This window comes from Oncorhynchus nerka, linkage group LG13 (genome assembly GCF_034236695.1).
Source record: "Oncorhynchus nerka isolate Pitt River linkage group LG13, Oner_Uvic_2.0, whole genome shotgun sequence".
NCBI classification, from domain to species: Eukaryota; Metazoa; Chordata; class Actinopteri; order Salmoniformes; family Salmonidae; genus Oncorhynchus; species Oncorhynchus nerka.
The window spans coordinates 48,034,705-48,178,883 of NC_088408.1; the positions used below are offsets into that span (position 1 = coordinate 48,034,705).

The 144,179-nt window shown below is 41.7% G+C and overlaps 2 protein-coding genes across 2 annotated transcripts; one reads left to right on the top strand and one right to left on the bottom strand.

Annotated features, from left to right (window-relative positions):
* Window positions 1–4,402: 4,402 nt before the first annotated feature.
* mei4 (meiosis-specific, MEI4 homolog (S. cerevisiae)) lies at window positions 4,403–54,765 on the bottom strand. Its single transcript, XM_029677182.2, has 5 exons — window positions 54,299–54,765; window positions 53,729–53,980; window positions 51,013–51,587; window positions 35,716–35,847; window positions 4,403–6,655 (listed from the first exon to the last, which is right to left on the bottom strand). The coding sequence occupies exons 1-5, from the start codon at window positions 54,336–54,338 to the stop codon at window positions 6,377–6,379; spliced, it is 1,278 nt and encodes a 425-aa protein (XP_029533042.2). The 5' UTR covers window positions 54,339–54,765; the 3' UTR covers window positions 4,403–6,376.
* Window positions 54,766–61,471: 6,706 nt separating this feature from the next.
* Window positions 61,472–62,769, top strand: LOC115140519 (5-hydroxytryptamine receptor 1B). The gene has a single exon (XM_029678851.2). The coding sequence runs from the start codon at window positions 61,472–61,474 to the stop codon at window positions 62,627–62,629; it is 1,158 nt and encodes a 385-aa protein (XP_029534711.1). The 3' UTR covers window positions 62,630–62,769.
* The last annotated feature ends 81,410 nt before the right edge of the window (window positions 62,770–144,179 follow it).

A 144,179-nucleotide genomic window follows, 5' to 3' on the forward strand; every position in this document is an offset into this window, starting at 1 on the left:
TGGTAACAGGTCTTCCATGCCTGTTTCAGTGAGTAGGCCAAAGTAAGCTGAACGAAGCCTATGATAGTAAGCTTGTGGGTGTTCATTCCGAGCTTGTTTGACCGTGTTAGCCAGTCAGCTATCATGTTTGCGAGTTGCAGAACCACTGAATTCTAATTTCAAAGCTGTGGCAAGTTTAGTGTAGTCATTTAGCACGTGTTGCTGTTGTAGGCGAATGAACCTTGTCATGTGTCTATTCAACGGTCGCTTCAACAGGTAAACCCTGTCAGAACCCGTAGCGTTCGGGTAGCCATCCAACGCGTCCTGTATGTCAGCTAGGAACATCTCAGTATTGTTTGGCTGACCTGGGATGGGGTCAAAGGTGGGGAAATTCTTGACGAGCTTGTCAAGATATTCCGCGTTAAGCGGGCGGAGAGGGTTGGCTTCATCCTGTGGGGAAAGTGGGGCCGAAAGGCCAAGAGGAGAAGCAAAGCTTTGGCTTTGTTGGCCAAGAGGCGCCATATTACTCAGTGCCGAATGGCCAAGAGGAGAAGACTAAGGGACACATGATGGAGGCAATGTCTGAAACCTATCATCTTCACTCCTTTGAGTACCGGGCTCCGGTTGCTTGGATGGATAGTCACGCTGTAGAGCGTGACCATCTTGGATTTCCTCCAGATGGTACCTAAGGGTGGTATTCTGCTGCATTGCAGAGTCCACTTGAGCGCTTAGAGTAATGATTTTGGACACGTGAGTGTCGCACTTGTTCCTTTCGGTCTCAAACTTATCTGTCATGGTTTGTAGATAGAGGTCTTGAGTACGGAGCGAGAGATTCAGTGATGAGATTTCTTCCGCTTGCTTAGAAATCAAGATTTCCATTTTCATCACCCGAGTTCTCTCATCATTCATTTGGTCAGAGACTTCAATGAGTTCTGCTGATTTGTCATCCAACTTAGTCATTGTGTTCATCAACTGATCGTCTTTGGTCTGCAGAATTTGGAGTAGAACATTGTTACTCTGAGTAAAGTTCAACAAAACTGCCTGCATGTTATCAAATTTTGCGCTCCTGTATGTAGATAACTCAACAGATTTATCTAGTTTGGAGTGGAATACCTCGTATTTAGTTTTGGCTAAATCGAGTTGTTGCTGGAGACAACGATTTTGTTGAAGAGTTTGTGCTCGTTCATCGTCATAAGTATTTGCAATTACTTTTAATTGTTCAAATTTCAAACGCAGTTCCTCGACTAGCGGAATGTTTTCATTTGCTGCTTTTGTCAATAGTTGCTCAGTTCTCTCCACCTGTCCCCTCATGTTAACATGTCTGGCACGTGCTTCAGCTGTGCACTGTGGTATTGGACCGATGCCACATTTTTATGGCAATACATCAGTGCAAAAGTGGGGAGAACCGTCACAAAGCCTGTGTTTGATGGTTGATTTTGGAGAGCGTTCGCAATTTCGGCTGTTTTTCCGCTAATGGCATAATTAGGGTTGGTATTGCTGCTGAGGTCAGAGATGAATCCTTTTATGGGTGGAGGTTCACTAATTAGCGGAGGAGTGGTGACCACCTCCTTTGATAGCTTGCACATTATTAGAAACATTTAGAGGAAAAATGTTCCTTTAAAATCTTTTTTTTTCTTCAAAGTTTGGGTTTGGAATCCATTGGAAGCTCCAAAGACAAGTTTAATCTATTTATAGATGTTGACGAACTAACAGTACCGTACCAGTAATGTGGAAATTGGACGTGAATGAATTTGCAAAAGCAAATTTAATGAATTAATCAATGCCAATGATTAATCATAACTGGGTAGGCTATCTGGGTATTAAACTGTAATTAACCTGAGAAGTTGCTTCATCTAGGTTAGTATGAGAAGTTTAAAAGTGTCTCATTTGATTGGAAGAACATTAAGTTATGAGACGATAATCCATACAATCTCCATTGATTGGATATCATAAGTGTAAACAGTAGATCAAATGTTGGGAACATTCACCACCACTATGGTACACTTCTCCCTAAGGCCGAAGCCACATGGGATTTCCGCTGGGGTGGGGCTTCTGTCAGTACTGGATTACTGAATGGTTTTGCAAAAAACAAATTTTACTGATTGATCAATTTAATGATAAATCAGACCTGTATAGGCTATTTGGGAATTAAACTTTAATTAACCTGAGAAGTTGCTTCATCTAGGTTAGTTTGTAAAAAGTTTACAATGTCTTATTTAGAAAACTCATCAATTTGGATATTATTTAAAAGATCTATTTCAGAATGTAAATGGCCAGATTTACACGTATTAGTTCAATTGGATAAGACATTGATATCCGTCTGGACATCATAAGTAATGACTTGAGTGTGACCTGAATAATTCTTCATGAACTAATATATTAGGGCACACTTCAGCGGTCAATGATTTCACACGCAAGGCGGAGGAATTTCAACGTGGCTCAAGCAAACCAAAATGGCTATTTTCCCTTGTTAGCTTTAGCATCTCGTGCAAGCTCACCCTACTTTGTGCCTGAAATATAGCACATAGGATTCCCTTGACAAGGGAAAGGTTTTACTTATAACGTATTATGTTCAAACCCTTTTCGCCGTTATTTGACGATGTTCTTCACAGGGGCGGGCCACTGATTGAGCAGAGCCCTAACCTTATGAAAACCCAAATCTCTCATTTGGAAGCTAAAATTACATTTAATCTCTTCACCAATAATTTTATATTCAAACACTTAAATTGAACAACAATTCCATGTGAATCCGATAACTACAATGTGCAGACTTTCCACTGTAGAGTTTATGTCATCTTATCATTGATGAGAATGTCTCAGATGACAACCGAACTGACATCATATTCATTAAGTACCACCGCATATGTTCAATTGGTCGGATTACCAGAATATAGTTCATTTCCCCCCAACTTCTGATGTTCCCAGAATCTCTATGTTAACCAAGGGATTTTCAAATTTCACATCAGCAGGGTAGAGGAAAAAGGGGGGAAAGAGGTATTTATGACTGTCATAAACCTACCCCCAGGCCAACGTCATGACACTGTGCTCCCGTGGAAATCTAATTAGCATTATAAATAGCATTGTAAAAAATCGGTCTGTTATCAGATTTTTTGCATGGGCCGCAATTCAACCCACCGCATCTGCGTTGGAAGGTGGCAGAGCTACAGCGGTGTTTGTCAAACCAGGAAACATTCCAAAAATCGACTTCTCACAAAAATGTCTGTAGCGTCGTAATGGTTTCGTGTACAAATTAATAACGACCCCTCTACTGAATGATGACTCTCACGAACACGTGTTTTGCTCTAGGATGCCCAGAAGCCTCACAAGACTTGTCTGAAGGTAGCCCTGTACCTTCAGTAAAAATTATGGAAGTACAGTGCCTTCAGAATGTATTCACAACCCTTTATTTTTTCCAAATTTGGTTTTGTTACAGCCTGAATTTAAAATTGATTAAATTTAGATGGATTAAATTTGTGTCACTGATACCCCATAATCTCAAAGTGAAATTGTGGTTGCTGAAAATTTGGGAAACTTAAAGCTGAAATGTCTTGAGTCAATAAGTATTCAACCCCTTTGTTAAGGCAAGCCTGAAGTTCAGGAGTAAAAATTGCATTATAAGTTGCATGGACTCATTCTGTGTTAAATAATAGTGGTTAATGAGGTTATGATTATTATGTTTTTTTATTGTTTAACTCCTTTTTCTCCCCAATTTCGTGATATCCAAATTGGTAGTTAGTCTTGTCCCATTGCTGCAGCTCCCCTACAGTCTCGGGAGAGGCGTAGGTTGAGAGCCATGCGTCCTCCGAAACACAACCCTGCCAAACCGCACTGCTTCTTGACACACACCTCGCTTAACCCGGGGAGGACACACCATCCAGTTGGCAACCGAAGTCAGCTTGAAGGCGCCCGGGCTGCCACAAGGAGTCGCTAGAGTGCAATGGGACAAGGAAATCCGGGCTGGCAAAACCCTCCCATAACTCGGTCGATGCCGGGCCAATTGTGCACCGCTTCATGGGTCTCCCGTGCATAGCCTGGGATGCAGTGCCTTAGACCGCTGTGTCACTCGGGAGGCCCCTGGTTAACAAACATTTAATGCTTACCCCATCTCTGTACCCCACACATACAATTATCTGTAAGGTCACTCAATCGAGTAGAACATTTCAAGCACAGATTCAACCAGAAAGACTAGGGAGGTTTTTCAATGCCTCGCAAAGGACACCAGTTGGTAGATGTGTCAAAAATTGTAATAAATAAACAGACGCTGAATATCCCTGAGCATGGTGAAATTATTAATTAGGCTGTGGATGGTGTATCAATACACCCAGCCACTACAAAGATAATGGTGTCCTTTCGAACTTAGTTGCTGGAGAGGAAGAAAACTGCTCAAGGATTTCACCATGAGGCCAATGGTTATTTTAAACAGATACAGAGTTTAATGGTTGTGATATGCGAAAACAGTGGATGGATCAACAACATTGGAGTTACTCCACAATAATAACTTAAATGACAGAGTGAAAAGAAGGAAGCTTGTGCAGAATAAGAATATTCCAAACATGCATTCTGTTTGCAACAAAGCAAGTAATACTGCAAAAAATGTGTCAAAGAAAATAACTTTTGGTCATGAATACAAAGCGTTATGTTTGGGGGAAAAATCCAGGACAATACATCACTGAGTACCACTCTTCATATCTTCAAGCATGTTGGTGGCTGCATCATGTTATGGGTATGCTTGTCGCTGGCAAGGACTAGGGAATTTTTGGGCAGATAAAAATAAAAGGAATATAGCTACAGGCAAAATCCTAGAGGAAAACCTGGTTCGGTCTGCTTTCCAACAGACACTGGGAGATTAATTATTTCAGCAGGACAATAGCCTAAAACACAAGGACAGATCTACACTGGACTGGACTTACCAAGATGACATTGAATGCTCCTGAGTGGCCTAGTTAGATTTGACTTCAATTGGCTTGAAAATCTATGTCAAGACTTGAAAAGTGCTGTCTAGCAATGATCAACAATCAACTTGGCAGAGCTTGAATAATTTTTTAAAGAACAATGGGCAAATATTGTACAATCCTCTTAGAGATTGTAATTTCCGCCAAAGGTGCTTCAACAAAGTATTGACTCAGGGGTGTCAATAATTATGTAAATTAGACATATGCATTTCATTTTCAATATATTTGAAAAAATGTCAAACATGTTTTCAATGTGTCATTAAGGGGTATTGTGTCTAGATGGGTGAGAGCGAATCTATTTAAAAAAAAAAAAATTCAGGCAGTAACACAACAAAATGTGGAATAAGTCAAGGGGTAAATACATTTTGAATGAATATGGAAGAACTTAAGTGCCCAAAAAAGGGTTAAAAATGTGTAAAAAAATAGATATACTAAATTCCTGAGCTTTTATTTTTTATATATCTCAGATTTAGGACAGACACTTCAAAACAAACTTCAATTTTATACATTTTTGTATCATTTTATCTGTTTTGCCATGTATGAATGTTATTCAATGTGTTTCTATAGGCTAATAGCAGTTAGGCCAAATTCAGTGTTTTATGAAATTATTCATAAAACATTAAAGAAATCATGCTAAATGTTTGTTGGTATTACCATCTTAAAACAATTCCATATGTTAGCTTAGTAGAATCCCAGTCCAGGGCCCTTCTGTTTGAGATATTAAAAATCTGACAATAGAGCGACGTAAAATACAAATATTTTGGAAAGATCAGGTAAGGAGCAGGATGTTGCTTTTAAAATGGCAGACTTATTTTTATTACAACATGTTAAATATATCAGCTAATACTTCCATAAACAGGTCTAATAAATCAAAGTCTAAAATCCAAAATATTTACATGGACTTTAATCTGTAAAGTGAAAGGGGAAAATCTGGAATACAAAACATTTAGGCTTTTCTTCTATTCAAGTCCTGTTAGTAAAAATGTTGCTAATAGAATCAACAAATTAAAACGTGGATGTCTAAGCACAAACATTCTGTACATTCCTTCCTTACAGTAATATGTTCCTATAAATAGCTGCTCATACAATACTCAGCATGTTAATTCTACATTTACAGTCTGTAAATAAAAACGAATTAAAAATGTAATGCTTTTTTTCTAATGTCATCCACTGTAGTCTTTCTCACATTGCCACACAATAATAATTGGTTTAGCTTACTATACGAGCCACAACACTATTTTTAGATTCTTCTTCCGGGGAGAGTATCAAATGGAGCCACCACCTCATTCTCCAGTCCTGTCAAGTCCTGTCTTTTGATTCCTGCTAAGTTAGTCAAATCCTCCTTGACTAACTGCACCAACTTCTGCAGCCCTTTGAAGTAGAAAGATCTGGAGGTGGAATTACACGCGTGTGGCGGTGCCGCGTTCGTTCCTGGAACGCCAGTCTCAGGTCTGGGTGTTGTTGATGTCGGAGGGGAAGAGGAGAGCCCCTATTCGCCACATGTAGAGGGAGTACAGAGGGAAATCATCGGACAGGAGCAAGACGCTATGCTCCAGCCGGCCCAGAAGGGCCCTCTGCTCTGGGCTCCAGTGGTGCCCAGTTCCCCCTGTGGCCCCTGGAGGTTCTTGTCCGACCTGAAGGAGCTGCTCCAGGAGCCAGAACAGATAGAAGGAGTTCTCATACAGGGATATGTCAAACTGGCCGGGCCCCTCGCTGCTTTCCCCCTGAAAAACACAAACATCACAGAGGAAATTAAAGTAAACTACCTGGCTGGAATAAATACCAACAGCATCTCACACTTAATATTTGAACTCAACCTGCTCTCAGGTAATTTTACAGGCTTCTAAAAAGAGAAATGAAAAATAATTATATACACTCAACCGAATTTAGAGAAAAACTGATGACAAAAAAATTGACTTGTGTGCAAAAAGTGTGCTTTGAAGCCTAATTCCAGTTGACTGGTATCACTGTGTGCGTGTATTTGTGTATGTGTATGAGTGCCATTTACGCTTGTGCTGTTTGTGTGAGTGTGTGTGTGTGTGTATGTGTGTTTGTGTGTGTGGAGTGAAAATGAGTAGAACAGCAGCCAGATGGCTGTCAGGTGCGGCTCCAGGCTGCTGGCTGTCTCCAGAGAGCTGACAGGATGTGAAATAGTCTCTCCTGCCTGACTCACTCGGACCCCATCTGGGTAGATCACGAACATACACCTCCTCTCCCTGGGGTGCTAATGGTATAGTCTCAATATGGCTGCTGCCATGAAAAGTAAAATAAATAAATATGAAATGTGTTGTTTTACAGGGTCAGCCATAGTTGTACGGCGTCCCTGGAGCAAATTAGGGTTGAGTGCCTTGCTCAAGGGCACAGGCATATTTTTCACGTCGTTGGCTCGGGTATTCGAACCAGCGACTTTCCGGTTACTGGCCTAACGCTCCAGCCGCTCGGCTATCCTACCTACCTGCCTCCCGCTCCTCAGGTTCTGAGGCTTGTGTCACATCTCAGGTGGTTCCCTTAGTGTTAGAGGTGTATTCCCAAACCACAACAACCCGGGAAAGTATGATCAAATATCTACGGTAATCATAAGGCTTATAAATGTTTCGCAATGCAATCTATTCGCCCAATAGGTTGTATCACAGAAAACAAGATCACACATTTTCCCATTAATAATGCAGCAGGTTGGGAAATTAAAATGTAGAGGAAGTCCTGAAATGAACTGCAAGACCTCTATCGGTGGCGGTGGGGGGTCTGGGTTCCTCTCCCCTCAGAAGTAACTTTCCACTTAGGTCCCATGGTAAATATCCCGCAATTATAACAGAGGAAGCTATTCAATGAGCTGACCACTGCCACCATGGAGAATAGCACCGAACAAGCACAATAAACAGCAGCAGATAATGCCTTCTGCTGGCTAACATTACATGAGTATTGTGCCAACATTGCAAAGACAAAATACGCTGAGGGGGCAAACTAAAGTAGCCTAGTAGTAAACATTTTGAGTAGCTCACAAACCCCCAGAATACCGATGGTCTGCAGATAAGAGTCCTCCTGAAGAAGGAAAACAGCCCAGACACACAGAGTCACTAAAACAACTACCTTTTGGGCACCTTACAGCTTGAAGAGATATTCAGAAGGAAAAGAGCCTTAGTCGTTTCTCTTTGGAGACCAATGTCCTCTAATCGTTGTGTCACTAAAACAACTCCCTGCTTTTTGCGCATCATAACCGATATACAGAGAATAACGTAACGGTGTAGAAAACCAGTTGCTCCTGAACACTTCTCTCAGCCTTCTCTTACCCTATGTCAGAGACACAACTCCAAGACAAAAAAATACCGTCGGCTACACATATTACTCAAATGTAAGCGTGCATACTTGCTAAGTCTAGATCGCTATGACACTCGCCCGATAGTTGCCCCCCTTGAAACAAGGCAGTGTAAACAGAATTGTCTCATTGACTCAACACTCCTACAATATAAATGGTAATAGCAGAGCAATGTTTTTGAAACAGCTGATTTTTTTTTCAAATATTTGAAACTTTTATTGAGATTTTTTAACCAGAAATTTCAGTAACAGCCTGTTACATTCTGAAATTGTCGCAGTAGCTGCCGGCTGCACTGAGCCATGTAAAAGTATGGAAGCCCATCCACACCACCAAAAACGTGTAAAATGTTGGTCATACAAATAGGATATGTTTTTTTAATTTGTAACATTATGTGGTGATTTCAAAGGTGGCACTACAGGTTCCAGAGTGGTGGAGGGAAATTGTTTTCCTGGGGCCCAGAGTTTTTCCTGATCTGGTACCTAATCAACTGCAGACCCTTGTTACAGTGTATGATCAGGTCATATGGTAAAAAAAAGAACAACCCTGGAAAAACTCCTAACCCTAGCGAGGATGAAAACATGAAAACCCTTTACACACAGAGACAACTGTGATCGGACAAAAACAAACATGGCTGCGCTCACTGTATGCATGGTTGCATCCTGTAGGCCTTTGCATCTGTAATAAAACAGATACTCATACAGTATGTCATCACAATTGTGTTGATTATTTGTGATTAAAAAGGACTAGGTTGCCTAGCCACCCGAAGTGTGAATATAAACCAAATTTGATCATTCACATTTTCTCAGAACACAAATAAATGGGCCTATTTTAGGCTATAAATACATAGCTTAGGCTATAAAAACAGGACATTATTGTTACCGAAAAACAAAATACAAAACGAACGTAAAGTTCTGCAGGCTACACAGCAACTATACAAAATCAAGATCCCACAAACTAAGGTGGAAAAAAGGCTGCCTAAGTATGATCCCCAATCAGAGACAACGATAGACAGCTGCCTTTGATTGGGAACCATACCAGGTCAACATAGATTGCCCACCCTAGTCACACCCTCACCTAACCAAATAGAGAATAAAAAGGCTCTCTAAGGTCAGGGCGTGACAGTTATGTTTGCCCAGATGTGTATAGGCTTCTCTAGGTTACCTGCAGCGGTGGTTGTTATCAGTAGGCTACAGTTGGTCAGATTGAAGCACAGACTAATTGTGCAAGTTGACTATGGAAGTCTGTTCCCACCACAAAATCTATTTGATTTAATCTGACTTCGAGTTATGAGATAGTAAGTCATAATAATGAGATAGTAAGTAAAAAATAATGAGATAGTAAGTGAAAATAATGAGATAGTAAGTCATAATAATGAGATAGCAAGTCATAATAATGAGATAGTAAGTTATAATAATGAGATAGTAAGTCATAATAATGAGATAGTAAGTCATAATAATGAGATAGTAAGTTATAATAATGAGATAGTAAGTCATAATAATGAGATAGTAAGTTATAATAATGAGATAGTAAGTTATAATAATGAGATAGTAAGTCATAATAATGAGATAGTAAGTTATAATAATGAGATAGTAAGTCATAATAATGAGATATTAAGTCATAATAATGATACACGTTCAGGCGATCTGTATCAATTTAATCCAATGTGCACTTTGCATCAGGCCCTCAACTTTCAAAGGACAGCCTTATGTACTGTATATCCTATAGTCAATCAGTGTGTGTATGTGTGTGTGTGTGATATGAGTTGGTGCCTGCTTGATGACATCTGGTTCTCATCTGATCAGATATGACTAATGCATTAATTCAATCCAATCTGTTAAAGGGGCAATCTGGGTTTGGTATATATAGCCATTGATTCTTGAAGAATGTAACTTAGAAATGCTTCCTGAGCAACGTTCTTACTTATGCCATCAGAAACCAAAATATAAGCTCGTTTAACTCCCTTGTTTGTAAACAATATACTTGTAAACAAACGCTGTATAGCTTCAAATCATTTTGATCTCATGGATGGTCAGTCCTTGCATCCCTATGTGAGAGTCCTTGAGAATATGTACATATTTGAGAGTGGTTACATTTCTCCTGCCCCATTCCTCAGCTTTTTTTGTTTTTCCTCAGCGGGGTCACTTTATTGTTTGAATCACAGATTACTTTTCAAGTCCATGATCCAGACTCACTATATCATAATTATGACTTACAGATTTCATAATTATGATTTAGTATCTCATAATTATGATTTACTATGTCATAACTGGCAGTCAGATTATTTTTTTGCGGGGGGCTTCCATAGGCTTCCACCGCTTATCGTGGTGAATTCACTTATATCCATGTTGTCAGTCGCAATGAGCTTTTAGCATATGTAATGATTTGCATGATATTGAGGAAAATTAAGCTGATTTGGAGTAATGTAAGGTAGGCCTACTGTACTTTTATATTGGCATGAGAGGGTTAATCATTCATTTTTGATAGGCTAACGTTACTTGATGAAGACACGCTCTTTTAGCAACTCTGTGCTTTGGTCTTGAAGCTAAATGTACGAGAAAATTAATTGTCTGCACATACATGCTTGTGAATTGCTGCATTATTCAAGTGTAATATGGTTTGGTTGTATTATTCAATAGTGTCATACGTTTTAGAAGAACATGTTCTGCTATTGTTGAATTGTTTGTGTTTACTGGCTAGTGGCTACTGTGCCATTTACAGTCAATATAAGCTGCAGACCAAGAATGTTGTGTTACCAGCCAGAACGAAAGGTGAGGGAGGCAAAGATGTAATGTGAATTGAAAAGTTGAATTATCTTTCGCCACCCCGCTCTACAGACTCTCCTTCATATCTCATAGTGGGAATAGGACCTTTATTACCCTAGCAGAGAGCAGAGGTACTCGGGGAATTGGCTTTCCATTGTTTAGAGGTCTCTCTGCCCCCAACCTATTCACACCTCTTCTGGATCTCTCTCCTGGTGTGGGTCAGCTGACCTTGGCCAGCCAATCAGCGGTCTAACCTGGTGGTGGTAACAGGCCCCCAATTCCTGCTGGTGATTTAGTTGTTCCAAGGAGGGCAGGTTGAGTGTCTCTGTCCTCCATCACAATTCAGCAACTGGACCTCTCCCCTTTCCACATGGACAATCCTCTAATCTGGACTTCCTAACTGTGTATTAGTGCAGTGGCACCTAACCGTTTTTGGTTACTGTACCAACAACTGAATTTAGCTCTGCCTGGATTACCCCTGAAGTACCCCCTCGTGTATTTTACCAGTACACCTATGGTCTCATGAGGCTTCTCATGTACCCACAGTGGATAGGCCAAGTACCCCCAGGGGTCCTAGTACCCCTGGTTGGGAACCACTGGGTTAGTGCAGGGAATGACCATGTAAGTGACCATGTAAAGCTCTGCCTTATCTCAGTTCACTGGTCACGATGGCAACACCCACCCGTAGCACGCCCTCCAGCAGGTGTATCTCTCTGATCATCCCTAAAGCCAACACCTCATTTGGCCGCCTTTCGTTCCAGTTCTCTGCTGCCTGTGACTGGAACGAATTGCAAAAATCGCTGAAGTTGGAGACTTTTATCTCCCTCACCAACTTCAAACATCTGCTATCTGAGCAGCTAACCGATCGCTGCAGCTGTACATAGTCTATCGGTAAATAGCCCACCCAACTTTACCTACCTCATCCCCATACTGTTTATATTCATTTACTTTTCTGCTCTTTTGCACACCAATATCTCTACCTGTACATGACCATCTGATCATTTAACACTCCAGTGTTAATCTGCAAAATTGTAATTATTCGCCTACCTCCTCATGCCTTTTGCACACAATGTATATAGACTCTCTTTTTTTCCTACTGTGTTATTGACTTGTTAATTGTTTACTCCATGTGTAACTCTGTGTTGTCTGTTCACACTGCTATGCTTTATCTTGGCCAGGTCGCAGTTGCAAATGAGAACTTGTTCTCAACTAGCCTACCTGGTTAAATAAAGGTGAAAAAAAAGAAAAGTGGACACCTAGTGGGTTAGGGTTCAACTGCTGCATGTACCTTATCTATTCAAATGTAACATGCTACTGTATTACTGCCTACTATACTACTGCTACATGTCTCATTCAATGTAGTGTGTTAGCAGGTTAATGCATATCAGTGTTATAGCTAATGTTACATAGACCACATCTTCCCTACTGTTCCCCTTAGATTTTTATTTAGTCACATGCACATGGCAGATTTAGTGGCAGGGAGGAGAGTACACTCTTAATGGTGCTTCTGTAGAAGACTGAGGGCCCTTGGGGACAGGCCACATTTCTTCAGCCTCATGAGGTTAAAGAGTCACTGTTGTAACTTCTTCGCCACGGTGTCTGTGTGGTTTGACCATTTTACGTTTTTTGACGGTCTCCATGGCGGCCCCGTTCCCCCTGAAGTCCACAATCAGTCCCTTTGGTTAGCTGACGTTGAGGGAGAGGTTGTTTACCTGGCACCACACCGTCAGAGTGCCTACCTCCTCCCTGTATGCCATCTCGCTGTTGTGGCTAATCAGGCCTGCTGCTGTCGTGTTGTCAGTGAACTTGATGATGAGAGTTGAAAACTGTGTGAGGCCACACAGTCGTGGCTATGCAGGGAGTACAGGAGGAGACTGAGAACGCACACTTGTGGGGCCCTAGTGTTGAGAATCAGTGTGGAGGAGTTAATGTTGCCTACCTTCACCACCTGGGGGGGGGGGGGGGGTCCATCAGGAAATCCAGGACCCAGCTGCATAGGGAGGAGTTCAGTCCCGGGGCTGTGAGCTTTGTGGTGAGCATAAAGGGACACTATGGTACTGAAGAACCGAGCTGTAGTTGATGAACAGCATCCTCACATGCATTCTGCTTGTCCAGGTGGGTGAAGGCAGTGTGCAGTGCAATGGTAATTGGGTTGTCCGTGGATCTGTCGGGGCGGTAGGCAAATTGGAGACGGTTCAGTGTCGGGAGGGAGGCGATGATGTAGTCTGACTAGCCTCTCAAAGCACTTGGCGATGACGGAAGTGAGTGGTACGGGTCTGTAGTCATTCAGTTCAGTTACCATTCTTGGGCACAGGGATGATAGTGAACATCTTGAAGCAGGTGGGGATAACGGAAAACACAACAGGATGTCCAAAAACACAACAGCTAGCTGGTCTGTACTTGTTCGGAGGGCGTGGCTAGGGATGTCATCTGGGCCAGCAACCTTGCGAGGGGTTAACATGTTTGAATGACTTGCATGCATCCTCCGTGGAGACGTAACCCTCATTGACCTCAGAGGCTCTCATCGGCAGCTCAGAGTCGTTTTGCTTGAACCTTGAGAAAAAGGTGTTTGTTTAGCTTGTCCAGTAGGGCGACATTGGTGTCTGCAACGTGACTGGCTTTTTTTTTGTAATCCGTGATCGTTAGAAGCCCCTGCCACATACGCCCTTGGGGTAGTTCTGGGTACAGTACAGTAGGGCTGGGCGATATGGGCAAAATATCAAATCAAGGTATTTATAAATAAATAAATACGTATGCCATCCAAGGGTCATCACATACATTCTAAGTGATTTCAATGGATCTTTCTCCATTCTGATTGTTTTAAACTGTTCCAATTAAACTTCAAGCTAAAACAAGGACTGCGGCGCAGAAGAAATGCCAGGCTGCGCAGAATTTCACCGAGTTCGCCTCATTAGTTTGCACTATATAGAGCAATGCTTTTTCTGTGATAGAATCAACATTATTTCAGCCCCCTTTCAATGTAACAAAACAAATCTAACTTTGTAAGATTGAGGTGGATTTTGTTGTAGGCAGAGCCAAATTGCAAAGGAGTAGAATTCTATTGGCAGATAGTTAGCCCACAAGCGGTCTTTCAATCTTCAATCTGCAAGTGAATGCGCTTTTCAGATCAGCTCAGATCAGAGCCGTGCATGTGCACATTTGTGGATATTCTTTTGCTAGTTAGTGCGTTATTAGCCGAGTTATAGGTAACTATAGGTCAGCAATAGGGAGTTACTGCTTCCTACTCAAACACAAAACGTGTAGGCTACATTTCAAGCTGTCTTTGAAAAGCAAGTCAGGTAAAAAGATTTTGTCTTAATTAACAGGGCAATGTTGTATTTTGAGACCGGCTTGAATGTACAAATAAGCCAATATCCTGAGGGGTAGCCTACATTGTCTAATTCTCTGTATGACCATAATAATCAATTGTATTTTGTAAAGTGGTTTCTTACATCATACAACACAATACAATGCAATTTACAGTCACATATTTGGTGACTGTTATAGACCAAAAAAATATATATATAGGCCTGCATTGAACACCACATATAGGCTGTAGGCTATATCATAGAAATCAAAAGCTATTTACATGTGAAAATGTAATGGGATTTTCTCCATTGGATTTGTTGGTTGGCCACTCTGATAAGCCTACATTATGCTCAAATTGCAATAATAGCCTATTGGCTACTGTCTAAAACTGTAAGGGTACAGCCTCAGAGTTCACTGTAAACACGCGCCGGAAGTTGCACAAAATTCGAACAACGTTCCATTCAGAAGATCTAAAATTAGCTAAGAAAAGACAAATGAGCCATTTACAGATGTAAGAAACACAAACTCATAGTGTAATTATAGAACGCTAGTGGATTTATATGAAGAAGCAAAGTGAAAACAGCATTGTTGTCACCAATATTGTTGCATGTGCTGTATTGACAATGCAGACTGAACGAACAAATGCGCCCCTTGAGTGACAGGGGGCGGGGCTAGGTCTGTGTGGGAAGCGGCATGGAGAGAGGAGAGAGATGACTCGAGTAGCTGAGCAAATTATAAAAAGGGACGTTACATACGGCGTATCATATTTAGCAAACCAAACATTCAAAAACCGTTATACAAGGTAAAGTAAAAACGCAAACCGATCCGTTCATCAATACTGGTATATTGTAAAACACAGTACAACCCTACAGTATAGTATCCAGGCCATTAGGAGTATTCTCTCCACTATTACTATAGGCCTGAAGATGGCTGCGGTGTTGTTATGCAACCCAAGATGGCTGCCTCCATGGCTTTTCCCTAGCATTGCTAGCCTCCAACTATGCTACGCTACTACATTAGCTGCTGTATTGCATATTGTTATTTAAATAATATAGCAGTACACTGCTATTATACAGTTATCTGCTGCTACTGTTATTAATACAAGTAATGCCACTGTGTAATACATGCTTTCCTTCTGTCCAATTACAACTTCCACTAGTCCCTTCTCTTTGTAATGCTGTTTGTGTGTGTGTCTGTTTGGTGTGTACTAATACATGTGTGAATTTTTTGTTTTTGTTTTGGGGGGTTGGGGGCCCCCTTGTCAAACATTTTCTCTTAGCCTCATGACATAATATGTAGAATAGCATAATAAAACCGTACATTTTTCCGACACAAAATGTGTTGATATGCAGGAAGTACCCCAAAAGCGGTAGTCCGGCTCTGCCTTCAGTGATGTCAGGGCCTCCTGTACTGGATCTATCTGTCTGTCTGCAGGGATTCTAATCACAATGTGCTGTGACCTTGATAGCAGAGGTTTGAGATAATGAAGTGGACCCTGAACGGAATTCAATTGGCCGTGTTGTGTTGATTAGACTTGCGTCTCGTTAAACTAGGAGACAGTACAGCTAGGAGACAGTACAGCTAGGAGACAGTACAGACAGTCCCACTCTCTGATTGGAGAGTCAGCCATCACAATCTCAGAGATTGGGAGAGAAAAAGTATAGACAGCATGATAAAGCTGTGCTAAGAGGCCTAAAGGGGTAGTAATATAATGATAGACAGAGATTGATTCGTTGACAGAGTGGAGGCGAAACAGAAAAGCCCACAGTTTGATTCAGACAAGGAGGAAAGATAAGGGAATATACAATTTTCTCCCTTCTCCAGAGCAGAGCTGCTCCCCTTCTCAGTGCTCACTAACGCAACAATAATGTGTCCAGACTTCCAGTCAGCAGGCATGCTCAGTATTAACGCTCATCTAAATGCATAGCCTGCGATCCACCAGGACTTTGGTACACACTGTGGCAGTATCCAAAATGGCACCCTATTCCCTATATAGTGCACTACTTTTGACCAGGGCCCATAACTATGGTCAAATGGCCTGTGCCTGCTAAGTGAGGGGTGGGGGTTAACTTCCAGTTAGCTCTCTTCTTCTACGAACCTGCCCAGTCATGCTCTGCGCCCCCTGCCCACTCTGCGCCCCTGCCCAGTCATGTGAAATCCATAGATTAGGGCCTAATGAATTTATTTCAATTGACTGATTTCCTAATATGAACTGTAATTCAGTAAAGCCGTTGAAATTGTTGCATGTTTTATATTTTTGTTCAGTATATATAAAAGTGTAATATTGGTATGCAAACTAAACATTTTCTACATTTCAACTCTATATCTGACAGGTGTCTTTTTTTTAAAGCCCATAACCATAGGTATGAGGTGTATATTTTTGTTTCAAAGTATATTTATTTAAGACTACCAAGAAACACTGTGTGATCCTGATTTAGCCCACTGCAGTAAAAGGTTATGGCTCCAGTCTTGATTACTGTCTGGTAATATGATCAAGTGCAGCAAAGAAAGACCTAGCAAAGCTGCAGCTGGCTCAGAACAGAGCAGCACACCTTGCCCTTAACTGCACATACAGAATCAACAACATGCATACCAGTATTTCCTGGTTGAGGGTTGACGAGAATTCCAGACTGTCTGTATAATCAAATAACATTCAGCTCAAACACCCTTACATACCCCAAAAGACATGTCACCAGGGTTCTCTTCACAGTCCACAAGTCCAAAACGAATTCAGGGCAACGCACAGTATTATACAGAGCCAAGACTCCAGCCACCCAAGTCAAAGACTGTTCTCTCTGCTACAGCACGGCAAGCGGTACAAGGGTGCCAAGTCTGGGACCAAAAGGCTCCTTAACAGCTTCTACCCCCAAGCTATCAGACTGCTGAACAGTTAATCAAATGGCTACCCAGACTATTTGCATTGACCCCCCCCCCCCCTTATTTTGCACGGTCTCTCTTACATTGGCTCTATGAACACTCACTACCCTCACACATACGGCTGGTAGCCTAGTGGTTAGAGCATTGGGCCAGTAACCGAAAGGTTGCTGGATCGAATCCCCGAGCTGACAAGGTAAAAATCTGTCGTTCTGCACCTGAACAAGACAGTTAACTGTTCCTAGGCCGTCATTGTAAATAAGAATTTGTTCTTAACTGACTTGCCTAGTTAAATAAAGGTTACTTTGAAAAAAACACACACACTTTCACATCTGCTGCTGCAACTCTGTTCATTATCTATCCTGAATTGCCTAGTCACTTTTACCCCCACCTACTTGTACATATTACTTCAATTACCCCCTGCACATTGACTCGGTACCGGTACTCCTTGTATAAAGCCTCGTTACTGTTATTTTATTGTGTTACTATTTCCTTTTGACATTTTTGCAAATTAGTTTGACTTTTTAACTCTGCATTGTTGGAAAAGGGCTCGTAAGTAAGCATTGCACGGTAAAGTCTACACCGGTTGAATTCGGCGCATGCAACAAATACAATTAGACTTGATTTGATCGCATGGAACTTCTTTCCATCTACAATTACTTAAGCAAACAGCAAAATTACCTTTAAAAAACGGATTAAACAACATCTCTCATGGAACGGCGGGACTGTGAGGGGACACACACACACACACAAATACACGCACACACAGACACCCTGGTAGTGTTCTTTGTATATCGTGTTTTAAATGTGTATCAATGTTTTGTTACTTGTCATGTTTTTTGTTGTTGTATTCTGTGGACCCTAGGAAGAGTAGCTGATGCTTCTGCAAAAGCTAAATGGGGATCCTAGTAAACAAATACATTAAAGGCCTTCAATTGATAGAGAAGGACAGGAAAAGTAATTATTTGGTGGTTAATATGGGCGAGGGAAAAACAGCCTCCAATGTGGCCTGAATGGAATTAATATGCACTGCGGGTAGACCACAGATAATGTTAGTGATGCTAAGATTCTAGTATTACAGGTACCTGATCTCTGCACAAACTCAGTATCAAACTCTGTCCATGATTATTGGTATCCCGAATAAAGATGAGCAAAAAAGACTGTATAAAATAAATACAAATTCTGAGTTATATTTATACTAATAAAATTGCTCAGAGAAAGAGATTTGGTTTAACAAGTAATAATGAAAAATACATTATTGGCACCCGTTATCCTCCCCTTGTGAGGATAACGACACTGATCCTTTCACTAAAATGTTTAATGAGATTGGAGAACACATTGAGAGGGATCTTAGACTATTCCTCCATACTGAATCTTTCCAGATCATTGATATCCTTTGTCTGTTCTTATGTAGTCCTCTTCAATTCAAACCACAGGTTTTCAAAGGGGTTCAAGTCTGGAAACTGAGATGGCCGTTGCAAAATGTTGATTTTTGTGGGGGAAAACTCATTCTGATTGGGCCTATGCCCTCCCATGGCTGCGCCCCTGCTCAGTCATGTGAAATCCATAGATTTATGGCCTAATGAATTCATTTAACTGTAACTCAGTAAAAATATTATAAATTGTTGAATGTTGCGTTTATATATTTGTTCAGTATAATTTCCCAATTTTTTGGAGCATACAATATAGCTCAGTATTTGTATTATAGTCTTATTTGCTCATCTTTATCAATGGTGCCAACAATTATGTACCTGACTGTATGCACAGGTGTCTGTTTGTATTGGAGGTTGGACAATATATCCATGCAGTGTTTGCTCATTTCAGTACAGAGCCAACAACACTAAAGCAAATAAACATTTGCTCATCACTAACACTGTTCACTTAACTTAGTAGCCAGATCCTCAAAACACCAACCTTCGCGTCTGTGACAGATTGGCTGTACAAACCAAAATGCTAGAGTTAAAATCAAATGTCAAACAAAACCTGCCTGCAGGTCACACATTTGGAGGGTTGATCTTCCAAACTTGGAAAATGTTTTAGCACTTGGGAGTCTGAGATATCAGCAGCCAAAAGATGACGAGTACCCATTTCAAATCATTTTTAAAAGATAACTTTTGAACTCAATTTCAATCCATTTATTTGATGAACATTGTACTGTACTTATTTGCAAATTATGTTATGCAAGTCACTCATAAACACTATAAAGCAAATCAATGATCTGTGCAGGACATGTTATGAGGCGTAAAAAAAAAAAAAAAAAAAAAATCCTGGACCATAAATCAGGATAAGTTTCAATAAATCTCTTTCAGTGGAAACAAAACTGCTGCCGAAAAATGGGTTCTTCCCAGGACTGTTGGTCCGGTATTTGCAATCCCATTCTATGTCACGAGGTCGGTGTGTAAACTGTGGAGAGCAGAGCCGAGCAGATGCTCTTAGTGAATCTAATATTTTCTGATAGCCATCTGACCGAAGCCTATTGTAGCCAGCACTACAAAGGCAGACAATACTAGCCCACACAGCCGTCATCACCTTGGCTCAAGATAAGGAAAACAACTCCCCAGAATTGATTTGTCTTCTGCCTCAGAGAAAGCTACAATGTGTTTCATAGCGTCTCATTCAAGGCGGTGGACTGACAATACACTGATTTCTCCGACAGCTAATCGATCCCATCTCATCCGCGAGGGAATTCTCCGAGTTACATCTGACTGCATTTTGACCGCTTTTAGTGTGAGGACATATACCTTTTGTTACAAGATAAAAGAAACATCAAGTTCTTCAAGCTTGCCTCAAAAGCAACACCATTAAAATCTAGGCTATTCTCTGAGGAAGAAAAGCATTTTGTAGTTCTTCAGAAAACTGTCTCCCGAGGTCTTTCCTCAGTCAGAACCATTGTGATGTAGTGAGTATACGGACGCTGACTCACTGGCACATTCACTGCCCACTACACTCATGAAGAGACCAAAAGTGACATCAACCTTCAGAGAGATTTATTACTTCACCTGGGTTGAACTGCAATATTCCATCAATATCCCCAAGAAATTTGGTTTGACAGACAGAAACCCCACAGGCTACAGCCACCTCTGTCCGCCCGCCCGCCTTGGGCCTGACACCACAGTATACCTTCTCCCCAGTTACCCATCTCCCCAGCCTGTCCTTGCCCAGGCTCCTCTCTGCTCTATTTACCAGGTCTGTTTTTTGGGGGGTGTTTTTTAATCCATTTTTTTGTCCAGAGGGTTTACTTGTACATCAAGATGCCTCACACTACAGACACAGGAGATAGACTCCTGCCCTGTGGGGCGTTCTGGCTCAGATAAGGCTTTATTTTCTTCATCCCCAGTACCTCTGTGTGTAGGTCAATGCTGATGGCACAGAGACGCTTGCTGCTGCTACGTGCTAAGCTGAAGGACAAAGAGGGCTGGTCTGCAGAGCATTACCATATCCTCTTCCCTGGTGGCTTCCTAGTTTAGGATCCCCATTAGCTGTTGCACATGCAGCAGCTATTCTTCCTGGAGCCCACATAAAACATAAAATACATGACAGACTACAGAACAGTTATAGACAAGAATAACATAAGAATATTATAACAATTTAAATAAAAAGTTCTATTGTCAAGGCACCAAAAGACATAAAAAAATATATACTATTTGTATACTATGTTCCATCTCACAACACAGATGTATGTAGAACCTCCTGAACAGAATGCAAGATATCACAGAGAAAAACACGTTGTCTACCATGATACACATTTGTTTGCCATCAGCAGAGTGTGAGAGTCTGTCGAAGGAAGTGGAAAAATGAGGCGATTTACCGACGCACTGGTGGCTCCTGGCTTTGTTTCATCATAACATAACTTTGATCAAACAGCTTCATTTCCCCTCTCGGTTAGAGATCTGTGCTGCTTTGAGGGGCCAAGTACGACTTTGATCCTTGGCTATTTAACGGTCCAGCAAAACCTCTGCTGCAGCTCTTAATCTGATCTTCATTGAAACCGGTCACTGGCCCAGAAGGGAAAGCACCAAGCATGGAGAATAAGAGAGAATAGGAGAGAGCACAAAGAGAGAGGCGGCACTTTGTTACACACACACACACACACACACACACACACACACACACACACACAATCTCGTAAACGCACTAGGCAGATGTGTAATGAGAGACATAGCTCAGTCAGAATGGCCAGGGTTTTAATGAGCATCAGTATCATGAAGTGCTGAGAGCCATAAGTCACGTTTCCCTCAGACTCGTAGGCTTGCTGGATACGATATAAGGCGGTTCAGCTCGGGTGCATGTCAGCTGGGGAGACATAAACAACGCTAGAATAAAATGACTTTTATGAGAGAGACTCACTTGGACATGAATGAACACACACGCTCTTTTTCTCCTTCTCTACGTTCCAGGATATTCTGTAAAGGATAAATTGGCAAAGAGTGTTGTTTTTCCTCAGGTGCACTGCACACCACCCATTACTAGGCTATAAGAGTTTGACATCCTCATGAAAAGTCTACTCGTCAGTTTTTCCTTCTACCTTTTCCCTTTAAAAAAGGGCAATTCCGACACTTTCTAACCAGTTATTAAATTTTTAGTATACATGCATACATAAGTATACATAAGATTTGATACACATTGATGTTTTGTTTTTGTTAGTCATACCACACGATTCCTCGTTTACAGCATACTACGATTGCCAGGGTGCATTTCATCTCTCATGATGCAATGCTTCTTCTAGTTAGCCTGCAGTTAGCATAGCAAGCTGGCTATCAAGCCCAGACTAAGCTTAGTCTAAATCAATCACCAAACAGTCAATCGCGATCGACTGGTTGATCTCCAAGGCATTCCTAATCGATCGCAAAACATTTCTATAAAATACCCAACGATAAAGGCTGCTGTTGGCGGTAGGTGCACTTGTTTCAGCTGCCTTGCGCTGGGAAGGCAAAGTGTTCCCATTTTGAACCATTTCATGTGTCTGAAGGTAAACTCTGCCTACTCAGCATGCCCGGACAGCAAATCAAATACACCTATAGCCCAACCACTACCCAATCGGATTGCTCAGATCACAGTGTCTGTACTCGGCAGCTTCCTCGAACAAACAGCAAAGGCAGTTGATACTACTGTGATTTTAAAATGTCTAAAACGATAAAGAGAGAGACTGTCACATGTCAATGAATACAGCTGTTATGAGTGAGTTCATGTTTAAGTCTATAAAGAAAGTACATTATTTCTCACTCAGCTGTGCCACAAATTATGATCCATTACCAGTGTGATCATAGAACTCAAGTTTTGAAATATAATTTTAAAATTATCTGAAAAGAACAACATCGGCAGGGCAAGCATAGCAGTGATAATGTATTTGGCCTATAGTATACTGCAGAAACTTAATCTCTACAGAACTGCTTTTAATTGGTCAATGTTGCAAAGGCTTACAGTGTATTCGGAAAGTATTCAGACGCCTTGACTTTTTCTACATTTTGTTACGTTACAGCCTTATTCTAAAATGGATTACATTGTTTTTTCCCTCATCAATCTACACACAATACCCATAATGACATAGCAAAAACAGCTTTTTAGAAATGTTTGCAAATGTATAAATAAAAAAAATCTAAATATCACATTTACATAAGTATTCAGACCCTTACTCCGTACTTTGTTGAATCCTCTCAAGCTCTGTCAGGTTGGATAGGGAGCATCGCTGCACAGCTATTTTCAAGTCTCTCCAGAGATGTTCGATCGGGTTCATGTCCAGGCTCTGGCTGGGCCACTCAAGGACATTCAAAGACTTCTCCCGAAGCCACTCCTGGGTTGTCTTGGCTGTGTGCTTGTCCTGTTGGAAGGCCCCAGTCTGAGGTCCTGAGCACTCTGGAGCAGGTTTTCATCAAGGATCTCTCTGTACTTTGCTCTGTTAATTTTCTCCCTCGATCCTGACTAGTCTCCTAGTCCCTGAAAAATATCCCCACAGCATGATGCTGCCAGGTTTCCTTCAGACACTTGGCATTCAGACCAAAGAGTTCAATTTTGGTTTCATCACACATGGGAATCTTGTTTCTCGTGGTCTGTCCAATAGATGCCTTTTGGCAAACTCCAAGCGGGCTGTCGTGTGCCTTTTACTGAAGAGTGGCTTCTGTCTGGCCACTCTACCATGAAGGCCTGATTGGTGGAGTGCTGCAGAGATGGTTGTCCTTCTGGAAGGTTCTCCCATCTCCACAGAGGAACTCTGGAGCTCTGTCAAGAGTGATGGAGGCCACTGTGCTTCTACACCTGCATTGCTTACTGTTTGGGGTTTTAGGCTGGGTTTTTGTACAGCACTTTGAGATATCAGCTGATGTAAGAAGGGCTTTATAAATTTATTTGAAATTTGATATGACTGTGTTCTTGGGGACCTTCAATGCTGCAAACATTTTTTGGTACCTTTCCCCAGATCTGTACCTCAACACAATCCTGTCTCGGCACTCTACGGACAACTCCTTCGACCTCAATGGCTTGTTTTTTTCTCTGACATGCACTGTCAACTGTGGGACGTTATATACACACAGGTGTGTGCCTTTCCAAATCATGTCCAATCAATTGAATTTACCACAGGTGAACTCCAATCAATTGTAGAAAAACCTCACGGATGATCAATGGAAATAGGATAGGTCACTACTGTCGTGTCTTTACTATCATTAAATTGATGACTTTGTTTTTATCAAAGATATTAATCATGTAACTGTAATTAACTAGGAAGTCGGGGCACCAAGGAAAATATTCAGATTACAAATTTATAATTTCCCAATATAACTTTTCAGATATTTTCATATCTGATCAATAGTCTTCTGATTAATGAATTATTTACTTTACCTCACGTTAGTCTCATTCCAAACGTCGTAAATAGTTGGTTATCTGCACGAACCCAGTCTTCACTATGAGTCATCCATACATCAATTGTCTTAAATAATTTATTTATTACTAACTAAGTAATTCACAGAAATGCATAAACAAAACAACAAAGTAAATATGGTTACAAGAAATGATAGGAGAATGTGCCCTAGTGGGCTAAACCGGCATGGCGGCTTGTTAGACAAAAGGGAAGTGAGGGTCGACAAAGAAGTCACTACAGAGTTAATAATTATAACAATTGAAATGCTAATCCTTTACACATGAACGCTCACTCATTCGGGAACAATTGCAATCAATATATATATTTACGCTCAGTGTGTCGTCTTGATCGCTGTTGAAAAGTTCATTTCTTTTGTAGAATTGTCCTTTCTCTCTCTCTGTCGCGGTTATAGTGGATAGTTCAGAGTGACATTGTAGAATGGATGTTTCGGCGGTTGTCGTTCTTCGCGTTCAATGATACCGAATTCCTAGCTGCCGACTAGTAATTAATATCAAAGACTTGTTCTTATTCTGTCGGTATCGATAGTCTAAGAGTTTAACCGCGTGGTATGGTTAAAAGATTTAGCAATGGTCTGCAACCTTTGTCCCCTCCTAATGGAGGAAAACATGGTCTACTGAGAATTTCTCAAAGTTGGGTTTTATTCGGAATTGCAGAAAAGGGGCTGTCCCAGGATGCCTGACCCTAACTGGGCTCATGGGCGGTCCTCTGATTTAGTTCAACTCAAAAGGGAATTGGAGTTTCCTTCATTAAACTATCCAAAATCACATTACACCATTTTACAAACAGTATCATACTCACTCATTCATCTTATACAACAATTAGATATAAACCTCATATCCGAGTCTATTATATAAACAGCGTTATGGTAACGTGGCCGCACCGTCTCCCATGAGCTTCCCAAGTTGTAACAAACGGACCAGTTGCTGGATTCAAACGGACCAGTAGCTGGATCTTTTATACCTTCTCCGGAACATGAAATTTGTTCGGACCTCAAGTTCTGTGAGGTGGAAGAAATTCCTTTGTTCTCTATGAAACTTCACTCTATCTCTATACTGTGTGGCCATGAGGAGATCCTCTCCTCAGGAATTTACGACCTCTCTCTGACCACAGCAGCCTAGTTGAAGGAGGCAGGGAGAGGGGGGTGGGGCTTGCTGTACCCAAAGAGGGCAACGTCATGACACTACAGACCCGAGGCGGCGCACAATTGGCCCAGTGTCGTCCGGGTTAGGGAAGGGTTTGGTCGGCAGGGATGTCCTTGTCCCATCGCGCTCTAGCGAACTCCTTGTGGCGGGCCGGGCGCCTGCACGCTGACAGTCGCCAGTTGTATAGTGTTTCCTCCAACACATTGGTGCGGCTGGCTTCTGGGTTAAGCGGGCAGTGTGTCAAGAAGCAGTACGGCTTGGCAGGGTCGTGTTTCAGAGGACGCATGGCTCTTGACCTTCGCCTCTCCCGAGACCGTAGGGGAGTTGCAGCGATGGGACCAGACTAAGTACCAATTGGATATCACAAAATTGCGGAGGGGAAAAAAAAGAGTTAAAAGTACCAATTAAAAAATATATATCTAAAAACCTGTTTTTGCTTTGTCATTATGGAGGATTGCGTGTAAAAAATAAGGCTGTAATGTAACAGAATGTGGGAAAAGTCAAGGGGTCTGGATGCTGTAGATCGCTGAAAATGACTATCCATTTCTTGCATTAGTCATCTCAGAGATCCTCCATGAAAACGTCACAGAAGAGCACTTTCCTGTTTTGCTCATCACTAAACAGTCAATAGACGTTAAATCATACAATTATAGAAAAATTGTGTATGACACCACTAAATAATTTGGAGTTATCCTTTAAGCAGTCCACATAGCAGATAAAATAACTTGTTCTTACTAGAGAAGGATCGGTATGCCTGGTCATGTCTTGTGGGACCTAGACAGGAGTTGTGGGATATGTGGTATGGTCATCTACTGAAAATGTAATAGATCGGCCTGTAGATCTCTATGATCCCGCCGAGAGAAGTTCAACAGGCCTGAGATTGCAGTCTGCAGTCTGAGGAGCTATAAATAGTGTGACTGGTACGGAAGCTGTTCATAGACAAAGGTGTCTTTCTCCCGTAGAAGAAAAGCCATCTTCACTGGTCACTTTACCGCTGACTCAGTGAGATGTGCAAAACAATTCTGACTCACTGTCATTTTTCAGAGTTTTACAGTGGTAGAAAAACAACAATGATGACCTCAATTGTCTTAGTACAAAAGTACTGTTATTAGTTTCTCTCTGATAAGAATAATTCACACAGAATAATACTTTTAGAGACACCCTTTGTGTGTGTGTGTGTGTATGTGTGTGTGTCACTGTGCATGTGTGTGTGAGAGAGGAATATTTGTCCTGAAAAGGCTCTTTGCAGTTAACCCAAGGCAGAAGCAGGGACGGTGTCCCTCAGAGGACGGCTGTACAAATAGCCTGATGCACTGAGGGTACAGGATGTCCTAAGCAGGGTCCTGACCTCACTCTACCACTAACTAATGGAGGACGGGTGGGGGAGCAGAGCAGGCATGAGTGTGTGATTCTGTGTCACTATGTGTGTGTGTGTGGGGCTGGAGTCTGAGCTGCTGACTCTGTCGTGGTAGGCAGGCAGTGTCCCTCAGGTGAAATCTCTCATGTACATGTGCATTACTACGCCACAAATTCTACAGTCTTAAATTAACACAATGCTTAGTGTAATGCCCTATTTGCATATTTCCCAGAGTGCCTTGCCTTTCGAGTGAATTGTAGAGTTACCACCCATGACTGTATTTGTCAGTGACATGGTTGTTGCAATGATCCATTTTCAGTCCTGTGATGAGATCCTAAGCAAATATGTTATCATTCAAATTAAATTATTTCACACAATACATATTTCATAAGGCTTATTTTGAGAGCTTTAGCCTAATAGAGTGGCCCGAAACTCATGGTTTACAAGCCACATCGGGCCTGCAAGTCACTTTATGATGTTGTGCAAAGTGATGTACAAGTCTTATTGGAATCCAGCCAGAGTGGGGATATCCAACATTTTGAATTTTAATTCACCCGCAACATGCATTCCGAATGACTGCCGGGTTGGGAAGACTAAGATATGAGACTACCTAAGCATCTAAACTGGTACAACCATTTCAGTAACGGGTGCAATAAATTGAAGTAACAGATTGGATTAGTAAAAACATTTATGTTATTTATATTTGAGATGCATAAGATTAATTAATCAATGTACATGCAAACACATAGCATGAAACAAACCATTCTAAAAATCAACCTGCAACAGAGCATGCTGGGAAATATGATAGGCGTGGTCTTGGTTTAACAATGGTTATTAACACCAACACTAGGGTTATTTTACACCAACTAGTGTTAATTTAACACTTGAATCAACACTACATGTAACCGAAAGATTGCTGGATCGAATCCCCGAGCTGACAAGGTAAAAATCGGTCGTTCTGCCCCTGAGCAAAGCAGTTAACCCACTGTTCCCCGGGAGCCGAAGACGTGGATGTCGATTATGGCAGCCCCCCGCACCGTTCTGATTCAGAGGGGTTGGGTTAAATGCGGAAGACACATTTCAGTTGAAGCCATTCAGTTGTACAACTGACTAGGTATACCTCTTTCCCTTACATGTTATACTGAAAATCAACACTAGGTAATATCGGCCAATTTGCAGTGTATACATAGGCCTTCAGGCTGCCATGGCGACATACAGGATGTTATGATGACGAGAAGGTGCTTTGCATCAGAAACTAGTCATTGATAAATGGTGAAGTGGGATGCAATGACATTTCTTTAAAAAGTCTCTAAATAACACATCTCAAACTGACAATGATCACATATAATTACGCTCAATTTTCAGTGTGCATCCTTCCCAACTCAGGAAAGATTAGCATACTCTCTCCAGAAATGAAAGGGAAAGCTGATTCTACTGAAAGCTTTGGCTAAAAATGTACAGATACAGATATCTCACTCGTGACATTTAAGGATGAAAAGTAAGTGGTCTGCTTACTGTAGATGGACAGCGTAATCCGGAGTGAAAATGTTCCCCCGAGCATTACACTGCAGTTTTCTGAGGCTAAACAGAACAGTTTTAGCTGCCATTGCCCTTTACAAGCCACAGCTCTGACACTCATTTCCTCTGGCTCTAGCTGACATGATAGCTGACCGAGCTCTGCACATCTGATAACTTTCATTCATCATCCTGGAGCCAAACTTCATATTATTAAAAGGTAGTCATCCCTGACAATCCCTTCCCTCCCAGACTTAAGACTGGGCTAGCTAGCACACTCTAATTAGACAATAAAAAACAGGTTTGCTGCTTGGACACCGAGTCTGATAGATCATATTCAGGCTATGGGTTTGTCCTTGGAGTACCCCTGTGTAAGATGAAAAAGACAACCATCAGTAAACAGCAGAGCCATATATCTAAATATATGGCTCCGGTAAAGTGTTTTACTAATTACAAAATGGCAGGGCCAGGGTGATAAATTGCTTCACAATAGCCACAGAACAACCATGATTTAAACTTGACATAAAGCACAGTCAGAAAAACAGTCTAGAGTTTCATTTTTACTGCCCAGTGTTATAGTGTTATTGGAGAAGTGAGTGAGTGTTTGTACCATTTGTCCTATGGGCTGTGTGGGTTGTCTGTCTGTTTGGGTTGGGTGCTATGTGCTGTGACTGTCATGCCCTGTCACAGTGCAACACGGGCCCAGATGGCTGGGCTTCTCTGAATGGTCCAAGGGCAGTGGCAACCCGCCTGCCCACCACCGGAGCCTGCAAACCTGCTGCCTGGCTGGGCTAAACTCTGCTTATGGAATAGTCACTAGAGTTGGGAGATGTCTGGAATGACACATCGACCTGTCCAAACCTCGTTACTATACAATTGTATCATCAACACTTTTTTTTTTACCTCTGCATTTGTGCAAAAAGTGTTCAGTCTGAATGTGTTTTCAGTGGGTCTACATACAGCATGCCACTCCAGAGTCTATTAAAGACAGAAAAGGTGAACATGCTTGTGTTCCTTGCCAGTAACCTTTAGGTAGGTTAATATATAATGAAAAGAAAAATAGTCAATGGTTCTTCATTGCATTATTTGTTTAATTTTCAAAGCCTGTATTCACAGATGTGTCTTATTCAAAATAAATGTAGCCTAGGCTAGAATACTCTGTTGTGTGCTTTAAAACTTATTTGCACTTTCATTTATTCGGTTAATTTCATACTTATTTTGATTACTTGATTCATTTTGTAATTTGTAGCCACTCTTTTTATAGGCAACATACATTTTTTATTTGCCCTTATCAAAAGCGCTGCTGCGGGTGGTTATGTAATGCCCGTAGCGCAATTCAAGGATATAATATATATATATATATATATATATAATATATATTCAAGGAATAAACACTTCCACAATAATACAAACATCTATTTAAACTTGTACTAGTAACGTTAACTGCTCATTTTATTGACAGTAGCCTAGTGTAGGGCTATATTATTGGCTGTTAAGTTTGCAAGGAATTTCCGGCGGAACACTTTGTTTTTCCTAAAAACTTTGGTCAGGTGGAGTCCAAAAACGTTTAAGGTTTGTTTAACCTCCCATTCAATTATTCCATCTTGCAATTGTTGGTTATCCATCTCTCATAATTACCATATCATGTTTTTATTTAGGATATTCACAAACATAACTGAGATAGAACTCGGTTTACTGGCCTCCTGGATTAATTTCAATGTTGATCGTGAAATATATGCTTAGACTAACAAGTCACATGCAAATAAAAAATGGGTAATGGGACAAAAAGGGAAATGAAGATTTCAGAACAAGCCACACAACGGAGTGTCTGCTGCAAAAGGCCCATGATCATCCGTCTACATTGCAGGCCTACTCGTGTGTTATGTTAATAGTAGGCTAAGTCTACCTACATAATTCATGAAAAAGGCTACGGCAAATAGGAATAGGTAGGTCATTTGGTGTGTCGCCAGGCTGTGAGCTGCACTGTTGTGCGCTGGCCGACTTCTGCTGTGCCAGTCATGTTCAAATAGGTTAAACTATCGTCTGTAAAAAAATAAATAAAATGTAAACATATAAAAACTATCGCCTGTCACATCATGATGTCGTTGCAGTCGACAATATCTGTCAAACGTCGTTGATTTCCAATTGTGTCGTAATATCGCCCAACCCTAATAGTCACTACTCCCGATTTAAATAATAATGGCTTAAAGAAAATACTACTGAAGTAATCATTCTTTAATTGATTGTCATCACTAGAGACTTGAGGCAGCACCACTCTTTGGTTCAGTATTAGTCTATATGCAGCCTACAGCATGTCTGTAGAAAAAACAATTAGAAATGCAATCATTCTCATAATAATCATGATTACAATGTCCATCGGGCAACAAACCAATTATACAACAATTTGATCCTAAATTACTTCTCAGAATACAACCAGATCCAATAGAGCTCTGACTGACTCATCGTTAAAACAATTTGGCATAATTGAGCATCCTCTTCATGTTGTCCTTAGAACTGTCTTGTTATTAGGTGTTACCAGACCGCTACATTAACAGAGAAGCAACTAGTGACATGGTTTTAAAAATTACATTTTAGGCCAACACACAGATCTTGTCCCTTATACAACCATTACCAAGTCCTGACTTATTTTTTTTTTTTTTTACATGGGAAGGGTCTAGCAAACAGATGGGGATGCCTATCTCACCTCTAGCGACCAAGGTAGTGTGTGTTTATGTTGTTGCAGTGTGTGTGTGTGTGTCGGTGGACTGAACTGATCATCCCGACCTCCATCCCAAAGGAGCAGCCCCCACAGCGTTACCCCTTACTGAGTGCATGAAGCTACAGAGGCAGGAGGAAACCATGTGGCTCTGTCACTCTGTGTGAAGGGTTAACGGAATCTTAATGCTCACATAAATCACCCTAGAAATACACCTCACCTGACTGGTCTGCCTTTATCACAGTCCCACTGCAGATCTGGGGGAAAGACAGGGGTAACACGCACGGACACATGGGAGGCTCAAACGCACAGGGAGGCTATCAGTCCGAGGATGCTCCCTGCATACAGTACCGTGCATTACCCAGCCACGAGGACGGAAAAGAAGAGACTGATAAATTAGTACTGTTTTTTTTTCTTTCACAAGACCTTCGAGCCATGGCTAGACTAAAGTGTGACAAGCAGGGCCTAAAATGAACACCCGACACCTGCCAAAAGCGAGTTTTGGCATTGGTGGGTAAGAATGTCTGATTTACCAGCCACGTTACCGCGTGGTAACACTGCGGGTTCTACAGTGTGAGCAATTGAAAAAAATGGTCAAGTATGGCCACAAGTGCGAGTTGTGATTTATAGCAAAATAAACGCTGCTGTAGCTGTTTTCAAAGTATTTCTGCCGTTTTGTTTCATATCTAGTAAGGCACAAAGAAATCTGAATCCTAACGTTGTAGCTATCCCACCTCATGCAGCAACACTGCCTGTCTGGGGGGCCGTGAGTACCCGAAAGATTTGTTTTTAGAAGCATTGGGCACAGGCATATAAATTGGTCTACTTTACTCAAGTTTTCCTTGTGTTTCTTGGCTATTTACATTGTTTTGTTCACAAGCTCGGTTGCTTTTCAATGTTTGAGTTTGCTCCCACTGCTAGAAAAAATAGACATCATAGGTCACCGAATATTAAATCAAGCAATATACCACATTACTTCTTGCTAGTAATACATTTAATGCTTAGAAACATTAATAAGCATGCTCATCCGTTTTTTGTGTGTTTCTTTGTGTAATTATGGCCCCAAAAATATTTTGGCTGGTAAGAAAATCAGTGTGGCTGGAAGATTTTATTATCTACAGTACCTGCCACTAAAACTAAAAAGTTAGTTTTAGGCCCTGCTGGCAAGTCTTCAAACTTTATTTCCCAGGACTCGACCACAGCTCTCGAAAATCATACAGTATTAACAGAAACTGCCCCACTGCATTGCAAGGCAAGATGCAGTTAGAGGCTTGATGCGTTATACAATCCCACTCGCTGTGTTTTGATGGGCAAATCAGGCAGCCCTACTGATCCTTGACTTTGGCAATGTCGTTTACAAAATAGCCTCCAACACTCTACTCAGGAAACTGGATGTAGTCTATCACAGCCTTCCGTTTTGTCACCAAAGCCCCATATACTACCCACCACTGCGACCTGTATGCTCTCATTGGCTGGCCCTCGATACATATTCCTCGCCAAACCCACTGGCTCCAGATTACGGTGTTGAAGCATTACTTTTCTTGTAATTGTTGGGCAAGTTCATAAAGCCCAACGTTACTGGACACTGCTTCAACTGGGTTTCCATGGTTTCAATCAATTGGATGGATCTTTACTGAGACGAACGGACATTGACGTTTTGATTGTAAGTTACACAAGTCTTTGCTAGGAAAAGCCCCGCCTTATCTCAGCTCACTCCTCACCATAGCAACACCCACCCGTAGCACGCGCTCCAGCAGGTATATTTCACTGGTAATCCCCAAAGCCAACACCTCCTTTGGCCGCCTTTCCTTCCAGTTCTCTGCTGCCAATAACTGGAACGATTGCAAAAATCACTAAAGCTGGAGACTTATATCTCCCTCTCTAACTTTAAGCATCAGCTGTCAGAGCAGCTTACCGATCACTGTACCTGTACAGAGCAAATCTGTAAATAGCACATCCAACTACCTCATCCCCAAATTTGTCATGACTCCCACCGAAGGTGGCTCCTCTTCCTGTTCGGGCGGCGCTCGGCGTCACCGGTCTACTAGCTGCCACCGATCCCCTTTTCCTTTTCTGTTAGTGTAGTTACACCTGTTTCTTGTTTGGGTTTTGGTTAGGGCTATTTAAGCCGGTTAGGCCCGCCTGCTTTTGTGCGGGTTTGTTCCTCTGTTAGTTTGTGGATGTGCATTTGTATTTTATTTTCTCCGGACTGTTTGGGTCCTGTTTTTGGGCCGGTCAGTTTTATGCGCCTAGTGTTTTTGGCGTGGCCGTTTTGCACCGGAATAAATACGATTGTCCTAACCCTCTGCTCTCTGCGCCTGACTCCAAACCCACTACTCCTAGAAGACCTGACAATATTGTTATCTTTTTGCTCTTTTGCACCCCAGTATCTCTACTTGCACATCATCATCTGCACATCTATCACTCCAGTGTTAATGCTAAATTGTAATTATTTCGCCTCTATGGCCTATTTATTGCCTTACCTCCCTAATCTTCTACATTTACACACACTGTACATAGATTTTTCTATTGTGTTATTGACTGTACGTTTGTTTATGTGTAACTCTGTGTAATTGTTTTTGTCGCACTGCTTTGCTTTATCTTGGCCAGGTCGCAGTTGTTAAATAAAGGTGAAATAAAAAAATTATGACAAAAGCCCAGCCTACAGCTCTCAATGCACTGGCCTCTTCTCCACAGTTGCATTCATGTATTATTGTATAGAGAGCATATTCCAAGACTAAATCAACAAAAAAGAAGCATGTTATGTCTCAATTTTCATGCAAATGATCAACAGCACAGACAAGCTTGTAGAGCAAATTAAGCCTGTTGTTGTAATAATGTACCACAGTGCGACTGCAAGCCAGCAGCCCATTCTAAGGTCTGCGATCCAAATGGCACCCTATTCCCTATATATAGTGCACTACTTTTAACCAGAGCCCTATTGGCCCTAGTCAAAAGTGGTGTCTTATAAAAGGGTGTCATTTGGGACACAGACAGGGACATCCATTCTCTGGGGGTGAGGTACTATGCCGAGTAGAGCCCGACTGATGTGTTTTTGGGGTCCGATACAGATTCCAATATTTTGGGGGGTACAAAACTTACCGATACATCTGCTGATATACTGTTTTACGTGTAACTTTTCCACACGAGTTCTCAGAAATTGCCATCCAAAAGACCAATTGTCCAAGAAATATGCTTCAAATGTTGATTTCTTGCATTGTGACAATAATGAAACATTGCTATCTAAGTGTTCGGATAAGCATTCTATTTATTGAATCCTATTTAATCAATCCTATTTATTGAATATTGGTTATCGGTGGAATTATCGGCCGATACCGATATGTTTGTAAAAGGCCAATATCAGCCGATATCGGTGAACCAATATATCGGTCAGGCTATACTAATTAGCCAGTCTGGTGGCTAAGTCTTCAAACGGTAGAGATCTTTACCAGCAATTTATCCGACACTTTTTCTACATTGACAGCAGAGGGGTCAAGTGCAAGGGCATAATGGCTTTGAAGTGGCACAAGTACTATGAAGTATCAAGACCTCAATGTTAGAGGGGTACGAGGCCAGTCAACAGCCCCAAAAATTAAGTGAACAATTACAGCTCATCTGAATACATTATAACCAAATGACAGTGGTCTACAGCAGCAGCCACAGTGTAAATAACTCAACAACAATGGTCTCAGCAAAGAAATGGTCCTATAGTATTTAATAAACCAATGTCTAGGACTTTGCTTGCAGACAAAATGATGTGACAGAAATTCTCTTTTCTCATTCACTTGGTACAGCAGCACTGTGTTCTGCTTTTTGCTCAGGGCTGCTTCAATAAGGGCTTTTCTCAATAGGATGAAGGAAAAACACACAAACTGTCTCTCTACAGTGGGAGTTGAGCGCCACGAGAAGGGAGAATAATCTGCTTTCAATTCCCTATTCACACATTTCTATTTTGCATGAGCGCTGGCGGCTGGGCTGTGTGTATACACTGGCTTTCAGAGGAGACGTGCCAGTCAAACAGCATCACCCACCACACCTTGTAGTCTACCTGAGACCAATGTTGTGACATATAGCCTTGTGCAATATGCCCTGAGTGAGAAAGTTACAGACACTCAAATATTATACCACCAAGACATGCTAGTTGTGTGTCTAACTTTCTCATTCATCATTATTCACAATTCATTCAGGATCCGTAATCATGGTGGCATCCACATTAATGAAGAGTTTAGAAACATATTCTATTATTATTTACAATAAAACTGACTCCAAAATGACACAATACATTATATACTATTAATTTCGATTGGGCACAAAATAATCTGAAACACAACCAAAACAAACAAGCAAATACTTCCAACAAATTTGTAGTCAAGCTTGATGTAGTCATTGTGTGCAATGAATATGGGATGAAATACTTAACGTTTTACTACTTGAAGTACATTTGTGCCAATACTTTTGGTCCCCTAAAATGGGGGGAATTTGTCTAAAAAGTAATGTAATCCTTAACGGTTCACCCGATATGGATGAAAATAACCTAAAATCAAAGCAGACAGTCTGCACTTTAACCTCATAGTCAATTTATCATTTCATATCCAAAGTGCTGGAGTACAGAGGCAAAACAACAAAATACATGTAACTGTCCCAATACTGGCTCACTACATATGCATAATAATCAGTACTATAAACATCATTAAATTCAATGATTTAACCTATCCTATACAAACCTGTAACATCCTCCCTTCCCCCACCCCAGGTCTGTGTGGAGAGCGCTGGCAAACAAGAGGTGTGTGTGTGTGTTTGTGTCTGTGTGTGTGTGTGTCTGTGTGTTTGTGTCTCTGTGTGTGTGTGTGTGTGTCTGTGTGTGTGTGTGTGTGTGTTTGTGTCTGTGTGTGTGTGTGTTTGTGTGCGCGTGTCCTGGTCCTTACCTGGCAGGTGATCCAGAGGTGTTCTGCCAGCCTGTTGATCTCAGACAGCACATGACGGATGAGCAGGGACCTAAGCAAGTTGCTCCCTCCCAGCAGGATCAAACACTCCGTCAGCCTCTCCTGAACCTGGAACTGATGCAGACCAGAGGGAAACACATCAAAAAACAGCACGGTAACACCACCAACCCCCATATTCTTTCACTTAACTAGGGCTGTCCCCAACCCCAAAAAAATCTTGGTCAACCAAAAGTTTTGTTCTTTCGACCAATCAATTGGTGTATTTTTGCATATATAGACACACCCTATGTGTTTTAATAAAACCAACTATTTATATTGAGCTTGTCTGATGCTTTAAGCCGGTAATAGACTATACTAGAAGTCGGTAACCTTTCTCATTTTGCCAATATATCTTATTATTTATACTGATCTGCGTGCCAGTTATGGTTTTCATATGCACATTTTCGTGGAACATTTGCATTTCATTTAAAACATCGCCTTCATATCTCCAAATCATTGTCATGTGGTTAATTAGAATTCTATCCTAATCTAAATTAAAATGATACAAACCTAAAAAGTCCCTTCTAGTGCCATCGTCAACTATGTAAAAATAGCCTATATAAAGGCAACAAATAAAAACATTGCAACCTGCAGGTAGAAAATATCCTGATAAAGAAAAAATATCCTAAAAATCACATTTGCTATACATGGCCTGTCTGCAACGAACTTGAAACATTGTATCAATTATTAACTTGGGTTCAGCCAGAAGCTTGCACTAGCGAACTTGCTATATAAAATATTCTGGGCCCTCAGTTCCCCATGCAAGTGAGTTTGAGACCGACACAGCTGTAGGCTATTTGCGCAAGGGATAAGAAGCAGTGCTTGACTTGGGCAGGAGCTCACCGGAGCTGAGCACTGGCACCTCAAATGTTCTACTCCTGTTCCTCTTATAGAATATTATCTCAAAAGTATTGTGGAGTTACTACATTGAGTAAATATTGTCATTGTCAATGGGTGTAAAAACAGACTTTGTTTGCTTGCTGTTTGAGGTGAAGAAAACTTTAAAGTTGAGAAGCTCCACAGCTCATTAGTGGTGGTGTGTTAAGCCAATCAGAAATACTTTTAGATCCCTAAACAGGCACATTTATATGCCTACATTTGCGTGCAGGCCAGGTAGCCTCTAGGCCTATATACTTCTATGCGTAATCAGGTGTGCGTCCTTACTCAACATTGTCTTTTGTTTGGAGCGCTTCTGTCAATGACTAAATTGAATTGACAAAACTCTAAATGGAATGAAATAAACCAAAACTTGTTTCTCACAAGAGTAGCATGCAAACAATGTGTCTACTCCGACAATGAGAACCTTAAGACTGGAATAATAATATATTGAATACATTAACAGAAATGACCATAACCAAACAAACATTGTAGATTAGAAATGATAGGAATTAAAGGTAAATGTACGACTGGTGATATATGTAATAGGGGAATTACATATATTCCTAACAACCAACTGCGAACAATTCACACAATGAAGTTAAGAAACAATGAATGTGCACAAATTGGCGGGAGAGAGCGCATTCCTGGAGAGCACTGTGCATCTGGGCACTGCAGGGTCAATCCAATGTCTGCATTGGCCATGCCGAATTTACGGTGATACAGACTCAGCAGAAATCAGGGCATTCATACTTCTTGAGCGTCGCAGAGCAGGTCAGAGCTGTGAAGTGAGTTTGTGTTTATACAGGATGTACCGCCCCCACCTCCCGTCACCCAATTATGTCAATGCGGTGCTATACAGAGCCCTCTGCATTGTTACAACATTTGGGAGGCGAATGGCGATGCGGTACGGAGGTTCTGCACATGAGAACATATGAAAGCTGGTGGTTCCTTTTACCATGCGTCTTCAATATTCCCAGGTAAGAAGTTTTAGGTTGTAGTTATTATAGAAATTATAGGACTATTTTTCTCTATACCATTTGTATTTCATTAACCTTTGACTATTGGATGTTCTTATAGGCAGTTTAGTATTGCCAGTGTAACAGTAACGTTATAGCTTCCGTCCCTCTCCTCGCCCCTACCCGGGCTCGAACCAGGAACACATCGACAACAGCCACACTCGAAGCAGCGTTACCCATGCAGAGCAAGGGTAACAACCACTTCAAGTCTCAGAGCGAGTGACGTTTGAAACGCTATTAGCGCGCACCCCGCTAACTAGCTAGCCATTTCACATCGGCTACACCAGCCTAATCTCAGGAGTTGATAGGCTTGAAGTCATAAATAGCGCAATGCTTGACGCACAACGAAGAGCTGCTGGCAAAACGCACAAAAGTGCTGTTTGAATGAATGCTTACGAGCCTGCTGCTGCCTACCACCGCTCAGTCAGACTGCTCTATCAAATCATAGACTTAGTTATAACATGATAACACAAAGAAATATGAGCATTAGGTCATTAATATGGTTGAATCCGGAAACTATCATCTCGAAAACAAGACGTTTTAACTTTCAGTGAAATACGGAACCATTCCGTATTTTATCTAACGGGTGGCATCCATTCGTCTAAAAAATCCTGTTACATTGCACAACCTTCAATGTTATGTCATAATTACATAACATTCTGGCAAATTAGGCGGCCCAAACTGTTACATATACACTGACTCTGCGTGCAATGAACACAAGAGAAGTGACACAATTTCACATAGTTAACATTACCTGCTAACCTGGATTTCTTTTAGCTAAATATGCAGGTTTAAAAATATATACTTCTGTGTATTGATTTTAAGAAAGGCATTGATGTTCATGGTTAGGTACACATTGAAGCAACGATATGCACCGCATCGATTATATGCAACACAGAACACACTAGATAAACTAGTAATATCGTCAACCATGTGTAGTTAACTAGTGATTATGATTGATTGATTGTTTTTTATAAGATAAGTTATATGATAGCTAGCAACTTACCTTGGCTAACTGCATTCGCGTAACAGGCAGGCTCCTCTTGGAGTGCAATGAGAGGCAGGTGGTTAGAGCGTTGGGCTAGTTAACTGTAAGGTTGCAAGATTGAATCCCCCGAGCTGACAAGGTGAAAATCTGTCGTTCTGCCCCTGAACGAGGCAGTTAACCCACCGTTCCTAGGCCGTCATTGAAAATAAGAATGTGTTCTTAACTGACTTGCCTAGTTAAATAAAGATTAAATAAAGGTGAAAAAAAAAAAAAAAAAAATTGGTGTCCAAAAATACCGATTTCCGATTGTTATGAAAACTTGAAATCGGCCCTAATTAATCGGCCATTCCGATTAATCGGTTGACCTCTATTCTACATTGTAGAATAATAGTGAAGACATCCACTATGAAATAACACATGCAATCATGTAATAACCGAAAAAGTGTTAAACAAATCTAAATATATTTTAGATTCTTCAAAGTAGCCACCCTTTGCCTTGATGACAGCTTTGCACACTCTTGGCATTCTCTCAACCAGCTTCATGAGGAATGATTTTCCAAAAGCCTTGAAGGAGTTCCCACATATGTTTAGCACTTGGTGGCTGCATTTCCTACACTTTGCAGTCCAACTCATACCAAACCATTGGGTTGATGTCGGGTGATTGTGGAGGCCAGGTCATCTGATGCAGCACTCCATCACTCTCCTTCTTGGTCAAATAGCCCTTACACAGCCTGGAGGTGTGTTGTCCTGTTGAAAAACAAATGATAGTCCCACTAAGTCCAAACCAGATGGGATGGTGTATTGCTGCAGAATAAAATCGCAAATTTCCACCGGTCTAATGTCCATTGCTTGTGTTTCTTGCCCCAAGCAAGTCTCTTCTTATTGGTGTCCTTTAGTAGTGGTTTCGTTTCAGCAATTCGACCATGAAGGCATGATTCGCGCAGACTGTGTGAATCAGGCCTTCATGGTTGAATTGCTGCAAGAAATCAGATGACCTAGCCTCTACAATCCCCGGACCTCAACCAAACTGAGATGTTTTGGGATGAGTCGGACCGCAGAGTGAAGGAAAAGAAGCCAACAAGTGCTCAGCATATGTGGGAACTACTTCAAGACTGTTGAATGTTGAAAATGCATTCCAGGTGAAGCTGGTTGAGAGAAAGCTATCAAGACAAAGGGTGGCTATTTGAAGAATCTCAAATATAAAATATTTCATTTGTTTAACCCTTTTTTGATTGCTACATGATTCCATATGTGTTATTTCATAGTTTTGATGCCTTCACTATTAGTATACAATGTAGAAAATAGTCCAATTAAGAAAAAGCCTTGAATGAGTAGGTGTTCTAAATCTTTTGACCAGTAGTGTACACAATCCATGTCTCAATTGTCTCAAGGCTTAAAAATCCTTCCTTAACCGGTCTCCTCCCCTTCATCTACGCCGATTGAAGTGGACTTAACAGTAAGGGATCATAGCTTTCACCTGGATTCACCTGGTCAGTCTATGTCATGGAATACACTCAGTGTATAGCTAGGCTACTGGTAATTTGTTTTGAACAGTGTACGAGAACGGTAGTACTATAATATCATCCCTGCACAGTATGCAGGGCTATGCTATGCAATAGGCTACCGTAAACACTATGATACAAGATGTATTCAGATTTCAGACTATAGGCCTAAGGTTTTTCGATATCGCAAAGAGAACAAGCTGGACAAATTGTAGGTCTTCACATAAGATACAGGTAATAACTGAGCACCCTAAGAGAAAAGGGAGCCATGATAATAAGTGAGACTACTATGTGACCAGACAGAAAACTAAACTTTGTGCTATTCTCAGTTGAAATAAAATACTGTCATGAAATAATATCACCTTATAGTCTTGAGCCTTTTACGCTATGAGAGTGACATTTGACTGGTGCCTCTGGGGAGTCACGATATTCCATTTAATCTAGGCGCGTCACCTTCATGACTAGAGTAGACTGGCCCCTAGACAGCTGTGAAGCCATTACAGACAGAAAGGGCCAGGTAAAGATTCAGACATAAGGGCCTCAGCATTAACCATAGAATCTCAATCTAGTTCTGTCTTCTGTGGCATTACCATCATCACCCAGGTTGAGGGCTGCAGTCGGTGTAAATGATATCGCCTACCTATTTCACGTCTCCAGATGAAATACCCAGTCCAAATTATTTGACAGTATGTCAGCTATTGAGAGAGGCCTCTATAGCGTATTTCATCATCATCGTCTTGATGGTAACAGTTCATCTCTTTTCACATTGCTAGGGAATGAAGCGTGCATTTGAAGTCAAGATAGAGATTTAAGCCTAATAGAAAATTGCAGGCAGATTCCCAGGAGGCCTAAAGAAGCACAGTTTAGAACAGGAATAAAAATACAACATATTTTTCAATTAAAGGATTTCCTCCTTGAGGATGCTGATAACCATTCAAGCTTTTGTTAGTTGTTATAAACCAAACCACCAATTCATAACATAGTAAACACATTAACACACTTCCACATGTGTGAAATAGGAAGAAAAAAAATTACGCCCACATTTAGTTACTCAGCAGAATTAACTAACACAGCTCGAGCCAGCAATAGGATGGGATCTGGTTTAATTTACAGTTTTTTTAAATTGAAATTAATCAACTTGAATGAAATGAGGGTTATAAATATAAAGTCACATCACTGAAGGATCCTATTTCCACAACTGCAAATGACATCAATAAGCTCCAGTGGCATCAGCGTCATCCCAAAGCAGAGGAGACAGCTCCTATTACGCTAATTACAGGATGGAGCTGGAAATCATTTAAACAACTCCTTCGGTATCTCTGATCGCAAAAAAAGAATACTCTGCAGCAGTGATGCTCCTCCTGCTGAAACGGCATACAGCCTACTCTTCCTTAGTCACTCAAGCTGTGTCAGTGATCAGCCTTCTGAGCAGTGAGCAGCCTTCATTTGCATGGAAATGACCCAAAGGCCGACTGCTGTTTGGCTTGATACAGGCAGCCGGAGTAAAAATTACCTGGCTAATGACTTTATTCACCGGCAATATCAGTCAGGCATGAGGTGAATAGAATTGTTTTTCTTTACAAACACAATCAAGGATGTCTGGAGTGATGTGAGTCACAAAAGGCACCCTAAGGACACTGGTCAAAAGTAGTGCATTCTATAGGGCAGTTCTTAATCCTGGTCCTGGGGAATCAGCAACAGAATGACAGAAACTGCATCCCAAATAGAACCATATTCCCTATAGCAGTGTTTCTTAATCCTGGTCTTGAGGACCCAATGGGGTGCACATTTCTGTGTCTGCCTTAGCACTACACACCTGATTCAAATCATCAAAGCTTGATGAGGAGTTAGTCATTTGAATCAGCGGTGTAGTGCTAGGGCAAAAACAAGAATGTGCACCGCTTCGGGTCCTCAAGACCAGGATTAAGAAACACTGCTATAGGGAATATGGGATGTAGCCTCTGTTATTCTGCTGCTGATTCCACAGTCCTACAGACAGAACAGGGCTGAGGAGCTTAGTCCCTGTCACAGCAGTAGAGGACATTGCATCATGCCCTCCTGTCCCAAAGCTACAGCCCAATTTCAGCAGTCTGTGATTCATACACACAGAGGCACAGAGTGCTGCAGGTTCATCCTGGTCCGGATCATTCACTGTCCTGTAAATGGCCATGTGAAAGAGAGTTACAGCGGTATTCTACGGTGCTCTCCTCCGAACAAGAACAAGCCACTTTAGTTCGGACTTTCTTATTGTCGTATTTTACACCAGAAACTATTGGACCAAAGGAGTGAGGGCACCCGCTTGGAGTGAGTTTGAGAGCCTCCTAAAATTGTTTCCCTGGGCACTTGTTTGTCCTGTTTTCATTATAAGTGACTTAACAATCAATGTATTACGCAGTCCTAAATTGCAGGTCCACTCAACCATGCTGCACCACTTCACGCCAACATGTTGGCTTGTTGCTGATGCCCATGGGCACATGACAAGTTTAAAATATTTCAGAATTGTGATAGTTTGACACAGCCAATTGATCTCTATATTAAGATAAATCAAAGTTAGCTTTCCTCCCTTGTCTTTTTATGAACATGAGATTTTAATAGTCATGGTGTAATGGCAAACATTTTACAGCAAACATTGATCCTATTTGTCAAAGCATTACACTTTGTCAACACTCAGCCAAACACCAGCTTAGTGCACAATGGAAAGGAAACTCTTCTCAGGGACTTTGTGAGGAGGGGTTTCCACAAACAAACAAATCCCTATCCAAACTTTCAGGCTTCGATTTGATTAAGAGACAAATTGACAGATTTTTTTTTTAAGGAACTATATATATATATATATATATATATATATATATATTATATTCATAAGGAAACTTGATGTCAATTAATTTGATATCATAACTTCTCTAACCTTTCAACAAAGGTCATTATTGAGTAGTTTGCACTTGAGAATAAACTGTCCCATACTGCCTCAAACTGTGTTGTGTACCGTGAATACTGGTGATGTCACGCCCTGACCTTAGAGATCCTTTTTATTCTTTATGTTTGGTTAGGTCAGGGTGTGACTCGGGTGGGAATGTCTATGTTTTCTATTTCTTTGTTTTTTGCAGTGTGTGTGTGTGTGTGTGTGTGTGTGTGTTGTTCCCAATCAGAGGCAGCTGTCTATCGTTGTCTCTGATTGGGGATCACATATAAGTTGTCATTTTCCTTTTGGGTTTTGTGGGATCTTGTTTTCTGTTCAGTGTCTGTACCTGACAGAACTGTGCGCTTTCGTCATTTTGTTTGAGTGTTTTTTTTGTTTCAAATATTTTTATTAAACACACACAAGAATGGTGTATAGGTATACATGACAGGTATACAATTCTTATCAAAACATAAAAGAGCATACAGGAACAACAAGACCCAGAGTTCTGGGTGCAGAACAAAATAATACAAAACACGACATACAAAACAAGGACACGTAGAAAGAAAGAGGGAAGATGTCCCCGCTACCCCCCCCCCCCATCCCCTATTCCCCCCCCCCAACTGCTCGGGTGGCAGGGCCAGCACATGCTGCCCAAAGGTAGATTAAAATATTACAATTGAGAGTGCGTTAATAAGTACAAATTCACAGCGCCGACTCGTCCAAGTAGGAGAGGAAAGGCTGCCAGATTTGATCAAATGTTGATCATTTATTGTTCAGAATATATCTAATTCTTTCTAAGTGTACAGTGTTTGCCAATTCACTGAGCCATAATTTGGTAGAGGGCGCTTCCCTCCTTTTCCAAAACAACAAGATTCGTTTTTTTGCCGAGATGAGACCATACGAGATTAGTTGTTTTTGGGGGTTGGTTAATCCGTTTAGGGACTCAGATACTCCCAGGATTATCAGAAGCGGGTCTGGATCTATTGAAGTCTCCAAAACTTCAGAGAGGATCCTAAAAATTCCACACCAATAACCATGCAAGCTAGAGCATAGGGCAAAGCAGTGGAGTAGTGTACCCTGCATAGCCTGACATTTATCACATGTAGGGGATGTGTCAGGAAATATCCTATGCAGTTTAGTTTTGGAATAGTGTAATCTGTGTAATACCTTGAATTGTATGAGACGATGTCTGGAATTAATGGAGCATGTGTGGATATACTCCAAGCTCTCTTTCCAGTCTGCCACTGAAATGTCAGTCCCTAGTTCTTCCTCCCATTTTTCCTTGATGGCATCAGTAGAAGGTGTGCTAACAGATTGAAAAGCATCATATAGACGCGATATCAGTTTATCTGAGGTGGGGCATATTTTTATGCATCCGTCAAACATGGAAGGTTTAGCATTCCCAAATGTTGTGAGGTGTTTTCTAACGTAGTCTCTAATTTGTAGGTATCTGAAAAAATTACTTCTGGGAAGATTATAAGTTTCCCTCAGCAACTCAAAGGAAGCAAAGGTCCCTTCTATGTATAAATCCCCTATGGTACTTATCCCCAACTCTCCCCATCGCTCAAAGGTGTTATCAAGGTTAGAAGGGGCAAAGGAGGGATTCCTGGTGACAGGGAGCATGAATGACATTGGTCTAAGCTCAAAGTGGACTTTAATTTGCTTCCAGATTCGGACTGTGCTATGTATAATAGTATTGTTACAATAAAGTGACATCTCCAGATTGACAGGCGACAAAATCACAGCGCCAATAGAGAAGGGGTGACACTCCTCACGCTCCATACTAAGCCAGCTGGATGCCGGGAGTACGTCATCCAACAGAAACGTAACAATGCGGAGGTTAGCGGCCCAGTAATAAAATAAAAAATTTGGGAGTGACAATCCTCCTTCCATCTTGGATTTACAGAGGTGTTTTTTACCTATCCTGTGTGTTTTATAATCCCAGATGAAAGGATTGATTATTGAGTCCAGTTGTTTATGAAAGGATTTAGGTATAAATACTGGGATGTTCTGATATAGGTAGAGCAGTTGTGGGAGGAAGACCATTTTAATGGCATTAATTCTTCCGAGCAGAGAAATTGGGAGAGTTCTCCAAAATAGTATGTTTGCTTTGAGTTTTTGTATCAGATTATTAATAATCTTATTATCAGATAATTAAGGGGTTAGGATCCGCTTTAGATGTATATAGAGTCTCATAAAACTGCCGGAATCTGTCATTGATGTCTTTGGGGGAAGAGAGTAATTCCCCAGATGCAGATTTAACCCTGTGAATCATTCGGTCACTCACATTTTTTCGAAGTTGTCTGGCGAGTAATTTGTGTGGTTTGTCACCAAACTCAAAATATTTTTGCTTGGCATAGAGAAAAGATTTAGCAATTTTAGCTGAGAGAATCTGATTATATTCACATTTTAAAGAGGTAATTTTTTTATGTTTCTCCATAGATGGGTGGCTAGCATTCTCCCTATCCAGTAAGTGAATTTGTCCCTCTAGTTCTTCCAGTTTTCCTCTGTTTTGCCTACTCCTGGCAGCCTGAAAGGAGATGATACAGCCTCTCAGATAAGCCTTCAGTGTTTCCCACAATAATGCTGGGGAGGTCTCTGTGTTGTCGTTGGTATCAAAGAAAAATGTAATTTGGTCTTTAAGATATTCACAGAATGTTGGTTCTGTGAGGAGCTGAGGATTCAACCTCCAGACCCTCTCGTTTGGTACAATGTCACCCAATCTCAGGGAGAAGGTGAGTGGACTGTGGTCCGAGATTATAATATCATGATACCTCACATTACAGGTATAGGGGAGTAGTCTTAGCATCCAACAAAAAGTAGTCAATTCGAGTGTAAACCTTGTGAACATGAGAGTAAAAGGAGTATTCCCTACCCGTAGGGTTAGCGATCCTCCATATATCAAATAAGTTTTTAAATAATAAATAATAATAATAAATTTTTTATGTAGGTATTCAAGAATTCGCTTGAATAGGAGGTAGGGGTTCGCCGGGTAGAGGATCTATCCAAATATTGGTCTAGCACACAGTTAAGGTCCCCTCCAATGACCAAGTTAGTATGGGAGATATCTGGAATCAGGGCAAGGACTCTTTTGAAAAAAGAGGGGTTGTCAATGTTTGACCCATAGATATTTAGTAGAGTTACTGAGGTAGAGTGGATTTCTCCTATTGCGATCACATACCGACCCTCTTTATCCGCAATAGTGGTTTTATGTAGAAAGGGAATTCCATTCCGTACCAGAATCGCTGTGCCTCTCGTTTTGGCAGAGAAATTAGAGTGATACACTTGCCCCACCCACCTACACTTAAGTCTGCTATGAGAGTTATTCTTCAGATGGGTTTCTTGCAAAAATATAATATCAGACGAGAGTGCTTTCAAGTGGGCTAGGACCTTGCCCCTCTTAATTGGTTCGTTTAAACCCTTGACATTCCAGGAAGTGAATGTAAGCCCCGCCCTCCTCTCGTTTGTAGTTCCTATGGTGGCCTGCATACCATGTAACTTGATAAAAAGGTAAGAAAGCGCACCAAACCATCACGATCAGCATATGTAGCACCTACACCGAGCAGTATCCAACCCACCCCTCCCCCGGCAAGCACCTTTACTTCCCACCCTGTTCCCCTAATTTCCCCAACACTTACCCCCATCAACCCACATTTAACAGGCATGTACAAACAGGAGAGAAAAAAAAGGAAAAATAAAAATAATAAACACATTGTCTGGCCGATGCCAAAAAAGCACGGCGCGACCTCGAACAAGAGGTAAAACAAAAATAAAATCCCAACTATACGTTCACCTCTCACTATCCTAGAACTTCTACTAACATATGAACTGAGGAGGCTCCCGCGAGTTAAGTGTTCCGTCTAAACCGAATAAGTTGCAACTTAAACATATTGCACATTTAAGCGTCATCCTGGGTCAATCCCAGAGATAAGCAAGATATAGCCTCAAGATTATATTGCTAAGCACTGCCGGTCAAAAAATAAACCATCCGCAACCGACATAGTCAGCCGTACCTTTACATACTGTGGGTCAGGAGATCGGAACAAGGATTTGTTAAATTAAACGTTCCCCCCATAAAAAAAATATGTTCAATAAACAATAAATAAAAATATATACCTTATATATATATATACACATACATACACACACACATACATATACACACATATACACACATATACACACACACACACACACACACATATATACATACACACACATACACATACCTATATATAGATATATATACATACACACACACACACATATACATACATATACATGTATGTATACATACCCACACAAAAAAATCATATATAAAAATATATATTTAAAGAATATGTATATACATCCATATGCACACATACACATACAAACATTCATACCCCAGAATAACAATCTACACTGATTTAAAATATACACATACATAATACTAAAATGCTAAGAGAAAGTAGTAATAAAGTACAAATAGTAATTATATGTACGCACACCTACACATACATAAGCACTACAGACGGCTGGTGGGACTCTAGTCGGGAGAGAGGCCCACGGCTAGACAAAGGCAGAACGGCACAAACCATCAACTTGCTAACCAGGTGTCTGCCCCCTCCCAACCATCACCCCCAGTCCCCTGCAAGCAAGAAATAAATGGTATGGTAGTAAGAGTAATGTAAGGATTGTAAAATAAATAACGAAACAAAACAAAAGTGGGGGAATATAAGTATATCCGTCCGAAGGTGTCAGTGATCAAACCTGGAAGTAAAAAATATGCATCGCTGAGCACAGCCGGGATGAAAGTGAATTTAACGTTAAATGAGAGCTCTGACCGCCATCCATTGGTCTGCTCGGTAGCCCTTGTTGAGCCCGTTTAATACGTTTTCACCCAATATGGTATAGTATGGATTCGAGTCCATGAGCAGACCCTAACACGCAATAACAAGGCACTCTAACCTGTACGGGGGATTGGTGTATATCCCCGGATAAACTTCTCTGCGTCCAAAACCGAGGAGAGCCAAATCTTCTCACCGGAAGGCGGGGTAATTCTTAGTCTTGCAGGGAAGAGTAAGGCTGGGCGAAGATGGAGTTTGTAGAGTTTGGTCATGACATCTCTGTAGTCGGCGCGATGTTTTGCCACATCGGGCGCATAATCCTCATAGACACGGAATGGATGCCCTTTATGTGACAGGTTGCCCCTCATTCGAGTTTCACGCAGGATAAGATCCTTGGTCTTGAAACTGTGACAACAGATGATTACAGGGCGAGAACGTTGGCCCAGTCCAGGCACTGGGACAAGGGAGCGATGTGCGCGGTCCAGCTGGGGATCCGAATCCAAAACATCCGATCCCATTGCATCCTTCAATAGCTTGGTTATTACGTCTGGATCGGCCCTCCAGGTCCACCACTTTCACAGAAAGCCTCTGCACAGTATCCTGCAATGACGTGCATAGCTTCTCTAACTCGTCGATCCTACCAGCGTTGAATTCAGAAGCTTTCTCAAGGTCCACAATACTCTGGCCATGCGAAGCGACCGTTCGAATGATGCTCTCGATTTTGGTGTCCAGTTCAGCAATAGTGGCCTTAAGATCCTCAGCTATAGCAACGCGCAGCTCCCCCAAAGCCCGGGTAAGTTCTGTAAGTGTCACGTTGTTGCATGTGCCTCCCGCCATGTCTGTCTCGTTGTTTAGTGGGGAGTAGGCCTCCGCTGTGGATTTATTGTCCTTTGGTCGCTTATTACTCTGCATTTTCATATAAAAAGTTACAATCTTGTATTAGAAAGAAACGTTTGTTGTAAAAAGTGCCATAAAGGTGGTTAAATTAGATTATTTCGCAAAAAAGTTGCAGGAGCCTCTCACGCACAGCCGTTCACTCCAACATGCTAGCTCCGCCCTTGAGTGTTTTTTTTATTATAATAAAAGTATCATGAACACTTTCCCCGCTGCGCTTTGGTCCACTCTTCTACCAACGAGAGCTGTTACAGGTGATGCAGAAACCATTGCAATGATTTAGGCTATTCCACTCTGAAATACTGGTGGCAGGTGCAGGCAACATGGCTGTGAGGGTTTTGTACACACTGTATTACGATTGGGAAAACATTCTGTACTCTCTAGACTAGAGCAGCCGTGACTGTTCCTCCTTGACTGACATTAAGCTGACTTCTAGCTTATATGTTTTCCCTCTTGACTGACTGGTCATCAATCTACCGTCCCGTTAAATAACAGTAACCTTGAGGACATGCTAAAGATGCAGAGACCAAAGCGTGCTAGGTGTCACAAATGCTACTCTATTTCCTATACAGTGCACTACTTTTGATCGTGGACACTGGTCAAAAGTAGTGCACTAAAAAAGGAGTAGGGTAGCACTTGGGATACAGTGTTTGCAAATATCTAACGGAACTTTAGCCAGACATGTTTGAGAGCTCCCAATGGAAATCATTCTATACATTATTTACACTATACATTATTTACATTTACACTCGCCCTCGGATCAATCCCCCCCCCCCCCCCCACACACACAAGAGTATACAAAATCTATATTTATTTTTTTACTCAGTTCGGGTCTCAACTTACTGTTGCGAGTTAGAATAGTAGAATACACAAGGTGCCATTTCGAAATTTGTGCATCAGCAGTTTTTCTCTTGTTATGTCAATCCCCGAGAGTCACTCAACTAGCCCATATCAGCTAAAATGTTTAGATTGTTAGTCTAGCGGCCATATATCTAAACATAGTAATCATGGTCAGGGCATGTTGGCAGCACAACTGCAGCCCCTAGTGATGAATTCAGATTAATTGTGGCCCCCACCCCCATCAAAGTTGCCCATCCCTGACCTAGCCTATACGGACGGACAACATACTGTCTATTTGGGGATAATGGAAATGCTATGACACATTAGTCTCTGGTGACAGATTTGTTTCTTGGTTCCAGCCAAGACTAACATGCAAACTGCTGGCCATTCATATAATCTGGTAACCAAAATAACTATGATTCAGCAGCCTCTCAACCAATGGTCCAACTACTGGAAGTTGTTTGGTACAACAATCACCATAATGCTTTACGCCAGGTAAGAATCTTTCAAGCAGTTTTTCAGGAAATCCAAAGTGACTTGTGGCTAGATTTGTAATAACAATTGGCCTAAAAGCAACATATAACCTCCCACCTATTAATCTTCATTCGGAAAGGGACAACACGCCCTTCACAACTCAACTGTGACAGCATTTATTCAAGCCTACTGACACTAAGGTGATTGTCTGTCCCCTCAGAAGCTAATAAGTATTGGTGCTGCCAGTCATATCTCATGATTAGTCATAACAGTGGGTGTGGTGGCGTTCCCCATTTTATCTCACTTGTTTCTCCATGCTCTCATTTCCTTCCTCCTACAGTCTCAGTGTATATTAATGTTACTGTGCATTAAAACAGAAAATTGTCTGTCTTCAATTTACACTGAACAAAAATATAGACGCAACATGCAACAATTTCAAAGGTTTTACTGAGTTACAGTTCATGTAAGTAAATTAGTCAATTTAAATAATTTCATTAGGCTCTAATCTATGGATTTCACATGGCTGGGAATACAGATATGCATCCGTTGGTCACAGATACCTTAAAGGTAGGGGCGTGAATCAGAAAATCAGTCAGCTGGTGATATGATCATCTATAAACCTCAATGCCACTTTGATGACTGTCATTTCTTTCTGAGGGTAATGAAACATACAGGCTGTTATTCTGGACTGCATACTAAGAACCACTGAACTCATCAATCTCCGGTCAACTTGATATTACATTTAGCCATGCTATGATCATCCAAACTGTAAGTGAGACTAGGACTGAGAACCTCTCGCTTTGGAATTTAATGTCTGGTGTTACCTCCTAAAGGAAGTATATTTTAAACACCTACACAAATATAGTACTGTAAAATATATTGTCATTAATACACGATATGCATTATGTTTTCTTACCCTGTTGAGCTGGCCGTTGCGTAATAGAACATCAGTGAGCTCTTTCAGGGAATCTTCCATGCCTGTCACAAATAGCTGGGAGGGCTGTCTGTGGGAGAGCCAGTGATCCACTGCCTGGGCCACCACCCGGGACGCCTGCAGGAGCAGTGAGCGTGGGGGCAGGGGTCTGTCATCCCTACTAGCAGACACCACACAGGACAGCAGCTGGCACACCGAGTCTGCCACCACGGACCTGTCCTTGTCCCTGTCCAGGCTAAACCCTCCAGCCTCCGCACCCATTGCCTCCCACTCCACCCTGTTCAGCCCACACAGGCTCTGGAGAAACTGCATGTGGAGCAGCATGGCCTTCCCACGAGGGTCTGCCTCACACAGGCTGGAGAATGGGATCTGGGGGGGTGTGGTGGTGACAGGTGGGAAGGCGGGCTGGGCACTGGGTTCTGCAGAGTCTTGAGTGGGCAGAAGTGTCTCTGTGTTGTTCTCCATCCCACAGCCGGAGTCCATGTCTGAGTTGAGCGGATCTTTCACCAAGCCCGGCCCCATGAAGTCCTGAGAGAGCAGGTCCATGAAGCCATCTCCTGCAGGTTGCACCAAGTAGGACATGAGCTTCATCACTATGCATATCTCATTGTCAGCTTCATTATACTCTGTGTCACTGAATTAAGCATTAGGCCCTATAATTAAAACACCCTCAGTTTTCATACAATTAGCTTTGTCATTAAACTCCATTCAATTATGTCTCTCTCGCCTTTTAAGTAATTCACCACCACCTTGTGTAATTTCATATAGGTCTAATTCTTACTTGTTTTGCACATCAACGGGCCTTGTTTCCAAAGCAACCTTGTGTGTCCATGATGCTCAACTTCATTAATGAGCAAGCCGCTCATTGGCCACAATGGCTTTCAGTTCAATAATACAGTCGTGGCCAAAAGTTTTGAGAATGAAACAAATATTAATTTTCACAAAGTCTGCTGCCTCAGTTTGTATGATGTCAATTTGCATATACTCCAGAATGTTTTAAAAGAGTGATTAGATGAATTGCAATTAATTGCAAAGTCCCTATTTGCCATGCAAATGAACTGAATCCCCAAAAACCATTTCCACTGCATTTCAGCCCTGCCACAAAAGGACCAGCTGACGACATGTTAGTGATTACCTCGTTAACACAGGTGTGAGTGTTGACGAGGACAAGGCTGGAGCTCACTCTGTCATGCTGATTGAGTTTGAATAACAGACTGGAAGCTTCAAAAGGAGGGTGGTGCTTGGAATCATTTTTCTTCCTCTGTCAACCATGGTTACCTACAAAGAAACATGTGCCGTCATCATTTCTTTGCACAAAAAGGGCCACACAGGCAAGGATATTGCTGCCAGTAAGATTGCACCTAAATCAACCATTTATCGGAGCATAAAGAACTTCAAGGAGAGCGGTTCAATTGTTGTGAAGGAGGCTTCAGGGCTCCCAAGAAAGTACAGCAAGTGCCAGGACCGTCTCCTAAAGTTGATTCAGCTGCAGGATCGTGGAACCACCAGTACAGAGCTTGCTCAGGAATGGCAGCAGGCAGGTGTGAGTGCATCTGCATGCACAGTGAGGTGAAGACTTTTGGAGGATGGCCTGGTGTCAAGAAGGGCAGCAAAGAAGCCACTTCTCTCCAGGAAAAACATCAGGGACAGACTGATATTCTGCAAAAGGTACAGGGATTGGACTGCTGAGGACTGGGGTAAAGTCATTTTCTCAGATGAATCCCCTTTCCGATTGTTTGGGGCATCCAGAAAAAAGCTTGTCCAGAGAAGACAAGGTGAGCGCTACCATCAGTCCTGTGTCATGCAAACAGTAAAGCATCCTGAGACCATTCATGTGTGGGGTTGCTTCTCAGCCAAGGGAGTGGGCTCACTCACAATTTTGCCTAAGAACACAGCCATGAATAAAGAATGGTACCAACACATCCTCCGAGAGCAACTTCTCCCAACCATCCAGGAACAGTTTGGTGACGAACAATGCCTTTTCCAGCATGATGGAGCACCTTGCCATAAAGCAAAAGTGATAACTAAGTGGCTCGGGGAACAAAACATTGATATTTTGGGTCCATTAATTGACAGCATGACAGGGTGAATTGCAGAGGTCTTGAAAAAGAAGGGTCAACACTGCAAATATTGACTCTTTGCATCAACTTCATGTAATTGTTAATAAAAGCCTTTGACACTTATGAAATTCTTGTAATTATACTTCAGTATTCCATAGTAACATCTGACAAAAATATCTAAAGACACTGAAGCAGCAAACTTTGTGGAAATTAATATTTGTGTCATTCTCTACACCCCACCCCGGCTGATAGCTAAGGTATGAAATCTAGGCTCCACTCCTCATGTAGACATTGTAATCCAATCCATGAAAATATGCTACATTTAAATGAGCATGAATCCTACTGTTCTTCAATTGAACAAAATAATACAACTGGGAGGCTATTTACTGTGACAGTACACTGCTGTAAGCCCTATCCAGAGGCACAGATATCTCATTCTAAATGCATTGCTTTGGACCTATCCAGCAGACCTAACGTACAACGGGCCTACTGAGTATACTGTATTCACATGTGATGGACCAATAGAAGACACATTTTTATTAAATTAAATGTCTAGCATAGGGTATATGCTATTAGTCACACTTTAAAGGACTGAGGGTTAGCTAGTTACAAACTAGCAGAGGATGAATGAGACCCACCACCAGCTTCTGTTCCACTGGTGTTCTTTGGCTTTGAGAGCATCTGGGTGAGAAGGAGCTTTTGACGCATTCTGAGCACTTCCTCCTGCAGCCTCTGAGCTTTGGTCTTCCAGGCCTCAGTCTGGCTATTCAGCTTGTTGGCCAAATGTTCTGCATGCTTCCGACCACTTATCCCGGGAGGTGTACTCTTTATTATGGCAACTGCCACGACAAGTTTAGCTTTTCTAAGACCCCATTCCGCGGTGTCTGTCCCTGAAAGCAAGGGGAAACAATCATGTTGTTGTGTTCATTTAGCTAGCTAGCTATGCATCTTCTAGTCTCGTTCGACACCACACTCCTGCCTATGCGCAATTAGCCATCTTCCTCCACAATATTGGCGCTAACGTTAGCAGCTAACCGTCTGCCCAATGTTTGCAAGAAGTAGCTTAACTAGATAGCCCATCAATGTCACGATAATTGGCTGCCTAACATTGGGGAATGGTAAACACACTTTGCGTTAAAACGAACAAGCAGGCAAACACAACATCACACTAACAAGCTAGCTAGCCAAAGTTAGCTATGCAATTTTACCATTGGTAGCCGGACTTCGCTCAATTTTGTGATCCATCATTCAAGCCGAGTTCAAAAAAACCTGAGGCGGATTACCCCAAAGTATTGGTATTTTTACTAACTTCATATAGTTAGCTAACTTGGCTAGTCACCCTAGTTACATTTGTTCTCGTTGTGTTGTGAAAATATCAGATATGATGCCTGCCTGAACGAGCACGTTCGGTGGCTAACTAGGCCATTGTTACCAGTAGTTAGCCTCTCGCGCATGATGATCGCTGTCAATCATATGAAAGCGCGTGTGGATGAGACTGGCCAAACCTGCGATATGTTTTGCTGAACATATCCAGTACTTTCAATTTATTAATTGAAGTGTGACTATGAGTCCTGGATTTTGGCCCTTTGTCTCGCAACCGAACATCAAACGCCACTAATTTAGAAGAAAAAAATCTATATAATTTGTCCCGTATTTCATTCAGACCTCTCTTGCAGTCGCGTTGCGCGTATTAAAATATATATCATAAGGATGTGGTAGCGTAAGCCAACTGGTGATGTTAAACGCATCTCCAATCGTTGTTGAGCTCTGATATCCTGTGCAGCGCAAGATGAGACGTAGGCCAACGTCATAGGCCTATCGTCAACCAATCATATTTCTCAAATCCTTTAGGGCTAAATTCCAGCTAAAGTTGGAGAGGACAGTTCAGCCTAACTAGTGTGCTTTTAGTGAAGAGCTACAAAAGTAAGTAAATAGCCATATTAAACTGAAAGATATGAGGTAAATTAGTCAAACATGTGAGGCTCTCCATGCTTATTAGATGCTCATTCAACATATTTTCTGCTACTTCACTCAATCCCCTTTTAAAAGTCTCATTTCCTAACTGTTTTAAAAACAACCAGACATTTTTCCTTGGCCAAATATTCCCAGATTTTCATAAAACAGCCACACAGGTGGTCGGGCAAAAGAGGCAAAAGAGTAGGCTAGGGGCGCTTCAATTGCTTGTTCGGTTCAGCGGACTGCGGGGGTGTAGTGCTACCATAGCACCCGCCACTTCTCACAATGGTGCTCGTTTAGTTAGATCAAAGCTGAATCAATGTCTCGGAAGATCACATAATGATTAATTGGTGTTCTACATAACCAAATATAAAGGTATGACGTTACTGTTACACCAAAAACACCACCTTATTCTTATTAGGTTTAAGGATGGTCAGCTGAATAGTAAATATATATATATATACATATATATATATATATATATATATATATATATATATCGGTATATATATATATATCTATATATATCTATCGACTTGAGACTCGGGTCTTGTGACTTTCTTATGACTCGAATAATAGTGATAGTAGTCCCACCTCTATCATTTCTCAAAGATGTTACCAATATACCCATTATATATATATATAGTGGGACTACTATCACTATTATTCGAGTCACAAGAAAGTCACAAGACCCGAGTCTCAAGTCGAGTCCCAAGTAGAACAAACAGGTCAAGACTCGAGTCAAGCCCAAGTCATGCTTTCTAAGAGTCTCAAGTCTAGTAAAAAAATATATATATACATACAATGATTTGTTCAAATACACATCTTTGTCTATTTATTGAGGCTACCAGACAGCCCATTTCATTATTTTGTCTACATCACATTTTGATTAGCCCATGTCATTTTAAAATAGGGACCTTGTAACAGTCTTTAATGGCATGAAATCAGCAGAAGGCAATGCAAGTTGACGTGCTCATAGTGTAAATGTATTTATAGGTATTGGTGATCCAATGGTAAAAACGCCATTTCATTCAAAATATACAAGTAGATTTACCAAATATACAAGGGCAATAGCCCAAAAGAAATAGCCTTAGGACAGGTTAAACCGGATACAATCTGAACGGACATAGCTAGAGGGCAAGACTGAACAGCCTCCCCTTGAGAAACCAAATCGAATCTGTCTTAACAGGAGCTCAAACAGGTAGGCCTGCATAATATAAGCACTTGGCCCTCAGGACCACACAATTACCCAATTGACAATTACAACCAATACATTGGTTCTACAATGTAAAAGGCCATTTCCACATCCACATACATTGGTACATTCGTCTTAATCAGACTACAGATTATTCATTATATTTCAACACCATGCATACATGGAACAATAATGTTCTCTTATTCAACTTTCTGACTCCAAAGCGTGGAGCGCAGGCCACGCACTGAGGAGCGCGCTCCTTATGAACAACAAAAATGACAGAATGGACACAGACGCACATAACTCTGGCATAACCCGGGAAATATAAACAAAGGAAACCATACATTGAATTAAATAAACATAACTTTTACCTCATGGGTCTTAGGAATGTGCATGTGCACTATAAACATCGAGCCCACTCAGAGCAGGGTAACAAATGGTTGGCTAAATGGAAATGTGTCGTAGGCCTATCAAACATGAAACAGAAATGTCTATGTAGGCCTATTAAAAATTGAATAGAAATATGTTGCAATACACGGTACAGGGATGGAATGATGAAACGCTAGCAATTATTGTAGTATTAGATGGAACATAGATTCACCTCATAGGGCCTATGCATTTAAACATGGAAAGCAACAGCAAACATTTCAACAAGAGCACATAAAGCACCTTCCAGTGGTGGAAATTTGGAGAGTGCATGTGAAGGGCCGCGCCTATGGTGCATCTTCGCCACAGTAATAATTTTAACAAAAAATTCCAAAATGCAAGCTTCATAATCATCCTTTGGAGCTGCATATTTCATTATTATGGCAATCCTCTCTTCCTACAATTTGACGTTTGTGCTGCAATGGAAATAGATCCTATAGCTGTACAGCAAATCAGCAATCTGTTCGCTAGCTCACCCGACCTGTGTTGATTGACAGTTTGCTGGTCCATTCAGACTACCGAGTGTGCGTTTCACCAGCCAATCTGTTGCAGATTTTTTTGCAAGGACGATGTTGCTGGCTACTGTTTCTGGCTGCATGTATAGTTATCCACGTAGAGTCTGTGCCACAAAATTAGTTACAAAACCTGGCCAGATAGTTTTTATTCTTAGGCTACACTGACCCTGAAAAATCCTCCCATTGTCCTGCATTTGGGTATTTTAAATGTGTTCACCCTACTCTTGACTGACAAATCCTTCTCATGGCTCTGACTTAGAATACGTGGACAACTACAAATACTTAGGTGTCTGGTTAGACTGTAAACTCTCCTTCCAGACCCATATCAAACATCTCCAATCCAAAGTTAAATCTAGAATTGGCTTCCTATTTCGCAACAAAGCATCCTTCACTCATGCTGCCAAACATACCCTTGTAAAATTGACCATCCTACCAATCCTCGACTTTGGCGATGTCATTTACAAAATAGCCTCCAATACCCTACTCAACAAATTGGATGCAGTCTATCACAGTGCTATCCGTTTTGTCACCAAAGCCCCATATACTACCCACCATTGCGACCTGTACGCTCTCGTTGGCTGGCCCTCGCTTCATACTCGTCGCCAAACCCACTGGCTCCATGTCATCTACAGGACCCTGCTAGGTAAAGTCCCCCCTTATCTCAGCTCGCTGGTCACCATAGCATCTCCCACCTGTAGCACACGCTCCAGCAGGTATATCTCTAGTCACCCCCAAAACCAATTCTTTCTTTGGCCGCCTCTCCTTCCAGTTCTCTGCTGCCAATGACTGGAACGAACTACAAAAATCTCTTAAATTGGAAACACTTATCTCCCTCACTAGCTTTAAGCACCAACTGTCAGAGCATCTTACAGATTACTGCACCTGTACATAGCCCACCTATAATTTAGCCCAAACAACTACCTCTTTCCCAACTGTATTTAATTTATTTATTTATTTTGCTCCTTTGCACCCCATTATTTTTATTTCTACTTTGCACATTCTTCCATTGCAAAACTACCATTCCAGTGTTTTACTTGCTATATTGTATTTACTTTGCCACCATGGCCTTTTTTGCCTTTACCTCCCTTCTCACCTAATTTGCTCACATTGTATATAGACTTTTTTTTTTTTTTTTACTGTATTATTGACTGTATGTTTGTTTTACTCCATGTGTAACTCTGTGTCGTTGTATGTGTCGAACTGCTTTGCTTTATCTTGGCCAGGTCGCAATTGTAAATGAGAACTTGTTCTCAACTTGCTTACCTGGTTAAATAAAGGTGAAATAATTTTTTTAAATGGACAGAGGAGAGCAGCAAGGACACTGTCACTGTCATACCAGACAATGATGGAACAAGACCGTGGCCAGCTTCAGGTAGACCTTTTACAGTCAAATACATTAACATTGTAATCAAGTGAAGAGATAAAAGATGGCCTTCTCAGTAACACCAGAGACCTACTGTTTTTTATCTCAAGTCTTGGGGAGAAGACTTTTGTCCCAGTCACAATGATGGTCTAATTTAGAGTAAATTGATCTGATGAAAGAAACGTATTGATTTGATCAAATAAATTAAATCAGTGATATTCAGGGTTCTCAGCACAAAGAAAGGATTCTAGGACATGTTTCAAACATTCAATCTAGCTTTGATAAATACGAATGATATAGCCTATTTTAATACAGATTCACTCGATTATGATTAATAATAAATTATTTAACTTGTATAGCACTTTTCATTAGAGAAAATTATTTCAAAGCTCATGAAAAGCTAAACAAACAAACAACACATTTCAATTGAGATGGTAGAGACACTGAATGTCTCTATTTGGCTTAGGGTGAAAGCCTGGGAGTTAAGGCAGGTAGCATTGGAAAAGCATAGCTTCGACGGTGGAGGTACAGCCAGGAAGAAATAAAGACAGACTGACAAACAGGTCCTAAATGAGTACTTAATGATAATGTACAGTCACTATACATTAGTCATAATTAGCATTTAGGCTCACATCAATATCACAATCAGCTTTCGTGTTGCAAAGGCAAATTCTACACGATTGCAAAGTGTCTCTGTCAATAGAAATGCAATAAGCAACCGCTTGACCTTATTTTTCTCACTAGCAGATAAGGATGATTATTCTCTTCAGCAGATTTCACCATCCTTGACTCTGTTCAAGACCTGGGTTGGGGAAAGAGAATGAACCCCAGATATGATTTCATTGAAATGACTGCCCAATAAAGATTAATAATGACCCACTTAAAAGTTAAGTTGAGTTTAGAATGAAGGTATAAAATGGAGTAAAATCCAAGAAGCTTAATAAACTATAAAATCCCCAGTTGGTGTAGAGACATAGTTGCTTCAACTTCTTTACACAAAGATAACTCAAACCTTTTCAATATGCATTGCACAATTGATTTCCCCTATTATAGTGACTTGAGGGATTGTGAGGATAACTCATTTGAACACTAATAGAGATCGTCTTCTATAATTTATGCACCAACATATTAATCATTTACAAAGTTAATAACAAAGTTCACAAAGCCCATCTCAGTCTCAACTCTCTATTTTCATCTTGTGGAGATACAAAAAGACAGACAGAGAAAGGCTATATGCCATACTCAAAGATATCCAAAAAGACAGGCAGATTGGCAATGCCATTATGGTTTTACATTGATTGATCATAGGATACATCGTTAGATACAAAGGTCTGACTGGACGACCAATTATGCATCCAGCGGCCTAATGCAGACATGTGGCCCCAGATCTAATCTCCAGGTCAGCAGACTTCACCACTAGCCGGTCTCCGCCCAGTACCCTGCCCTGAACTTTAGTCACTGTTACTAGCCAGCTACCACCCGGTCCTAAACCCTGCACCTTAGAGACTGCTGCCCTATGTACATAGTCATTGAACACTGGTCACTTTAATACATACTGTTTTACCGACTTTAAATGTACAGAATATACTGTATTCTAGTCAAGGCTCATCCTATATAACTACTGCTGTACACAGCTTTTCTATTCATATACTGTCCGTAAAGTCTATACACACCATCATATACACATATATTTATATTCCGGATGCTCATCCCCATCTTTCTTAATGACTTTATTTAAATGTTTTGTATTTGTGTGTATTGTTTTGTATTGTTAGGTAGCCTATTACTGCACCGTTGGAGCTAGAAACGCAAGCATTTCGCTGTACCTGCGATAACATCTTCAAAATATGTGTACACTACCAATTTGATTTGATTTTGATTTGACATTGGTATTCATTATACCCCTACAACACCTGTATTTTCATTTTCTAAAGAACAGAGCACAACCAGTATCGTATAGACTATAATAATATCACCAACAACATATCCCAGTACTATATAATCATCACAATGCGTGGCTTTCCCGGTTGAACTGATGACATTGTAACAAACTTCCGAAGAGGAGCTGTCCAAATGTCCTTGCAGCGGACCGCCTGTGTGGAGCTATCCAAGGTGCTGATTGACACTTTTCTGGCGTTGCACTGCATCTCAATCAATGTTATGTGGCGGAATGCATTTGTACATGTAAGATTTGTTTTATTATGTTATTAGTTAGGCCTATTTCAGATACCATAACAATATTTGCATGTCAAAATAGTTTAATAGCCCTTTTCTGGCTATGATTAATACTAAACCCAAGGGCATTATGACCCGGTGTATGAAACCACTTGCTCAGCCTTGAGAGACAGAGAGAGGAGGACCAGTGTGATATCTGTAGGGTTCTGCCAGCTCGAGCGTTCTCTATAAAACCAAGTGTGAAACCTCGCCCGCGCCCAACTTCTGAAGTGCTGCAGATCCAGCACAGTGGCTAGAAGAGCGGATTAACAGACTCAAAGAACAAAAATAAAGAAAGCAAACTACTACAGATCATTATCATTCTTTAAATGTTTTTATCAATACTGTGATAGGCCTACATAATTAATGAATGCACGTTTAATTGGGCAACCTAACGACAATCAATAATGGATAGAATGGGAAGGTTCTCATATCTACATTCCGTTCAAAAGCTGAATGTATAACAAACAATAAAGTACATTAATGGGAAGTCAAGGCAAAGGATATTTCAAGAAGAAGGGTTCACATTTTTTTCTTGTGATTTGTGGATAATCAATGTGCGTCTGATGGACACCGAAGGGGATGGAGCTGCGCATAACCTGGAAAATGACAATAAATGCGACGTTTACGTTGGATAAGCAGTCCCTGTGCTCCTTTTTATGAAGGGTTTTCCTTCAAAGCTCAATGACATCTGTCAAAAGAGTGTCGAAGGATGGAGCGCGCCAGTCAGTTGAAGCCAACTTCTTTTATTTATGGAGAGTTCTGGAATATGTCAACCAATGATACCAATGTAAATGTTACGACTGAAGGAGAGGAGGTGGATAGTTTGGCTTTCCAAGCCGGTTTAGCATTTACATTATCTCTGATAACCTTTGCAACAACATTATCAAATGCATTCGTTATTGCTACTATTTATCAATCCAGAAAACTGCATACGCCTGCAAACTTTCTGATAGCATCACTCGCCCTGACAGACCTTCTAGTGTCCGTATTGGTGATGCCAATCAGCGCACTATACACGGTGAGTCAAACATGGACTTTGGGACAAGTTATGTGCGACATATGGTTGTCTTCAGACATTACGTGTTGCACCGCATCCATTCTTCACCTGTGCGTAATTGCACTGGACCGTTACTGGGCAATAACAGACGCGGTTGAGTACACCAAGAAGCGCACACCAGCGCGCGCAGCGGGGATGATCGCCACTGCCTGGGTGATTGCCATCTCCATCTCACTGCCGCCCTTCTTCTGGCGTCAGGTGAAAACGGACGAGGTTACCACTTGCAACGTGAATACTGATCACATTTTCTACACTATTTATTCCACTTTTGGAGCCTTCTATATTCCCACTTTGTTACTCATAGCCCTTTACGGTAGGATCTACGTGGAAGCCCGAAAGAGAATCTTGAAACAGTCGTCTAATAAACCGGGGAAAAGACTCACTTCTGCCCATTTGATAACAAACTCGCCGGGTACACATTCTGTGGCATCCACCACCTCTCTAAATTACGGGACGAACGAAGCCTCTTCTTGCGACGCGAATAGCTCAACTGCCAATGTGAACCATGTGAAAGTCATTGTATCCGACGCGCTCCTGGAGAAGAAGAGGATCTCCGCTGCCAGGGAAAGAAAGGCGACAAAAACTTTAGGGATCATTCTTGGAGCTTACATCATATGCTGGCTACCGTTTTTCATTTACACTTTAGTGGTTTCCGTCTGTGCGTCATGTTTCTATCCAGAATTATTTGACATATTCACTTGGTTGGGTTATCTTAACTCTTTAATAAACCCCATCATTTACACCATGTCCAATGAGGATTTCAAAAAGGCTTTCCACAAACTAATACGCTTTAGATGTTGCAGGTCCTGAAAATAAGCTACCTACCAGACAAAGGTTGCCAAACCCATTTCATTTTACTCAGCTACGTCAGCAGCACCACAAACTGCAGCTCTCCAATAATTACAGCATGTTAGCCTATTGCAGTATTGTATCTAGTATGTTTTCAAAAAGCCCAGGAACATGATATTATACTTCATAAGCCTATCTACATGGCCCGTAGGCAAGTTTGGAAACTTGATTATTTTGCAAAGCAAAAATGTATTAATGAATCACTGACACCTATTCAGAAATAGGCCATATACAGTCTGCTACCTTCCTTATGATTGGCAGTCAGTCATGAGATTACCACCCACCCAGGCTACACAATTCATATTCCAAACTAAACCAGCAATAACTTTTTTGCGTTATTGGTATCAAGGTTAATATGTGTTGGATATCAATAGCTCGTTGACTTGGAGGAACAGCGGCTCAATATAACGTTTAATATTTAAACATTCATGGAATGCCTGCTGTATGACAGATTTAGAATCCGTCCCAAATGGTATCCTGTTCCCAACATTGTGCACTACTTTTGGTCAAAAGTAGTACACACTGTAGGGAACAGGGTACCATTCGGGACATATACTTATTGTAGGCTAACTCATGTGGGAATGATAAGCACAAATAGGTTCTGAGCCCTCTGGGAAGGCCCTTCCCCCTTAGGAAAATAATAGTCAGTCCCGTCAAAAATCTTGGTGCCAACAGAGACCTTTCCTGTTCCATTTCTTGTATGTTTACTATTGTTCTAACTCTTTAGTGAGATTAGCATGGATTTTATGATTTTAACACCATCTCTCATTTAATCTCATGGTCAATGTAAAAATAATCAATTGACTATTATTTTTTATTGTGAATAAGGTTGTTTACTTCCAACTGGACTATAAGCGGACTTCTTGTTTTATCAAACAAGCCTCAATCAAAGTATCTATATATGTACGCATTGTAACGTGTGTATTTTTTTGTTGTGTGTAGTTTTTGTTATATTTTGCTATGGAGCTGCTTAAATGACCTGTGAGTTCACTCTGCTGCAACCTTCTGGGTATTACAAAATACTGCTGTTGGTAGAATTATACCAAACAAAGTCAAATATGACAGACAAGAATACAGACACCTAACACATTTCTTCACCTACAGTGCCATTTCTCATATTGATAATGTGTCAAAGATGTCTCAGCATTCCCTTTACATTCCAGGCTGCATGTGTTAAGTGCTAGATCAAATTGACAGAATTTACAGAAATAATAAGCTGTTGAAGATCCATTGAGATTTGATTGTTAAACATCACATTTTGACAAATACAACCACAGTAAACTACAGAGATGCAACAGCTAAGTACTCATGTAATGGAGGTTCTATTTGATCCAAATTAGCTAATGCTGTACAATAAAGCTTCTCTGCTCATAAGCAATGCACTGTAATTGCATTGACTCTGCGAGTAGAGGTCCATCCCAGTGGAGTACAAATCACTTCTGCTATTGTGAAATACAAGAAAATAAAACATTCAATGGAATCTAAGGGTATGGCCATTTTCCTTGGAAAAAACAAGATGGTAGAAGGATGGCAAAATGATGAGTTTGCACTTCATACGTCAGATGGAAATGCAACTAAAAAGCCCAAAGTATTAGATAGCATAGCAGGTTATAATTCAGAACAGACTGTGGTAAAAAAAATGATGATGCTGGTCAACCGCTATATTCCAGCCAAAAAGCTTGTAGAGGCGTGATATTGTTAAATCATGATGTTGAAATAGTAATAACATTTTTTTGCTGTATCAGTTTCTCATAATTGTGGAGAGGAGATAAAGCCATCTTTTGAATGCTGTAACAAAACAGATAACAAACTTAAAGGGATAGTAGAGTGTGTTATGACATACGCCAGGTGTTTACGACCTCCTTGAACACCGAACAACCATTTTAGCGGTGCGTTAATAAGTTAATAATCGAACACAACTTTAAAGACCTTTTCAATTATTGGATATCACTGATGAAAATGCTCCAGATGACATTTAATGAGGTTCACTATCACTGTTGCTTTTTAAAATATTTCTGTACTCATCACTTCAAGGCACTTCTCAAAGCTCGGTATTGCAAATCCTAATTGTTCAAAATAATATAGGCAATCATTAATTCGTGAAAGTCAGAGACCGGATGTGTGGATGGTGGTGCATCCTTTTCTTTCTTTTTTGCCAGAAGCTGCCCACTGTGTTCGTGTGTGTGTGTGTGTGTGTGTGTTTGTGTGTGTGTGTGTGTTCGTGTGTGTGTATAGGAGAATTAACATACGCTGTGGGCACCTTCTAAATTGACCATTTTAGAATCGTACTGGGATTTTGGGTGGATGGTGCCTTCTGTACATGAGATTCAGTTGTATTATGATATGAAAAATGTAATTTTCCCTCTTGTGGTACATTTTGCTCTCAGGTAAAAGCCTCTTTGCTTAGGGGAGACAGACTCTATGGCAACAATATTATTCTTACCCAGTCTAAAATTAATATCCTGCTCTGCCTCTGAGATCGATTAGGCCAACTTTGACACATTTAAAAGTCTGCACTCTGATGACTGTTTCCATGGTTCCTCGCATTGCTTTATCAAACAGGAACAGAGGTTCAGTGGGTAGTTGGTTATTTTGCTATTGCCAAAAAAAACATACTGAACGGGATATGGATGAAGAAAGATGAAGAGGGGTGGACTTCAATTTAGAAGAAAAGGTACGCTCCAAATGCATTTTTCTACATCTGTACTTTTTGTTATGTGAATTTTGTGTAGACAAACCTCCTTTGCAGAGAGGAATCTGTATAAATTTGAAAGTTAGATTACAAAAGGCATCTCATTTTATTGTTTCTCTGGGTGGTGTGGAATGAGAAAGTATTGAGATATTGAAGGTTTCTCGTTTGGTATAAAATGTATATGAACAGAGTGAGATGAATCGCGACACATTTCTGGTTACATACTGTATTTGATCTGAAGTTGATATGAAGAGGGCAATATTAATTGCTGCTCCAGATTCAAAACCTGCCAGGAAGTTATTAGTCTCTGCCTTTAGTACCTATTTCTCTTGCATGGTCTACAAAAGACTCAGATCATTGGGCTGTGATAGGAGTGAATGGTGGCTTGAGGAGTTTAGTTTCCAGCTCTGTAGCCTGCCGATTGAATGGGAGCAAGGCTGCCTCCACATCAAACAAACAAAACACAGCAACATCTTTTTGAAGAGCTCACCTTGATCACAGCCAAGATAGATATATACAGTGCTGTGAAAAATATTTGCCCCCTTCTGATTTCTTTTTTTTTGTTGCACATTTGTCAAACTTAAATGTTTCAGATCATCAAACAAATGTAAATATTACACAAAGATAACCCAAGTAAACACAAAATGCAGTTAAGTGATGATTGTATTTATTAAGGGAAAAAAGCTATCTGAACCTTCATGGCCCTATGTGAAAAAGTAATTGCCCACTAACAACTGCAATCAAGCGTTTGCGATAACTGGCAATGAGTCATTCACATCGCTGTGGAGGAATTTTGGCCCACTCTTCTTTGCAGAATTGTGTTAATTCAGCCACATTTGAGGGTTTTCGAGCATTAACCGCCTTTTTAAGGTCACACCACAGCATCTCAATCGGATTCAAGTCCGGACTTTGACTAGGCCACTCCAAAACCTTCATTTGTTTTTTTTAAGCCATTCAGAGGTGGACTTGCTGGTGTGTTTTGGATCATTGTCCTGCTGCAGAACCCAAGTGCGCTTCAGCTTGAGGTCAGGAACTGATGGCCGGACATTCTCCTTCAGGATTTTTTGGTAGAGAGCAGAATTCATGGTTCCATCAATCATAGCAAGTTGTCCAGGTCCTGAAGCAGCAAAGCAGCCACGGTCCATCACACTACCACCACCATATTTGACTGTTGGTATGATGTTCTTTTTCTGAAATGCTGTGTTACTTTTACGCCAGATGTAACGGGACACACACCTTCCAAAAAGTTCAACTTTTGTCTCGTCAGTCCACAGAATATTTTCCCAAAAGTCTTGGGGATCATCAAGATGTTTTTTGCCAAAAGTCAGACGAGCCTTTATGTTCTTTTTGGTCAGCAATGATTTTCGCCTTGGAACTCTGCCATGGATGCCATTTTTGCCCAGTCTCTTTCTTATGGTTGAGTCATGAACACTGATTTTAAATGAGGCAAGTGAGGCCTGCAGTTCTTTACATGTTGTTGTGGGTTCTTCTGTGACCTCTTGGATGAGTCGTCGCTGCGCTCTTGGGGTAATTTTGGTAGGCCGGGTATTCCTGGGAAGGTTCACCACTGTTCCAAATTTTCTCCATTTGTGGATAATGGCTCTCACCGTGGTTCACTGGAGTCCTAAAGCTTTATACATGGCTTTGTAACCCTTTCCAGACTGATAGATGTCAATTACTTTGTTTCTCATCTGTTCCTGAATTTCTTTGAATCGCGGAATGATGCTTTGCTTTTTGAGATCTTTGGCCTACTTCACTTTGTCAGACAGGTTTTATTTAAGTGATTTCTTGATTCAACAGGTCTGGCAGTAATCAGTCCTGGGTGTGGCTAGGGATTATTGAACTCAGGTTTCCAAAAAATATGATTAACCACAGTAAATTCATGATTTAACAAGGGGGGGCAATTACTCTGTCACATAGGACCATGAAGGTTCGGATAATTTGATTTATTAAAGGAAAAAAGCAATCACTTAAAAACTGCATTTTGTGTTTACTTGGGTCATCTTTGTATAATATTAAAATTTGTTTGATGATCTGAAACATATAAGTGTGACAAATGAGCAAAAAATAAGAAATCAGGAAGGGGACAAATACTTTTTCACAGCACTGTATATACAGTTGAAGTCGAAAGTTTACATACACTTAGGTTGGAGTCATTAAAACTCGTTTTTCAACCACTCCACAAATTTCTTGATAACTAACTAGTTTTTGCAAGTTGGTTAGGACATCTACTTTGTGCATGACAAAAGTAATTTTTCTAACAATAGTTCAGAGACAGATTATTTCACTTATAATTCACAGCATCACAATTCCAGTGGGTCAGATGTTTACATACACTAAGTTGACTGTGCCTTTAAACAGCTTGTAAAATTCCAGAAAATGATGTCATGGCTTTAGAAGCTTCTGATAGGCTAATTGACATCATTTGTGTCAATTGGAGGTGTACCTGTGGATGTATTTCAAGGCCTACCTTCAAACTTAGTGCCTCTTTGCTTGACATCATGGGAAAATCAAAAGAAATCAGCCAAGACCTCAGCATTTTTTTTGTAGACCTCCACAAGTCAGGTTCATTCTTGGGAGCAATTTCCAAATGCCTGAAGGTACCACGTTCATCTGTACAAACAATAGTCCGCAAGTATAAACACCATGGGATCACGCAGCCATCATACCGCTCAGGAAGAAGACTGGTTCTGTCTCCTAGAGATGAACGTACTTTGGTGCGAAAAGTGCAAATCAATCCCAGAACAACAGCAAAGGACCTTGTGAAGATGCTGGAGGAAACAGATACAAAAGTATCTATATCCACAGTCAAACAAGTCCTATATCGACAAAACCTGAAAGACTGCTCAGCAAGGAAGAAGCCACTGCTCAAAAACTGCCATAAAAAAGCCAGACTATGGTTTGCAACTGCACATGGGGACAAAGATTGTACTTTTTGGAGAAATGTCCTCTGGTCTGATGAAACAAAAATAGAACTGTTTGGCCATAAAGGCCATCGTTATGTTTGGAGGAAAAAGGGGGAGGCTTGCAAGCCGAAGAACACCATCCCAACCGTGAAGCACGGGGGGGCAGCATCATGTTGTGAGGGTGCTTTGCTGCAGGAGGGACTGGTGCACTTCACAAAATAGATGGCATCATGAGGTAGGAAAATTATGTGGATATATTGAAGCAACATCTCAAGGCATCAGTTAAAGCTTGGTCGCAAATGGGTCTTCCAAATGGACAATGACCCCAAGCATACTTCCAAAGTTTTGGCAAAATGGCTTAAGGATAACAAAGTCAAGGTATTGGAGTGGCCATCACAAAGCCCTGACCTCAATCCTATAGAACATTTTTGGGCAGAACTGAAAAAGTGTGTGCAAGCAAGGAGGCCTACAAACCTGACTCAGTTACACCAGCTCTGTCAGGAGGAATGGGCCAAAATTCACCCAACTTATTGTGGGAAGCTTGTGGAAGGCTACCGAAACATTTGACCCAAGTTAATCAATTTAAAGGCAATGCTACAAAATACTAATTGAGTGTATGCAAACATCTGACCCACTGGGAATGTGATGAAAGAAATAAAAGCTCAAATAAATCATTCTCTCTACTATTATTCTGACATTTCACATTCTTAAAATTAAGTTGTGATCCAAACTGACGTAAAACAGGGAATTTTTACTTGGATTAAATGTCAGGAATTGTGGAATAACTGAGTTTAAATGTATTTGGCAAAGGTATATGTAAAGCTCCGACTTCAACTGGAAATATAAATCATACTATCCAAACAATCACATTTTTCCGACGAGGCAAAAACAATCAATACCAGATACACTGCAACAGACCAAGTCAGGGGCCTTGTGGTTAGTGTCCGCCCTGGGATTGGAAGGTTGGGAGTTCTGGCCAAGTCCTACCATAGACCTTAAAATGGGACCCGATGCGTCCGTTTAGCACTCAGCATCAAGAAAATAGATTGGGGCTAAGGCCCTGCGACAGACTGCTGTCCTGCCCAGAGGGTATACTTGTACATTAAACTGTCTCGTGATACTGAAACCGGCTCCTGCTCCTATGAGTATTTCTGGCTCGCACAAGCCAGCCAAGGCTACTTTTCCTTTATACTACAAAAGACACTGAAGGTGTGAATGCAGAGATAGATGTGAAAATGGCTTGATGTACTGTAGCTAGGTCCCGCTCCATAATATCCCTCACAATTACATAACTTCCCCATTCATCTTTCACAGCGGATTATCCTGTTTGAAATGGACCAGTAATCGCAGTGGTGTGATTATTTAGCTGGCCCACATGCCAAGCCTCTTTTGCCGTAGTGACAGACAGCCAAGATTCAAACCCCAGTCACAGAAGCTCATGCAGGCTCGTGCAGCCCATCTATCACATGTGCGCCGAGCTCAATCTCTTCATCTTCGCTGTCATCCAGCACTCGGTGCCTGTAAGAGATGTCTTTATCTTCCCCCTCCTGCCTTGGGACGCTCGGATCAGCAAGAGTCATGCTATCGCCTCTTAGATAATCAGCTCCACTATTAGCCTACAGTATATAAACATTCATTAGCAGTACACCACCTCTACTTGCTGTATTTTTCACACAACATGGTTGTTTCCCATTTCCTCCAACTCATCACAAGTTCTAATTGCAGCTCTACATAACAACCATTGAAATAACCACCTGACAGAGCAACAACACCTGCCAACTCTGCCACTCCATCTTGGGCTCTGAGTCACCACACAGGTGCATCGCTCACAGCAGACAGAATCTCTCCTCTCTGCTTGAGTGTTCCTATGTCACTGCTGGGCTGCATGGTGGACAGGGCTATTTTCGGCCACAGCACAAACAATAGCGCTCTGATGAAGCCAGGGAGGGGTCGGCTGAAGGGTGAGGGGGGACGAGGGGACGAGGTAGAGAGAGAGCGCGCTGGGCTGCCAGAATGCTGACTGGATTTCTCTCCTCAGATCCCTATGCCTGTTTTATCTTAGGAAGGCCCCCGAGTCGTTGTAATGAGACCTTCGCCAGCAGCGTCGTGTCGATTCATCTGGCAAACAGAGCCCAAGCTCCTTCTATATTTGGCACCGCCACTCTGTGTGTCCCAAATGGCACCCTATTCCCTATATAGTGCACTACTTTTGACCGGGGCCTGGTCAAAAGTAGTGCACTATATAGGGAATAGCTTGGTTTAAAAAAAGTAGTGCACTATGTAGGGAATAGGGTGCCATTTGGAACGCAACCTCTCTCTGTCCCACACAGCCTCTCTGATCCATAGATCAGTTAGAAGAGGCTGCCAACTCCCCACTCTCCAGCTCGGACAGAACTTCCATAATTTCTCACAATTTACGAGGACTGTTCAAAAGTACTGATGGGAGTGTTTTGGAGGGCTTGGAATGCCATCATAGGGAGGAATCCCCAAATGTAAAGGCTTAATGCAGCCTATTCTTTCTGTGGAGTTGATAACAGGAAAAAAAAGCAAGTTCAGGCTGAGGGTAATAGCAAGGCCAATGTGATGGTTTATTTACATCTTGCAACCTATCAGATAATTTTTGTTCCCAGATTTGTCAGCCGGCTGAAAGGCAGTCCCAAATAGTACCCTATTCCCAAACAGTGCACTATTTTTGACCATAGCCCCATCCCCAAAACAGCAGAACTGTTGTCAGACAACAAACTATGTGTATGGTAGAAGTGCACCATTCAGCAATGTCATCTGTATGACACTACAGTGTTTTGCAAAATTATTCATTCCCCTTGGAATTTTTCCTATTTTGTTGTATTACAACCTGTAATTTCAATTGATTTTTATTTGGATTTCATGTAATGGACATACACAAAATAGTCCAAATTGGTGAAGTGAAATAAAAAAAATAACTTGTTTCAAAAAATTCAAAAACTTTCAAAACGGAAAAGTCTGAGCACTGATGGAGGGATTATGCATTCCTGGTGTAACTCTGAGCACTGATAGAGGGATTGTACGTTCCTGGTGTAACTCGGGCAGTTGTTGTTTCCATCCTGTACCTATCCAAGGAGGTGTGATGTTCGGATGTACCGATCCTGTGCAGGTGTTGTTACACGTGGTCTGCCACTGCGAGGACGATCAGCTGTTTGTCCTGTCTCCCTGTAGCGCTGTCTCACAGTACGGACATTGCAATTTATTGCCCTGGCCACATCTGCAGTCCTCATGCCTCCTTGCAGCATGCCTAAGGCACGTTCACGCAGATGAGCAGGGACTCTGGGCATTTTTCTTTTAGTGTTTTTCAGAGTCAGTAGAAAGGCTTCTTTAGTGTCCTAAGTTTTCATAACTATGATCTTAATTGCCTACCATCTGTAAGCTGTTAGTGTCTTAACGACCGTTCCACAGGTGCATGTTCATTAATTGTTTATGGTTCATTGAACAAGCATGTGTTTAAACCCTTTACAATGAAGAGGGACACCATCAAGCAAGCAGCACCATGAAGACCAAGGAGCTCTCCAAACAGGTCAGAGACAAAATTGTAGAGAAGTACAGATCAGGGTTGGGTTATAAAAAAAATGTAAAACTTTGAAAATCCCACGGAGCACCATTAAATCCATTATTATAGAATGGAAAGAATATGGCACCACAACAAACCTGCCAAGAGAGGGTCGCCCACCAAAACTCACGAACCAGGCAAGGAGGCCATTAATCAGGGAGGCAACAAAGAGACCAAAGATAACCCTAAATGAGCTGCAAAGCTCCACAGCGGAGATTGGAGTATCTGTCCATAGGACCAATTTAAGCCGTACACTCCACATAGCTGGGCTTTACAGAAGAGTGGCCAGAAAAAAGCAATTCCATGATGTGTTCGCAAAAAAAGACATGCAGTAAATCCACCAAACATATGGAAGAAGGTACTCTGGTCAAATGACACATAACTTGAGCTTTTTGGCCATCAAGATAATCACTATGTCTGGCGCAAACCCAACACCTCCCATCACCCTGAGAACACTGAAGCATGGTGGTGGCAGCATCATGCTGTGGCAATGTTTTTTATCGGCAGGGACTGGGAAACTGGTAGAATTGAAGGAATGATGGATGGCGCTAACTACAAGGAAATTCTTGAGGGAAACCTGTTTCAGTCTTCCAGAGATTTGAGACTGGGACGGAGGTTCACCTTCCAGCAGGACAATGATCCTAAGCATACTGGTAAAGCATAAAGCATGGGGGAAACATTTAAATGTCTTGAAACGGCCTAGTCAAAGCTCAGACCTCAATCCAATTGAGAATCTGTGGTAAGACTTAAAGATTTCTGTACACCAGCGGAAACCATCCAACTTGAAGGAGCTGGAGCAGTTTTGCCTTGAAGAATGGGCAAAAATCCCAATGGCTAGATGTGCCAAACTTATAGAGACATACCCAAGAGACTTGCAGCTGTAATTGCTGCAAAAGGTGGCTCTACAAAGTATTGACTTGGGGGGGATGAGTAGTTATGCACGCTCAAGTAAAAAAATTCTTGCTTGTTTCACAATAAAAAATATTTTGTTTCTTCAAAGTGGTATGCGTGTTGTGTAAATCAAATTATACAACCCCCCCCAAAATCAATTTTAATTCCAGGTTGTAAGGCAATAAAATAGGAAAAATGCCACAGGGGGGTGAATACTTTCGCAAGCCTCTGTATGTGTAGCATGCAGGTGAAATTATGTGTGGGCTATAGCAGGCACACCCGCAGTAAGTTCATTTCCCATGTTACTCATCTCCCAGTGACTTTGCTGAGGCAAGATGAACCTGCCATCTTGGTAAATTAAAATAATCTACCCATCTACACTGTGCCGTAATCACGCCACTGAGATAGCTTCTGAGACTTATGAGTAGGCTAATTCTCATGTGACGCACAGCCCAGTGCCCTCGCGGAGGCAAAATGAGCTCTCATCTGGTACATGACAATATTCTACCTGTGAACCCAGCCAACCAGTTGCAGCTATATATACAGTCAGTGTTATATGGCAGATTGCAATGCTGCAAGAGAAAAGCAACATAGCTACTAGACAGTCATGGCAAAATGAGCAATTACTGCAGGACCTCCTCTAGGCGTCCACGATCTCAGAACATTTAATCAAATGTAACGTACACAAGCAGCAGAGGATCATCGGCCCATAATCTTCAGGGTGATGCTGGGACCGATTGCGAAGCAGTAGCAGCACCCATGTTGGAGTGAGATGTCTATCGCTCAGAGCTAGCCCGCAGCGATAGCGAAGGAACCAGAGCCATGACGAGTTCCAGTATCTTGTCATTGTTGCTAGCATCAATGTTGAAGAGAGGTTTTCCAGGTGCCGCCCGTGATCGGCATGCAGATAGCATAACATGAAAGAGAGGATGAAAAGCAGTGTTAATTGTAGTGATTAAAACCAATGATCAGTTGCTAGTCTTAAATCTTGGAGTGTATGAAAATACGATTAACATGAGTGTCCATGAAACGACCAGAACATGGAACATTTAGTGTATTTAAAATGAAGAACCCCTAAAAACCATCAAATTGGCCAACTATGGAAAAGCGTCTGTGTAAACCCAACACCATTGCTTTAACGTGAAACTCAAACTTCTGTGACTGAGAGAGGAGAGATACTCTTTGCTATGCATGTTGGTCGCTGCTCCGTAGGCCATGAAACACAACATAATGTGGAAAAAACGTAATGGTGTGAATACTTTCTGTATGCACTGTATCATTTATTTACTCATCCAAACCCAGCCCTTTTGCGCCATCACCAGTTATTGCACTAATAATTCCTGCAGTGAAAATAGCTAAATATTTCTGGCACATCCTTGGACCTATAGCGCGTCCGCCAGCGCTAAGATTTATCACTGCGTTAGGTTTGTTAAAATAAAGCCCATAGTATGATAGCGGGCTAAGATTCAACGCTCAGAGATGAATATTGTAAAACGTATCTCATCTAAACCCCCTGTTGGGTTGGGGTCAATTAGGAATTTCAGAGATTAATTCAAATTCAAACAATAATTTTGAATTGGCCACACCACACAGGAAGCAAACATTTCATTGAATTTGAATTGAAGGAAGTATAATTTAATTTTAAGCAATTTAAACCAATTCAACTAAGATGTGGAACATTCTACCTACCAGGAATGTACCCTGATGCTGCCAGTGGTTTGTGGCTATCAAGAATGATGCTTACGGTGACCAAAGATTATCAGAGGTATTTTCAGGTTGAACGGATGGGGAACCCATTTAGATGACAGCTGAGAAGTGATACGATACCATAGTTTTCTCCCTTCACAACAAAACGGAAGATTCTCGATTAGAGGTAAGGTAACGTTAGCTGGACCAGGTAAATTAGCTACATTAGCTAACGTTACAGTCCTGCTGTATTGAACTCTAAAAGCCATCACCTAAATCATATAGCTAGCTATCTTTTGGACACACACTGTCAATCAATTTTGCATATGCCATGGTAGTCACTGCTAGACTAGTAGCTACCTTCGAAAGAGTAAACATGTTTGTCTGTTCGTTCTATCTTTGACTAACATTAGCTATCATAAGTTAGCTAATGTTAGCAAATAATAGTAACTCAATCTAGTAGCTATCTATTCCACCCTTGTCTGGAAAAGTAAAAAAAGATATTGTCGATATAGCTAACTCACTCTCGGTGTGTTGGTAGTAATGATGAATGTGTATAAATTGTCTATGGTTTGTTAGTTTCTCAGCTGGCTAGCAATCTAGCTGCCAATTTAGTGACACTAACTAGCTAACAGCATGTTAGGTGTGCTATGCTAGCCAGTCTAATAGAGATCGATACAATTAGTGGGGTGGTAAAAGTGTGTATTGCTGTGTGTTTTGATGTAGGTGGTGTATAATCTGATTCTACCAGCATGTTTCCAATCCCTAGCCCTGCACAAGATGAAGGTTAGTTGGCAAAAATATTTACAAGCATATAGATAGCTACATTTACAGTAAGCATGGCATAAACATGAATTGGGTAGTGTTTGTGTTATGGGGTTAAAGGTGGTTAGATGTAGTTACGGGTGGTTAGATGTAGCCTGAGGACCACAGAGTACATTCCAGACCATGTAATTAATCACAACCACCTCATTCTTCTCTCTGCAAATTCTCAAAACATGATATAAAGACACGTATACCAAAATCCCCTGCTACTAATGACAAGAATGATCTGTCAAAGTCAATGCGCTGGGGGAGGTTTACAGATAGGTCTTTGAGATGAGGAAGTTTTTTTTGTATTGTTGTGTAGGTCAATGATTGAAAGGTGCAATTTCTCTTCAATCTCCCATACACAACAATACATACCGTGTAAGAACATCTCTCCTAAGACTTTTCACACCTTCTGCAGCCCCCAAGACCATTCACCACTAGCACTCTGCTTCCACACCCTACTATGCCAAACTCCATTGTCAGTGTACCGAAGCCGGATAAAGGACCGTAAATAAATAGGGATCTTTTCAATAAATCTTCTAAATGTATCTGCCTTTATGGATTCACAGAATATATTTACATAAACTGTACAGGTCTCTGTAGCATCAAACAGATGTTAGACATTCAGATATCCAAATAACGTTTATTTGTCAAAATCTAAAAAACAGGGGAGTGTACCATATTTAATGTTTACTCAGAAAGAGAACTGTGTATTCAACAAGAATGTTACAGTTGTCGTGTCTTTACTATCACTAACTGAAGACTGATAGTTTTTATCAAAGATTCTCTGTAATTAGTATTACGCGATTAGGCGGATTAATCATGGAACCGTAATAACTAGGAAGTCGGAGCACCAAGGAAAAATATTCAGATTACAAAGTTATCATTTCCTAAAATAACTTTTCAGATATTTTATCTGATCAATTAGTCTTCGAATAAATTAATTATTTACCTTACCTTACGTTAGTCTCATTCCAAACGTCGTAAATTGTTGGTTATCTGCACAAACCCAGTCTTCACTATGAGTCATCCATACATCAATTGTCTTAAATCATTTATTTATTACTAACTAAGTAATTCACAGAAATGCATAAACAAACAAACAAACAAACAAGGTAAATGTGGTTACATGAAATGAGAATGTGCCCTAGTGGGCTAAACCGGTATGGCGGCTTGTTAGACAAAAGGAGAAGTGGGGGTCAACTATGAAGTCACTACAAAGTGATAGTTATAACAATTGAAATGCTAATCCTTTGCACATGAAAGCTCACTCATTCGGGAACAATTGCAATCAATATATATATTTACGCTCAGTGTGTTGTCTTGATCGCTGGTGAAAAGTTCATTTCTTTTGTAGAATTGTCCATCTCTCTCCCATGTCATGGTTATAGTGGTAAGTTCAGAGTGACATTCATTTGTATCGTTATAGAATGGATGTTTCGGCGGTTGTCGTTCTTCGCGTTCAATGATACCGAATTCCTAGCTGCAGACTAGTAATTAATATCAAAGACTTGTTCTTATTCTGTCGGTATCGATAGTCTAAGAGTTTAACCACATGGTATGGTTAAAAGATTCAGCAATGGTCTACAACCTTTGTCCTCCTAATGGAGAAAAACATGGTCTGCAACCTTTTGCAGATCTTACCTCGTAATTGAGGTTAGCTCGGTCTGTTGATCGAAAACCCGAGTGGGGGTTTTATTCGGAAGGCAGGAAAGGGCTGTCCCAGAACGCCTGACTCTAACTGGGCTCAGGGGCAGTCCTCTGATTAGTTAACTCCAATCCCCTTTTTGAGTTTTCCTTCATTAAACAGTCCAGAATCATATTACACAATTTTACAAACAGTATCATACTCACTCATTCATCTTATACAACAATTAGATGTAAACCTCATATCTGAGGCTATTATATAAACAGCGTTAAGGTAATGTGGCCACACCGTCTCCCATGAGCTTCCCCAAGTTGTGACAGACGGACCAGTTCATAGCTGGATTCTTCACCGATCTTTTATACTTTCTCCGGAACATAAAATTTGTTCGTACCTCAAGTTCTGTGAGGTGGAAGGAATTTCTTTGTTCTCTATGAAAATGTACTCTCTCTATACTGTGTGTCCATGAGGAGATCCTCAGGAATTTACGACGTCTCTCTGACCACAGAAACCTAGTTGAAGGAGGAAAGGGGGAGGCAGGGAGAGGGGGATGGGGCTTGCTATACCCAAAGAGGCCAACGTCATGACACAGTATATGGTAAAAGTAGCACAAAAAATACAGTACATTATTGTACAGTTCAGTGTGTCTCAGGTGTAGTGAAGTGTAGAGAACTGTAGCTACAGATTGTTACAACAGATAGTGTATTAACCAAGGAGTCCGTTTGAATATAGAAAATGCATTATTAAAATAAATACTTTTTCGCTCCACGAAGAAATCCAACCGTGTTCAAATCTTCTCTTGTTGATTGAGACAGGTGAGTGTCCATCCCAAAGTTCCGCATGTCATGATGACAAACACCTGTCTCGAATCAATGAGAGAAGACTTGAAATGGACAAGATGGAGGCGTACACATTGTTGGATTATTCATGGAGCAAAAGCATGACCCCTTGCATCTGGGCACGGACATTTTATGAGAGGTATGTTTCCATGAATCAAGGAAAAAGACAGCATTGCCAAGCTAAGGTTGGTTGAAAATGATGTTCTACACTAAACAGTACCTATCCTGTAACTCCCAGTAATGGATACCAAAAATCTTTGGTTAAATCACATTATCTGGTGTAACAATCTTTAGTAAAGAGAAATGGTGATTAGCAGATGATCGGAGAGGTGGTCGTGATGGAACTGCCATTCCAAAGAAACATACAGTAAGTTCATGGAACACGTGTTCAGCTGTGGAAAGAGTGTTGTTATGACCAAACTGCCATTCAGCTCCTCTTGAGTCATCTTCTACTTGAAATCCAGCATAATGTCCAATCCACCGAGAGGGATACAGTTCACGGGATACAGTTCTGCTACAATGACACACGCAGGCAAAGGAATTCTGCATCTCAAAGAATCTACTCCAGGAAGAAGCCCAAGCACAACACGGTATTGTCTACTGTCATTATCATAACCAATGTCAGCCCTCATTAATTATGTGACATAAACTAGCTAGTAAAACTATTTGCAGTTGTTGATGTTACACGTTTGCTAAAAAGTTACAAACGGGAGGCCTGGCGCATAGTAACAGGTTAGCAGGTGCCAGGCTAACGAGCTAGCCAACTCCAGTCATGTGCTAACAGTTGCTGGTAAACCTATCTTTAGGTGGCTGGTTTTAATGTTATATCTTGTTTTGTAGCCATATCTACGACTAAAAATAAAAGAGGTTTTACAATCAAGATACAATAGATCTCTGATTGTAAAACCTCTCCTATATTTAGCCATAGATAAGCCTACATGTTGTTTAGCTAATTTAGCTAGCTAGACTAGCTAGCTAGTTACCTCGCTACCTAAGTAAACAAACAGAAAATCATTTGATTTCCCCCACTGTTTCACAGTACTATGTTAGCCAGCAATTCACAATATATCCGTCATAGGGTGAATCATTCAGTGAGCGAAGACCTGACCTGCCCTGGGCAATAATGTGTGAAACAAATCTTACTGACCAAGAAAACAAGCCCAGATTACCCCAGGGTGAAATTCCCCTTTAAGACCAAGGATATTATAGATTTGTGTTTTTATGTTCGTTTTTATTTTTTATTTGAGATTCAGTTTAGATTCAGTTATAATTCAGATCTTATTTACATTTTTTTTTAAATTCAATTCTATAAAAACATTTCTATTTTGTTTTTATTATTTAGTTTTAGTTTCAGTGACATGTGTTTCAGTGACATCCCCAAATAGCTATTTAGTTTTTTGGGGATGTCACTTCTTGCCACTGTGGGGCAGTATCGCATAAGGTGGTGGGTCAGGTCATACGTTAAGTTAAGTTTGATTTAAAAGACCTACACCAGTCTCCTTTTCACTTAATTTATCACCTGACTTTCTTAACAAAAGACACATCTCAATATGTGGTCCAGGTATGTCATGACATGGCACAAGTGGGGGGGTTGGCCTTTCCTCTTTTGTTCTTTTGTAACAGAGACGCAAGAAGCAGGTGCAATTGGTGAGTTTAATAATAACAAACATAGATACAGAACAAGAGAAACGAAACGTCTGGATAAGAAAACAGAACCAATACTGTCTGATGAGTGAGGCTACAGAGTGCCAGATAAAGGGGAAGTAATCAAGGTAGTGATGAAGTCCAGGTGTGTTTTTCAACAGGAAAAGTAATTTTAAAAATAGCTGGGGTGCTTCTTTAAAGGTAGACTCAGCGAGATGTCGTAAATGCACAAAGTAAACAGTAGTAGTGGGTCAATTTCCGCAACAACCAGGAGAGTTGAAGCGCGAGACTAAACTTCTCTGCTGTTTTGGTCCCGCAGATTTTCACATTGTAGCAGCGTGAAGAGCACCCGTGCATATGAGCAGATACTCTGTGACTGTGAAAGCAAAGTCTTGCATCGTGCTCATCTCAATGGGTGCGTTCCTCTGCTCTGATGTCGCTGACGCCTGCCAGATCTTACAACATCTGGATAAGTATTTTACATGAAAAAATAACTCAAACTTAACATAATTCATGGGGATTTTTGTTTTAGTTCGTTTTGGAGCCAAAGACAATAGTTTCAGTATAGTTTTAGTTTTTCAAACCAGTTGGTATATTATTTTATTTCAGTTGACAAAATATTTTTTTCATGATTAGTTTCAGCTTTAGCTTACCATAAAACCTTGGTTAAGACGTCTCAAGACATGTCTTGATGATGATGGCTGGCTATGACTGTGATTTATAGCCTAGTAGGCTCATCTTGACTAATGAAGGACACTCTTAGTCATTTTTGAAAGACATTGCCTCTTTTTGGCTGTGAACATGTATGCCAAATAGTCTGATGAGCCTGTTGGAGGCCATCAGACCAGCAGAGGAGAAAGGGATAATTAAACATTCAGCTGGGTCATCACACCTCAGGAAGAGGCTTTTATGCTATGGTGGCTCATGAATTGACAACATAATTATCAGTGTTTTCATATGGAGAAGCATCAATGATCCATTGATGTGAAATCATGAGTCACAGCTGCCTAATAACAAACAACACTTTCTCTGCAGATGATTAAACTATTTTTAAACGATAACTAGATAGTTCATTAAAGTGAATCAAGAAAATACATGACCTATTTTGCTAGGTGGACAGTACCCTACAACCAGAAGAGGCCATATGGATTAGTTTTGATTGATGTAATTTATTAGAACATATTTTAAATACATACATAAGTAACCAGAAGGTTGCAAGTTCAAACCCCCGAGGTGACAAGTTACAAATCTGTCATTCTGCCCCTGAACAGGCAGTTAACCCACTGTTCCTAGGCCATCATTGAAAATAAGAATTTGTTCTTAACTGACTTGCCTAGTTAAAAAAAGACACAATTATTGTTTGTTTCATAATATGAGATAATTAGTACAATTCCCTTTCCTAATAAATAATAATAAATAACTATGGACAGGTACATCACCCTTGTCTCACATACCCTTAAGCAATCAATCCCTAATACAGTTGAAGTCAGAAGTTTGTGCATGACACAAGTCATCTTTCAAACAATTGTTTACAGACAGATTATTTCACTTATAATTCACTGTATCACAATTCCATTGGGTCAGAAGTTTACATACACTAAGTTGACTGTGCCTTTAAACAACTTGTAAAATTCCAGAAAATAATGTCATGGCTTTAGAAGCTTCTGATAGGCTAATTGACATCAGTTGAGTCAATTGGAGGTGTACCTGTGGATGTATTTCAAGGCCTACCTTCAAACTCAGTGCCTCTTTGCTTGACATCATGGGAAAATCGAAAATCAAAAGAAATCAGCCAAGACCTCAGAAAAAGAATTATAGACCTCCACAAGTCTGGTTCATCCTTGGGAGCAATTTCCAAATGCCTGAAGGTACCACGTTCATCTGTACAAACAATAGTACGCAAGTATAAACACCATGGGACCACGCAGCCGTCAAACCACTCAGGAAGGAGATGCGTTCTGTCTCCTAGAGATTAACGTACTTTGGTGCGAAAAGTGCAAATCAATCCCAGAACAACAGCAAACGACCGTGTGAAGATGCTGGAGGAAACAGGTACAAAAGTATCTATATCCACAGTAAAACAAGTCCTATATTAACATAACCTGAAAGGCCGTTCAGCAAGGAAGAAGCCACTGCTCCAAAGCTGCCATAAAAAAGACAGACTACCGTTTGCAACTGCACATGGGGACAAAGATTATACTTTTTTTCCCCCTCTGGTCTGATGAAACAAAAATAGAACTGTTTGGCCATAATGACCATTGTTATGTTTGGAGGAAAAGGGGGAGGCTTGCAAGCCAAAGAACACCATCCCAACTGTGAAGCATGTTAACCCATCATGTTGTGGGGGTGCTTTGCTGCAGGAGGGACTGGTGCACTTCACAAAATAGATGGCATCATGAGGTAGGAAAAATTATGTGGATATATTGAAGCAACATCTCAAGACATCAGTCAGGAAGATAAAGCTTGGTCGCAAATGGGTCTTCCAAATGGACAATGACCACAAGCATACTTCCAAAGGTGTGGCAAAATGGCTTAAGGACAACAAAGTCAAGGTATTGGAGTGGCCATCACAAAGCCCTGACCTCAAACCTATAGAAAATGTGTCAGCAAGACTGAAAAAGTGTGTGCAAGCAAGGAGGCCTACAAACCTGACTCAGTTACACCAGCTCTGTTAGGAGGAATGGGCCAACATTCACCCAACTTACTGTGGGAAGCTTGTGGAAGACATTCCTAAAATAAAGTGGTGATCCTAACTGACTTAAAACAGGGATTTTTTACTACGATTAAATGTCAGCAATTGTGAAAAACTGTGTTTAAATGTATTTGGCTAAGGTGTATGTAAACTTCCAACATCAACTGTATATACAAGACAATCACAATATGATACACACTAGGCACCAAAAGGCAGACCATACGCTATCACGGGCATTTCCTTCTCAGCCACGTACTATAATCTTATGACTCACTTTTGAGACATGCTACTATTTAGCCATTTAAAAAAAATACGTTTTTGCCAGTTACCTACGTCATACTCAAACTTTTATGAACTCTCAGGCTTATATTGGGCTTCAAGGACATTTTATGCTCCCTAATAATTTCTCTCAGATGGTCTTTGAAACTAACTATAGGCCTACAGCCAATAACTAAGGATAGTTTGGCCTTTCTGGTTTAGTTGCCAAGGTATAGACTATACTATACCAACTCCCACTGACTCCAAAACCATCTTTACGCAATATTTTCAGTTTAGGGAAGCATGATGAAGACAATCTAGAGTTGTGCTTCATGGTATTGGTCACCATACATGATGTCAACATAAAAACATTTTGGTGATGTGTAGAATAAATAAAGCATTTGAATTTCATTGAATTAAATCATACTTTCTTTAATTCAAATTCAATTACAATTCTGCTTCCTGTAGGGTGTAGCCAAGTCAAATTCAATAATTTATTTGGAATTAGAGAGCACTATGCAACTCAATTCAGAATTGACCCCAACCCTGATCACCAGACACTTCCTCGATCTAAAATATAATCTTATTCTGTCTGGAAAGTAGCCGAATTTGGCCTTTACTATTATGCTGCCCAATGTGAAATTCCTCCTGAGCTTCAATAACTCAGACAGCTTTTCAGTCTCGACATTTACTCAGACATCAATTACAAATAATATGAGAATTACAAACAAGATATTTTAAATGTCAAATCATTTTCATACATGGGCTATTTTGGTTATGCAAATCCCTCTCATGTACATCTCTGTATCCACAAGATATAATTGTCTCTCCATTTTTAAGTGGCTCTCCATGTTAAAGCTCAAGGAGTGGCAGGGTAGCCTAGTGGTTAGCGTGTTAGACTAGTAACCGAAAGGTTGCAAGTTCAAATCCCTGAGCTGACAAGGTACAAATCTGCCATTCTGCCCCTGAACAGGCAGTTAACCCACTGTTCATTGGCCATCATTGAAAATAAGAATTTGTTCTTAACTGACTTGCCTAGTTAAATAAAAGTAATAAAAATAAAATCATAGTTGCAAATCTACATAGGGACTTTGAATGTCATATATTGTGAATTGGTCTTCCCAATTGTATCCCCAAGCTGTTATATGTAGGAAGATTTTCAGAGATGTACTGTACTCATTTTCCCACTTTGAGAAATATGTGTCTCATGGGTGGTTCATGAATTTCATAGCTTTGGGCCTGGAATGAAGAGTGGGTCCATTGCCCAGTGTGCTCTGACTGAGTCCCAAATTGCACCCTATTCCCTTTATAGTGCCCTTCCTTTGACCAGGGTCCATAGGGCTCAAAGTAGTGCATCATATAGGGAATATTGTGCCATTTGGGATTCGCAGAGCATGTTCTGGCTGCTTCATTTTCTATCTCTTCTCCTGCTTCACTCAGGAGAACTGTTGGCTTTGATTGCACTGTGCCAGAGATTCTAGACATAAACGTTGCCTCTTTTTGGCTGTGCACATGTATGCTAAACAGTTTGATGAGCTTTTTGAGACCCTCAGACCAGCATAGGAGAAAGGGATAATTAAACATTCAGCTGGCTCATCACGCCTCAGAAAGAGGCTTTTATGCTATGGTGGCTCAAGAATTGACAACATAATTATCAGTGTTTTCATATGGAGAAGCATCAATGATCCATTGAAGCGAAATCACGTGTCACAGCTGCCTAACAACAAACAATATGTTAATCACTTTCTCTGTGGATGGCTAAGGGGAAAGATTAAACAACTTTTAAATGATAAATACAGTATGTGTGGTCATTCTGACAGGTACTGTACAGTGTGTCCTATTCACACTGACCTCCTGGGTGATGTACAGTATTTGGGATGTTTTTGTTTGAGAATTGCCTCGTTTTAATCAAACTCTGAATCTGTATGTCCAACAGCTACTAGAAATACATCAATTGTATGTCTTTATGCCAAATCGTACCCTATTCTTTATTTAGTGCACCGCTTTTGACCAGGGGCCACATATCTCTGTTCAAAAGTAGTGCACTATTTAGGGAATAGGGTCTCTCAACCAATTGGCATAAATCTTGGGATGTATTTATATGTCAACGCATCTTTGTTCTCTCACTTCTTGTTTTTCAGCAACAGACAACTTCTCTCTCCGGCTCGCTTCTTGCAGCAGAAGCACTCCGTCGAGTCACCCACTCAATCTTTGTTCAGGCACATCGGCATGCTTTTGCCTAACGTGGCTAGTCGTGTAGGCCACCACGCTTCGGAGAACACTTTTTCTGTGGGGGAATTATTGCTCTGTCAATTAGCCTACCTTCTTTTCTTTGCACTATATAAGCTGAAGTTATATTATCTATGACCATGGTCGGCAAGCTGTGAACGGTAGGCCTATTCAAACAAGTGAGAATGTTTTCCTTAACTCATGGGGCAGACCTCCGGTTACCCAGATGTTTCAATCTTGGTTTTCCAACCCTCCTAATACAATTGCTGGGGAGTTCGCATTGTCCTTCCCCAATCAAGGGTGGGGGAAGTCAAAACAGTTTGTTTGTGATGTTCAGCAGTTCGAGCACACATTCTTTATTGAGGCTTGTCGAAATTGGGAGTCTACGGCTCTTCGTCCCTGTGATTGGTCAACAGTAGGTATTCTTCAATAAAATTCAGATGTATTTTTATTTTTTAGGGGGTAGATCAGCTTTAATATTGCAGACAGATTGAATTAGATTAAAATAACAACCGTGGCAAAAAAAGTCTAAAGTAATTACAGGTTTCTTGATTTATCTTAGATTAATTCGGACTATTTTGAGGAAATAGTTCGAATTAGTATGCGAAGCACAGACGTTCGCGTCACCTAGCCGAGTTCTGCTGGTAGCAAACCGAACCTAGTACGCAGACATATTTAGTATCTCTGTACTTTTGTTTTTCAGTACTGCATCGCATGTCACGTGGTCCACTTTTTCACTCAATCATGCTGCATGTCTAGTGGTCATCCGACGTTGATACATTTAATTAATCTCAGCTGAACCAGATGGATTTAGCTTTGTGATGTTGAAGCATGCACCGAACAGTGTGTTGAAAGCATTATTAGGGTTGTATAATAAGGTGTGGCGGACTGGGGTGATACCAGTTATAGGCCATCGTGTTGACATCCAAGGAAAAGATGATAGTGAGTAGGATTATGTATTTCTTGGAAGTAATGGATTTGATGAGCGTAGCACAGAGTGAGTTCAGGAGAGGGTGGTCTGCCATGGATGCCCTGGTGACAGTTAGTACAGAGATAGCCAAGGCCCTGACAAAAAAATAGGTAATGAGTGATGTATATTTTGACATTGAGAAAGCTTACGATACCATGTGGAGGGAAGGGTTGTTGCTCAAGTTGAGTGCATTGGGCATTGAGGGTGGGGTCAGAATTGTCAATGTGGATTAAAGTAGACAGTGGTACTCCTCAGGGAAGTGTGGTTAGTCCAGTGTTGTTCACCCTGATGAGAGATTACATATTTAAGGCGGTGGGACAGGCAGGGGCCTTGTTTGCTGATGATGGGGATGTATGGAAAAGAGGTCAGAATGTGAAATATGTGATGAGGAAGAAGCAAGAAGGGCAAGAAGCTGTGGGAGTTGTGGAAGATTGGTCTCTGACAAGGGGGTTTATGATGTCTATGGCCAAGTCCTGATTGATGGTGTTTTCTAGGAGGAAGGTTAAAGATGTTAGGCTGCATATATACAGTAAGGATAAAGGTTGGGTGTCTGAGCTTAAGTATTTAGATATGTAGTTTGATAAGAGGTTGAGATTAAATTAAGTGTAGGAAGGTGAAATTGATTGAAATTAAGTGTAGGAAGGTGCTAAACATTACGAGGGCAGTGGCAGGATATGATTGAGGGTCAAATCAAAATCAAATCAAATTTTATTTGTCACATACACATGGTTAGCAGATGTTAATGCGAGTGTAGCGAAATGCTTGATAGACAAACACTGTTGTATATGTACCAGGCATTGATCAGGTCATCTTTGGATTATGGGTGCTTTGTATATGGATCGGCAGCCAAAATGGTACTAGAGTGCCTGGATAGGATACGGTCAAGGGCCCTTGAGATTGTGTGTGGGTGCCTTCAGGACGACACCTGTTGAGGCATTGCAGGTGGATAGTGGGGAACTGCCACTGAGGATAAGGAGGGACAAACTTGATTTAGCGTACTGGGTGAGGTTGAAAGGCAGTTCAGAAGGACATCCTGTGGTCACAGCAACTGGGGAATGCTGGAAGAAAGGAGTGTGTGAGCAGAGGGCATACGGGTGGACAATTGGGCAAAAAGTGGTAGAATATGGACTGGGCAAGAGAGAGAGAGATCGGGCCGGCAATTGCATTCGGGAACGTACCTCCATGGCTGTTTCCGAAACCAAGTGTAGATGTGGATATGATTGATGGTAGGAGAGAATGGGGCGAGGAGGTGAGACGGTGTGCGGAGAGATATCTTGATAAATCAGGTCTATTCGTTTTTTAAAGAATATATACAGATGGCTCAAACGATCCAGTCAGTGGTAGGGTGGGTCAGGGGTGTATATCCCAGATATCAATGTTAGAGTATGTAAGCGGTTAACTGATTATGTATGCGGCCGAGTTGGCGGCCATGATTATAGGTCTGAGATGGGTGGAGGTGGTGAAACCACTCAGAGTGGTGATCCGCTCTGATTTGGCTGCAGTGTTGAGTAGTGTGAAGATGGGCAGGTCGGATAGGGGAGACTTGTTTGTGGATATGATGGTGCTGTTAATGGGATTGGAGTGGTGGTAAGCTTTTGCTGGGTTCCCGCCCATGTGGGTGTGGAGGGTAATGAGAAGGCTGTTGTGGTGGCTTAGAGTGTGGTGAGGAGAAAGGGGGTAGATATTCAGGTCCCGCTGGGCCGCAGGCAAGTCAAGTCCTTGATCCGGGCAAAAGGACTCGATCTTTGGGATGCTAGTAGTAAGGTAATTTGATCGTGTGCACTTGTGGGGTGTATAGGATGTAGGACAGAGGAAGTTGTGTGGAGTAGACTAGGGTTTGGGGACACAGGTTAGAATGTCACGTTGTGGATGATGGGCAGACATGATCAAGTCTGTGTGATGAGTGTTTAGTGGAGGAAACAGTGGAGCATGTGTTGATATTTTGTTAACTGTATGATGTAGATAGGGAGAGATTGTGTGAAAGGGTTAGAGAGGCTAGACGGGCTTGGGGTTTGGGTGGTTTAGTGGGGGGAGGAAAGTGGTGTCTAGGGCTCTATTTCACTTTCTTAGAGGAAGAGGACTAATGAAGACAATTTAATGTACTGTTGGTAGGTCGTGACTGGCCTCACACTCCAGTATGGTAGGTGGCGATCCGCCAACCCAATCTCAAAGAAGAAGATTTGGCTTTGTAAATGCACTGTTCATGCATTGTCTCTCAGGCTGTTTAATGGAATACACACGAGCATTTAGGTTCTCTTTACTTTCGAGATTCATAATAGGAATAATAACAATCTGCTTGTTAAACAATATGGTGCTTTTTGTCAAACTTTATTTTGCAGGGAGTGAATGGCCCAAAATGTTCTCTGCAGGCAGACAGGAGAGCACAGGCTACTGTTAGTAGCCATTACTGGATAAGTGACTCGCAAGTATAAATCATGTATATATTTTTCTGATGACATTCATCTTCATATATTGTCACATTAATTCTCAACGGTATGTGGGCAATGCATAAATACAGCTATAATGATTACATTATAGCTGTTAGGCTTCTGTACGTAATTGGTGGCACTTTTATTCACTCATTATAGGGCTACGTCTGTACTTATCATGTCATGTTGAATGAGCATGAATAGCACGCATTTGCAGTTTATGCATAATTCATTTCAGGTGTATAGCCTGCGAGCTGGTTACACCTAGGCCTCTCTCCTGCTTGATGTGTTTGTGCCGTTTCTTTACCCTGTTTTGCTCTTGCCTCTTTTAGCTCTGTCCTGAATGTATAGGAACGCCATAAATCACCAGTGTTAATTTCCATGAATTTGCCGTGCCTGGCCTGTGAAAGCCCCGACCGTGGGGCTGCGCAGGTGGTTTTGCTGCAGCTGATCTATACATGAAATGGAGTGGACTTGAACTAAAGTCAATCCGAGATCAGATCATCGAATGGGCATCCCTGAAACTCCTTGAACGCGCACGTATTCAATTCCTCATTGCTGCGACTTGCTTGCTAGTTGAGATTTCTGATTTTTTTTTCATGTCGGTTTGATAGTGGGGGAGGCACTAGTAATGTCTGCAGTTTTCAGTTTGGCTAATTGTTTCAAGTGTATTAGTCTATAAATAAATCTCTTTGGCAAAATTCAGCATCTCTCCCATGTCTTATTCGACTAGTAGTTGTTCTGAAATGTTTATTATGCCCTCTGATGTGTGCCACAGGAAGTATTAGACTCTAGTCACTAAAGGAAGTGGTTATTTTCACAGTAATATTTTTCAGAGCCCTCTACTGTTCTCTCTACCCATCCCTCAATCGCCCATCCCGTCATCTTCCCTCTTATGGATTTTCTTACTTTTTTAAAAACACTTTCTGTTATAGTTAAGAATGTAGGTAATAATAAAATAATAATAACAATAATAAATCTAACATTTGTACTCTGGGCCAAAAATAAAGTTATATACAAGTCAACATGAGTGCATATCCATAATCACAGTAAACTGTTGTAATAATAGAAAAAAAGGGAGAAAAAATAAATGTACAATAATATAATAAACAAAACTATGACTGAATGTGCCTCCACGAAGAATCCCCTCTCCAATAGGTCCCTTCGCCCTCAATAGGACACCCCCCCCCCAGCACCTCCACCTCCACCATCCCCATCAACCCTCAATAGGACACCCCAGCACCTCCACCATCAACCTCCCCCACCCCCACCCCTCAACCACAAGCACAATAATGATAATAATAATATAAATGTAAATAAAAAATATATACCAAGATATAAACTCAGCAAAAAAAGGTACTTTAAATGACTCAACTGCGTTTATTTTCAGCAAACTTAACATGTGTAAATTAGAGGTCGACCGATTAATCGGAATGGCCAATTAATTAGGGCCGATTTCAAGTTTTCATAACAAAATCGGTAATCGGCATTTTTGCACACCGATTATGGCCGATTACATTGCACTCCACGCGGAGACTGCGTGGCAGGCTGACTACCTGTTATGCGAGTGCAGCAATGAGCCAGGTAAGGTGCTAGCTAACATTAAACTTATCTTGTAAAAAAACTATCAATCTTAACATAATCACTAGTTAACTGCACAAGGTTGATGATATTACTTGTTTATCTAGCTTGTCCTGCGTTGCATATAATCGATGCGGTGCCTGTTAATTTATCATTGATTCACAGCCTACTTCGCCAAACAGATGATATAACAAGCACATTCCCCCCAAAAAGCGCTGTCGTTGCACCAATGTGTACCTAACCATAAACATCAATGCCTTTCTTAAAATCAATACACAAGTATATATTTTTAAACCTGCATATTTAGTTAATATTGCCTGCTAACAGGAATTTCTTTTAGCTAGGGAAATTGTGTCACTTCTCTTGCGTTCTGTGCAAGCAGAGTCAGGGTATATGCAGCAGTTTGGGCCGCCTGGCTTGTTTCTTCCAAACAAAGACAGTAATTAATTTGCCAGATTTTAACATAATTATGATATAACATTGAAGGTTGTGCAATGTAAAAGCAATATTTAGACTTATGGATGCCACCTGTTAGATAAATTACGGAATGGTTCCGTATTTCGCTGAAAGAATAAATGTTTTGTTTTTGAAATGATAGTTTCTGGATTTGAACATATATATATATATATATATATTTTTATATTTTTAACCTTTATTTAACCAGGCAAGTCAGTTAAGAACACATTCTTATTTTCAATGACGGCCTGGGAACAGTGGGTTAACTGCCTGTTCAGGGGCAGAAGATTTGTACCTTGTCAGCTCAGGGTCTTTGAACAACAACCTTCCGGTTACTAGTCAAAATTGACCATCACCCCTGGTGAGACAAAATGACCAGTGAAGAGCCCGTATTTTGTGTTATTATATTATAATTAAGTTCATGATTTGATAGAGCAGTCTGACTATAGGTGAAGTTGTTGCATTCATTGATGTCTCCTGGATTTGCCTTACCTTGTCAGCTCGGGGTTTGAACTCAAGCCTTCCGGTTACTAGTCCAACGCTCTAACCAAAGGCTACCCTGCCGCCCCATCCAATGACCAAAGGTCGTGAAATTTCTGTGTTATTATATTATAATTAAGTTCATGATTTGATAGAGCAGTCTGACTGAACCACCAGCATTCATATGTTCTAAACATTCATTCAAACAGCACTTTCCTGCATTTGCCAGCAGCTATTTTCTTGCTTCAACATGATGCGCTTGTTTATGACATTTCAATGCCTATCACCCTTCGATCCAACAGGTCCCAGGCGTGCTCAATATTAAAGGCTCTTCACCTATTAGAACATCCATTAGTCAAAGGTATATGAAATGCAGTATGGCTGGTGAAATAGTCATGCTGGAGGGTTATAATACAACCTAAAACTTCTTAGCCCTCTGGTGTTGAAGACTCATGTTAAAAGGAACCACCAGCATTCCTATGTTCTCACTGGTTCAGTTGAAGCAAGGAACTTAAACCATGGTGCTTTTTACATGGCGGCACCTTATTGCAGGCTCTTTAGGCCCTTCACCCAAACACTTTCTGTGTGATGTTCGCCTCCCTTCCACCAAGGCACCTGCAAAACTGGACATTTCTGGTGGGAAAACTCCCTCACCACTCACCCAGCGGATCAATCAACAGGTCCCAGACACCTGAAACCCTACCTCTTTCAGGAATACCTAGGGGATTGAATCCGGGCTCTTCACTGGCTTTAGATGCACTATTGAAAGTGGCATTCCTGGATGTCTTAAGAAATCACGCACAATTTGTAGCAGTATGGCTGGTGGCATTGTCATGACTGGAGGGTAAATGTCAGGATGAGCCTGCAGGAAGGGTACCACATGAGGGAGGATTATGTCTTCCCTGTAACGCACAGCGTTGAGCTTGCCTGCAATGACAAGCTCAGTACGATGATGCCATGACACATCGCCCCAGACCATGACAGACCCTCCACCTCCAAATCGATCCCACTCCAGAGTACAGGCCTCGGTGTAATGCTCATTCCTTCAACAATAAACGCAAAATTGACCATCACCCCTGGTGAGACAAAACTGCGACTCATCAGTGAAGAGCCCTTTTTGCCAGTCTTGTCTGGTCCAGCAATGTTGGGTTTGTGCCTATAGGTGAAGTTGTTGCCGGTGATGTCTGGTGAGGACCTGCCTTACAACAGGCCTAGTGTACAAGCCCTCAGTCCAGCCTCTCTCAGCCTATTGAGGACTGTCTGAGCACTGGAGGGATGGTGCGTTCCTGGTGTAACTCGGGCAGTTGTTGTTGCCATCCTGTACCTGTCCTGCAGGTGTGATGTTCGAATGTACCAATCCTGTGCAGATGCTGTTACACGTGGTCTGCCACTGCGAGGACAATCAGCTGTCCATCCTGTTTCCCTGTAGTGCTGTCTTAGGCATCTCACAGTACGGTTATTACAATTTATTGCCCTGGCCACATCTGCAGTCCTCATGCATCCTTGCAGCATGCCTAAGACACATTCACACAGATGAGCAGGGACCCTGGGCATCTTTCTTTTGGTGTTTTCAGAGTCAGTAGAAAGGCCTAATGTCCTAAGTTTTTCTCACTATGACCTTAATTGCCTACCGTCTGTAAGCTGTTAGTGTCTTAACGACCAGTCCACAGGTGCATGTTCATTAATTGTTTATGGTTCATTGAACAAGCAGTGTTTAAACCCTTTACAATGAAGATCTGTGAAGTTATTTGGATTTTTACTAATTATCTTTGAAAGACAGGGTCCTGAAGAAATACAATTTTTTTGCTGAGTTTATATACACATACACATACAGATGTCAAAAGTTTACATACACTTAAGTTGGAGTCATTAAAACTAGTTTTTCCACCTGGATGACAGCACATAATCAGCAAGACAGAGATGCTCTTCATCCAAGGGAATGCCTGCACATTCTCAGATGTTAGATAATCCAAGATGATCACGTCATTTACATTGTCTCTGCTAGGTAAAGCCCCGCCTTTTCTCACTGGTCACTGGTCGTCATAGCAGCATCCACCAGTACGCTTCAGCAGGTATATCTCACTGGTCACCCCCAAAGCCAATTCTTCCTTTGGCCGCCTTTCCTTCCAGTTCTCTGCTGCCAAAGACTGGAACAAACTGCAAAAATCACTAAAGCTGGAGACTCTTACCTCCCTCACCAGCTGTCAGAGCAGCTCACAGATCACTGCACCTGTACATAGCTCATCTGTAAATAGCCCATCTAATCTACCTCATCCCCATATTGTATTTATTTATTTATCTTGCTCCTTTGCACCCCAGTATCTCTACTTGCACATTCATCTTCTGCACATTCTACCATTCCAGTGTTTAATTGCTATATTGTAATTACTTCGCCACCATGGCCTATTTATTGCCTTACCTCTCTTATCCTACCTCATTTGCACATGCTGTATATAGATTTTCTACTGTATTATTGATTTTATGTTTGTTTATTCCATGTGTAATTCTGTGTTGTTGTATGTGTCAAACTGCTTTGCTTTATCTTGGCCAGGTCGCAGTTGCAGTTGTTAAAACCTGTTGCGACTCTAGGGGCAGTATTTTCATTTTTGGAAAAAAAACGTTCCTGTTTTAAACGGGATATTTTGTCAGGACAAGATGCTAGAATATGCATATAATTGACAGCTTTGGATAGAAAACAAAACTGTAAAGATATTGTCTGTGAGTATAACAGAACTGATGTTGCAGGTGAAAGCCTGAGAAAAATCCAATCCGGAAGTGCCCCAGGTTTTGAAAGCGCTGCGTTCCAATGAGTCCCTATTCAGCTGTGAATGTGCCATCAACGAGCTTACGCTTTCTACGTATTCCCCAAGGTGTCTACAGCATTGTGACGTAGTTTTACGCATTTCTGTTGAAGAATAGCCGTAGGCGGCCACATTGTGTAAGTGGTCACATGGTGGCTCCGAGAGAGATTCTCGCGTAAAATACAGAGTTAGCCATTACTCCAATCGGTCCTATTGAAAAAATAATTGTCCCGACGGATATATTATCGAATAGATGTTAGAAAAACACCTTGAGGATTGATTATAAACAACGTTTGCCATGTTTCTGTCGATATTATGGAGCTAAAAAAATAATATTTTGGGAAAAAATGAACTTTGGCTATCTACCTGGGAGTCTCATTTACATTACATTTAAGTCATTTAGCAGACGCTCTTATCCAGAGCGACTTACAAATTGGTGCGTTCACCTTAAGACATCCAGTGGAACAGCCACTTTACAATAGTGCATCTAAATCTTTTAAGGGGGGTGAGAAGGATTACTTTATCCTATCCTAGGTATTCCTGAAAGAGGTGGGGTTTCAGGTGTCTCCGGAAGGTGGTGAAGTCTCATGAGTACATCCGAAGTTCATCAAAGGAAAATGATTTAATTTGATTGCTTTTCTGATTTCCGTGACAAGGTTGCCTGCTGCTAGCAAGGCATAATGCTATGCTAGGCTATCGATAAACTTACACAAATACTTGTTTGGCTTTGGCTGTAAAGCATATTTTGAAAATCTGAGATGACAGGGTGATTAACAAAAGGCTAAGCTGTGTCTCAATATATTTCATTTGTGATTTTCATGAATAGAAATATTTTCTAGTGATATTTATGTCCGTTGCGTTATGCTAATTAGTTTCAGGCGATGATTACACTCCCGCATGCGGGTTTGGGAGTCACAAGAAGTTTTTTAACTTCTATATTGTAATCAATAAAGTGTTTCAAAATGTTGTACTTTTATTAACATATATGCTCAGATCATTCCTGAGAGAGAAGGGGTGTAATATCTCCAGATGGGCGTGTGGTACCCTTCCTCACCCATGCCAACTATATGATACTTCTTGTGGGGTCTTTGCCTTGAAAGTAAGTATGAGAGTATATGTAATGTACAATTAACCTACTGAAAGTATACTGACTGAAAGGCAAAACAGAACTGTCAAATTATATCATAGATGTGTTATTGTGTACTTGCGAATTAGAATCTTTAGTGTAACAATTTTTTTGGGAAAACTGAAATGCCCATCAAGGGGAGATGGACAATAATGAGGAAGACACTAAACGGGGTAATTGCTTGTTCACTTCAAAAAGAAGGGGGGAGAGAATTCCGCCAGGAAAGAAAATAGCTTTGCCCCCCCCCCCCCTTCTAATTTCCTTAATTTTGTGGATAGGGTCAAATACTTTATGTGTCACACACTACTGGTCAGCCTTGCCAAAATTCTCCCCCCCTCTACCTTTGGGGACAACTTTACCGGTCACAACCATATTCACCATTTAATTGCTTACAGTAACGAAGGATTGGCCTGGCAATTGCATCTGAGGAACAAATCAAGGAGAAGACCTTTGTCCTCTTCAGAATCCAACTGTTATTTCTCCAAAGTAATGGGTTTTGGGCTAACTCGCAACATTCACCAATAAAAGGTTTTAAAAAGGTATCCATTCTGGGGTTTTCTGGGCCAAACCAAAGTCCTGCATCACATTTTCTTTCCGATGTATGTAAGGCAATTCATTCATGGTAAATTGAAAAGGCCAAACTGAGTAATTTGAGGTGTTAAAAATGGGTACTCCGTTACAGGTCCAGGTTAATGTTAAATCATCAGCAGATAGCCTCATCTCTTTCAGTAATGTCTGGTACATTTTTCCATCCACGACATCCTCGATTTCATATTATTCTTCCTTCACCGTTTTCCTCAAAATATCTATTCCATGGTTCTCCAGTGTATCTCACAGAAGGTCCCTCAAAGGTATTGAGGCCTGAGAGTTAGGAAGTTAGGAATACATGGCCTGAGAGTTAGGCCTAAATTAGGAATACATGGAGAAAACCAACACAGAACATTATGTAACAAAAATATTTGATAGAATACATAACACTGACTTCACAAGGATGAGGCTAAAAAACAGAATTTGTGTGTGTGTGTGTATGTTTGTGCACCTGATACCATCTCAGGCATCATCACAGTCTAAATCATCAAAGCCAGGTTGATTAGAGGTGTGTTAGAGGGTCCTAAAAAATGAACAGAGAAAACCAACACAGAACATTATCTAAAGAAATGATTAGCTAGAATACATGACACTGACTTCACAAGGGTGAGGCTAAGAAACTGAATGTGTGTGTGTGTATGTGTGGGGGGGGGGGGGGGTGTCTGTAAATACCAACCTCAATGTTGATTGAGTTTGGTAAGTAACTCGCTAGAAACTAGATACTGAATACAAACACTGACAATGTACCATCTTGCTAGCAATTTAACTAGCTACTGTATCTAGCTAGCAGATATACAGCTATTGTATACACACCAGTAACAGCATAGCATCAGCAATTGAACACCCCAAGCAGTAATATGGTTGTAGCTACATAAAAAAAAGAATCTCGTTTTCTAGAGCTCACACCTGGCTAAAGCAATATTACAACAACAATACCTTAATAATATCCCTGCATGGCCTGGTCTGTCGAGGGAAAAGGGAAGTATTCATCACGCATCCATTTTCTATATGGTTCCCTTATCACCCAGACTGGACGCATTTCTTACAAGGGTATGCAAATGAGCTAATTGTTGAAAACTGCTGGTGTCACGTCAACTGCTAATGAAACTGATTCCGTAGCTAGCGATAAAAGGCGCCAAGCTCTTACGTAACTAAATCGTGCGCATGGGCGAAAGTTAAAATATCACCAAACATGTATGCACTTGTGGAATTTTTATTTTACATTTTTTAGAAGAAGAAGGGATATCAGAAATTGTTCCAGTTGAAAAATATTGAAGAGTTTGATGGGACGTGCGACAATTTGAAAGAATGTATTGTTAATTGACAGCGCACAGGGAAAAGATATCCCCGCCTTTGTCATGGCTCTGGATGGTAAGCTAACTAGCTAGCTACCCAGCTAATGACACAGTGTAACGTCGCTAGCTAACACGATATGGTTAATGTTATCAATCGTTAAAAAGTTATACAGCCAAGACATTGGCTATAACAATAACAACTGATGTAGCTAACCCTAGCTAGCTAAGGAGCTAGTTATATCACTTATTAAGTTCACTGGTATGTGTTGGTAGCATGCTAGTTAGCTGTTCGGCAGGCCGATCCACCAGCTAACGTTAACTAGCTGCTGGTTAGTACAAAAGCTAGCTAACACATACTAACTGGGCTGATTGCCAGACCATTGTTGTAAATAAGAATTTGTTCTTAACTGACTTGCCTGGTAAAGTAAAATCAAATATATGGCTAGCTAGTAAGCTAAGTTGCAAACACAGCTTATGATATTATGGGGCGAGGGGGGTATGCAACATGTTGAGTGGTGTGAGCCGCTCCTAGCTATCGCCTAGCTAATAATGTTCATTTTTACTTTGTAGAAGATCACAAGAGACTAACGTTAGTAGAAATGTAAAACAAAAAAAAGAGGACCAGGTCAGAATGTGCAAGAGAAGAAAGGGAGAGGAATGAGGGAGAAAAGAAAGAACCTGCATTATTTGGAAAAAGCTGAAAATACTACTCAAAAGGTATTGTAATGATCTGACTAGATCATAAAGGAACAATTGTCCAGACAGGGGGTTAGGTTTACGAATTTCCAGTTTATTAACCCAACTGTCACAGCGGCGGGAAAAGTCCTCCACATCCCCCTTGTGCTGCCCCAGTAAAAGCCCTGATGGAAGCGCCGGAGTGTTTTGTGACCCCAAAGTGTCCAGTCCCCACCCCCCCATGAGTGCTCTGGAGCACAGCTTCCCGCAGTGCTTTTGGGACCACCACCTGCCACCTCTCCTCTCCCGTAGCGGACTCCTTCCATGCCTGCTGTAGCACGCCATCGGCCAGCTGCAGTCTCTGTAACTTTGACCACAACCCTTTGTTTGCGAGTGAGAGCGCTGTCACCTCTTCCCACGGTGGCCTCACCTGCATCTCTACCTACTGTAGCACTGGCTGGAGGTCTGTGTCCCATCCCTGCTGCTGCCTCCATTCAGCCACATCGACAGTCTGCAGCTCACCGCAGACAGGCCCGCTCGCCCGACACACTGTGGCACAGACCCCTTCCTCTGCACACAGCTCTCTCTCACGTCCCTCTCATTGCTCACAGTGATGGCAGCCGTCTGTAGTACATGGTCGACGGGACATGGCATTGGAGTTGCGTGCCCCTGCCCTGTGCACCACTGTGAAGTCATATGGCTGAAGCTCCTCCAACCAGCGTGCCACCAGCCCCTCTGGCTCTCTGAAAGACATGAGCCAGTGGAGAGCAGAGTGGTCAGTCCTTACAGTAAAGGGCAGGCCACCCAGGTAGTACTTGAAGTGTTTAATGGAAGCCACAACAGCCAATAGCTCCCGCCGGGTGACACAGTAGCGGTGCTCATGTTTGTCAAATGTTTTGCTGAAGTACACCACCACTCTCTCCCCCTCTGGCCCCACCTGGGCCAGCACCCCACCAATGCCCACATTGCTCGCGTCTGTCCAGGATAAAGGGCAAGGTGAGGTCAGGGGGCAAGCACGGGGGCCTCGATCAGTGCACGTTTGAGGGTGTTGAAGGCTTCCTCACACTCCACTGTCCAAGTGAAGGCCTTGTCCTGTGGCAGCAGGCAGTTCAGGGGAACAGCGACGCTTGAGGAGCCCCGTACAAACCTCCTGTAGTACGAAGCCAAACCCAGGTAGCTCTTCAGCTGACGCTGGTCGGTGGAGGTGGACCAGTCTCGGACAGCCCCCACTTTGTCCTCCATGGTGCTGATACCCTCCTTCCCCACTCAGTGACCCAAGATGGACACCTCTCTCCTCATGAAGTGGCACTTCTCGGGGTGGAGCTTCAGACCTGCGGCAGCCACCCGCTCCAGCACACGCCGTAGCGCCACCAGGGCTGACTGGAAGGAGCTGCCATGGGCCAGGATGTCATTGAGGTATACCAGACACTGCTGTCGGGGGATGCCATCCAGCACCCTGTCCATCAAACGCTCAAAAGTATCTGGAGCGCTGCACAGGCCGAAGCACAGGACCTTGAACTGCCAGTGTCCTTGGTTAGTGGAGAATGCAGTTTTGGCTCTGGCCTCTGGGGAGTGGCACCTGCCAGTAGCCACTGCGGAGGTCTAGTGAGGAGAACCAGGAGGACTCCCCAAACCAGGTCCAGCGACTCATCGATACGTGGTATGGGATACGAGTCCTTCCTGGTTACCTCATTCAGCCACCTGTAGTCCACACAGAACCTCAGCTCGCCCCCCTTCTTTAGGAGCCATGATGACTTGTGCCACCCAGGGGCTGTCTGAGGGCTCGGTGAAGTCTGTCCGCTGTATCTCCAACACTGCCTTGTCTGCCGCCTACTGGCGTGCCAGCGGGATACGGCGGGGTGCATCTTGATGGGTCGAGCATCACCTGTGTCGATCTCATGCTGCACCAGATGAGTCTGACCCTCCTCTTCCTCACTCAGCGCAAAGCTGTCTCTGAATTCAAACAGCAACTGCCATAACCGTTCCTGCTGCTCGGGGTCAAGACCAACACAGTTCATTCCCCATATCTCCCTCACTGCAGACAGTGTCCTGTCCTCTCCCATCTGGGTAGCTGGGCTGGGGGGGCACGGCCCGGGCTCACGGAGGGATGTGTCATGGAGGTAGCTGGGGGAATGTAACACACAGCCGTAGGTGACAGGGAGGCTGGGGAAATGTCACAGACATATGTGGGGGAAGGAGGCAGCCATGAGTCTCTGCTGCTTTAACTGTTGGAGTGAAGGGTTTCTTGGGTTGAGTGAATGTGACATTAGGGGGAGCAATGGTGACTTCCGGCCCTCCCTGGAAGCTCAGTGTGCCCCCCATTTAGGTCTAACTGGCAGCCTGTGCTCCTAAGAAAGTCCAACCCCAGGATACAAGGGTCCTGCACAGCCGCCACCCACACAGGATGACGCACAGTCCTGCCCCCTACTGTCAAGAGTCAGTATTCCCTTCCCTTTCATGGGTGCCCAGTGGACTCAGTGTGGGCTCACACTGAGTCCAACCTGGCACAATATCTGCCCTTACCAGGGTTACTGTGGACCCAGTGTCCACCAGGGCAGAGCAGGGCACCCCCTCCACAGGGACATGACAAAAGTCCCCAACACAGGTACGGGGGGAGACGGCCCACCACAACAACAGGCTCCATCAGCTTTTGGCCATCAGCTTTGTGTTTTGTGTCGCCTGTAGCGACATAGCATGAATGAGTTCAGTCATTTCAGCCACCCATGCAGGCTTTTCCATCTCTGGGATGCTCTGCCCCCCAGCCTGCACAGTCGGTCTGTCTCCCTGCACCCCCACCAAAGCCCCAGTCCACACCAGCTCCCTCTCCAAAGCCATCTCCAAGGCTATTTGCAATGACTCAGGATGAGCCAGCTGGGTCTGTATGCGCAGCTCCATAGGAGAGAGCGCCTGTATGAACTGGTCCCATGCTAGCTCGCTCTGCACAAAAAGAGGGGGGGGGGGCATGTGAGCGTATGCCCGCCGAGAGAGGCTCTCAATGTCATTAGCTAGCACCCGTAGTGTCTCTCCAGGCTGCCTGCATCTATTACTCAGTTCGGAGCGCAGCAGCCCAGGCTGTACACACTGTCCAGAGCGCCTCCTCAGTGCTCCCACTAAAGCCCCATAATCACATCTGTCCTCGGAGCTAATCAATATCAAACAGGCCAGAGCATCATCCGTGAGGCATAAAGCCAACTGCAGTGCCCTATCTTAATTCGACCACCTCCCAAAATGAGCTAGCAGTTCAAACTGAGCATGAAAAGCTTCTCAATCTGCCTTCCCGGAATACTTTGTGGTCTTAACAGATACCAACGCAACCGGGAACTGGGCACCACCATGTTTGTTTACGTCCTGAGTCCCAGATTCCCCGTCCCGCCGACGTCACCCCTTCCGTCCGCCCACCAGAATCCGTGCGAAGCACAGTCAACGAAGCACTCATGCCCGCTTCAGCCGCCATCATTCTAAAGTCCTTCCTCAAGCAGCCTCTGGACTCCCGACGCCCTGGCGATCTCCTCAGCCAGATCCTCCAACGTCCATGCGCACGTCCCCTACCTCCACCTTCACTTTTGGATTCCCTCAAATAATTTTCAACCCCTGTTCTCACCTACGTTAGCTAGCCACACCAATGTAATGACATGACTAGATCATAAAGGAACAATTGTCCAGACAGAGGGTTGAGTTTACGAATTTACGGTTTATTAACCCAACTTCACACAGGCTACTGTAGGCGGAAGCCCACGCCAAATAAATGAAGGATACCCTGTAAAACAACCGTGACCTTCTCTTGTGAAGGCCAGACAAAAGAGAGAACGATGGCTAAACCTGGTCAATGGCTAAACCTGGTCCAATGCTCCATCCCCCTGCCCAGAGAGAACGAGACACACAACTTCAAAGAGTGTCAGTGTGTTTGGTTTAAGCATGATGACCAGAATATGAGGAGTAGAGATTGAGAGTAGGAAAGATGATTAGAAGTTGGAAGGAGATGGTTGAATGAATCTGTATTCACTTTCTCTAACTGTCTGCCATATTGTGTGTTCCCAGACATCATGGCTAGTGGATCCTCACCCATCTCCAAAACTCACAATGGTGAGAGAGGAAACACAGTTTCTAACAGTGTGTGTTTGGTTTAAGCATGATGACCAGAATATGAGGAGTAGAGATTGAGAGTAGGAAAGATGATTAGAAGTTGGAAGGAGGTGGTTGAATGAATCTGTATTCACTTTCTCTAACTGTCTGTCATACTGTGTGTTCCCAGACATCATGGCTGGTGGTCTGAGACCCATCTCCAAATCTCACAATGGTGAGAGAGAAAAGAACAGTTTCTAACAGTGTGTGTGTTATAGATTGTTGCTGATTGATGATCAGAATATGAGGAGTAGAGATTGAGAGTAGGAGGGATGATTAGAAGTTGGAAGGAGGTTGAATGAATCTGTATTAAATCTCTTTAACTGTGTGTCATACTGTGTGTTCCCAGACATGGCTGGTGGATCCACACCCTTCTTCCAACCCCCAAAAGCAGCACTCCAAGACATAGCCGTCACAACCCTCCCAGACAGCATGGTAGGGTGACTTCAAACCTTGAGCTGTAAAGCGGGGATGCAAACTAGTCACAATTTGAATACAAAAGCAGGTGTATTAACATTGTAACAATACAGCAAGCAGGAAAATATTGTATGCATGTGCAGTTTAGGTTAATTTAACATAAATGTTTAATGCATATTGTAGTACAATGATAATTTGTCTTATAAGTGTTTTAACTTTTTGAGCGCCATATAGGATTATACAAAACTATCTAACGGAATACAGCAAGCAAACAACTTGAGTCATGGCAGAAAGGACTGCGAGAATGGTTTTATAATTCAAATACATTTACTTAAACTGGTGGTTCATCGAAAAATACTTTAAATCTCATTAGAACTTTGCCTAGGCATTAGCCTTTACCAGATACCATTTTTAGGTTAGCTGGATCAGTATTTAGACTTTTGCAATTTTATTTAAAAATGTGACATTTACTATTTTATTTAGAATGTATGAAAAACGATATGTATTTATCCTCACTTTATGCAACAAATGTTGTCTTGTCATTGAATTGCCAAAAAACTGATTGGCTTCAAAACATATCACAAAAATCGACCTACTAGAGCAAATGTTTTCTTCAGTTCGTGTCATCTGGTTGATACAAATCTTTGACCCAATCTTTGAACCAAGAAGTTGACTGACCCAAATCGCTGCTCGGAGCGGATTAATCGAAAATTACTTCCTGGATTTTAATGAAAAACTTACCGATATCATTGGGAAATATTAGGCTAGGTAAATATTTGATCAAAGTAATCTTATCAAGATTGTAACTACTATTTCAGTTATTGGAAGCACCGGTGGTGTCTTTCGAAGGTATTTATGATCAACTTTGACATTAAATGGGGTTTCTATGGGTTAGGGAGAAGTAGAATTCGCTGATGAGCTAAACTAAAGACTGATCCATCTAACCTAATAACTGTCTCTGGTGAAGGCTAATGCCTAGGAAAATGTTCTAGTGAGATTAAATTTATTTTTCGATGAACCACCTCTTTAACATAGTTGATGAAAACATTAAACAAGGATGTGAGATTTACATTTCAAGATAATACTTTATGAACAAGGCATTTATCTAAACATGAATCTGAGAGGTAGGCAGAGAACATATGCTTGACTAAGTCCAAAACTCAATCTAATATACTGTACTTAGAAAGGGGGAGAAAGATGGAAGGGGAGAGTGACAAAGCGAGGGAGAAGGAGAGAGAAAGGAGATAAGAGTTGTTTAGTTACCACTAGTGCTGGGGGAGATAAGACTTCATCCACCATCAATGGCGACAATGTCAAAAACAATGTTTTGTTAAATTCGCAGTCGACTTGAGAAATTCTGTTTTCAGAAACTTTTTTACAATCACTGATAATGTTAATAATCCATTCCCATTTGTGTTCTGCAAAGTCCTAACATCGGTAACAATAATGGTTTTGTCCGAATACTCGGCACACCCCTATTAAAGACATACTGGGGAAGTGTGCACGCACACAAACTGGAAGTTAGAGCAAATCCTAATATTAAAATACTGTATTGATTTTGGATATAATGTTTTTAAAATATTCTAATATCATGCTAGTGTCAAGTTTCTGTCCATCACAAAGGAACGTTTGAATACATAGTTGATAACTACTACAGTACTGTACAAAGAGCACATTTGACCACATCTTCTAAAGACCCAAAATCATGTGTAACTGGCTTATTTTTTTAAATGTATTTGATCAAAGTTATTGTTTTATGATATTTTACAGGTGGAACTAAATGTTATTTCTCTGTACATCTGTTATGTTTCTTGCAATGAAGCACGGTCTCCATAGATAATAGCCTATGTAGCCTGCCGCACCGGCTACATGCCAGGTAGTGGTTAGAGCGTTGTGCCAGTAACCGAAAGGATGCTAAATCGAATCCCCTAACTGACAAGGTAAAAATCTGACGTTCTGCCCCTGAACAAGGCAGTTAACCCACAGTTCCTAAGCCGTCATTGTAAATAAGAATTTGTTCTTAACTGACTTGCCTAGTTAATAATAACTTGCCTAGTTAATAAAATAATAATGTTGGCGGCATGAGGCATGTTCATATGTCTTCCGATCTGGCCAGTTGTTTTGTGTACATTTTTTGCTCCAAGTGAAATCATGGCTCTTCTCCGCAAGGTTGCATCTTGATTCAACTTTACTCACGTGACGAAAGTTAACGTTTGCATCTGAATTAGGCTACATATCAATGGACTATTTTAGCTCAACGTAGTGCTGGGCGATATGGCCAAAATCCCATGTCCTGATATAGGTAATTTCATATCCCGATAACGATACATATCACCATACAGCACATTTTGTGTAAATTCAATGAATAAATAGTTGATATAAAATTACCACATGTAAAGGCCTATTTCTTATTACATTTTTAATTATACTCAACATATAAAAGGTACTTAGTTATATTTGATTATTTCTTACTTTATTTAGAAGCTTTGTGCATATTTTCAATTAAGCATGTAACAAAATATTAATGTATAAAATCTAAAAAGGTAAATAGAAAACACTTCAACTATCCTTGCAAATAAAATACAGTAAATATAGGCCCAAATATATATATTTTTTTTTTTTGGGGGGGGGCCTTGCCTGTTTTGCATATTATTTGGCATTAATATGTGTCACATATCAATTTGCATTTGGTACCTTGGACCGAGTATTAGCACCAACTCACGAAACCCCCATTGGGGCCATGTCATTGGGGCAATGTCTTTGCAGTTGTAAGTTGTAACAGCAGCTGTTATCTCCTTTCATCTTTGTGATTCTTTGCCATATGGTGTGCCGCGGGCAAAAGCCTCTTGCAACGTCTGAGTCTGGGGTTTGTTTGTTTTGAGCCCTCGACTGTATTGTTGGGTCTCATCCGTAGCCTCTCCGTACTGTTTCACTTGATTCTTCCGTAGGTGGTAAAAGAGGTTAGTGGTGTTTGAGCCTGTTGTTCGGGACCGACCTGCGGCATATTTTGCAGAGGATGGTTTTATGGTCCGAGTCAGAGTTTTCATACCCAAACCACGTTCATGTGACCGAAGTAACTCCTCATTTAGACACGAGCTCCGTGTCTCCGTGTTTTGTGTCACGTTCACTCTCCATGTTTGCTTGTGTTCCAAAGCGTCGTCCAATTGACAAAAATATTGCCGCAAAGAGTGTGATTTGCGACACAACGAAATAAACGAGACGTTTTTCTATCGTCACACAAGATATATATATCTTCATATCGCCCGGGCCCTAGCTCCACGTAGGCTTTTCCATCACACTCCAAACGGGATCTTATTACATATGCACACTGGTTTGGTTCTGGATCAACAGATCATCTCGGACTCTGTCTGGACGATCTCAAGATCTCATTGTGTTGACAGTTCATCTCGGAGTCTGGGTTTTACTATGGATGCTTCCCATCCATGTACTTTGGGGGGGGATTCTTCAGGCTCAGTAGTTTGGCTCAGTAGTTTGTCATTGCGCTTGCATTCCGGTTTAACGGTAATAGTGGGCCTCAGCTCATAGGCCTAGAGACTGCTTCACGTAACAATGGTTGAAACGCACAATAGTCCCATTCATATTCAATCTGCATGACTTGACTTTTCATTGTAATACAACAGTTTTATTCATGATACTAAGCTACCTGCTACTATTCCTTTTCTGCTGTACATCAAACACTCAGACAAGGCTGTTTCACTCTGCATTGATGTTTTCTTGAGGCAGTCTTCTTACTGGTTTTCTTTATTGTGGTGAGCTTCAACTTCCACAGGGGCTTTCCTTCCTCCTCGTTATATATGTTTCTTGATCTGGTTTTACACCCTAGTCGCTATCTCCATACGCTTGATCTGGTTTTACACCCTAGTCGCTATCTCCCCATACGCTTAAGCACTCTAATGGGTTTCGGTCGCAGCATTACTTCAGCTCGCATAAACACTGAATTCTGTCCTTGTGCTTATACATTGAAATATCTTCTGACTCTACCTCTCTCTGCTTCTTCTTACCTTCTGTTTCGTAGCCCTCCTAAACATCCCTTGTCTTAACCTGGTGTACATATCAACTGTACCACATACAACTGTGTAATCTTCCATCTCCACATTTATACTCGCCATTCATTCAGAATGGGGCTGCAACCTCAATCTCCAGCAACTAGGTGTTGGTCATTCTCTACCTATTCTTCATACGTTAGTGTCAATTAAAGCAGACTTCATCATGGCTTCACGGTCATGCATATAGCTAGCTGGTGGTGGTCATTCATTATGGCTTCATTCACATAATTCTAGCATCAAAACACACAGTTACATTAGTGTTTGAGTATCCAATCACACACATGCATATAGCTTGTGGCGGGCATTTATTATTGCACATTCTTAAATATAACAAATGCAAGGCACTCAGCAGGCCCGCATTGGGCCAGACACTCAGGGATTGTGCCAATCTGGGTTTCATGCACAGCAAGCGTGTAATTGTTGCACAGCAAGCACGTAATTGTATCTATACAAATTGCATTACAGCATGCGTTGGTTGGATTCACCTACAAGCAGACGTACAGTACCAGTCAAAAGTTTAGACACACCTACTCATGGAATAATAGTGAAGACATCAAAACCACGAAATAACACGTGGAATCTTGTAGTATCCAAAAAAGTGTTAAACAAATCAAAATATATTTTTATATTTGAGATTCTTCAAAGTAGCCACCCTTTGTGTTGATGACAGCTTTGCACACTCTTGGCATTCTCTCAACCAGCTCTCTCAACCAGCTGCATTTCAATTAACAGGTGTGCCTTGTTTTAACAAAAGTGAATTTGTGGAATTTCTTTCCTTAATGCGTTTGAGCCAATCAGTTGTGTTGTGACAAGGTAGGGGTGGTATACAGAATATAACCCTATTTGGTAAAAAACCAAGTCCATATTATGGCAAGAACAGCTCAAATAAGCAAAGAGAAACGACAGTCCGTCATTACTTTAAGACATGAAGGTCAGTCAATAAGAACAAGAACAAAAACCATCAAGACCTATGATGAAACTGGCTCTCATGAGGACCGCCACAGGAAAGGAAGACCCAGAGTTACCTCTGCTGCAGAGGATAAGTTCATTAGTTACCAGCCTCAAACATTGCAGCCCAAATAATGCTTCACCGAGTTCAAGCAACAGACACATCTCAACATCAACTGTTCAGAGGAGACTGCGTGAATCAGGCCTTCATGGTCAAATTGCTGCAAAGAAACCACTACTAAATGACACCAATAATAAGAGACTTGCTTGGGCCAAGAAACACAAGCAATGGACATTAGACCGGTGGAAATCTATTTTGCTATTTGACCAAGAAGGAGAGTGATGGAGTGCTGCATCAGATGACCTGGCCTCCACAATCACCTGACCTCAACCCAATTGAAATGGTTTGGGATGTGTTGGACCTCAGTGTGATAAAAAAGCAGCCAACAAGTGCTCAGCATATGTGGGAACTCCTTCAAGACTGTTGGAAAAGCATTCCAAGTGAAGCTGGTTGAGAGAATGCCAAGAGTGTGCAAAGCTGTCATCAAGGCAAAGGGTGGCTACTTTGAAGAATCTAAAATAAAACATATTTTGATTTGTTTGACACTTTTCTTTTGGTTACTACATGATTTCATAGTTTTGATGTCTTCACTTTTATTCTACAGTATAGAAAATAGTCAAAATAAAGAAAAACCCTTGAATGAGTAGGTGTGTCCAAACTTTTTACTGGTACTGTAGCATTTAATCTAAACCCTTCAGAAAATGTTGATTCATTTAGTGAATGTCCAGTCACATAAATAGATGTAGTCGTCGGTGTCCATTCTATGATTGTCCGTTCTTAATTGTAGCAATGCAAGGCACTCAGCAGGCCAGCATTGGGCTGGACACCTCTGGCATGTGCCCATATCTTGTTGCAATTTGGCAATCATGATTTGCTTCAACGCTCAGCTATCGGTTCCTTGTAAACTATACATATTGCATTACGGAATGTGTGGTTGGGTTCGACGTACATGCAAATGTCTTATTGCAAGCAAACACATCCAATGTTTGATTCCGTCGCTGAGAGCGCCATGTCATATTGACTATTGGCTAATACTTTCCATTACAGCATAAACTCACTTTTGTTCTATTCTTCGGATGTTGTCTTTCACATCTAATTAATCTGTTTTTAATCTTAAGATTCAACTGGTGCTTCGTTGCATCCCTTTCTTCCTGGTGAAGGCCATCCCCAAAACTATTTCCCCAAAATGTTATATTGCATTTTGTCAGTCTGACTGGCTTGCTTTAACTTCATCCAGTAAGCATAATATATTCAGGTAACCTTCGCGAAAATAACGAATTATCAAGGTCAATGATTTAATTTTAAAAGTAATTAAATTCATTTTACTCTGAGTACTTTTTAAATGAGCTAGAGCAAGTGTACCTATTAAGCACACCAAAATCTAAGTTTAGACATTTCTAACGTATACAGCCCTAATTTGAAAGATTAATCTCTAATGTGAAGTTGGACATTATAATTTATATACACAAAAGTATGTGGACAGCCCTTCAAATTAGTGGAGTCAGTCGATTTCAGCCAAACCCTTTGCTGACGGGAATGAAATCAAGCACACAGTCATGCCATCTCCATAGACAAACATTGGCAGTAGATTGGCTTTACTGAATAGCTCAGGGACTTTCAATGTGGCACCGTCATAGGATGCCACTTTTCCAACATGTCAGTTCGCGTCAAATTTCTGCCCTGCTAGAGCTGCCTTTATCAACTGTAAGTGCTGTTATTGTGAAGTGGAAACATCTAGGAGCCGCAACGGCTGAGCCGCGAAGTGGTAGGCTCACAAGCTCACAGAATGGGACCTACGAGTGCTGAAGCGCGTAAAAATCCTCTGTCCTCAGTTGCAACACCCACTACCGAGTTCCTCTGGAAGCAACGTCAGCACAATAACTTTTAGTCAGGCGCTTCATGAAATGGGTTTTCATGGCCGAGCAGCCGCACACAAGCCTAAGCTCACCATGTGAAATGCCAATTGTTGGCTGGTGTAAAGCTTGCTGCCATTGGAATCTGGAGCAAAGGTGGAAACGAGTTCTCTGGAACGATGACTCACGCATCACCATCTGGCAGTCCAACGGACAAATCTTTGTTTGGCGGCTTCCAGGAGCCGCTACTTTCCCCAATGCATAGCGACAACTGTAAAGTTTGTTGGAGGAGGAATAATGGTCTGGGGCTGTTTTACATGGTTCGGTCTAGGCCCCTTAGTTCCAGTGAAGGGAAATCTTAATGCTACATCATACAGTGACATTCTAGGCAATTTGCTTCCAACTTTGTAGCAACAAAGGGAAGGCCCTTTCCTGTTTCAGCATAATGCCCCCGCGCACAAAGCGAGGTCCATACAGAAATGGTTTTTCGATCTGTGTGGAAGAACTTGACTGGCTTGCACAGAGCCCTGACCCCATCGAACACCTTTGGGAGGATTTGGCACGCAGACTGCGAGCCAGGCCTAGTCGCCCAACATCAGTGCCCGACCTCAATCAATGCTCATGGCTGAATGGAAGCAAGTCCCCGCAGCAATGTTCCAACATCTAGTGGAAAGCCTTCCCAGAAGAGTGGAGGCTGTTATAGCAGCAAAGGGGGGACCAACTCCATATTAATCCCCATGATTTTGGAATGAGAAGTTCGACGAGCAGGTGTCCACATACCTTTGGTCATGTAGTGTATGACTTTACTTACACAATTCTTTATTGTGAGATAATAATATTTGATTAAATATGTGAAAAGTCCAGACTTGAGTTTAATGGGTATCAAATATACCCTGTTCCAAATAAGCCCACCACTTAAATAATCAATTTAAATTAATTTCCAAATGTTGAAACTTACAAACTGACATTGATGTAAATTCAAATTGTAATCATCTCCCCTAAAGTTATTAAAATCAACTGATCATTACTATTCATCATGGAAGTAGCACTCTTAACAGGGGGTTTCCAATTGTACCTGCAGAGATCCATTTGGGCCCAGCCTTTTGTTCTTGACAACCTGCATGCACCTGATTTTTAAACTAATTAACTAATCATAGACTTGAATCAAGACTTCATTAGTTCAATCAGGTGTGCTACTGCTTGGTTAGAACAAAAACCTGCACTGGCCCTCTGTAGATAAGACATCATGCACAAAGATCGTAACACAAATATCTTCTAATGATCTGAAAGCTGGTTCACATTTGCTGTAGTATTCTTTGTTAGTTCAACTTGGCTTCCTAAAGCCTATCTGAAGACACAAATCTCCCTGTTGTATTACAAAGGTACAGTACCAAAAAAATAGAAACATCTGGATGAATGATGGACAACAAGATAACATTGCCCCTATCCTAATTGCATGAGCAGTCGTCCAATAGTCCTCTTGTCCCTCATTTGTTTCCGTGTTTGTCCACTATTTGTAAGTCTTCTATCCCTGATATCCTTCAACTCTGATCTTATTCTTCTCTCTCTTCATCAACGATTACATGTCCACTCCAAACGCCTTGGAGAGAGTACAGAGGATTTGAATGGATTCTTAATTGATTTTAATCCTGGTAAATGCACCATGGATACAGTAGATGCATAATATGCATAACTGTAGTTTGAGTATAAATCTCAGATTTAAAAATATGTATATTTTTATACTCAGGTTTATTGAATATTAGGGATTAACACACAATCGCCATGTGTTTCAATGCAAACTGGGCTTAATAGGAGAATAACAGGTTTTAATTGGAACAGCAATGCTTTATTGTAAATAATAATAAATACAGAATAGCTAATAGTTTACTTATATTTGGAAACCAATGGTCTGGTGTATAATCCAATGAGTATACAGAACCCATGTTCTTTGCATGACAGACTGACCAAGTGAATCCAGGGGAAGGCTACGATTCCTTATTGATGTCACTTGTTAAATCCACTTCAACCAGTGTAGATGAAGGGAGGAGACACATTAAAGAAGGATTTTTAAGCTTTATGACAACTGAGACATGGATTGTGTGTTTGTGCCTTTCAGAGGGTGAATAGACAAGACAAAATATTTAATTGCCTTTGAAAGGGGTATGGTAACAGGTGCCAGGTGCACCGGTTTGTGTCAAGAACTGCAATGTAGCTGGGTTTTTCATGCTCAACACTTTCCTGTGTATATGAATAATGGTCCACCACCCAAAGGACATCCAGCCAACTTGAAGCATTGGAGTCAGCATCCCTGTGGAACGCTTTCAAATCCTTGTAGAGTCCACGCCCCGACGAATTGAGGCTGTTCTGAGTAGCAAAAATGAACTGTCAATAACTTGATAAGGATATCAAATTGGCTTGGGAAAATAACTGGTATGGCTACAACAACCAAAGATGGAGTGGACTTAATGGGTATGTGGGCTTAATAGGTACACTTACCCAGCTTTTTATTTTCACACCAGTAGTTTTACTTCTACTTGAGTGAGATTTTATTAAAGTAACAGTACTTCTACTTGAGTACACTCTTAGTGGGAAAAAAAGGTGCTATCTAGAATCTTTAAGGGTTCTTCAGCTGTCTCCATTGGAGAACACTTTTTTGTTCCAGATATAACCCTTTTGGGTTCCATGTAGAATTCTTTCTACAGAGGGTTCTACATGAAACCCAAAAGGGTTCCACCTGGAGCCAGAAAGGGTTCTACCTGAGTGCTGTGATCTTTTCTCCCAGATACACTGATTACAGTGCGTTGTTCTTTAATTCATCCGTTTTTCAAACTTAGTTTATGCATTAAATAGTTATATATTTTTTTTATTCCTTTTGAATTTCCTCCTTTCATGTGTCTGTGTTACGAATCCCTTTTGGCCCGACAGTCTAGGGGGGATGGTAATGAGACCCGTAACATACCTCATGCAAATTATTATTGTGACAAAGTAAAAGTGTGCACAAAATAACCACGACAACAGAAATCTACCGTCAAACTCTAGGTTTATTTATAAACACACGGTAATGGGGGGAGCAGGAAAAGGGGCTGAGCTGGACCCAAGAAAAGAAACAATAAGTATTCAAAAACACCCCTAAGCTAGACTAGCCTACTTTAACAACAGCTAACTAACTAACCAAAAATACAGTTGGTGGTCCGCCCAGTTCTAACTAGTGTATTTAACAAAGTTCACCTACGGGTAGTGTATGCCCATGGGCGACTTGTCTTGGTTTCCCCTTTTCCCACCAGCAAACAAACACAAACACCATAACCAAAAACAATACTCACAGGTGATGACAAAGTGCTATGGAGGTGCTTAAACAAAAGAGAGGTTAAGACAAAAAGCGAGAGTGAAACACAGAGACCTACAGACATGGCATTTACAGAGAGATTGAGCTAGAGATTGAGCTAGAGATTGCTCTAGAGATTGAGCTAGAGATTGCTCCAGAGCAAACAAATGATGGGGTTTTTAAACCATGGGGAAGGAACTGTGATAGGGTAGGAAATAGGAGGAGGTGTGTCTTCTGATTGATGATTGATTGTTGACTGATTGGGGAGTGATGGTTTTCACCTGTGAGGGGAGAAGGAGAGAAAAGACACACACACAGGATACACACACACACAGGATAATTGTATCCGTAACAGTCTGCAATATGAATTAACATCACAATGATCCTTATTCTCATAGAGAAATTAAAGGCAAAGTGCCTGACTACATCTTTTGTTCTCTCTGATCAGTGTTCTGCTGATATAAAAATGCTTTATAATACATTTGATTTGATCTACATCCATCACGTTAAAATATTGAGATATGGCTAGATAGACAGATGACGTAGGAGTGAAATATTTTTTGTATACCAAATATCGAATTCATAGCATTCAAATTCAGTCATAGCATTCGAATGAAAGGTGAGTGTTTGATTGGAACTGATACATTGGGCTTATGAGACAAGTCCATATTGGATCTAATAAAAAGACTAACCAATGCTTTCTCAAGACATCATGGGCTCCTACTCCCTACCTTTATTATGCGATATGTCCTCTGGCTTCGTCTCAAGGCCACTCATCTCACAATGTCTCTGCAAGTCCTTTTTATTCCTATTTATTGCTAATATGTTAGCATCATTCCGCTGAAACTGAATCATTCATAACCCCAAATAGGACTTCAAATACTGAGGGAGAATTGAACTCCATTATATGCTCCCTGTCTGTGCTGTACAATCTAATCAGTGCTCATTATAACAGTGAAATCTGAGATTATTATAGGAAAAGAGAGGTATCAATATTTCGGATCGGTCCTTCTCCTCTGGCACACAAATTAAGTAGTGGTAGCAACACTCATTAGTACTGCAAAATTAGTTCTCGCTTCTCTGTTCTGCCAGTGAAAGTCAAATGTGACAAGGCCCAAAGAATACAAATGTCTTTGATCATGGCTCATTTGAGAGAACTTCCATTTGGCAAATGAGAATCTAATCTTTGAAATCTCTGAACATGATCATCAGATTAATTTCTTTCTTACTTTTTTTCTAACTTTATTTTGATATTGTTGTTTAGGCCTAAGTCAGGTGCTCACTCTGGAAACAGCTGTGTTGCCACGGGCGATGTTCGTTCACTGATACTTTTTGCCTTACCTCCTTTAACCTTGGAATATAAATGTGTTTTAATATGCTCGTAACCAAGTCAATGACATGCAGTCACACTTTGGTTTGCAAAACAATCAAAGTTCCTACAGCGATTAAAAAAAAAGAAGAAAAAAAGTGTAATTTTCAAGCTTGACATCATGCACCTGTGAAATTAACTGGACATGCATGCCATGCATTACCCGTGTTACTCCTTTATTTGGTACCTTGCTGACCCCAGTTATTAAAATAAACCAGTTACAGATAGTTTATGGCAAGCATATTCAGCAGATTTCACAGGCTAACTACCTTTAGGTACACAAAACATCTGTCTTTCCTGCAGATTCTAAGATACAATAACAAGAAACAATCTGCTCTTTTTCCACCAGTAAGGTACTGTGGCAGGACAAACAAACTAGGACTGAAACAAACAAGGAAAGAGACTGACATTTATAGGAAGGTGACTTGAGGCCCCTCAGCAGTCAGACTTTGACTCAAAAGTCTCATGACAACAGTCTCACTACAACCAGTACCCTGCAGTTGTCACGCCCTGGTCTTTTTATTTTGTGTTTTCTTTATTATTTTGATCAGGCCAGGGTGTGACATGGGTGATTATGTGTTTGTTTTGTCTAGTTTTTTTTGTAGGTAATGGGATTGTGGTTTAGTGAAGTAGTCTAGGTAAGTCTATGGTTGCCTAGAGTGGTTCTCAATCAGAGGCAGGTGTTTATCGTTGTCTCTGATTGGGTACCATATTTAGGCAGCCATATTCTTTGAGTGTTTCGTGGGTGATTGTTCCTGTCTCTGTGTTTGTTGCACCAGATAGGGCTGTTTTGGTTTTTCACGTTTATTGTTTTTGTATACTGTTTGTATTTTTCATCTTTAATAAAGATGTATAAAGATAACCACGCTGCATTTTGGTCCTCTCTTTCGACGGAAGAAAACTGTAACAGCAGTGGTTTTGTTATTGGCTGTCATATGGGATGACTTTCTGCACCCTTGATCATTGTTGTGATGCGGTGGAAAGGACAATGAGAGTTTACCTGGCATAGACTTAAAACAAAGAGGTCAGAACATTCTGAGAGGGATAGAAAGTAAATGTGAGCTAATTGTACATATATTTTGTTGCCGATAAAAAGCACAGACAATTGTATCAGAGGAGGCTGCTGTGGAGTGAACGGCTCATAATAATGGCTGGAATGGAGCAAATGGAATGGCATCTAACCATGTGTTTGATGTATTTGATACCATTCTACTCATTCCGCTCCCTCGTGGATTGTCTGCTACAGCAATATGCAAGAGAAATATTTTTATTTTTTTTATTTTATTTCACCTTTATTTAACCAGGTAGGCTAGTTGAGAACAAGTTCTCATTTGCAACTGCGACCTGGCCAAGATAAAGCATAGCAGTGTGAACAGACAACACAGAGTTACACATGGAGTAAGCAATTAACAAGTCAATAACACAGTAGAAAAAAAAAAAAAAAAAAAAAATGGGCAGTCTATATACAATGTGTGCAAAAGGCATGAGGAGGTAGGCGAATAATACAGTTTTGCAGATTAACACTAGGGTGATAAATGATCAGATGGTCATGTACAGGTAGAGATATTGGTGTGCAAAAGAGCAGAAAAGTAAATAAATAAATAAAAAAAACAGTATAAAAACAGTATGGGGATGAGGTAGGTGAAAATGGGTGGGCTATTTACCAATAGACTATGTACAGCTGCAGCGATCGGTTAGCTGCTCGGATAGCTGATGTTTGAAGTTGGTGAGGGAGATAAAAGTCTCCAACTTCAGCGATTTTGCAGTTCGTTCCAGTCACAGGCAGCAGAGTACTGGAACGAAAGGCGGCCAAATGAGGTGTTGGCTTTAGGGATGATCAGTGAGATACACCTGCTGGAGCGTGTGCTACGGATGGGTGTTGCCATCGTGACCAGTGAACTGAGATAAGGCGGAGCTTTACCTAGCATGGACTTGTAGATGACCTGGAGCCAGTGGGTCTGGCGACAAATATGTAGCGAGGGCCAGCCGACTAGAGCATACAAGTCGCAGTGGTGGGTGGTATAAGGTGCTTTGGTGACAAAACGGATGGCACTATGATAGACTGCATCCAGTTTGCTGAGTAGAGTGTTGGAAGCCATTTTGTAGATGACATCGCCAAAATCGAGGATCGGTAGGATAGTCAGTTTTACTAGGGTAAGCTTGGCGGCGTGAGTGAAGGAGGCTTTGTTGCGGAATAGAAAGCCGACTCTTGATTTGATTTTCGATTGGAGATGTTTGATGTGAGTCTGGAAGGAGAGTTTGCAGTCTAGCCAGACACCTAGGTACTTATAGATGTCCACATATTCAAGGTCGGAACCATCCAGGGTGGTGATGCTAGTCGGGCATGCGGGTGCAGGCAGCGATCGGTTGAAAAGCATGCATTTGGTTTTACTCGCGTTTAAGAGCAGTTGGAGGCCACGGAAGGAGTGCTGTATGGCATTGAAGCTCGTTTGGAGGTTAGATAGCACAGTGTCCAATGACGGGCCGAAAGTATATAGAATGGTGTCGTCTGCGTAGAGGTGGATCAGGGAATCGCCCGCAGCAAGAGCAACATCATTGATATATACAGAGAAAAGAGTCGGCCCGAGAATTGAACCCTGTGGCACCCCCATAGAGACTGCCAGAGGACCGGACAGCATGCCCTCCGATTTGACACACTGAACTCTGTCTGCAAAGTAATTGGTGAACCAGGCAAGGCAGTCATCCGAGAAACAGAGGCTATTGAGTCTGCTGATAAGAATATGGTGATTGACAGAGTCGAAAGCCTTGGCGAGGTCGATGAAGACGGCTGCACAGTACTGTCTTTTATCGATGGCGGTTATGATATCGTTTAGTACCTTGAGCGTGGCTGAGGTGCACCCGTGACCGGCTCGGAAACCAAATTGCACAGCGGAGAAGGTACGGTGGGATTCGAGATGGTCAGTGACCTGTTTGTTGACTTGGCTTTCGAAGACCTTAGATAGGCAGGGCAGGATGGATATAGGTCTATAGCAGTTTGGGTCCAGGGTGTCTCCCCCTTTGAAGAGGGGGATGACTGCGGCAGCTTTCAATCCTTGGGGATCTCAGACGATATGAAAGAGAGGTTGAACAGGCTGGTAATAGGGGTTGCGACAATGGCGGCAGATAGTTTCAGAAATAGAGGGTCCAGATTGTCAAGCCCAGCTGATTTGTACGGGTCTAGGTTTTGCAGCTCTTTCAGAACATCTGCTATCTGGATTTGGGTAAAGGAGAACCTGGAGAGGCTTGGGCGAGGAGCTGCGGGGGCGGAGCTGTTGGCCGAGGTTGGAGTAGCCAGGCAGAAGGCATGGCCAGCCGTTGAGAAGTGCTTATTGAAGCTTTCGATAATCGTGGATTTATCGGTGGAGACCGTGTTACCTAGCCTCAGTGCAGTGGGCAGCTGGGAGGAGGTACTCTTGTTCTCCATGGACTTCACAGTGTCCCAGAACTTTTTGGAGTTGGAGCTACAGGATGCAAACTTCTGCCTGAAGAAGCTGGCCTTAGCTTTCCTGACTGACTGCGTGTATTGGTTCCTGACTTCCCTGAACAGTTGCATATCACGGGGGCTATTCGATGCTATTGCAGTCCGCCACAGGATGTTTTTGTGCTGGTCGAGGGCAGTCAGGTCTGGAGTGAACCAAGGGCTGTATCTGTTCTTGGTTCTGCATTTTTTGAACGGAGCATGCTTATCTAAAATGATGAGGAAGTTACTTTTAAAGAATGACCAGGCATCCTCAACTGACGGGATGAGGTCAATATCCTTCCAGGATACCCGGGCCAGGTCGATTAGAAAGGCCTGCTCACAGAAGTGTTTTAGGGAGCGTTTGACAGTGATGAGGGGTGGTCGTTTGACTGCGGCTCCGTAGCGGATACAGGCAATGAGGCAGTGATCGCTGAGATCCTGGTTGAAGACAGCGGAGGTGTATTTGGAGGGCCAGTTGGTCAGGATGACGTCTATGAGGGTGCCCTTGTTTACAGAGTTAGGGTTGTACCTGGTGGGTTCCTTGATGATTTGAGTGAGATTGAGGGCATCTAGCTTACATTGTAGGACTGCCGGGGTGTTAAGCATATCCCAGTTTAGGTCACCTAACAGAACAAACTCTGAAGCTAGATGGGGGCGATCAATTCACAAATGGTGTCCAGGGCACAGCTGGGAGCTGAGGGTGGCCGGTAGCAGGCGGCAACAGTGAGAGACTTATTTCTGGAGAGGGTAATTTTCAAAATTAGTAGTTCGAACTGTTTGGGTATGGACCTGGAAAGTATGACATTACTTTGCAGGCTATCTCTGCAGTAGACTGCAACTCCGCCCCCTTTGGTAGTTCTATCTTGACGGAAGATGTTATAGTTGGGTATGGAAATCTCTGAATTTTTGGTGGCCTTCCTGAGCCAGGATTCAGACACGGCAAGGACATCAGGGTTAGCAGAGTGTGCTAAAGCAGTGAGTAAAACAAACTTAGGGAGGAGGCTTCTGATGTTGACATGCATAAAACCAAGGCTTTTTCGATCACAGAAGTCAACAAATGAGGGTACCTGGGGACATGCAGGGCCTGGGTTTACCTCCACATCACCCGCGGAACAGAGAAGGAGTAGTATGAGGGTGCGGCTAAAGGCTATCAAAACTGGTCGCCTAGAGCGTTGGGGGCAGAGGATAAGAGGAGCAGGTTTCTGGGCATGGTAGAATATATTCAGGGCATAATGCACAGACAGGGGTATGGTGGGGTGCGGGTACAGCGGAGGTAAGCCCAGGCACTGGGTGATGATGAGACAGGTTGTATCTCTGGACATGCTGGTTGTAATGGGTGAGGTCACCGCATGTGTGGGAGGTGGGACAAAGGAGGTAACAGGGGTATGCAGAGTGGGTCTAGGGGCTCCATTGTGAACTAAAACAATTATAACTAACCTGAACAACAGTATACAAGGCATATTGACATCTGAGAGAGACATACAGCGAGGCATACAGTAATCACAGGTGTTGAATTTGGAAAGCTAGCTAAAAACAGTAGGCGAGGCTAATCCGCTAGCACAACAAACAGCAGGTAAAATGGCGTTGACTAGGCAACGGGGCCGACAGGTAAGACAAACAAGCAGAAAGGAGTACCGTGATTAATGGACAGTCCAGCGTGCGTCAGCTATGTAGCCAAGAGATCAGTGTCCAGGGGGCAGCGGTGGATGGGCAGGGGGGCTGGCGAGTGTTATCCAGGTTTTTTTTTTTTTTTTTTTAAACTAACAATGACTAACTAGCTTGTAGCTAGTTAGCTGGTTAGCGTCTGGAGGTTCTTGAGTGTGTCATAAAAATAAAAATAAGAGTAAAAGTAATAGCGATTCCGTATCACATTGGGTGAGGCAGGTTTCCGGAAGGTATAAACAAATTAAAAATCAAAAAGAGATAGAAAGTAAATGGGGTCAGAGAGTGATTGGGACGCGGTGGTACAGACGGTTAGCAGGCCTGTGCTAACAAGCTAACAGTTCGTAGGCCCGAGCTAGACAAGGTAGCAGTTAGCGGACCGGAGCTTGACAAGCTAGCCGTTAGCAGGCCGAATTAGCAAGCAGGGAGATAGCGAGGGCTAGAGAGTTAACCTTTGGGGGACGTTGCGATGGGGTGAGTCTGTTTATTTATTCCTCTTCATGCGGTGAGCTGGAGATACAGTGATTCAAAAAGCTCGCGGGCCTTGGCCAGCAGATGGATCTTTGGCGATGTCGCAGCGGAAAAGCCTGTTGAAACCCCTCGGACGATTATGTCGGCGGACCAGTCGTGATGGATCGGCGGGGCTCCGTGTCGGCAGTAGAGGGTCAGTAGAGGGTCCAGGCCAATTGGCAAATTAGGTATTTTGGACCTCTTCGGGTAGTCGGGAGATGGGCTTAGCTCGAGGCTAGCTCCAGGCTAACTGGTGCTTGCTCTGGGACAGAGACGTTAGCCAGGAGTAGCCACTCGGATTGCAGCTAGCTATTTACGATGATCCGGTATAAAGCTTCAGAGCTTGCGGTAGGAATCCGGAGATGTGGTAGAGAAAAAGCAGTCTGATATGCTTTGGGTAGATGTCGCGCTGGTGTCCTAGTTAGCGTTGAAGACCGCTAGCAGTGGCTAGCTAGTAGCTAGTTAGCGGCTAGCTTCTGATGAGGGTTCCGATTCTAAAGTATAGAAAAAGCAGATCCGTACCACATTGGGTGATGCGGGTTGCAGGAGAGTATATTCAGCCTGTGGTTGGGAAGTGAGATTAAAATATGTACGAAATATGTACAGAAAAAAAAAGAGGAAAAACTATATTTACACTATACAGGACGGGACAAGACAAAACACACGTCCGACTGCTACGCCATCTTGGATGTGAAGTGAAGTGGAGTGGCTTGAAGTGATTTGTTCGAAGCCTTCTACTTTGTGATTGGGGTGTTGAAAAGGCTGAAACGGTTGACTGCATTCCCTTTTCTGCAGACATATCCTGAACAGCCAAGTGGTAGTCTGGCCTCTGAGATTGTTATGTCCAGCTTAGTTTGTCCTCTAACACTTGCAACAGTCATGCAATAGGCTACACTCTTAGAAAAAAGTGTTCCAAAAGGGTTATCCCAATAGGATAACCCTTTTTTTGGTTTTAGGTTCAAAATAACTTTTTGGTTCCAGGTAGAACCATTTTGGGTTTAATGTAGAGCCATCTGTGGAAAGGGTTCTACATGGAACCTGAAATGGACACCCGAAGAACCCTTTAAGGTTCTAAATTGCACCTTTTTTCTAAGAGTGTAGTTGTGGGCCAGGATTTTTCAGGTGATGTTATAGGCCTATATGAACCCATTGGTTTGTGATACGAAGTGTATCTACTTTCTCCACTGTCATAATTTAAAACATCAGCTCACTGTACTGCTTCATTGCATCCCTACCAGAGAGGCTGCTACACAGAGGTGCGGTACATTAATCTCTCTGGTTCCTTGCCAAACAAAGTTTCAAGCACTGTCTCACTTTGAAAGTTAAGAGTTTGGGATGAAGAGTTGAGCCGACATTGAGTAGTAGAGGTCATGGAAGATACAAACAATACAGGTACAAAATTCCATACAGAATACATTGACTCACTTCACACTTGATTTCTATAGCTGTGCAACGATTACTCTGCCGGGGAAAAAAATAAAAAGTTAAACAAAGCTTTGATCTCTCCTCACTCCAAATCCAGAGAGCTTCCAGAATTGGCGGCCGACCAAATTGTTGCTGGCTAGTATACCCAATGTTTGTTGTTTACCAAGGACACTACAAAGCCTTATGAATTATCGCATAATGTATACCGCTGACAACGATCTGAAGAATCTGCTTTGTTGACTGCATTCAACTTGATAACCAAATTAATTTATTCAACACTTTTGTGTGTTTTTGTTTATGCTATGCACGGACAGAATAAAGTACCACATGTAAAACCATTTGACCATTATTAGTCTTAAGACTTTCACAGTACTGTAGGAATAGTTTAACTCACCAAAGAGTGGATAAACAGGCAGCTGGATGTGCAAAGGCCAGTGTAAGGGTGAGTGTGTAGGGGTTACGTTTCCCCTATAGTAGCCTTCTGTTTAGCACACAGCGGAGCAGCGATTACTCTCCTCGACAGCTCCAAAATGCTAGAGATGGATCATGCAGACCTGCAGTCCCATTCATCTTCCCCATGATCATAGCAGTCACAGAATGAGTTATTAAGGCTTGGAGAACTGCTACCATTGTGCAGTGCTGTAGTAACAGACACAGCCAATCTTGTGTGTTTGTCCCAAATGGCACCCTATTCCCTACATAGTGCACTACTTTTTTGTGTCCCAAATGGCACCCTATTCCCTACATAGTGCACTACTTTTGACCAGTGCCCTGTGGGCCCTGGTCAAAAGTAATGCACAATATAGGGAACAGGGCGCCGTTTGGGATGTAGTCTCTGTTTTGGGCTCTATTTTTGCCAGGTTTGGCAATTTACCTGTCTAAAACATCCATTTGCTTGGGTGGGGTGACTATTTGAGGTGTCTCCTCAAAAACAAGCACAAAACGGACAATTTCATGCAGCGCGAAAGGGAACTTTTAAAACCCACAAAAAGCAGGTATTAATGGTAACACAGTCGATAATTGCATGGATTTTGAAGGGCGGGAATGCAGTCTATGGAAGGAGAGATGTGACTTTTGTGCCTGTGAATCTCATATTTAGGAACATAAAAAAACCTGTATACTTCATTTTGCTTGTTCAAGTAGGTTATCCATCCTCATTTTCAAAGACGCGCTCCTCTAAACTATTCAAGTCGACTTATAATGACATATAAACCGCAGATTTTTTGGAGAATGTTCCTTGCACAACAATAGGCAACAATACAATTGACAGGAGCGTAGTATTTTGTATGGAAGTGAAAATGTTATGCTTAAAAACATTTAGGCCTATGTGTGCACACAGTGCCAACGAGATGATATCATGTATGATATCATGCTTCTGACCCCATCCTGTTTTAGAAATATTGTTTTAAAAAAAACAGGTTGCTTGTTTTTCATTTGATTAAAAAACCAAGTCTTTTTTCCCCCTGCCCAATGCATTCGCCAATCAATGAAGGGGTTGGCTCATGAGATTGCTTTGAAATAAATATTAATCACCAAAGCTTTATTAAAATATGACATTTGCGATCAGCAAAACAGTGAGAAAATGTGATCTGTAAGATCCTTCCATGATGTTTATAAAACATATTTGGGAGCAGTATAATGGTGAGAGGACATTCATTCTCTTTACATTGGATCTTTGTCCAGCTCATGTGAAAAGTTTGGATGTGCATAAAAGCCTCCGTAGTTTACCTTGACCTGCTCCCATGGGGAGCAATTATGGTGCGTGCATTTAGACATTTAAAACGAGTTCAAATTTTATTTGAATTATTCAGTCTTTTTAAGCCTTATCAATAGTTAATTTAATCTTATTGACAACCTTTGGCATGTCCATGGCTCAGACATGGCAGACATACAGTAATGCAATTTACAGTAGGTCTGACCTCTACAGCAGTGCAAATGTTATGTTTAACAATATATTTCCATATTGAAGCCATGCAGCATGTAATTAGGCTTCTTACAGTGTGGACTGCAAAGATGTTCAACATATTTAGCAAAGATGGGATGGGCCTAACTGTACATACATTTTGTTTCTCTAGGCTATAACCTAAAGTCGATGTCCACGCCTCTGCGGAAATCGAATTAGCATAATACAAAACTCCCTAGAAAAATCTGTCAATTTAGGCTAGAGATGTTTGTTTTTTGTATTGGATGCGTCGCAGCGGTGAAAGGAGACAGCTGTAGAGTGGTGTTTGTCAGACCATGAGACCTCCCGGAAATCGGTCTTCTCACAAAATCATTGGTTTGGCCGACAAACTATTATGACCCTCTATGGAAAGATGAGATTCTCACGATCACGATACTCTTCAACCCCGATCCGTTTTGCTCTACAACCCCCACAAGTGTCTTGGGACTCTCGTCAGAAAACCCAATCTGCCTGTAGCGTCAGAACAGTTTGGGCTTCACAATAATATGACCCCACTGTGGGAAGGCGAGACTCTCACGAACACATGCATGTTGGTTGTTTTGTTCTAGGACGCCAACAGGCTTCACAAGACTAATCTGAAAGGTCCCCCATTTTCAGCAACCATCACTCCTGTGTTCCAATGGCACGGCATGTGTGTTAGCTAATCCAAGTTGATCATTTTAAAAGGTTAATTGATCATTAGAAAACCCTTTTGCAATTATGTTAGCACAGCTGAAAACTCTTGTCCTGATTAAAGAAGCAATAAAACTGGCCTTCTTTAGACTAATTGAGTATCTGGAGCATCAGCATTTGTGGGTTTGATTACAGGCTCAAAATGGCCAGAAACAAAGAACTTTCCTCTGAAACTCGTCAGTCTATTCTTGTTCTGAGAAAAAAAGGCTATTCCATGCGAGGAATTGCCAAGAAACTGAAGATCTCGTACAACGCTGTGTAATACTCCCTTCCCAGAACAGCGCAAACTGGCTCTAACCAGATTAGAAAGAGTGGGAGGCCCTGGTGCACAATTGAGCAATTGTGCACCATAGAGTGTCTAGTTTGAAAAACAGACACCTCACAAGTCCTCAACTGGCAGCTTCATTAAATAGTACCCGCAAAACACTAACGTCAAGGAAGCTATTTCTCAGCTATTTCTCAGACTGATTAAGATGGGCAAAATAACACAGATACTGGAAAGAGGAGGCCTAGAAGGCCAGCATTCCGGAGTCGCCTCTCCACTGTTGACGTTGAGACTGGTGTCACCCCCCCCCCAGAAAAGACTGCAAATACACAACTTGAAGCAACCACATATTTAGCCATGTAACGTGTTCTGATTGGCCAGTGAGGGGTCAAGCCTTGGTACACCTACAACTTGTTTATTCATTAAAACCCAGCCCTTTCACGCCACCGCAAGTTACTACGCCCATAATTCCGGTTGTGAAAATATAAAAAATATTTCTGACCTCCCTCCCAAACCTATTCCGCTAAGATTTACCATAGTGTTAGGTTTATTAAAATACAGCCCTCTGTGTTCTAATCATAACATTATCACCTGCACCAAGTACATTAATCCAAGCCTCTCTGGCACTGTCTTGTCTTCTGCCTTTACCAGAAATAGAGCAGAGTACTGTTGGGGTATGTGTATAACAGTGGCGGTTGCTGCCATTTAAGATTAGAGAGGATGTTTTTGTTTTTTTATGACCCATTGCCCATTTCTATTACCTTATTTCTATTACAGCATATTGGATGACTGTCATTCATATTCCATTCACCCGGCTCAATGTAACATTGAAAGGTTTAGGCTACTACACGATACTCTAATTATATCCATCACGAGGTTGCTACAACTTTGACGACAAATTAAAGTTTATAACGTAGGTGAACAGGTCGAGAGACAAATTGGAGTAATCAAGGTGACAGACAGTGACACATTCAATCCCGCCTCGCACACGCTTGCCTTTATCTAGCTGGCGAGAACTTTCCAAGCCATATCTTCATACCATAAACACTACACACAATCTACATCGTTGTTAATGTCACCATATTAGCTAACATCATAGACAACATAGCTACTAGAACTAACGCATTAGTAAACCTGCTACAATCACACAGTACAGTGTATAGCAAGCAGTTTAGGAGTTACACCGGTGGCAATAAATTAATCAAATCGAAAGCTTACCTTGAGTTCCATTGTTGGAAAGCCTTAGCCAGCTAGCTAACAAAAATAGCATTCCTCTCTGTTAGAGCCGGAGGTTTGAGGAGGCTAAATTAGCTAGCTGCATTATATGTTCTTCTGTAATATATATGTTCTTCTGTTATACAGTGGGCTCCAAAATTACTGGCACCCTTGACTGGCAAAGCACAAACAAGACTTTAAAAAATTGAGACAATATAATTATAGAGATAAACTCAAAATACCAACATGTGAGAAATATTGTACTTTATCAATGTTTCAATGGAACCAACCAACATCATACAATTATTTAATACAAAAGAAATGTAACCATAATCAAGGTTTCATAATTATTGGCACTCCTCATTTAGCCCTTAGTGCAACCACCTCTGGCAAGGATAACAGCATGAAGTCTTTTCCTGTAATGTTTGACAAGGAACACATTTGGAGGGATTTTGGACCATTCCTATATGCAGATCCTTTCAAGATCCTTCACATTCTTGGGTTTGCACTTAACAACTGCCCTCTTCCACTCAGCCCACAGGTTTTCGATTGGATTGAGGTCCGGCGAATGAGATGGCCATGGCAGAACATTGATTTTGTTGTCACAGAACCATTTCTGTGTGGATCTTGAGGTATGTGTCTGGTCATTGTCTTGTTGGAAGTCCACCTACGGCCAAGTCCCAGCCTTCTGGCAGAGGCAACCAGATTGTCAGCTAAAATTGCTTGATACTTGGTGGAATTCATTATGCCATCAATCTTAACCAGTGCCCCTTGGACCTCTGGAATTAAAACAGCCCCAAAACATCACTGATCGATGCTGTATCTGATCAAAGCGTTCAATTTTGGTCTCATCTGAACAGAGCACCTTCTTCCAGTCATAATTGAAATGACGTTTGGCAAACTCCAAGCGCTTGTGTCTGTGTCTTGGGGTCAGAGAGGGCTTTCTTCTGGCAACCCTTCCAAAGAGCCTGTGGATGTGGAGGTGGCATCTGATGGTTCTTTTTTAAACCTGGTGAACCTAAGCCGCCACCAAGGCCTGCAATTCTTTCACAGGGATTCTTGGGGATTTTGTTGCTTCTCTCACCATCCTCCTCCCTATCCTGGGGGACAAAATGCATTTGCGTCCTCTACCCGTGAGGTTTTCAACTGTTCCATATCTTTTGAATTTTTTAATAATTGCCCTGACAGTTTTCAGTGGTATATTCAATTGTTTGTGGATCTTCTTGTAGCCATTACCAGATTTATGGAGGTCTACGACCATGTCTCTTTTGAACTGCCAGTTCTTTTGTTTTCTTCGTGGTGTTGGATGACAGCGGGATATTGCATGTGTGTTACCTCATTTTTAAACCCTAGTGAAACAGGAAGTGATGTAATGGCTCAATATAGTTCCCTAAGACTTAGATAAACTTAAATAAGTGGAATTTCATTTGTGGTTTAATTTTGGTAGATGTTATTTACAGTAATCTTTAAGGGTGCCATTAATTGTGAAACCTTGATTTGGTGGACATTGATTTTGAATTAAATCATTAAATTATTTATGGTTGGTTCCATTGAAACATTAATAAAGTACAGTATTTCTCACATGTTGGTATTTTGAGTTTATCTCTATAATTATATTGTTTATATTTGTTTAAGCATTGTTTATGCATAGCCAGTCAGGGGTGCCAGTCATTTTGGAGCCCACTGTATATATGTTGTTCTGTAATGGTCTTCTGTAATTCTCACAAATGTTACATATTTATTAATTCAATGGTTCTCCCATTGATTGGGTTCCCGCCAATAAATATCTGGGCATTTGGATTGACAAGGATTTAACGTTAAAAACATTTACTGATGAGCTAGTTAAAAAGCAAAGATTTAAAGTGGGCTTCTTTTTTTTTTAGAAATGCATCCTGCATCAAAAGGTTGGATGGTCCTCATTAAAGTCCTTTTGATCACTTCACTATTCCCAATTTGTCTCCAAAGGTCTACTACACTAGCTTCCGACTTACTTAACTTCGTTGTGGAAGTATAAAAACATAAGTTACCAAACCTGTTCACAGGGTTGGTTAACTCTTGAGGTTCCACGGGTCTCCACCGAATTAGGCACATCCACTTTTTAATAACCTGTTAGGGCTAGGGCTGATTACTGCCCCTTCTGGAGGAATTGGGTACCCATATAAAACATGATACATTTTTGTCAAATGTTTCTAATATATGCATATAAAAAATATTATCGAATAGAAAACACTCTAAAGCTTCTAAAACCGTTTAAATTTTGTCTCTATGTAAAGCAGAAGTCTCAGGGCATGCATTCTCCCAAAGTCTCTCTTGTCATCGAAAAAGTTGGCCCCACTTTGACGTCATCGTATACGCACTTCCCAAGCAGTTACAGGTCTGGGAACAGTCTGTACGTGTTCACCGCGAAGCCTGCTTTCAATGGGGCTTGTCATTGTGAGAATCGCGCGCTCACGAGACTTTGAGCGTGCCGAAAGGTCTCGGTCACGCGAAAAAAAGTGTACGCCTATGCGCGCTCTGCTCGGGTTCTCTCTTTTCCTCAGGATCGATTAAACGACGTGTGTGTTTCTGTTCGCCCTCACGATTTCTGTGCACCTTTATAACATGTTAAAGCTTAATTATGAACACAGTTTGACAAGTTTACTCGACATATAATATGTACTTTCGACGTTTTGGTGCGCATCCACTTGAATTTTGCCTGCATTTCGACCGAAATGTGGCTATTTTGAGAACCGAAAAACACAGACTTGAAAACTAAACGCTGGTTTGGTAAGTATAATCCCTTCCAGGTCTTCTGATGGAAGAACAGCAAAGGTAAGGGAATATTTATGTGTTAATTTTGGGTTTCTGTCGACTCCAAGATAGAGGAGGGATACTGCTAATGTTGGAGCGCCGACTCCTAGTATAGCCTAGTGAACGCAACCTGTAACGTTAAAAATAAATGTAACACAGCGATTGCATTTAGAAGAAGTGTATCTTGCCATACATATGTAAAACATGCATATTTAGTCAAAGTTTATGATGTGTATTCCTTGTTAGCTGACGTTATCTGCCGGAGCTATTTCATTTCTCCTGACATTGTAGTAGCATTTTTTGAACGATGCGTCATTGTAAACAGAGATTTATGGATATATATTGCAGATTATTGAAAAAAAAATGAATGTACTGTGTAACATGTTATATTACTGTCATCTGATGAAGATTTCAAAAGGTTAGTGAAATGATTTTTCTTTTAATCCTGCGTTTGTTGATTGCATATTTTTTCCTACTTGGCTATGCTAATGAGGTATGTCTGCGGTGGTGGTTGGACATAAATATGTGCTATGTTTTCGCCGTAAAACATTTTAGAAATCTGACTTGCTGGGTAGATAAACAACTTGTTTATCTTTCATTTGAGCTATTTTTCTTGTTAATGTGTGGAGGTTAAATATTTTTAGGATTATTTCTTGCGTTCCCTGCGCCACATTACAGCTGAGGGGGTGGGGGGGGGGGGTTCCTAAATGGGAACGTGTATCCCCATCAACTCTTGAGGTTCCACGGGTCTCCACCGAATTAGGCACATCCACTTTTTAGTTTTAATGCACCTCACTGCTGGAACAATTGACAAAACTCATTACAATTGGATGTTCTGGTGCCACTCGGATAATTTTAAGGAATTGTATTGATGACCTAGTAACTGAGGAATGTAACTTTGTTTTCTAAATGTAGTGATGTGCTGTATTTTTATTTTATTTGACTTTGTATTGATCGCTGTTTTGTTTCATATTGTATTTGATTGTTGTGTATCTGTGATCAGGACACCCTTGCGAATGAGACCCTGGTCTCAATGGGTTTCCCCTGAATAAATAAATAATAAATACATTTTGTCATTAACCATATTTCCATCCACAGTTTTCATGTGAGTAAAGTCATATTGTGTTAAAAAAAAAAAAATCACGGCAGCTGTGATGGAAAAAGGAAGATTTGGTGTAATTTCATAAATGCTAACAGATCATCTGTTTGTTCGACATGGTGGGATCTTTTGTGTCTGTAAAATGTATTATGCTGGAAATGGCGGTGAAAACACTTTATGTGCAAATATTGAAAAAATAACCATCATCTCAAAGGTAATTTGGAGTCACGCGGTGATATGGTGTGTGGTTCTCCCTCTAGGACTCAGTAAACCATGCAGTTTATTAGGCTACAGATGGAATAAGTTACGATGAACTTCACAGGGTATTGATAGTGCACATGAGCTTGATGCTGCTTTCCAATTAATACTGAGGGTCTTATTCTGGTTACTTGATCCATGCTTGACTGCCGTTTGACAAATATAAATATTCTTGATCTTATTCATAATAATTTCCTCATGTAGACTAGACAACCCACGCAGCTGCCCGCTCTGTATCTGGGAGCTGTCGGCTAGAGTGTAGGTGCCAAGACCATAGGCACATTTAACGCAATCGTTTTTGTGACAAAACTATCGGTAGAGTTGAAAATGCGATGGAAACACATTGAGCTTTATCATTTATTTGGTACATGACAAGTACATGTTGTGTGCACTACGTCATCACGCACACATTTCTATCCACAATAAGTTCATTTGGTGGAAAAATACCACTGGTGGGAAGATGTGTCATTGAGCGGATTCTAGAATATTCACATAAAAATTTGTTGCAAAATGGATGGAAACCTAGCTACAGTAAGTTAAAAAATATATATATATATCTCAACAAAGTAGCTATCAGTAATGTCGGTGCTAGTAGGAAAAGTAAAGTGTGAGTGTTAGTTCAAGAAAGTAAAGGTTGTTGTTTTTTGTGTGTTTTTTAGGGGGTGAGGGGTGTACTGTGGGATTAGTCAACCTGTATAACAGCACTCTAAACAACACCTTAAACAGTCTTGCCCCTGAAAAAGCACACAAAGTGTCCTCCCCATGGTTCACAGAGGAGCTGTGCAGCATGAAGACTAAAGCGTCTGTGGAGAAGTACTGAACTAACTGTACACCTACTGGACTATAAATACCACAGGCTTGCTATTTCAAAACACTAAAAGCAGCCTGCTCCACCTTCTGCTCAGCAAGACAAAGGAGCTGATCGTGGACTACAGGAAACGGAGTGCCGAGCGCATCTACATCTACAGGGTTGTAGTGGAGCAGGTCGAGAGCTCTGCAAGACAGAGTCAATGCTGATGGGCACCACCCCAAGAGATCACCAACTCCTGCAGCATCCACCCTGCCATTGACGGTCACATCATCCCCCTCTACTCAATCACTAATTTGGGTGTGAAATTCGACCCTGCGCTCTCCTTCAGTGCCCACATTAGTCACGTCTGTAATCTGTATTTCTGCCCCCTTAAGAACATCACCCGCCTCAGACTCTCTCTCACCACATCTGACACATCTGGCTTCAGAATTGATTATTGAAACAAAGTACTTGGGGTACTGCCTGCAAATTCAACTCCAGCTCATCCAAAACAGTGCCACGGGGATTCTGACACAAGCAAACAGTCTGCCCACATCACTCCATCCTTGCTCATCTCCATTGACTACCTGTTCCTCAAAGAATTGACTATAAAATTATCCTCCTCATGATCATAATGCTTATTACTGCCAGATTCAAATGTCAGAATCTCCTAAAAGAGCCATAAGATTGCACTTTAATGTTTCCTTACTACAAAATTCTACTCTCTGTGAACAATTTGAACTCATAATGATTAGCCAAAATTAAGTTGATGATTCTGTGATTTTCTGGGATGCCATTAAAGGTTTTATTAAAAACCATGCAACTACATTTGCTTCTGGGAGGATAAATCACAATTAAAGAAGATATCAGAATTGGAGAAGTTGTTAACGTTAGAGCGATCTCAACAAACACCTTTTTCAGACCAGGTAGTGACTACGCTTTTCAAAGCCAAGGCAGAACTAAATCTATTGTTTAGACAGAGAGCAGAATTTGCCATCCATCAAGTTAGACTCAACCATTACTTCCATGGTAATCAAACCAGTCTTCTACTGGCTAACAAGCTTCGCAGTAATGATCATTTAGCGGATATTGCAACTATTGAATCTGTATCAGGTGAATTACTATCAGAACCCAAATTACTCAACCAAATATTCTCCTGTTACTATAAAGAAAGATACCTAGGCAGTTGTACAAGTGAATGAATTCAACTGAAATGTGTCTTCTGCATTTAACCCAACTTCTCTGAATCAGAGCGCTGTGGGGGGCTGCCTTAATCGATATCCACGTCATCAGCGCCTGGGGAACAGTGGATTAACTGCCTTGCTCGGGGGCAGAACAACAGATTTTTACCTTGTCAGCTTGGAGATTTGATCCAGCAACCTTTCGGTTACTGGCCCAACGCTCTTACCCGCCAGGCTACCAGCCACCCCTAAAGAGTTGTACACCTCTGATTGTAAATCCACAACAAGCCAGATAGTCATTATTAAAGGATATAATAACTCCTCTTCTCTCATCTGAGGAAGCCTGCTTGCTTTGAGCCTACATGAACTCAAAAGGGTATTGGATAACATGAAAAAAGGAAAATCCCCTGGTTGTGACGGTATTCCTCCCGAGGTCTATTTACGATTTTCGGAACCAATCAGGTCCACTGTTACTTGAGATGATTAACAGTCGTTCATTTGGAAGGGTTGTAAAAATACAGCACTAATTTCACTTTTATTAAGAAAAAGGTAAGGATTTTATTTATTTATTTTTATTTCACCTTTATTTAACCAGGTAGGCAGGTTGAGAACAAGTTCTCATTTACAATTGCGACCTGGCCAAAATAAAGCAAAGCAGTTCGACACATACAACAACACAGTTACACATGGAGTAAAACAAACATACAGTCAATAATAAAATAGAAAAATAAGTCTACATACAATGTGAGCAAATGAGGTGAGATAAGGGAGGTAAAGGCAAATAAAAGGCCATGGTGGCGAAGTAAATACAATATAGCAAGTACAACACTGGAATGGTAGATTTGCAGTGGAAGAATGTGCAAAGTAGAAATAGAAATAATGGGATGCAAAGGAGCTAAATAAATAAATAAATACAGTAGGGGAAGAGGTAGTTGTTTGGGCTAAATTATAGATGGGCTATGTACAGGTGCAGTAATCTGTGAGCTTCTCTGACAGCTGGTGCTTAAAGCTAGTGAGTGAGATAAGTGTTTCCAGTTTCAGAGATTTTTGTAGTTCGTTCCAGTCATTGGCAGCAGAGAACTGGAAGGAGAGGCGGCCAAAGTAGGAATTGCTTTTGGGGGTGACCAGAGAGATATACCTGCTGGAGCGCGTGCTACAGGTGGGTGCTGCTATGGTGACCAGCGAGCTGAGATAAGGGGGGACTTTACCTAGCAAGGTCTTGTAGATGACCTGGAGCCAGTGGGTTTGGTGACGAGTATGAAGCGAGGGCCAGCCAACGAGAGCGTACAGGTCGCAGTGGTGGGTAGTATATGGGGCTTTGGTGACAAAACGGATGGCACTGTAATAGACTGCATCCAATTTATTGAGTAGGGTATTGGAGGTTATTTCGTAAATGACATCGCCGAAGTCGAGGATCGGTAGGATGGTCAGTTTTACGAGGGTATGTTTGGCAGCATGAGTGAAGGATGCTTTGTTGCGAAATAGGAAGCCAATTCTAGATTTAACTTTGGATTGGAGATGTTTGATGTGAGTCTGGAAGGAGAGTTTCCAGTCTAACCAGACACCTAGGTATTTGTCGTTGTCCACATATTCTAAGTCAGAACCGTCTGGAGTAGTGATGCTGGACGGGCAGGCAGGTGCAGGCAGTGATCAGTTGAAAAGCATGCATTTAGTTTAACATGTATTTAAGAGCAGTTGGAGGCCACGGAGAGTTGTATGGCATTGAAGCTCGTCTGGAGGGTTGTTAACAAAGTGTCCAAAGGAGGACCAGAAGTATACAGAATGGTGTCGTCTGCGTAGAGGTGGATCAGAGACTCACCAGCAGCAAGAGCAACATCATATACAGAGAAGAGAGTCGGCCCAAGAATTGAACCCTGTGGCACCCCCATAGAGACTGCCAGAGGCCCGGACAACAGGCCCTCCGATTTGACACACTGAACTCTATCAGGGAAGTAGTTGGTGAACCAGGCGAGGCAATCATTTGAGAAACCAAGGCTATCGAGTCTGCCGTTGAGGATGTGGTGATTGACAGAGTCGAAAGCCTTGGCCGGGTCAATGAATACGGCTGCACAGTATTGTCTCTTACCGATGGCGGTTATGATGTTGTTTAGGACCTTGAGCGTAGCTGAGGTGCACCCATGACCAGCTCCGAAACCAGATTACATAGCGGAGAAGGTACGGTGGGATTCAAAATGGTCGATAATCTGTTTGTTAACTTGGCTTTCGAAGACCTTAGAAAGACAGGGTAGGATAGATATAGGTCTGTAGCAGTTTGGGTCTAGAGTGTCACCATATAGGATGCCACCCAGTGCTCTCATTATCACCCTCTATCTTTGATAAACACATATTAACACTGTTGTCCATCTCGAAACGTACTTACCCAAATTGGTACATCTGGAACAAAGCGGGTTTATTAAAAAACTATTATTGTCAGATAACCTCCGTCTACATATTTTACATGCTCCTTGGGCAGTTCTAACTCACGATGCAGAAAAAGCTTTTGAATATAGAATAGAATAGAATGGTCATATCTTTGGTCAGTTTTGGAACATACTGTATGGGATTTGGCTCCAATTTCATGAATGTGATTAAAATACTAAATGCCAATCTCTCAGCCATAGTAATAACAGGCAATACCTGCTCTGTTCCATTCAGAATAACTAGAAGTAGCAGGCAAGGTGATCCCATCTCACCTCTGCTATTTGTATTGTCTCTGGAGGCCCTGGCCCAGGCAAATCAACAATCTGTCAAGCCTTTTTTTGTCTCTATTTGGTTTGGTCAAGGTATAATCCATAGTGCGGTTTCAAAATGTTATATGGCAAAGTAAGTGAGCCTGGATAAATTAACTAACTTGCAAAGATGTAGGAGGACTTTCCATACCAAACTTTAAGTTCTATTTCCAAGTACTAGCATTTCGTTCCATCCTAAATTGGTTTATACATGATTCTTCCGCTCCCTGGCTGAGTATATAGAGAAATATGGGGTCTCCTATTGCCCAGGAAGAGGTGATCTTCACTGATATATGCCTTAAACATGGTAAACTATTGCTTTGGTCCTATTATTGCTCACACGATTTCTATTTGGCGCAAAATTTGAAAAGCAATGTAACACCTTGTGATCTGGAGGGTGAGGGCGTTATTGTTAAATATTGGAGTATAGGCATGCCATTTTGCATCCCCACCAATGGTCCAAATGTGGAATCCGTTCCTTTGCCGATATCATGGACAGTAATGGTTTCAGAACATTCCAAGATTTGAAAGACCAAGCTAATCTTTTTTTCTATATTTACAACTTAGGTCAGCTATGCTGGCCTATAGAGTCCCCTGGGAAACCCAACTACCGACCCATGGGATTTATAAATAAATTATCTGGGCTATCGAAAGGACTGATCTCTATAATATACAGTGCATTTGGAAAGTATTCAGACCCTTGACTTTTTCTACATTTTGGTACCTTACAGCCTTATTCTAAAATGAATTCAATAGTTTTTCTCCCTTATCAATCTACAGACAATACCACCTAATGACAAGGCAAAAACAGGTTTTTCAATTTTTTTGCAAATGTATAAAAAACTGAAATGTCACAATTACATAAGTATTTAGACCATTTACTCAGTACTTTGTTGAAATACATTTGGCAGCAATTACAGCCTTGAGTCTGAATGATTGTGGACAACAGGAAAATGGGCTGTAGTGGAGCAGGTTGAGAGCTTCAAGTTCCTTGGTGTCCACGTCACCAACAAACTAACATGGTCCAAGCACACCAAAACAGGACATGGTCCAAACACACTAAGAGTTGTGAAGAGGGCACGACAAAACCTATTCCCCCTGAAGAGACTGAAAATATTTGCCATTGGTTTTCAGATCCCCAAAAGGTTCTACAGCTGCACCATCAAGAGCATCCAGACTGGTTACATCACTGCCTGGCATGGCAACTGCTCGTCCGCCGACCGCAAGGCAATAGAGAAGGTAGTGCATACGGCCCAGTACATCACTGGGGCCAAGCTTCCCGCCATCCAGTACCTTTATACCAGACGGTGTCAGAGGAAGGCCCTAAACATTGTCAAAGACTTCAGCCACCCTAGTCATAGACTGCTCTCTCTGCTACCGCACGGCAAGCAAGTGGTACCGGAGCTCCCAAGTATAGGTCCAAGAGGCGTCTAAACATGGTATAGGTCCAAGAGGCGTCCAATACCTTCCGAACGCCGACAGAGATGGCCGCCTCGCTTCCTGTTCCTAAGAAACTATGCAGTATTTTGTTTTAGTACGTGTTATTTCTTACATTGGTACCCCAGGTAATCTTAGGTTTCATTACATACAGTCGGGAGGAACTACTGAATTTAAGAGCAACGTCAACTCACCATCATAACGACCAGGAATATTACTTTCTTGAAGCGGATCCTGTGTTCTGCCTTCCACCCAGGACAATGGATCGGATCCCAGCTGGCGAGCCAAAACAACGATGTCATAAAAGAGGCATATGAAGCGGTCTTCTGGTCAGGTTCCGGAGACGGGCACATCGCGCAACACTCCCTAGCATACTACTCGCCAATGTCCAGTCTCTTGACAACAAAGTTGATGAAATCCAAGCAAGGGTAGCATTCCAGAGAGACATCAGAGACTGTAACGTTCTTTGCTTCACGGAAACATGGCTCACTCGAGACACGCTATCGGACTCTGTACAGCCAGCTGGTTTCTTCACGCATCGCGCCGACAGAAACAACCATCTTTCTGGTAAGAAGAGGGGGGGGGGTATGCCTTATGATTAACGAGACGTGGTGTGATCATAACAACATACAGGAACTCAAGTCCTTCTGTTCACCTGACTTAGAATTCCTCACCATCAAATGTCGACCGCATTATCTACCAAGGGAATTCTCTTCGATTATAATCACAGCCGTATATATTCCCCCCCAAGCAGACACATCATCGCCCTGAACGAACTTTATTTGACTCTATGCAAACTGGAAACCACATATCCTGAGGCTGCATTCATTGTAGCTGGGGATTTTAACAAGGCTAATCTGAAAACAAGACTCCCTAAATTGTATCAGCATATCGATTGCGCAACCAGGGCTGGTTAAACCCTAAACCCTGGATCATTGATAGTCTAACTTCCGCGACGCATATAAGGCCCTCCCCCTCCCTCCTTTCGGAAAAGCTGACCAGGAGTGCAGTGGTTAAGGGCGCTGTACTGCAGCACCAGCTGTGCCACCAGAGATTCTGGGTTCGCTCCCAGGCTCTGTCGTAACCGGCCGCGACCGGGAGGTCCGTGGGGCGATGCACAATTGGCCTAGCGTCGTCCGAGTTAGGGAGGGCTTGGTCGGTAGGGATATCCTTGTCTCATCGCGCACCAGCGACTCCTGTGGCAGGCCGGGCCCAGTGTGCGCTAACCAAGGTTGCCAGGTGCACGGTGTTTCCTCCGACACATTGGTGCGGCTGGCTTCCGGGTTGGATGCGCGCTGTGTTAAGAAGCAGTGCGGCATGGTTGGGTTGTGTATCGGAGGACGCATGACTTTCAACCTTCGTCTCTCCCGAGCCTGTATGGGAATTGTAGCGATGAGACGAGATAGTAGCTACTAATTGGATACCACGAAATTGGGGAGAAAAAGGGGTAAATTTCAACAAAAAAAGAAAAGATAAAGAATGTGCATTGACGATGTCGTACCCATAGCAATGATTAAAACATTCCCAAACCAGAAACCGTGGATTGGTGGCAGCACTCGCGTGAAACTGAAAGCGCAAACCATTGCTTTTAATCAGAGCAGGGTGACCGGAAACATGACCAAATACAAACAGTGTAGCTATTCCCTCCGCAAGGCAATCAAACAAGCTAAGCGTCAGTATAGAGACAAAGTAGAGTCGCAATTAAACGGCTCAGACACAAGAGGTACAGTGTGGAGAACAAGTATTTGATACACTGCCGATTTTGCAGGTTTTCCTACTTACAAAGCATGTAGAGGTCTGTAATTTTTATCATAGGTACACTTCAACTGTGAGAAACGGAATCTAAAACAAAAATCCAGAAAATCACATTGGTATGATTTTTAAGTAATTAATTAGCATTTTATTGCATAGGTATTGTATCACTCACTTCCGTCATCATGAAGTGCTTTGAGAAACTAGTCAAGGACCATATCACCTCCCCCCTACCTGACACCCTAGACCCACTCCAATTTGCTTACCGCCCAAATAGGTCCACAGACGACGCAATCGCAACCACACTGCACACTGCCCTAACCAATCTGGACAAGAGGAATACCTATGTGAGAATGCTGTTCATCGACTACAGCTCAGCATTTAACACCATAGTACCCTCCAAACTCGTCATCAAGCTCGAGACCTTGGGTCTCAACCCCGCCCTGTGCAACTGGGTACTGGACTTCCTGACGGGCCGCCCCCAGGTGGTGAGGGTAGGTAACAACATCTCCACCCCGCTGATCCTCAACACCGGGGCCCCACAAGGGTATGTTCTGAGCCCTCTCCTGTACTCCCTGTTCACCCACGACTGCGTGGCCATGCACGCCTCCAACTCAATCATCAAGTTTGCGGACGACACTACAGTGGTAGGCTTGATTACCAACAACGATGAGACGGCCTATAGGGAGGAGATGAGGGCCCTCGGAGTGTGGTGTCAGGAAAATAACCTCACACTCAACAAAACAAAGGAGGGAGCACCCCCCTATCCACATCAACGGAACAGTAGTGGAGAGGGTAGTACATTTTAAGTTCCTCGGGGTACACATCACGGACAAACTGAATTGGTCCACCCACACAGACAGCGTCGTGAAGAAGGCGCAGCTGCGCCTCTTCAACCTCAGGAGGCTTGTCACGAATTTCAAGGAAATTCGGCTTGTCACGAAAAGCACTCACAAACTTCTACAGATGCACAAAAGAGAGCATCTTGTCGGGCTGTATCACCGCCTGGTACGGCAACTGCTCCGCCCACAACCGTAAGGCTCTCCAGATGGTAGTGAGGTCTGCACAACGCATCACCGGGGGCAAACTACCTGCCCTCCAGGACACCTACACCCGATGTCACAGGAAGGCCATAAAGATCATCAAGGACAACAACCACCCGAGCCACTGCCTGTTCACCCTGCTGTCATCCAGAAGGCGATGTCAGTGCAGTAATACATGTAATACATGTATCACTAGCCACTTTAAACTATGCCACTACCCATCTCATAGGTATATACTGTACTCTATACCATCTACTGCATCTTGCCTATGCCGTTCTGTACCATCACTCATTCATATATCTTTATGTACATATTCTTTATCCCTTTACACTTGTGTGTATAAGGTAGTATTTTTGGAAATTTTAGGTTAGATTACTCGTTGGTTATTACTGCATTGTCGGAACTAGAAGCACAAGCATTTCGCTACACTCACATTAACATCTGCTAACCATGTGTATGTACATTTGATTTGATTTGATTAAACAGCTTCTAACCCCAAGTCATAAGACTCCTGAACATCTAATGAAATGGCTATGCAGACTATTTGCATTGCCCCCCTTTTACGCTGCTGCTACTCCCTGTTTATTATCTATGCATAGTCACTTTAGTAACTCTACCTACATCTACACATTGCCTCAATTACCTCGACTAACCGGTACCCCCGCACATTGACTCTGTAACGGTATCCCCTGTATATCGCCTCGATATTTTTATTTTACTGCTGCTTTTTAATTTTTTGTTACTTTTATTTATTATTTATTATTTTTGTTGTATTGGTATTGTACATTTATTTATTTTTGTTATTCTATTCACTATTTTTAGTTTAGGCACTTTTTATTTTGAGATTATTCTTGTATATTGAAAAGCACTTTATAAATGTAATAGATTAGTAGTATAATTAAGATACTTAAAAATAGGTAGGTTTTCGGGAAAGATGGTCAGGAACTCCTCACGTCAGGGGGAAGCTCGTTCCACCATTGGAGTGCCAGGACAGAGAAGAACTTTGACTGGGATGAGAGGGGGAGCTGACCCCCGTACAGGGCCGTAGCTACATATGAGGACATCATTATTTTATTTTTTATCTCATTCGGGGTCTCAACTTACTGTTGAGAGTTAAGATAGTATAATACACAAGGTGCAATTTAGGTTTTCTTTCAGATTGGTAAATTAGTTTAGTTAGCCAGCTATCTAAACTTGTAGTAATCATTTACGAATTACCGACCGCGCACGCAGGGCTCATACCCCAGGGGGCCCTCATTGATTTTGTTAGTCACTCTCACTCAGATATCATAATAACATGGCATAAGTCATGTTAAAATGTGTTGAATTGCAGGTAATTCGCTTTAATGCTGGAAAATGTTCTCCCCATGCCAAAATGTGTAGAATTGCAGGAAATTAGCTGTAAAACTGCTAAGAAAATTGTCCTGTAAAGCAACATTTGTTTACCTTTTGTTCATAAAACATTTTTCTGCTAACAGATCCCTCTGTACCTATTCAATTATATTTTTTAATCCAGGTGCTGACTTAATGTATGTTAATGTGTAGCAGCTAATTGTATAGATAATAGGCTATATGTTTGTAGATCTACTGAGGTAAATGAATCTACAGCAACCAATGTGATAACGGCTGGGGTCATTTTTGCTTGTTTTTGTTCTCCAAATAGCATTTTAGAGTTTTTAAACTGTATAGAATTGCAGTGAATGAGTTTGAACTTTCTTTACATTTCTTGGAATAAATCTATGAGTATAAAAACAAAGGAGAGAGTTCACTTTGGTAGACTGGAGAGCCTCTGTGTGACAGAGGAAAGCAGGTCCCAGTTGAGTGAGCCGCCTTGAAGTCTGATTGGTTAGTGTCAAGGAGATTGCTCTGAGAGATATAACAAAAGAGTTGGTGATAGACAGCACTCTCAAGTGTATTGGCAAGAAACAGAAGAAGAAATACCGGTGTACTGAGCATGCTTTTTAGACCAGGCTTAATCTGTGTCCAGGAAACCGCCCCTGAGAATTATGAATGTATTTTTTTCAATCCGGAACCTATGGATCAACTGGGATCTATTATGCTTTTCATTCAAATCAAGATAAGTCCCAAACCAGTGACATGGCAAACTCATTTTAAAGTTTAGCAGTGGGTCTGTCTCCAGTACTTGGTCAGTAATGACAGTCTAACTTAGCTTCTTAGTTCAAAAGTCTTTGTCTCAAGGGCTGTTAGCTCTATTGACATTCATAAATTGAGAATGGCACCAAGTGTTTTTCAGAAGTGGGGGGTGTTGGCCTATAAATGAGGAACATATCAAAATAATTGCAATCTTTGATTTTGGGGTTTTGAATACGTAAATACTATTATGTTTTACTTGAATAGAAATTACCCTATTAAATAGTCATGTTTACTGGAACTATTTAATTGACTTCTGAGATTGTTGGGGCAAAAGTGGTTTATTAGTATTTCAGACAGAGCCGGCAGTATCAAGTCACATTTGCGCTTTTATAACCTGACTTTAAATTATTCAGCACTGTTCTTTTGCAAGTTTAAATAGCTGCTATGGCAAAATGATATTCTGATGAATCCAATAGTGAAACTGCTGTGAAAGCAAATAGAGTTCACAGACGATGGGCATTCTGGAATCGGATCGACAGTATCTGTCCATTGAACACTTATTCAATGGGTTTAACGCAGACATTTTCTCTCAAATTGTCCGAGTAAATGGGTTATCATACATATTCCCATATCACCCCACCTTTCCCCATCAGTCTATAATGAAACTGACGGAGGTCAATTTTATATTTGACTCATCCCATTCAGTTCCTTCACAGAAATGAGGCGACAACGCTTCTCATCTCTTGACAACAGTGCTGATCTTTTGATGATTCTCTATATTGAAGATCAGTCTCACATTTTACCTGCATTTGAAATGTTTTTTTGTCGCTTCTGTTCAGAGAAATAAAACGTGTTAAAAATAGACAGTTATTATTCTCAACTGAGCTATGTTTGGCCTTGCTAATGGAGAACTGGAGTGGGGTGAGATTAGACACACTGTTTTGATTTTTCCTTCATTGCCACTTTTTCTACTTGAAAGTCTATCTCCCCATGTCATTACCAATATTTTTATGGCTCAACTAGCTCTTTAAAATATAATTGTGCCAATGCGTCTATCAGTCAAATCACCCAATTATAATATCCCATTGGCACACTTCCATTATAGCATATTCCTCTAATAGCTGCTATGATAACTGTAGCTCATTCACTCACTTCACATATTGTAGCAGTGTAATCAGTATGGGGACCAAACAACTCCCAGTGTATGTTATCAGGTTGTGTCACGCCCTAGATTGCTTTGTATGTTTCTATTTTTCGTTTGGTCAGGGTGTGATGTGGGTGGGTATTCTATGTTGTATGTCTAGGTGTTGTGTTTCTATGTTTAGGCCTGGTATGGTTCCCAATCAGAGGCAGCTGGTTATCGTTGTCTCTGATTGATAACCATACTTAGGCAGCCTGTTTTCCCACTATGGGTGTGGGTAGTTGTTTTCTGTCTCTGTACCAGACAGAACTGTTTCGTGTTGGTCTATTTTTTGTTATTTTGATCGTAGTGTTCTGAGTTAAAATAAATATACATCATGAACACGTACCACGCTGCACTTTGGTCCTCTTCACCTTCTCCAACCCACGACTGCCATTACAGGTTGGCCTGTGTGTTTCTGAGTAGTAATATTGTTGGAACCACAATTCAATAATGATAAGACGGGAGACAGGAATCAGTTCAACCATTTATCTACAATCAATCAATCAAATGTATTTATAAAGCCCTTTTTACATCAGCCGGTGTCACATAGTGCTATACAAAAACCCAGCCTAAAGCCCAAACAGCAAGCAATGCAGAAGCACGGTGGCTAGGAAAAACTCCCTAGAAAGGCAGGAACCTAGGAAGAAACCTAGAGAGGAACCAGGCTCTGAGGGGTGGCCAGTCCTCTTCTGGCTGTGCTAGATGGAGATTAAAGCGGTACATGGCCAGATGTTCAAATGTTCATAGATGACCAGCAGGGTCAAATAATAATAATCACAGTGGTTGTTGAGGGTGCAACAGGTCAGCACCTCAGGAGTAAATGTCAGTTGGCTTTTCATAGCCGGCATTCAGAGTTAGAGACAGCAGGTGCGGCAGAGTGAGAGAGAGTCGAAAACAGCAGGTCCGGGACAAGGTAGCACGTCCGGTGAACTTGCCAGGGTTCCAGGAAACAGTTGGAACTGGAGCAGCAGCACGACCAGGTGGACTGGGAACAACAAGGAGTCATCAGGCCAGGAAGTCCTGAGGCATGGTCCCAGGGCTCAGGTTCCCCCGGGAGGGCAGGGAGAGAGAGAGAATTCAAGGGAGCATACTTAAAATTCACACAGGACGCCGTATAAGACAGGAAAAATACTCCAGATATAACACAAACCCTAGCCCCCGACACAGAAACTATTGCAGCATAAATACTTGAGGCTGAGACAGGAGGGGTTGGGAGACACTGTGGCCCCGTCCGACGACACCCCCGGACAGGGCATAACCCTGTCCTGGTTATAACTCCACCCACTTTGCCAAAGCACAGCCCCCACACCACTAGAGGGATATCTTCAAACCACTAACTTACTACCCTGAGACAAGGCTGAGTATAGCCCACGAAGATCTCCCCCACGGCACGAGCGGGGCACTAACCCGGAAAGGAAGATCACGTCAGTGACTCAACCCACTCAAGTGACGCACCCCTCCTAGGGACAGTATGGAAGAGCACTAGTAAGCCAGTGACTCAGCCCCCGTAATAGGGTCAGAGGCAGATAATCCCAGTAGAGAGAGGGGAACCGGCCAGACAGAGACAGCAAGGGCGGTTTGTCGCTCCAGTGCTTTTCCGTTCACCTTCACACCCCTGGGACAGACTACACTCAATCATAGGACCTACTGAAGAGACGAGTCTTCAGTAAAGACTTATAGGTTGAGACCGAGTCTGTGTCTCTCACATGGATAGGCAGACCTTTCCATAAAAATGTAGCTCTATAGGAGAAAGCCCTGCCTCCAGCTATTTACTTATAAATTCTAGGGACAATAAGGAGGCCTGTGTCTTGTGACCGTAGCGTACTTGTAGGTATGTACGGCAGGACCAAATCGGATAGATATAGTGGGGCAAAAAAGTATTTAGTCAGCCACCAATTGTGCAAGTTCTCCCACTTAAAAAGATGAGAGGCCTCATATGTACACTTCAACTATGACACTTCAACTATGACAGACAAAATGAGAGAAAGAAAATCCAGAAAATCACATTGTAGGATTTTTAATGAATTTATTTGCAAATTATGGTGGAAAATAAGTATTTGGTCACCTACAAACAAGCAAGATTTCTGGCTCTCACAGACCTGTAAGAGGCTTCTTTAAGAGGCTCCTCTGTCCTCCACTCGTTACCTTTATTAATGGCACCTGTTTAAACTTGTTATCAGTATAAAAGGGTTTCCTCCGACACATTGGTACTGGCTGGCTGGCTTCCGGGTTGGATGGGCATTGTGTCAAGAAGCAGTGCGGCTTGGTTGGGTTGTGTGTTTCAGAGGACGCATGGCTCTCGATCTTCGCCTCTCCCTAGTCCGTACGGGAGTTGCAGCGATGAGACAAGACTGTAACTACTACCATTTGGATACCACGAAATTGGGGAGAAAAACTTTTACGTGTTTTACAACGTGCTCATCTCAACACATGCAACTCCCATGATGCTCTGCGGCACAGCCCCAATACACAACTCCTCCTCCCCTCTTAGATGAACTGTCAGGAGAGTGTTCTACAAGTACATCTCCCGTAGGGTAACGGCGGTCAACCTGACTCTCAACGTCTCTAGACTTGCGTCTGCACAGGTGAGTCTTGTCAGTTCAACCATTTACCTAGAAATTGCTCACCTCCCCCTTGATGTTTAGCTAGTAAAATGTCCCATTACAAGGTCAGCTGTACAAAGGAACAGGATCATTGACATTAATGAGAGATAATCTCAGGCTAGACACTAATTAAATGTATTACAAGTCTGTCCATTCATTCAGACATTCTTCATTAGGGTTTGACAGTGATGGACTGGTGTGTACTTGGTAAATTACGATTAAGTTAATTAGCCAGGACTGTGCCTATTACACAACTATTTAGACCCACAGGCAATACTGCACATGGACACATCCATCCCTGCTGTGTCAATTCAATTTGTCTATTTGGCATGTCATATTTGCTATTGGTGTAATTTAAAAATACATATTCATTTTTATCAATTGACCTGTAAATGTAGAGATGCTTTTTTGCATTTAAGCCATTGATAAACACAGACTACAATGTGTATGAAATGTCAGATGACTTGAATTGGGCTTGTTGATGAAAGAAGGCTTGGTGGAATGTGTTTATCCTTATTCACCCCCCTATTGAATACAGTCCTCCTCTGGCCCAGTAATCTGTATTCAGGTACAGTACAGTGAAGTCTGGAAACTCTTTGGGCAGAATGGGAAACAGTATAGGCATTTCTCATTCTAAACTTGCAGTACTAGCTACTGTAACTACAGATGGGGATTACAAAATACTGTTGTGTGCAGAATATTGTGTGAATACTACTACACATTTCTCAGCAACAAATGTAGGCAGAATTTTGACTCACAGGTGGTTCGCCTAAATGTTTCTGGATTAAGGTGATAATACTTGAGTCCTCAAAATTAGGTGCTCATGTGTTGAAGAAAGTTACTGCAAGTCACTGCCTCAACTATCCCAGCACCATTTCAACTTCAACATTTCAGCATCACCTATGCTTATTCTAAAACGGCGACTTAAAGATACCAAAAAAG

Excerpts from the sequence above, each read along its gene's own strand:
- mei4 (XM_029677182.2), bottom strand. The coding sequence starts at position 54,338 with ATGATGGATCACAAAATTGAGCGAAGTCCGGCTACCAATG. Across the intron at positions 51,588-53,728 it reads CAGTGGAACAGAAGCTGGTG|GAGATGGCTTCATGGACCTG; the intron begins GTGGGTCTCATT and ends TGCAACCTGCAG. Across the intron at positions 35,848-51,012 it reads GCAACGGCCAGCTCAACAGG|TTCCAGGTTCAGGAGAGGCT; the intron begins GTAAGAAAACAT and ends GGTCTGCATCAG.
- LOC115140519 (XM_029678851.2), top strand. The coding sequence starts at position 61,472 with ATGGAGCGCGCCAGTCAGTTGAAGCCAACTTCTTTTATTTATGGAGAG.